General features: G+C 46.5%; 3 protein-coding genes across 3 annotated transcripts; 1 reads left to right on the top strand and 2 right to left on the bottom strand.

The window, feature by feature from the left end:
* Positions 1-3,378: 3,378 nt before the first annotated feature.
* On the top strand, positions 3,379-12,915 carry mmaa (metabolism of cobalamin associated A). Its single transcript, XM_038981738.1, has 8 exons — positions 3,379-3,464; positions 3,700-3,792; positions 4,074-4,523; positions 4,796-4,918; positions 5,419-5,589; positions 5,866-5,951; positions 8,543-8,692; positions 12,282-12,915. The coding sequence occupies exons 3-8, from the start codon at positions 4,112-4,114 to the stop codon at positions 12,585-12,587; spliced, it is 1,248 nt and encodes a 415-aa protein (XP_038837666.1). The 5' UTR covers positions 3,379-3,464; positions 3,700-3,792; positions 4,074-4,111; the 3' UTR covers positions 12,588-12,915.
* Positions 12,916-27,895: 14,980 nt separating this feature from the next.
* On the bottom strand, positions 27,896-32,324 carry LOC120035191 (zinc finger protein 587-like). The gene is made up of 2 exons (XM_038982019.1): positions 31,839-32,324; positions 27,896-31,763 (listed from the first exon to the last, which is right to left on the bottom strand). Exons 1-2 carry the CDS (start codon positions 32,301-32,303, stop codon positions 31,386-31,388), a joined length of 843 nt encoding a protein of 280 aa, XP_038837947.1. The 5' UTR covers positions 32,304-32,324; the 3' UTR covers positions 27,896-31,385.
* On the bottom strand, positions 32,229-132,334 carry znf827 (zinc finger protein 827). The gene is made up of 15 exons (XM_038982018.1): positions 132,034-132,334; positions 102,506-103,843; positions 96,339-96,514; positions 95,347-95,848; positions 84,777-85,079; positions 70,970-71,215; positions 67,124-67,178; positions 66,591-66,691; positions 59,433-59,576; positions 56,562-56,736; positions 55,803-55,969; positions 36,633-36,842; positions 35,577-35,754; positions 32,770-32,820; positions 32,229-32,343 (listed from the first exon to the last, which is right to left on the bottom strand). Exons 1-14 carry the CDS (start codon positions 132,074-132,076, stop codon positions 32,772-32,774), a joined length of 3,687 nt encoding a protein of 1,228 aa, XP_038837946.1. The 5' UTR covers positions 132,077-132,334; the 3' UTR covers positions 32,229-32,343; positions 32,770-32,771.
* Between the last annotated feature and the right edge of the window lie 5,386 nt (positions 132,335-137,720).

The raw sequence follows: 137,720 nt of genomic DNA, 5'->3' as shown, positions 1-137,720 counted from the left end.
TAATCTATTGAGGATATATCTCTTCTGTTACATTCTCTGATGGCATCAACTCAGCAAAACATACAAAAAGACAGTTAATAAAACAATGGCATCCTTCAGAACTTGTTGACTGAAAAAGAAATATTAGTTTCACTGGTGAGTGAGTTACTGATGGCCCTAATACATGATTTGATCATTTTATAAAAATGCAGACTGTTTTTTTCTTTCAATTATTTTAGGCTTAGAAAACTCCATCCGCTATTACAAGTTGTATTGATTTTTGTATTTTCTTCAATATGTTTTCTTGTCGTTTCTTGTTATCTGCACTTTCACGCATTGTTGCCTCTTCTCTTTGTTTTTTTGTTTTGTTTTTTCTGTTTTTGCTGAGTAGTACTCCCAGAAAGCAGTTTTATTCCATGAATATCAAGTCTCTACTGGAAGATTCAATAAATAAAGTTGTTTCATTACCTGTGGCCTTATATTGTTTTCATTTTTTAAGAATAACAGAACGTTAATGTCAATGTCCAAACGAAATGTCCACGGATGTCAACACGTGTAATGTTGGTATCATAAGCTACATAACAGTTTCAAGTTGACGATCAAGAAAGTTCAGTATAAATATTGCATAAGAGCCAATTTATGCTTGATCTGAAATGTGATCGGAGGCGCCGTATGGATGGTGTGGCGCAATCGCGGAGCCTCTGGAGGCACACAGAGGCCAAATTGAACTCTACCGCATCGCTGTGCGTTTCTCAAATTTTGTAACAAATGCGGAGGGCTCTGTATAGCTCCGCATTGACATGATTGGTTAATGGTAGGTGGGGGCGAGAGGTCCTGTATAAACACAAACTCACTTCCTTGAAAACTTCCTTCACAACAGCTCCGCTGCTTGGTGAAGCCCAAGAATGCCCTGACTTCTGCAGAGGCTGTATCACCATAAATGCTGCATGGCCAATGCAGACGTCCTAATGGCCATGTAGCGCTTTTAAGCAAACAGAAGAATACACCATGATGATATTTAACCTCAAATAACATAAATCCCAAAATCATTCATATTTAGTCAAGAATGCATATTTTGCAAGTATGATTCTTTGAAGGGTGAGTTCTCATATGAGGAGAATGAATGTGGATAGAGGAGTGGTGTGACTAGATATAGTGGAGGCTGATGGGAGGAGCTATAGGAGGACGGGCTCAAATTGTACTGGCTGGAATGGAACGGAATCAAACACATCAAACAGCTCCTCCCACCAGCCTCCTCTGATATAGACTGAGGCCATGGTATTGGAAGCACACCTGTTGCAAGGCCCTTAGGTATAAAAACCTTCGGATCACACTTGGGGAGTTGGGACATGAAAACAACACATTTTCAATTGACACAGCCATAAGACTCCTGAACAGGTAATCAAATGGCTACCCAGACTATTTGCATTGTGTGCCCCCCCAACTCCTCTTTTTACGCTGCTGTTACTCTCTGTTTATCATATATGCATAGTCACTTTAACTATACATTCATGTACATACTACCCCAAAAAACCTCAACGACACCATTCTGTATACTTCTGGCCCTTCTTTGGACACTGTGTTAACTAACCTCCAGACGAGCTTCAATGCCATACAACTCTCCTTCCGTGGCCTCCAACTGCTCTTAAATGCAAGTAAAACTAAATGCATGCTCTTCAACCGATCACTGCCCGCACCTGCCCGCCCGTCCAGCATCACTACTCTGGACGGCTCCGACTTAGAATATGTGGACAACTACAAATACCTAGGTGTCTGGTTAGACTGTAAACTCTCCTTCCAGACTCACATTAAGCATCTCCAATCCAAAATTAAATCTAGAATCGGCTTCCTATTTCGCAACAAAGAATCCTTCACTCATGCTGCCAAACATGCCCTCGTAAAACTGACCATCCTACCGATCCTCGACTTCGGCAATGTCATTTATAAAATAGCCTCCAACACTACTCAACAAATTGGATGCAGTCTATCACAGTGCCATCCGTTTTGTCACCAAAGCCCCATATACTACCCACCACTGCGACCTGTACGCTCTCGTTGGCTGGCCCTCGCTTCATACTCGTCGCCAAACCCACTGGCTCCAGGTCATCTACAAGTCTCTGCTAGGTAAAGCCCCGCCTTATCTCAGCTCACTGGTCACCATAGCAGCACCCACTCGTAGCACGCGCTCCAGCAGGTATATCTCACTGGTCACCCCCAAAGCCAATTCCCCCTTTGGCCGCCTTTCCTTCCAGTTCTCTGCTGCCAATGACTGGAACGAACTGTAAAAATCACTGAAGCTGGAGACTCATATCTCCCTAACTAGCTTTAAGCACCAGCTGTCAGAGCAGCTCACAGATCACTGCACCTGTACATAGCCCATCTGTAATATAGCCCATCCAACTACCTCATCCCCATACTGTTTTTATTTATTTATCTTGCTCCTTTGCACCCCAGTATCTCTACTTGCACATTCATCTTCTGCACATCTACCATTCCAGTGTTTAATTGCTATATTGTAATTACTTCGCCACCATGGCCTATTTATTGCCTTAACTCCCTTATCTTACCTCATTTGCACTCACTGTATATAGACTTTTTGTTTTCTTTTTTCTACTGTATTATTGAATGTATGTTTTGTTTATTCCATGTGTAACTCTGTGTTGTTGTATGTGTCGAACTGCTATGCTTTATCTTGGCCAGGTCGCAGTTGCAAATGAGAACTTGTTCTCAACTAGCCTACCTGGTTAAATTAAGGTGAAATATATATATTTTTAAAGAAATTAAAATTGGACCGACCAACCAGTGTTCCCGCACATTGGCTAACCGGGCTATCTGCATTGATCTTTTACGCTACTGTTACTCTCTGTTCATTCTATATGCATAGTCACTTTAACCATATCTATAAGTACATACTACCTCAATCAGCCTGACTAACCGGTGTCTGTATGTAGCCTCGCTACTTTTATATAGGCTGTCTTTTTACTGTTGTTTTATTTCTTTACTTACCTATTGTTCACTTAACACCTTTTTTGCACTATTGGTTAGAGCCTGTAAGTAAGCCTACACCTGTTGTATTCGGCGCGCGTGACAAATAAACTTGGATTTGATTTTAACACGTGTTCCTGTGTGAAAAAGGACATGAACTGTATAAGCACGCACAAAAATATTACAACTCAAGACACTAACATGAAATTGTATGGCCACAATGGCTGAAAATTGAAAAATCTTGCAAAATACATGCAAAATTGTTCAAAAGTTATCCATCCCTAGATAAATGCCTTCTAAATTGATTCCCTTGAATTTTAATTTTAATGAATTGTGAAGACAAGAGCTCGACCGCGTGGCCTTGAGTAGTACTACTTTTCTAGAAAGGGGCGGTGTTCAACGTCACAGGAAGTAGGAAGTGAACGAAGCAAAAAACAATACCCACTGGGTTTCACTAGATAGCACAGCCACGAAGTCAAAAGATTTATGAAAATAAAAATGTGCTTTTTGGTCTTACTTTAAGGTTATGTCTAGGCATAAGGTTAGCAGTGTGGTTAAGGTTATGGTCAATGTTAGGTTTAATATCACATTTTAAGAAGATCAATTGTAGAAATGTGCAGAGATTCTGACTTTGACTGTGGTAGCTAGTGACGACCAAAGCACTGGTAGGTCAACGTGTGGTTGCTTTGGAGTATCAAATGACAGAATTATCCTTATTTTCTTTATTCCTAAAAGTAATACTCAGTTATGAAAGTGTTTGGACCAATAGTAGAGGACAACAGCAAAGACGAACGAAGCAGATTTATGTACAAATAGCTAGCTATCAAGGTGAGTTCTCCATTGTATGTACACGTTTTGTAACTGTTCAGCTATATGGCTACTTGTCAGTCAGTTACCGGTGTATGTACTGTATGTATGCATATGTCCATTCGTTTCTACTGGCAGAATTTGCTCCTGAATGCCACAACCTCAAACAGTCTAAATAGCCCAAAGTGAGTGTCATAGAATAATCAGAATCAGCTTTGTTTTGGTTCTGTCTTGTTGAATGAACTGAAATGTGTCACAAACCTCTATTGAATGCCTGTTGTCTAACGTTACATCATTATCAGACTCTCTCCCCTAGAGAAGGGAGCAGTGCCAGACAATCATGGGACCGCCAGTACTCTTTCCGCTTCTCCACCGCTTGTCATACCCCTTACGAACTGTCACCCCAACATGGGGCCGATGCCTCCTCCGCCAGCTACCCCCACCATCCTGCACTCATACCCCTTGTACCCCCTCATTCCCTGGGCTTAACTCCCAACACATCCGTGGTATGTGTGTGGAATCCACCCTCAGCCACATCAAGGAGCTGAGTCCACCAGAGCAGAGGCTGTTGAATAAGCTGTATGAAGGACTGATCTCAGGTCAGCGGGCCAGTCTGGCTGAGTCCATTACCCTGGTGGAGACCCAGCACCTCAGGAAGAAAGAGCTGGCCCAGGTCCTGCTGCAGAGAGTACTGGCCTACAGGAAGGAGCAGGAGAAACAGAACGGAGGGAAACCCCTGGCCTTCAGAGTGGGTTAGTATGTGGATTGTTATGTTCAATATTGTTGTGTCTATGCCTAGTACACAGAATGCACACAGACCCAATAATATGTGAACATTTGAACTAGTGGCTTGCAGAGTTCTTAGAGTTGGACCGCTTGAATTGGTGGCTGCAATGTGGGCTTTTTATTTAAGATTTTTGTACTCCTACACTTGAGGTAGCTAAGTCTAAAATACCATATGGGGAAGAGTGTGGGCTTGGTGTACGTGCATGTTTGTTCTCTGTGAGGTGACGTCTGTCTGTAGGTCTGTCTGGCCCACCCGGAGCTGGGAAGTCCACCTTCATTGAGGTGGTGGGGAAGATGCTCACAGGACAAGGACATAAAGTCTCTGTTCTGGCTGTCGATCCCTCATCATGCACTACAGGAGGTATGTTTCCACATCATTCTACATATTCATTGCTGTGTTTGTGCGTGGTATTTCATCAGTGTTGTGGGGTATATATATTGGTTTAAATGGGTCTGTTAGAATGCCTCGTAATGCCAGACAGACTCTTGCACCGTAATATATGGGATTTTGTGAACATTGACATAACTATTCCTCCTTGTTCAATGTTGTAAACATAATTTCCTCACCACAGGAGGTTGGTGGCACCTTAATTGGGGAGGACGGGCTCGTGTTAATGACTGGAGCGGAATTAGTGGAATGGTATCAAACACATGGTTTCCAGGTGTTTGATGCCGTTCCATTTGCTCTGTTCTGGACATTTATTACAAGCTGTTCTCCCCTCAGCAGCCTCCTGTGTTCCTCACATATATCTTCTTCAAGCTAGGCAAAGGATTATTATTAAATATTGATAGCTATACTGATATACTACCACCTTTATACTTTATGTTGGTGTTATGCATTAATCCTCCCCCTCTCCCCAGGGTCTCTGATGGGTGACAAGACTCGTATGACTGAGCTGTCCAGAGACATGAGTGCTTTCATCAGACCCTCCCCCACCTCTGGAACACTGGGAGGAGTCACCCGGACCACCAATGAGGCCATAGTACTGTGTGAGGGGGGCGGATACGACATCGTTCTGGTAGAGACTGTAGGTGAGGAACTCAACGGTTGAGTTGACTGTTTTAAAAAGCCTCAGAAGGGACAAATATTCACCTGGGACAGGCCACCTGCACAGTTTTTATTGAACCAGATTTAATCTCATTGTGATTCATGCTTTGCATCTTCCACATTACTTGGTTTCTAAAGTCTAAGTGGCATGAAGGATAAAATGATGAAATTACATAACATAGCTCATAGTTTATTAATAAAATTCCTTAGGTAGCTAGCGTTTCATAAATACTTAGTTTCATTGTGTGTTGTGTCCTCAGGTGTAGGCCAGTCAGAGTTTGCTGTGGCTGACATGGTGGACATGTTTGTGTTGCTGATCCCACCAGCAGGGGGCGATGAACTACAGGTCAGACAGGCTGCACCTCCATCACCATCACACTCCCCTGTTACAATGCCATTAAAGAACCTGTGAAAATCTTGTGATATTTACAGACATTTTTGATCATTTAAATGAATAATATATCCATTGATTCTTGATAAATATAAATGTCTCATGAGCTTAGTTCAACTGGCTTTAAAGTACATCACTGATTCCTCATGCCTTTCATATTTGGGAAAGAAACAAAATGGTTTCTTTCCACCCTGTTTTCTTCACTTATTCTGTCTCAGGATGCACTTAAGTATTCAAACAGGATCACAGACTGTCACACTGTCCATCAATCAGCTTAGACGTATAGACATAAGATTTACATCCAATTTCCCCGCTGGAGATCAATAAAGTTGATTCAAAGCACGTCGTGTTGGTCACATACACGTATTTAGCAGATGTTATTTCTATCAAAGTGTGGACACCTACTCATTACATTTTTAAATGTTTTTTCTTCATTTTTATTATTTTCTACATTTTAGAATAATATTGAAGACATCAAAACAAGTGAAAAAACACATGGAATCATGTAGTAACCAACAAAGTGTTAAACAAATCTAAATATATTTTAGATTCTTCAAAGTAGCCACCCTTTGCCTTGATGACAGCTTTGCACACTTGGCATTCTCTCAACGAACTTCACCTGGAATGCTTTTCTAACAGTCTTGAAGGAGTTCCCACATATGCTGAGCACTTGTTGGCTGCTTTTCCTTCACTCTGCGGTCCAACTCATCCCAAATCATCTCAATTTGGTTGAAGTCAGGTGATTGTGGAGGCCAGGTCATCTGATGCAGCACTCCTTCACTCTACTTCTTGGTCAAATAGCCCTTACACAGATAGGTGTGTTTGGGTCATTGTCCTGTTGCACAAACCAGATGGGATGGTGTATCGCTGCAGAATGCTGTGGTAGCCATGCTGGTTAAGTGTGCCTTGAATTCTAAATAAATCACTTACAGTGTCACCAGCAAAGCATCATCACACCACCTCCTCTATGCTTCACGGTGGGAACTATACATGCGGAAATCATCCCTTCACCTGCTCTGCGTCTCACAAAGACATGGCGGTTGGAACCAAAAATCTCAAATTTGAATTCATCAGACCAAAGACAGATTTCTACCGGTCTATAGTCCATTGCTTGTGTTACTGTCTTATTGGTGTCCTTTAGTAGTGGTTTCTTTGCAGCAATTCAACCATGAAGTTGATGTTGAGATGTGTCTGTTACTTGAACTCTGTGAAGCATTTATTTGGGCTGCAATTTATGAACTTGTCCTCTGCAGCAGAGGTAATTCTGGGTTTTCCTTTCCTGTGGCGGTCCTCATGAGAGCCAGTTTCATCATAGCGCTTGATGGTTTTTGCGACGGAACTTGGAGAAACGTTCAATGTTCTTGAAATTTTCCAGATTGACTGACCATGTCTTAAAGTAATGATGGACTGTTGTTTCTCTTTGCTTATTTGAGCTGTTCTTGCCATAATATGGACTTAGCCCTATTTGGTTAAAGACCATCTTCTCTATACCACCCCTGCCTTGTCACAACACAACACAACTGATTGGCTGAAACGCATTAAGAAGGAAATAAATTCCACAAATTAACTTAATTCAACAAACTAACTTAATTCCAAGTGACTACCTCATGAAGCTGGTTGAGAGAATGCCAAGAGTGTGCAAAGCTGTCATCAATGCAAAGGGTGCCTACTTTGAAGAATCTCATATACACTACCGTTCAAAAGTTTGGGGTCACATAGAAATGTTTTTGAAAGAAAAGAAAATGTTTTTGTCTATTAAAATAACATCAAATTAATCTGAAATACAGTGTAGACATTGTTAATATTGTAAATGACTATTGCAGATTTTTAATGTAATATCTACATAGGCGTACAGAGGCCCATTATCAGGGCCTCTGATAAGAGAAATGAAGGCTATTCCATGCAAGAAATTGCCAAGAAACTGAAGATCTTGTACAAAGCTGTGTACTACTCCCTCCACAGAACAGCGCAAACTGGCACTAACCAAAATAGAAAGAGGAGTGGGAGGCCCCAGTGCACAACTGAGCAAGAGGACAAGTACATTCGTGTCTAGTTTGAGAAACAGACGCCTCACAAGTCCTCAACTGGCAGCTTAATTAAATAGTACCCGCAAAACACCAGTCTCAACGTCAGTGAAGAGGCGACTTCGGGATGCTGGCCTTCTAGGCAGAGTTACTCTGTCCAGTGTCTGTGTTCTTTTGCCCATCTTAATCTTTTCTTTTTATAGGCCAGTCTGAGATATGGCTTTTTCTTTGCAACTCTGCCTAGAAGGCCAGCATCCCGGAGTCGCCTCTTCATTGTTGATGTTGAGACTGGTGTTTTGCAGGTACTATTTAATTAAGCTGCTAGTTAAGGACTTGTGAGCCGTATGAAATGGGTAAAATGGTATGCAAACATTATTAAAGTGACCAGTGTTCCATGACTATGTACATAGGGCAAGCAGCCTCTAAGGTGCAGGGTTGAGTAACCGGGTGGTAGCCGTCTAGGGACATTTTGTAAAGTTCAGGGCACAGTACTGAATGTGTGTGTGTCTTCTCCATTGCCAGGGCATTAAGCGAGGCATCATAGAAAAGGCAGACCTTGTGGTGGTCACTAAAGCAGACGGAGACCTGTTAGTTCCAGCCAGGAGAATCCAGGCAGAGTATACCAGCGCTCTGAAACTGCTCAGGAAGAAATCAAAGTCCTGGAACCCTAAGGTGAGTTGTATTGGGTTGAATGTTTTTTGTCTGAGGGGTAGTGGGAAGGGGTTTTAAACCTATATATAAAAGTGCTTCAAATAGCTGCTCAGGAAGAAGTCCAAGACCTGGAACGTGGTTAGTGTTGGGTTATGTGGGTTTGTGCTCGTACTTTCATACGCACATAATTAAGAAATACAAACAGATAATGAGAAATGAGAAATAAATGCATACCTACAAAAATGCATGTGACAAAAAATAGCAAAACATGAAAAATGAGGCAATGCATATTGCCTCAAACTCCAGGTAACTGGGGGTTGGAACCTGATATTCTTCTTCATATCCTCTATTGGAGAGCTGTGTTACATTTCCCCTGAAAATCCTTTTTTGCCGCCCTTAACTCTCCACACGCACACATCACCAGAGCCGACAGGCCGTCCCACTGCACAGCGAGGTCAGCTGACCCGGGGGAGGGGGATAATGTGATGTCATCATCAGGGCACTCTAGTCTGTCGCAGTGTTCCCGGGGTGGGGAGGGGGTGCTCTGCATGTCTCCCCGCCCTGGGCCGAGCGCTGTGGCGTTGTCTCTTTGTCTCAGACCGACCGTGCGCGGCCCAATGCAGCATCTGCCCACCTGGCACACTGCCAAAGTCCCCTACCGCCACCCACCCACCCTTCTCCCTCCATCCCCCTCTTCCTCTTCCTCCCCACTCTGAATAGAGAGCTGCTGTGTCATGCATTTTCCTGATTAGCAGCCCACCCACTCAGATGAAAGACTCCCAGACCTGTCTCGCTCTCTGGTTCTCTGTCTCTCTCTCTTCTTTCTCAAATTTTCTGTCTCTTTCTCTCTCTCTCTCTCTCTCTCTCTCTCTCTCTCTCTCTCTCTCTCTCTCTCTCTCTCTCTCTCTCTCTCTCTCTCTCTCTCTTTCTTTCACTCTCTCTGTTTTTCTGTCTTTCTCTCCACCTCTCTCTCTTCATCTCCATCTATCTAATCTCTCTCTGTTTTGCTGTCTCCATTTTTCTGTCTCTCTCTCGCTCTCTGGCCCTGTTCCTCTTTCCACTAGTACCAGAGGCAGCAACACTGACTTCAGGACAGGATATATCCACCACAGTGATTTTAATGGGTCTCCACATGATTCCTCCTCTGCCATATCTCAATATTAGGTTCAGGGGAGGGTACTTTGGAAGGCTCCCTTCTAGCAGATTAATCATTTTGACTGTAGCTTTGTAAGACATTTCTACAGTATTTCCCGAAGTCAGAAACACATTTCTATTGGCACACTTGAATTGTGAATAGACCAATTTAGAAATGACTAGATAGAATACAGCTTGATAGTGTATTGTACCATTGAGATATGACTTCCCACAGTTCCCTTTTTGTAGTGCCGTCACTCTCATTCAAGCACTGGTCAATACTGAGTTGTTTAGTCCCTAAATCACTGGTGTTGTCTGAACAGGCCTGAGGTGAATATGGGAATACAGAGACCCCACTGCGTGTGTGATATCTGTGGTGTGTCACTGTGCCTGCATGGGCATATGGGGGGATTGATTACCAACTACATGGCGGTCCACACGTGTGTGTTCACATACAGTACCAGTCAAAAGTTTGGACACACCTACTCATTCCAGTGTTTTACTTTATTTGTACTATTTTCTACATTGTAGAATAATAGTGAAGACATCAAAACTATGAAATAACACACTTTGTATCATGTAGTAACCAAAAAAGTGTTAAACAAATCAAAATATATTTTAGATTTGAGATTCTTCAAAGTAGCCACCCTTTGCCTTGATGACAGCTTTGCAAATGCTTGGCATTCTCTCAACCAGCTTCATGAGGTAGTCACCTGGAATGCATTTCAATTTACATGTGTGCCTTGTTAAAATGTCATTTGTGGAATTTCGTTCCTTAATGCGTTTGAGCCCATCAGTTGTGTTGTGACAAGGTAGGGGGGTATACAGAAGATAGCCCTATTTGGTAAAGACCAAGTCCATATTATGGCAAGAACAGCTCAGATAAGGAAAGAGAAAAGACAGTCCATCATTACTTTAAGACATGAAGGTCAGTCAATCCGGAAAATGTCTAGAATTTTGAAAGTTTCTTCAAGTTCAGTCGCAAAAACCATCAAGTGCTATGATGAAACAGGCTCTCATGAGGACCGCCACAGGAAAGGAAGACCCAGAGTTACCTCTGCTGCAGAGGATACGTTCATTAAAGTTAACTGCACCTCAGATTGCAGCTCAAATAAATGCTTCACATAGTTCAAGTAAGACATCTCAACATCAACTGTTCAGAGGAGACTGCGTGAATCAGGCCTTCATGGTCGAATTGCTGCAAAGAAACCACTACTAAAGGACACCAATAATTAGAAGAGACTTGCTTGGGCCAAGAAACATGAGCAATGGACATTAGACTGGTGGAAATCTGTCCTTTGGTCTGATGAGTCCAAATTTGAGATGTTTGGTTCCAACCGCTGTGTCTTTGTGAGACGTAGAGTAGTTGAATGGATGATCTCCACATGTGTGGTTCCCACCGTGAAGCATGGAGGAGGAGGTGTGATGGTGTGGGGGTGCTTTGCTGGTGACACTGTGATTTATTTAGAATTCAAGGTACACTTAACCAGCATGGCTACCACAGCATTCTGCAGTGATACACTATCCCATCTGGTTTGCGCTTAGTGGGACTATCATTTGTCTTTCAACAGGACAATGACCCAACACACGTCCAGGCTATGTAAGAGCTTTTTGACCAAGAAGGAGAGTGATGGATTGCTGCATCAGATGACCTGGCCTCCACGATCACCTGACCTCATCCCAATTGAGAAGGTTTGGGATGAGTTGGACCGCAGAGTGAAGGAAAAGCAGCCAAAAAGTGCTCAGCATATGTGGGAACTACTTCAAGACGGTTGGAATAGCGTTCCAGGTGAAGCTCGTTGAGAGAATGCCAAGAGTACAAAGCTGTCATCAACACAAAGGGTGGCTACTTAGAAGAATCCAAATATATTTGGATTTGTTTAACACTTTTTTGGTTACTACATGATTCCATATGTGTTATTTCATAGTTTTGATGTCTTCACTATTATTCTACAATGTAGAAAATAGTAAAAAATAAAGAAAAACCCGTGAATGAGTAGGTGTGTCCAAACATTTGACTAGTACTGTATGTGAGAGTATATGTATGTCTGTATGCACTGTGTGTATGTGTGTGTGGGAGGGAGGGGGGCTTGTATTACTATCCTTGTGGGTACTGAAAATCCCCAAAGTCCACACAATGATAGTTAAACAAGGAAAATTCTCCCTTGTGGGGCCATTTCCCACATCCCCACTTGGACAAAGGCTATTTTAAGCTTAGGGGTTAAGGTTAGGGTAAATTAGGATTTTCCATTGAAATACATTTTAGGTCCCCACAAGGATAGTAGAACATGCTGTGTGTATGTGTGCTCACTGGTCCTTAACCATATGTATGTGTGTGTGTGTGTGTGTCATCAGGTAAATTAGGATTTTCCATTGAAATACATTTTAGGTCCCCACAAGGATAGTAGAACATGCTGTGTGTATGTGTGCTCACTGGTCCTTAACCATATGTATGTGTGTGTGTGTGTGTCATCAGGTAGTGCGTGTGTCATCCCAGACAGGCGAGGGTGTAGCAGAGCTGTGGGGTAAGATGGAGGCGTTCCACTCAGCCACCCTGTCCAGCGGGGACTTCCAGGACAGACGTAGGGCCCAGCACAAGGTGTGGATGTGGAGCCTGATCCAGGAGAATGTCCTGAGGCACTTCCAGGAACACCCTGCCGTCAGGGGGGAGCTACCCCAGCTAGAGGACAGGGTCACCAGGGGAGCTATATCACCGGGCCTGGCGGCTGATCTGTTACTGAAGGCCTTCACCTCTTCTTCATCATCCTCCTCCTCACAGTGACCTAGCTGAAGTGGAGATCTAATACCAACAGCATTATCCATATACTGTAATATTGATTACTCTTCTCGCCTTGTCTCTCAGATCACTGCTCTGTAAGGACAATTGATTGGTGATGAGAGAAGGGAAGGAATTATAGGTCTTGGACCCCCTCCCAATCCCACACACAACACACTGCCTTCAAATTGAAACACTGACCTACTTACTCATACCTACTTACTCAAGAGACTTGACATTGTAGTTTATTGGTTTATACTTGAAGAGTATCAATGGATGCAGTTATATAGATTTTATCATAATCAATGAGTTGAATAAATTATGAAATTAATTAGATAGTTGTGGGTGTTTTCTGTTGCTGAAATGTTTGTGTGGGGACGTAGCTGCTGAACCAGGGCTAGGAAGCTTTGTGTGGGGACGTAGCTGCTGAACCAGGGCTAGGAAGCTTTGTGTGGGGACGTAGCTGCTGAACCAGGGCTAGGAAGCTTTGTGTGGTGACGTAGCTGCTGAACCAGGGCTAGGAAGCTTTGTGTGGGGACGTAGCTGCTGAACCAGGGCTAGGAAGCTTTGTGTGGGGGTGTAGCTGCTGAACCAGGGCTAGGAAGCTTTGTGTGGGGACGTAGCTGCTGAACCAGGGCTAGGAAGCTTTGTGTGGTGACGTAGCTGCTGAACCAGGGCTAGGAAGCTTTGTGTGGGGATGTAGCTGCTGAACCAGAGCTAGGAAGCTTTGTGTGGGGACGTAGCTGCTGAACCAGAGCTAGGAAGCTTTGTGTGGGGACGTAGCTGCTGAACCAGAGCTAGGAAGCTTTGTGTGGGGACGTAGCTACTGAACCAAGGAAGCTTCTGAACATGACAACTTTTAATACAAGCGTCATATCATTCCCGTTGTCCTGGTAAAGTTTTACATTTAATCCAGACAAAATTACCACATTTTTGCAATGATGCCTCTTGACCACCAGATGTCCCCCTAACTTCATAACCTCATCTAAACCATTATCATAATGATTGGCCTGAGAGCCAGCATCCAGTGCTCCTCCCCTCAGGATGTGCTGGGTGACAGGTCACAGAGAGGCTGCTAGGACACCAGATCCTTCTTCCCTGGAGCTCTGAGGACACCATGGTAATCCTTCACATCCATCCTCCATGCCAGTCAGAGCCTGGCTTCTAGCAGATACTAGGCTACCTACCTACCGCTGGGCAGAGGAATGATCAAAGAGACAGTAGTATTATCATAAAGTGTCCGTTACACCAGCCCAGGGCGCAGTAGGCAACAACCTCTGTAAATAAAATAAAAAAAACAGTGGGAATTGCCCTCATTGTACAGCGCCAGTGTAAAGTATGTAAAGGACAGTCTACATAGTGGGGGAAAACTGCTTCTATGCTGCAGTCCATAGCCACAAACCTATGTTTGTTGTTAGGAAAGAATCCCTAGATTCTTAGTCAAATCCGTCCCAGTCCCCCCAGATTATTCCATCCACTTCAATCTTTCCCTAATCGTTTACATCTGTCTGTTCCGGAGGAGTGAGCCCCAGCCTCCAGAGTCTCTCTGCTCGCAGGTTGGCGGTCGTTTGCTCCTGTCTGCGCCTGGAGGAAGACTGCCCCCTGAATGCAGATGGATTCATTAGGCTTGAGTAACACCCTTCCCCTTCATCACACTGTCTCTCTCTCACACACACACACTGTACCGCTCTAGGGAACAGTCAGTTCTAGCTCAATCTCTGGACACACACACAGCGTACACTAGGCTTCAGTGTAAACACCCTGATGCGGTTTCTCAGTGGAAAGATTAACTCAAATGCTGTCGTATCATGTTCAACGTTCAGCCATTTTAGCCCAAACACAGACCAGTCCACATGTGTTTACCATTTAGAGACATTTCTTTAATGTAAGCACAGGACATGGACACGGCCTTTGATGGGGTTCGAGGGGGATTTTCCATTTCTCAAGACTTCGATTGATGTTTTTTCTGTCCGTCAGAGCGGCAGTCCATCCCCACATTTTCATCCAACACACAAGCGTCTCTTTATTTGAAATTGTGTTTAATTGCAGTCTAAACTCAGCTCCACTTGACAACATCTGCAAATGATGACTAATTACATAACAATGTACTCATTATGAATGGTTAGTAGTATAGAGCGTTGTCGTAGCGACATGACAGTCACATTCCTATGTGTATTGTTTCTATAAATAAAAACAACCAAGTCTTATTGTTAGAAATGGTAGTGTAGGAATCGTTGTGGAGACAGACCTATGCAGTCTGTTGCTGGTGTACAGAACCATGTCTTAGAATGATGAATGGTTAGTATAAAGCGTTGTCGTGGTAACTTGTCGTGTGTAGCACCGGACAGAGACCTAGGGCTCTATTCAATCCGTATCGTGGAAATTCAGCACTAAAGCCCAATTTGAAATTGAAAGGTAATGTTCCCAAGTTGGCGGAGACGGTAAACGCTACATATGTCGGCTCAATCGCAAATTACCTTCACATTTCTATCTGTAAATCTGTAATGCTTCAGTGGTAAGGATTGAAAGTAACCCCTTGGTGGTGTTTGTTTTGTTGTGGGTTCTGCTGGTGTTGTATTTGGGCATGTTGTCTGCTCTGATCAGAGAGAGTGGGATGTGTGACACTGAATGAAATGTCACCTGGGCCCTCCCACCACGCTAACGCTGGGCTCTTTCTCTGTGTGTGTGTGTGTGTGTAGTGTGGCCGCTGGTCATGGTCTGCCGATCCACAAAGCCTCTCCCTCCCTGCTGTGTTGGCTCTCTTCGTCTCCCCACAGTCCCCCCTGCTCACACACACACACACACACACACACACACACACACACACACACCATCCCCACCTCCCTCTTTCATACACACAAACCCTCCACACACACATACCTCCCTCACACACACTGCCCTCCTCCTTCCATGACACACACACACTCCTCCCGCCCGGGTCGCACCGACTCGGCTGGCTGCTCTGCCGTCTCTCTCACGTGACAGATGAGTGTGTGTGAAGCATTTCATTCAGGCTCACGGCTCAGTTTCAAGACTGCTGCAAAACGATCCAAGGACCCACAGTCACTAGTAGGGATGGAGTGGACTGGAGAGAGCAGAGAGGATGGATGGAGGGAGGGAGGGAGGGAGGGAGGGAGGGAGTGTGTGTGTGTGTGTGTGTGTGTGTGTGTGTGTGTGTGTGTGTGTGTGTGTGTGTGTGTGTGTGTGTGTGTGTGTGTGTGTGTGAGAGAGAGAGAGTTGTGTGTGTGTGTGAGATTTGTGCTTTTTGTTGTTTGTGTGCTCACCCTCTAAGCAACCCCCTCATTACACCATAGCATCTCTCTCTCTGCTCTAGCAGTAGAACCCTAGTGGCTGGGGGACATGTGATATTATAAGGAGTGTAGGATGGAACGTAGGGTTAATCTATCTATAGGGTGTCTTCATATGGACGATGAGGTACTGATTGGCTAGTTTTTATTGCGTCTCACTACCAGTTTCAGTGGGGTCTAGTCATTCTACAGAACCTAGTATGCAGATCATGGTGGTAGTGGGGTCTAGTCATTCTATTAAACCTAGTAGGCAGATCATGGTGGTAGAGTGGGGTCTAGTCATTCTACAGAACCTAGTTTTCAGATCATGGTGGTAGAATGGGGTCTAGTCATTCTACTGAACCTAGTAGGCAGATCATGGTGGTAGTGGGGTCTAGTCATTCTACTGAACCTAGTAGGCAGATCATGATGGTAGTGGGGTCTAGTCATTCTATTAAACCTAGTAGGACGATCATGGTGGTAGAGTGGGGTCTAGTCATTCTATTAAACCTAGTAGGCAGATCATGGTGGTAGAGTGGGGTCTAGTCATTCTACAGAACCTAGTAGGCAGATCATGGTGGTAGAATGGGGTCTAGTCATTCTACTGAACCTAGTAGGCAGATCATGGTGGTAGAGTGGGGTCTAGTCATTCTACAGAACCTAGTTTTCAGATCATGGTGGTAGAATGGGGTCTAGTCATTCTACTGAACCTAGTAGGCAGATCATGGTGGTAGTGGGGTCTAGTCATTCTACTGAACCTAGTAGGCAGATCATGATGGTAGTGGGGTCTAGTCATTCTATTAAACCTAGTAGGCCGATCATGGTGGTAGAGTGGGGTCTAGTCATTCTATTAAACCTAGTAGGCAGATCATGGTGGTAGAGTGGGGTCTAGTCATTCTACAGAACCTAGTAGGCAGATCATGGTGGTAGAGTGGGGTCTAGTCATTCTACAGAACCTAGTAGGCAGATCATGGTGGTAAATAGTAAGACGGGGCCTCTCAGGTGGTCAGCTAGTGTGAGTCTCTCCCTTTATTAAAGCACCTGAGGAAAACTCATTCTCATCCATACACTAATGTTCTCTTTCTCTCTTTCACACACAGACCTGTGTTTGCTGTGTGTAATTTGCTCGCCCGCCCGCCTGCCTGCTGCCTATGGGCCTGTGGACGATGATCTACATATGGAGAGGGAGAGAGAGAAGGAGCCTTCCTTGGCGCCCAGTAATTGGACTTTAGAAGCCGATTGGGGGAACTTGGTTGACCTCTGGTAATGGATTTGAGTGAATAATTATTTGTAGTTATGGTTGGAAGATGATATCGGAGGGAGCGGGAGAGAAGGATGAATCCCACTGTGTGAGTCACCACTGCTGTAAAAGAGAGAGATGGAGAGAGGGACGTTGCTGCCAGCACTCAATTAATGAAATCCAGCTGCTTAGGCTCCCCGCGCGCACTGCCTGATAAAAAAAAACGCCCTGGCTAGTCTGGTCAGGAAAAAGGGTTCTCTCACGCTGCCCCTTTCCAGCCAAAACTACAAACTACCGACCCATCACCCACCTGGATTGCATTAATAAAATCTTAAAATCCGCCCCCACTCCAGACTCCATGTAAAATACATTATAGGGAGGGTCCATTATTTTTTTAAAAGCCGGTGGTGGTGGTGCTTAGCGTTTGCGCGTGCGTGTTAGCTTATCTTAGCATAGCCAGCAGCCGCCATGATAATAGAACCTAATGAAAGCGATTCTCAAGATGGCAGCCAGCGCCAGTCCGCGCCACCTCAGGACACAGAAGGCAATCACTCTTAATCCACAGTCTAATTGGCCTGGCTGTGCCTCCTCTGGGCCTAAGTGAATTCAGCTGTTCGATTACTGCGGGCCAATAATCGGTCTCTACTACCCTGAGAATGTCTGGAATAACATCTGACCAACTGAGATGTCTTGTTTAAACAAAAGGAGGTCCGACGAGACCCGGCGGACACGGTGCATCTTTCAAAAGGTGGATGGATGTCTTGGACCCGGTCTCCTCCCTCTGGTGTGTGTATCTATCAGTACTCAGTGTTCTCTGGCAGAGACAGAGACATCAACCCAGGCAGAGAGGTCCTGGCTTGGCAACTCTCCCCCTCCCCTCTGCCTCTCCCCTCTCTTCTCTCTCCCCCTCCCCTCTCTGCCTCTCCCCTCCCATCTCTCTCTGCCTCCCCTCTCTCCGCCTCCCCTCTCTTCTCTCCCCCCCTCCTCTGCCTCTCCCCTCTCTTCTCTCCCCCCCTCCCCTCTCTGCCTCTCCCCCCTCCCCTCTCTGCCTCTCCCCTCTCTTCTCTCTCTGCCTCCCCTCTCTCCCCCTCCCCTCTGCCTCTCCCCTCTCTTCTCTCCCCCTCCCCTCTCTTCCTCCCCCATCTCTTCTCTCTCTGCCTCAGCTCTCTGCCTTGAGAGGCTGTGTCCTAGATCAGTGATATGTAGGGTGAAAATTAAGCTACTAGCTCCCCCTTATTATCTCTGGCTGTACTCTCACTAGCCCTCATCCCCCTCTCCTCTCTATACCCTTCTCTCTCTCTCCCCTCTCTCTATCTCTACCCATCCCTCACTCCCCATCTCTTCCTATCTCTCACTCCTGGCCCTTCTCTCTCCTCTCAATTCAATTCAAGGGGCTTTATTGGCATGGGAAACATATGTTAACATTGCCAAAGCAAGTGAAGTAGATAATATACAAAAGTGAATATCCCCTGTTCTCTCTCTCTCTCCGCCCGTCCATCTCTCCTGGTCCTGCTGCCCTCTTGCCAGTCTCTATTATCAGTCTTTCCAGTGGTCTCTCCAGGCTGGGAAACCAGTGGTCTCTCCAGGCTGGGCAACCAGTGGTCTCTCCAGGCTGGGCAACCAGTGGTCTCTCCAGGCTGTGCTCCAGTGGTCTCTCCAGGCTGTGCTCCAGTGGTCTCTCCAGGCTGTGCTCCAGTGGTCTCTCCAGGCTGTGCTCCAGTGGTCTCTCCAGGCTGTGCTCCAGTGGTCTCTCCAGGCTGTGCTCCAGTGGTCTCTCCAGGCTGTGCTCCAGACAGACCATGTTTTGAGGCAGTGCTGGACTACACTCCTTCACTTCTCCCTGGCTGCATACGGAGGTCAGCCTGTCACACCTGTCCACAGCTACACACACACTGTCTCTCTCTGCTGTGTAGGGAAAACTACCAGACAGCTCCCTGCACGCCACAATCCCAGACTTCGCTAAATTGATTCATGTAGAGAAGCAGAAGAAGAACGGTACAATCTTGTATTTTATTCCACTGTGCTTTGAGCCCAGTGTCTTTTATGATGGAGGAATTAATGCTACAGCACTTAATGCCTTGGCAACCAGTAAAAAGTGTTCTAGTTCGCGTCCCAAATGGCACCCTATTCCCTACATAGTGTACTACTTTTGACCAGGGGCTCTGGATCAAAAGTAGTGCACTATATAGAGAATATGGTGCCATTTGGGACGCAATCTAGTTTTTACTTTCTGGAACGGAGGAGGTTTATATTGGATAGTTGCTATTAACTACCGATAGACTGCACTCTGCCTTGCCCTCTCCTTGGCCATATGTTAATGACCACTCAGTGCTGCTGCCCTGGGGTACCCCTGCCCGCTGCTGGACTGGGTCAGCCAAGCACCAGACCCTCCAAACGACTAGGCTACCACTCAAACCTGGTTAAAATAACTGCACATGCTTGTTTGCCTGGATTTTTGATTAACATAATCTGAAAATTGGGCTATATGAAATGATAAAAAAAGATTTGTATTCCTAAAAATGCACCTTTTAATATGCGATATAAAGGGGTGTGTTTTGATTTGGTTCACTAATGGCCGGTAATGGATACAGCCCATTCTCCACCCTGCCCTAAGCCTACCAGGGTCGTATTCATCAGGGTATACCGTATCAAAACGTTTTACAACAGAAAATAGAAACTAGTGCTTCCTATTGGACATGGTTCAACTGGTCCATCCCTGTTTCAGTCCATTTTTGTTCCGTTTGATGCCTAATGAACACGACCCTGTTCTACCCACTGAGGTAACAAGATGGCAGCTGAGCTCTGCTCCCTGGTAGTTGATCACTGGCCGTTTTACTGCCCTGGCATGTTCCTGGCTCCTCTCTCTGCTCCGGGGGCAAAGCGGACACGGCCCACAGTAAAAGGCCTGTGAGGCGGGCAGGAAGCTGTGGCCGTGGCTGGCGAAGCTGGCTTCATCACGTCACGTTGACATGTCAGGGAGCCGTGCCAGGGCAGTGGGCACCGCCGTGACTCATTGTTCCCGCCACTTCCCGCTCTCCCCGGACAAGTTGCGTGGGAGCAGTTAGAGCGGGCGACGGGGCGAGTTAGCGCCTGGTGGCAGATGGGCAGGGTAACCGGTGCCAGCCACACTGGACCACTGGTCTGGCAACTGGACACAGACTGACTGGACAGCCGGACGTGGCGTTTTTCTGGCACGAGGATATGGACCAGGTGTCCCCCTCCAGCAGCAAGCTGTGTGTGTGTCAGAGAGAAGGAGAGGAATGTGCTAGTATGCATCATTTAACATGACCACCTAAATGAATCCATGCTAGCAGTGTGTGTGTTTGAGAGAGGGAGAGAGATTGCCCCATTTTATACTGCAAACCAAAGCCAACTTTACTGTACAGGCAGGACATTAATCTTAGGGAAACAAAATAAATCAAGATTGGTTTAGAAAAGAGCTGTCAGTCTAATTGTTGTGATAACCATTCCTGTGGTACTCTCAGGGCGTCTGTTAAAAGTCGGTGCCATGGAATGCATGCTCATCGACATCCAAACATGCTATGGCCCTGAGAACTGACTGAGAGAGCACTCTTGTGTGGTGGAGGAAGGTCTCCCTATAGGATGGCCTTTTCAGATCCTACTTGTATTATTCTGCCTCGATTTCATGGTGGACTGCAGTGAGAAACCAATGAGATGAGAGTTTTGAAGTCCGGCCATTCCTGCTATTGACCTTAATGGTGTAACTTGCTCTTTTATGTTTCCAATAGAAGTGATTATCGTTGTTTCTCGCAAATAGCCTAAATCACACCCAAAAGCAGAATGCAGGCTTCTTACTGAAATGAAAGAGCATGGCTGGCATTTGCAGATGACAGAAATCCCTCTAAAAATCTGTATTTATCTGTTATACGACAGGGGAGATATTGAGAATGGAAAGAGTGCAGTTTGAAAAAACGAATTTGCCCTTCAGCTTGTGTGTCTCTCCACCAATGAGGGTTAAATGACTATCTGGGCACCTTGGCAACCATCGCTGTGCTGCTCCTGAGTCGCTACCTACATCTGGACTGGCTGAACTCAAGACTGTAGAGTAAGCTTTTGTTTATTTGTTAGTTGTACTGTGCCAGTGCCTATCTGTCTGTTTTGGTAAAGAAACTGATGTGTTATCTGACATTGGTACATGATCTTTTCAGAACAAATGCTGGTATAATCATGTTCTGTTACTGTAGTCATGGTGATATGTGACGTGTGTGTGAGAGTGTAATTGAGAATCTTATTAACCAAGATATGTAAACCTTTGAGGCAAAGACAGTACAGTATGAAGATAGGCAGAAACTGCTTCTCCAATAGAAATCCCAGATATTAAGTTGTTTTTGATGAAAATGAACACGTCAGTTTGTCACTTTCACAAGGTTGGAGTAATAACATGCTTGACTAGAGCAGGGGTAATATCTGACCAATGCAGGGTTGACGCTTCAGGCTTTCCCAAACTCGGTCCTGGCCCCCCCCCTGAGTGCATGTTTTGGTTTTTGCCCTGGCACTACACAGCTGATTCAAATGATCAAAGCTTGATGATGAGTTGGTTATTTGAATCAGCTGTGTAGTTCTAGGGCAACAACCAAAACGTGCACCCACAGGGGGCACCAGGACCGAGTTTGGGAAACTCTGGACTAGGGGAGGGTTGAGGAGGAGGGATGACACTTGACTAGGGGAGGGTTAACGCTTGACTTGTGCAGGGTTGATACTTGACTAGAGTAGGTCTGAGGAGGAATGAGGAAGTTCCTAATATGTATTCCGTACAGTAAGCTTGTATTCCGGTTGACGTTTCCAACTGGGCACAGACGTCAATTCAACGTCTATTTCACGTTGGTTCAACATCATTTCATTGAAATGATGTGGAAACGACGTTGATTCACCCAGTGTTATTGTCCTGAATCTTGCCTGGAGGCCAAAATTGGGTTTATTGTAAAAATACATAAGTGCTTTTTTGTCTTAATTTAAGGTTAGGGTTTGGCATTAGGGTTAGCAGTGTGGTTAGGGTTTGGCATTAGGGTTAGCAGTGTGGTTAAGGTTAGGTTTATATTGTGGCTGTGCCAGCTAGTGACCACTTTGCATAACTGCCTCCACAACAACGCTATCTTGCCTTGTAAGCTGCTGTATAATGATCCGGATGGTGGACGTGAAATACTAATTGATGATATCTCCACACTCCACAGCAGTCTTATATGATATATAAGTCGTTTATTCCAAGATGGGAATACAAGATGTCCGACTTGCCCAAAAATGTGTTTTATCGTGTAGTAGTAGCCACGTACAACGACTAGACCAGACATCTGGATGGATGCGATCCAAGTTAATTTGTTTGACCCGCTCTCCTCTTAAATGAGAATTGATGGTAGGATTCCCAATGTCTTGATTGGAAGACAAACGAGTATGGGGCGGTTCCGTAATTGATTGAAGACCGCAATTGGATTAGGCTAATTGAAATGCATTGTAGAAATCGTTAGATGCTCAAGTACATGGAATCATTTAAAACACTACTAACCAGGCAGTGATCAGGTCTCAACACAAATAGGAAGGATTCTATTAAAGATGGTGGTTTCTGTGTCTAAACATGTCTGTTCAACGCAGTGATGGTACGTGGGTAAAATCACTGGGGAAGCCAATCCAGAGAAAAAAGCCACATTACAACCTGTGTGTTGTGATAATTGTGTTGTTTGCTTCAACTTCAACATTTCAACATCTAATCACCTCTGCTTAGTCTAATACAATGACAACTAAAAGATATCAAAAACAATTTAGTCCAATCAATGTAAGCTAAATAAAATGTGGCTGTTCGTGGTTCTGATTTGTGTCTGTGTGTGCGTGTTGGTGCAAGTAGAAAAACATTCTGTCAAAGACATATGCTCTCAATGCGATTTGACAGGAGAGACGACAAATCCAAATGGGCTTCCCATGACACTTTTTTTTTGGTGTGCCAAGACCATTCACAGTTGAGCTCACTCAGTTTAGCTCAATGCTGATTGGCTATTATTTGATGCTTTTTTTAATCAAGGGAGGCCAAATGCTCGCTGGCTTCCCATGCATTCAATGCTACGGGCGGCACGATGTCATACTCTTTTGGACCAGACAGCATCAGATAGATGGCTGCTGTTTAGCTTGCTCGAATGCTTTCTCCGGTTAGATACATTCAGCCTCTTGCGAATTGAAGGACAATTATGAAACATTATTTTGTGTTTGTTTCTTAGAAATGTTTTGGGAAAGACTGGCTTCCCTTTGAACCAGTGGTGTGTATTCATGGATTCCATGTCACATTGGATATTGTGGTGGATTTGAAAACATGGAGAATGATACCCTTATGTTTCTCTGTGTGGTTTCCTCAGTAAACAACAGTACCTGGTTTTACTGTATTTCCAAACCAAGAATAAAGTACAACTGTCTCCAGATCAGTTTTTCACCTGGCCAGCCGGAGCAGATCGTTGGGGGTGAGACTGGGGTCAGTGTTACACTTCATTACTTCACCAGGGGAATGAGGAGCAGGATTAGCTCGTCTCTGACCTTGGATCTGCTCTTAAAAAGAAGCCAGACGCACAAAAACCTGCCAGCCTCAGATCTCTACGGACCTGAATCATTGAAATCAGTGCTGGTCTTGTAATAGACAGAAATGGTGAGGAATATAAATATAAAGCAGCAATAGATCTAAAGATAGAATAGAGTAGAATAGAATAGAGTAGAATGGCTAATTAGATGAGATACATTTTAGATTGCATTTGATGGCAACTGATTGATGCTGGAAATGACCACATTTTAAAAGACTGTGCACATACTATCATGTTCTAAATGTCAACAAAAACAAACCAGAAGATGATGCCAGTATCACTGAGCGTGATGTCCAATAGGAAAATGAAAAGACCTATTCATGCCATTGTGTTATGACCGAAGAGCTCATATCCATAGAACCCAAGTAACCTATGGCTGGTCAGTGTCCCGTAGTGCCATGGTAACAGTCTAGCCCTGACAACAGTCATGAGATTTACTGGGTCTCCATTTCAGATGACTCTTCCTAGCTAAGTGGTATGACCCCCCATCTGTTTCACCAAGTTACAGTAAATCCCTCCCCCTTATATACAGTACAGTAAACATGCCTTCCTTGTCCAATCAAAATCACCCAGCTTATGTTTGGGGTTGTGTAGTGAGGCAGTGTGTGTGTGGCTATACGATCCATCCCCCTATAATGTTCCGGGGCGGCCCCAAGTCTGGATACGCCAGAGCCCGGTGGCTTCTTGGTAATCCCTCTTCCTCGGTGGCGATGGTACCCCCTGTGGATCTTCCTGAATCAGATTGTCGCGGACCCCCTCCGCCTCTACCGAGCGATGTCTCACCCCTGCGATTAGGTGCTCACACCGCATGGGGTGGTTGGCTAGTGATGGTGACGTCTGGCCCTGGTTGGTGGGATTGGCTGCAGAAGGACAAGCAAGTAAATGCATGTCCTCTCTGTTGCCTATTCTGGACGGGCAAATGAGTGATACACCACAGGAGACTGCAGGGCTCCCACATAGAACCCTATTCGCTATAAAGTGCACTACTTTAGACCAGGATCCATAGAGCTCTGGTCAAAAGTAGTGCACTTGGGACCTAGCCCAGACTACAGATCGTCCTCCTATCCCTTTTTTACTTGGCTAGATCCCAGCTCTTGATTGGATAAGAGGTGTTTTTCTCACCTGCGGTGGAAGCTGTCCAGTCGTAATAGAACGTGATTATCAACGAATGGATAAGGTTGTAGCACATTGGATTTCATTGAACTTGATCTGAAATTACATTAACTTTATAAAATAAGTTTGGTTTGGAAACTAGTCATTTCTGAAAAGTTGCATTAGTGCTGGTATACCCCATGCTAAATCAAATCCAGAGTTAGTTTCCCCCTTATTTCTCTGCACCAACAATCCTCTCTTCTCCTAGTACCACAGCCTCTCTGTTGCAGGCCTTCTCTTTGTCTCTCTGGTTACGTACAAAATGGCAACCTTATCTTTATAGTGCACACTACTTTTGACCAAAGCCCTATGGACTCTGGTCAAAAGTAGTGCACTATATAGGGAATAGGGTGCCATTTTGGACACAACCTCTGTTTGCCCCCTCAGTTTGTTTTCTCTATGGAGGGGAGAGAGGATCTGTCTTTACTTAGCTTCAGCTCCTTCTCCTTCACATGCTAAGACCTCAAACCCACCATGGACAGACAGGGGTGAAGAGAGGGAGCCTGGGAAGTACTGATGCTTCAGGGCAGACATGAGAGTAGAGGGAGGAGAGAAAGGGGGAATAAGAGGGAGGTGGAGAGAGTGAGATGGAGGAGGGAGAGAAAAGGAGGGTAGGGGAGGAGTGAGAGAACAGGGTAGGGGAGGAAGTGAGCGGGAGAAATAAAGTGGGAGAGAGAAAGGTAGATAGAGGGGTACAGTGAGAAAGAAAAAGGGTAGATAGAGAGAATCACCATACTACAGAGAAAGAGGAAAAGAGGGAGAAGTGGAAAGACAGAGGGAGGCAGGCCGCTGGGTGGCAGCTCCCTCCTGCCGACACACACTTCTGTCTAAGCAGCTTTCCTCTCAGGGCGGGGTCAGCCCAGGTCACAGTGGGATTACACTTTTGGCAAACAAGAGGGAGCTCCTCTCGCTCTCCCTCTGTCTCTTTCCCTCTCTTTCTCTCTCCCTCTGCCTGCAAAGCCGCGCCGCTGCGACTCCCCCGTGACTCGAACCAGCTGTAATAAAGCCAAGGCAGCCTGAACCTACAAACAAAAAGCTAACACGCTATCGATCGGTGCCGGCCAACTTTCGCGAGGTGGTGTCGAAAGGTCTTCGCTGTGCAGACAGCTTGAGCCCAGGGGTGGAGGGATATTATTATAAATATATATACACCTTTTTGTGAGGAAGGAGAACTTCTACATTTTGGACAATAGCATTGTATAGTAATATAAGGTGCTATAGGCATGAGCTAAATATGAATGGAAGTCAATCTTTAGACGTCTATATACCCTCAAATCAATACTGTCCTGCCGTGTGTGTGCGAGTGAGTGTGTCTCCACTAGTGTGTATGCAAGTTGTGCCCGCGCGAGTGTCTCCATCTCCACTTCCTAATCAACACTTCCACTCATAGGGAGGTCAGCTGAGCAGGCCCCTAGTGACCCTGGCACTGCTTTGAACTTAATTAAGCAGCTTTAAACACACTGGAGAGAAGACTCATTAATACCACGGTATGGCAAGCGGCCAGATCTAGACGCCAACATTTGAACTACATAGAGAAGAGAGAGGAGTTTCAGACTTGAACACGGGTGAACTCTGTAAAGGTTAAGATCCAGGGCAGTGAGATGACCAGTTGGTCTAGCATCGCCGAAGCTCCATACTTTACTCTGAGCAACACTGAAATCCTGTGGATGAGGTACTGTAGATACAGATCATTGGCTAATATGAACAGATAACATTACTGCATAATACACACTGACTTTCAACTGAAATAGTGCATATCATATAAACAGCCATATGTAACTGTCAATACTTAAGGGGGGAGAGAGGGGGGGGGGGTCTCTCACCCCATCAAAGTATTGGCTGTTTATATGATATGCACTATTTCAGTTTGAATTAGACATGTCTTTAATTGTTTATTTCCCTTTTGTTTATTATCTACTTCATGTAAACATGTTTCCCATGCCAATAAAGCTATTGAATTGAGAGAGGGGGGGGGGGGGGGGAGAGAATGGGGATAGACAGAGGGAGAGGGTGTGTGTGTTTGGGATACTGACTGTAGGCCTGTTAAAGGAGAACTTTAGACCAAGGTGTTCTATAGCTCGGGGCCTAACGGTGATAAATGAGTCCCTTAATTTCTGCAAACACTTTATCTCTGCTTCATCTGTTTTCATTAGGCTGGCCCCAACCTCTGGCTGGGTGAGAACGTGCTGCTGCTGTCTGCTGCCTCCGTTACAGCACTGTGAACACGCCCCAAATTGCACCCTATTCCCTATGTAGCGCACTACTTTTGACCAGGGCAGCAAGGCAGGTTGGTTGTTTAGCAACAAAACCGAGGCGTGCGCAACTATGGGGCAAAACAAACGGTGTTGGCATAGATTGTTGACAACGTGTAAACTATACTTAGTCTCTAATGTTTATTGAAATCATAAATAATAAATACATTTTCACAATCAGCACTTGTTTCTCAAATACATTGTTACGGTTGTTGGTTAGCTAGCTAGCTAATTGTAGCCATATTAGCATAGACGTGACATGAGTCAAAACACCTCAAAACAAGACATGGTATCAAGAACAAACTAACTGAAATGAGCCACTTGCGATTCACTACATGGCAGCTTCTTGTTACTGTTGCTAACTAGCTGGCCATCCAGAATCATAACAACTCACGGCCTTCTGCCCCATTGAAGCGCGTGCACCGTGTTTGTCGTTGTCAGTTCACCCTGTCGGGCCCTGGTCAAAAGTAGTTCACTTTATAGGGAACAGGGGTCAAAAGTAGTGCACTATATAGGGAATAGGGTGCCATTTCAGATGTCACAGCCTATGAAACGTATAGAGAGCTGCGTCGCATCAGAAAGAGTCCTCCGCCGTCTCTCATAAGGCCTGAGTGTTGGCCGGTTAGATTGCTTTGAGGTATTCCATAATTAGATTTTTGGGATGATCCATTGCTGCTCTTTTCTTTCCCGGTGTAAACGTCTCCACCGGTATAGCAGCTATACCTGGAGAGAGGCAGTTTCAACTATATACAATCAAGACAACATGACATTGAAAATCACATTATAGAATCGAAAGAAAAACCAGACCTGAGGTGGAATATCTGTAAGCTTTACTTTCAAATCCTGTTACATTTAGATCTGGCAACTTTTGAACATAAAATAATGCCAAAACAAAAAACAAACGAATACAAAAAACAAAAAAGTACAAATGATCTATTTACCAGTTATTGTCACAAACAACCCTGTACAGCCTTAACAATGAACTAATCAAAAAGCTTTATACAGCACATACCAATTTTTACTGAGTGCCAAAAAGATGAACGAAAACACAAAAAAGAAGATAGTTGAGTCTTGTCGAGTCATAAAATAGAGAGAGAGATGTCATGCGTACTCCGAAGTGCTCAGAAAGGTAGTCACCCGACATAACATTTAACAAAAAAAATCACCTTCTGCAGCTTCTTTACAATTAGGCAAAAAATGATAAGCAAACGATAAGTGCTTAAAAATACTGGGTTTGGAAAGGACAGAGAAGCGATCCCTGTCGGCCTTTTCTTCTCCTTAGACACACCAACCAGACCAAGGGGCCGTTTTATAAGAAGAAAGAACTGCAGCCATTGTTGATTACATAATGATTATGCGGTAGCTATATATATATAAAAAAAGGCATACAGTCAGTCGTAAAAAGACGGGCACATTCTTTTTTGTTCCTCTTAGTTTTTGTTTTTAGATTTGGACCCTGAAAATCAGTTTGACTCATTCTCAGTGGTCTCAGGCGGTTCCCTTCCACCAAGTGGCACTAGAGTATTACATATTAGAGGATAGATAAGGAGCTGGAGCTGACCTAGGAGTGTGTGTGTGGCAGGGGTGGGGGCTCCTTGTACTATAATGTAGCAGCGACCAGCGGACAGCATGCTGAACATTGCTATGTTGTCAAAGGGAACTAAAAGAAAACCAACCACGGGGGAGAGATTTAACTGTTACACCCCTCTGTTACCAGGAAGTGACGGATTTAATCCTAGCATCACAACCTCGTTTTTAAGTTTCATTTGGTCTTAACAATGCATTGTTCTCTCAATTTTTTTGTTGTCATTACAAAGAAATAAAAAAAATATATATAAAAAAAAAAATCACAAGAAAATGAAAAGTACAAGAAACAAGCAAAACAATTAAGGTAAAAAAAAAAATCCCTTTACAAATAAGAAACCATTTTGGCTTAAAGACCACTTGGGAATGCGAGCAAGGTCAATTAAATGGGTAATGCTTTTGAATAAAAAAAAACAAAATGCCTTTATTATGCTGCCTGGTCTCATGTACACTCTTCATGTTGAGCATCTCCATCTGTACAGATAAATACATTTTTCATGTTCAAAAAGTGCAGCACTGTGCAAAATTGGCTTTGACAATTTAGCCTGGGCCCTTTGGGTCTCCCAGCGTAGTTTAGTTCAACCTCGACTGTCTAATTCATGCAATTTGTGTTCATCTGCGCTCTGCAATTTTACAGAGGTAAAAACCCTCCGCACTAAACCAGAAAATGTCTACACAACAAAAATCAGGAAATCACGGTTTTGATTCAGATCGTTCACAGCAAACATCTTAAAAAGGTAATACGTCTGTTTCCGGGGATATCCTATCGGACCGACAGCTCAAACGTTTGCACTATAACAATATGAACTAGGTAAGTGCTTTTGGTTTTGAAATGGGACTAAGCTAAGTGCAATTACAACTGAGAGATGGAGCGAAGGGGGAGTAGAAAGCAGTACCATGTCTTCTCACTGAGATAGAAGCGACACCACCAAAACCTAACCAATGGCTGCTTCCTCGTCAACAACATTGGACCTATCGGAGCCTTCATCAAAATGGCTTCATAATAGCGATGCACGTTAGTAGAAAATGCTCATCGTCCTACGTTTAAAAGGCTCAGTAAAAAAGAGAAAGACGAATGAAAAAAACAAATGAACAACCTAAAAAGACACAGAAGGCCACCGACCTACAAAACCAACCCCTTGCTTTCTGTCATATAGGCAACGGTACCCAACAGTCCCTGCCTGCAACTACACCGCACATCTGTATCACGTTCGCATCACGTACATCAACAAAGACAAATACATTCATTCAAGTCATTTTGGAACAGTTTCTTTCTGTTTTTTCTTTTACACAAAATTACAAAAGAGCTCCAAAAAGCACCATTGAATCGGCCTGTGGTGACCGGAGCTGTTGAGGGTTTTAACACCCCGTCAGCTGGTCACCTCCACAAAACAGGTATCTCTTACAGCTTATCTAACGTAATGGTGCGCCAGTCCATACATAGTTCTACACATGATGCTGGACCGAACAACACCTGGGTCATATTCATTAGGGCGCAACGTAGCATAACGACAAGTTCTGGTGATTCAGTCCTTTTTCTTCCGTTTGGTGCCTAATGAATAGGACCCTGGTCTCAGGGGTTACAGGTGTCCTCATGGAACCTTTGATGTGGGCTGGTGGGGTAAAACTAATCTGGTCCCAGATCTGTTTGTGGTGTCTTGCCAATTCCTACGGTCATTGTCACGACAGCACAAACACATCTGGGACTAGGCTACGGTTACACACGGGCTAAGTTGGGGAAAGCAAAGACTATAGCATGAGGCTATAATGTGTGTTACATTGATTTGAAAACCGTTTGAATTGGCAAAGGGCCTTGAGTAGAGAATGTCACTTGTTCTGTCCACCCCACCGCACAACGTCAAACAACGTACAAGATGTCACCTGTGTGTATGGGTTGCCAAGACGACCGCCACCTGAGACAAAGGTGAGTTCAGTCGACGTTTGATGCATATGGTTTCACCATTACACAAAACCAAACAGATAAAGTCAAAGCTTAGTTGTGGGGGAGATTGAAGGCTACAAAACTATGTACAGTACACATTTGTTAAATAATTCATTAAGTGCGTGGTTTGAGGCGTTGCTTTGGAAACGAGACTTTTGAGAAAAAGCGTTCCGTTTCATTGGTTCTTGTTCGCGGCGCATCACAATTTAACATCCTGGGGATTGGTTCATCATACCCTATTAAATGACGTGCATCAAAGCTAGCGGAAACAAAGAGGCAGGCATGCTATTCTGATGCGTAGTAGCCAAAAAGACAAAAATGCACTAAAAATGTCAGAGCACTTGTTTTGTTTCTTCTTCTTTTTCGACTTTTCTAACAAAAACAAAAACAAAACACGGATCCGTTTTACAGATAATGCAGTTGGGTCCTGGTCATTCAAAAGTCCAAAAAACAAACATTAGAAAATAAAAAGTAGAGAGAGAGAGTAATAATTCAATCGATATAACAGATAAGAAAAGCAGCTTTTGATATAAATGCATTTTTTAGCACATACAGCCTTTTCTCTGATAAATTCATTTTTTTCTTCTCCATTGTCTACAATAACTACTTGTCTGTCTCTGTCCAGCTTATTCAGCTGGCTTGATTGGAAAGTTTTCCCCATCGCAGTGGATAACGATCATTCACACCACTGTCCAGGGAGAGAGGGATGGAGAGAAAGGGGAACGAGAGGGAGGGGGAAGAGATAGGGATGAGAAGGAGGAGAGGAGAACAGTCACACAGTCTTGGCTCTCTCCGTCAGTCCCAGTCCTAGGTAAGCCAGGAAGGAGTGTTTGAGTGAGGTGGGCGAGGGAGGAGAGGGGGTGGAGGAGAGGAAAAGGGGGGAGGAGGAGGGCGGCCTCTGGAGTCTGGAGAGGGGCGAGTGGAATGTGGAGCGGTGGCGGTGGGTGAACAGGGTTGTGAGGGGGATCAGGTGCGCCCGCTCGCAGTTTCCCAACTGCTCGTAGACGTGGCGTGGGGAGGGGAAGAAGAGGGAGGGGCCTCCGCCATTGGTTGTGGTCGCTGTCAGGTAACGCTGGGCTGGGGGCGGGAGTTCCTGTTGACGGTGGTGTTGTTTCCCTGTGATGAGTGACAGGGCGACAGACTGCAGGGCCTGGGAGGCAGAGAGAATCATGAGGGGGCTGTTGCTACCGCTCCCCCCGCTACTCCCATCCCCACCTCCACCTACCCCCAGGAGGAAGGGCTCCTCGCCCCGCAGAGACCCCACCAGAGAGCCCCCTAGCTGGGCCTGGAACTCCTCCTCGCCGGCCTCCTCCCCTTCCCCTCCACCCTGGTGCTTCTTGAGGTGGCGGCTGAAGATGAAGGGGTGGGTGGTGGTGAAGGGGCACTCCGTGCAGCCGAAGGTCTGGCGCGGGGCATGCTTCAGCTTCTTGTGCAGGTTCAGGTTGTCCTTGCGCTTGCAGCTGTAGCCGCAGCGGTCGCAGTGGAAGGGCCGCTCGCCCGTGTGCACGCGCACGTGCTCGATCAGCTTGTTGGCCGTCTTGGACAGGTAGCCGCACTGCTCACACTTGTAGTGGTTGCCGAGGCGATGCTCGCGCACGTGCCTCTCCAGCGCGGGCTGGTCGCACCACACCGACTGGCAGATGCGACACTTGTACTCCATCTTGTAATGGGTCTTCAGGTGGCACTCCATGGCCGCCGGTCGATTGGTGGAATAAATGCAGACGGGGCACCTGGGAAACAGGAAGGAGGAAGTGGAAGGGGGCAGGACATGGGAAATACACACACAATAGCGAGGGGAGGTTTAACGAAGAGAGGACTTAAATACACGATGACTAAAATACACACCTTAAGACTTCAACACAAGGGAGGATGAAGAGGGGGAAAGGTGAAGGAGGAAAGGTGTGTGTGATGTGTCCTGAATATTTTACCCTAAGGGAATGATTGGTGGGTGTGTGTGTGTGGTGAAAAGTGTGTGTGTGTTGTTGAAATTTTAAAGTGTGTAGGGTGGGTTGGGGTTGAAAGTGTGTTTGGAGTGGGTTGGTGGTAGGTGGGTGGGGCATGTAGAACTGGGTAGAGACAGGTTGTGGAAAGAGAACAGGATTGGACGGAATTAGGAATGGAAGGATAACTGAAATAAATGGAAATGTGGCACTTACATTTAAATAGCACCATTCATCTGCTCTGGGCCCCAAAGCGCTTCACAAACCCTGCAGAACAGAATCACCTCAGAATACAACCAGCCACGTGGTGAAGACCCTACACACGCCTTCTCTCTCCCATACACTCCTGGACATACACTCCTGAATGAACACTTCTGAGTACACTAAGGATGCACTGGTAAAGGGAGGCCCTTCTCTGTCCTAGACACGCCTCAGTACACACTCCCCGAGTGCACAGTCTTTAGTACACTCTCCTCTTTGGTACACACTACAGCCTCGTCTCTTTTCTCCATTGTCTGCAACTTCTCGTCTGTCTTTTGTCCAGCTTATTCAGCTGGCTTGATTTTAAAGTGTTCTCCATTGCAGTGGATAACCATCACTCAGTCACCCCACCGTCCACTGCTGAGCACACACTACTTAGTACACAATCCTGTCTGGACACACTACTCTAGAGTCTAGACTAGAGATACCCTCTTGAACTGGACTGAGGGGGCAGCTGTGTTTGGGCTACCTGCTTTTAATTCTGACCTATCAAACCTTAACCGCACAGCTAATGTGGACTGTCTGTCTGGTTTTAAAGTCAGGATAGAGGATGGATTTTTAACAAACATTAAAACACTCTACTATAATGACTGAACTAATTGCACCCTTGAACATTTGAAATGTGAAATAAGATACATTCCCATGTACCTAAAATTGACTAATACTGTTAGCAGTGTTGATGGTGTGTGTGTGTGTGTTCCTGTATTGACCAATGAACGTGGAGAGAATCGGTGGTTGCATATTGAGACCTTAACCGTGCCTCTACTCCTTGTAACAAGACAATAACAGATACCTCAGTAAACTACGACCCTGACTCTCTCACTCCAAACACAAACCAACATCTGATCTAATGCTACCGATGGCTAGACAATGGACAGCATCTGGTGAATAGTGGTGACAGCTTGACAGTAAACATGGTCAGGTGACCGTGTAGGCCGATCAGTTAATGGCGAGATGAGTTCAATGGCGTCTGATTGATATCGATGGCTCTACACGTGCATTGACTGACTGCGTATCATGGCAAACAACTTCGACAAATAGATACAAACAAAAAAAAGAAACACATAAAAATGACAGTGACTGTTGTGTGTTAACTAACAATCTGTTTCTACTGCGCTTAAATATTTTCCTAGATGTCTGCTCAGATTTCCTGTTAAGTGATTGCATGTGAATGCATGTACTACTTTCAATCCAGATGGTTTCAAATGCAATCTGGGAAAATATAACATCTATGTGGTATTAAATATGCATCAGTGTGTGCAGGCTTTAAAAGCACAGTGCTAGGCTAATGTCATTAGCATGTTGTTGCGTGTGTGTTGGAGGAGTGTCATGGCTAGGCTAATGTCATTAGCATGTTGCTGTGTGTGTGTTGGAGGAGCTTCATGGCTAGGCTAATGTCATTAGCGTGTTGTTGCGTGTGTGTTGGAGGAGCTTCATGGCTAGGCTAATGTCATTAGCATGTTGTTGCGTGTGTGTTGGAGGAGCGTCATGGCTAGGCTAATGTCATTAGCATGTTGCTGTGTGTGTGTTGGAGGAGCTTCATGGCTAGGCTAATGTCATTAGCATGTTGCTGTGTGTGTGTTGGAGGAGCTTCATGGCTAGGCTAATGTCATTAGCATGTTGTTGCGTGTGTGTTGGAGGAGCTTCATGGCTAGGCTAATGTCATTAGCATGTTGCTGTGTGTGTGTTGGAGGAGCTTCATGGCTAGGCTAATGTCATTAGCATGTTGCTGTGTGTGTGTTGGAGGAGCTTCATGGCTAGGCTAATGTCATTAGCATGTTGCTGTGTGTGTGTTGGAGGAGCTTCATGGCTAGGCTAATGTCATTAGCATGTTGCTGTGTGTGTGTTGGAGGAGCTTCATGGCTAGGCTAATGTCATTAGCATGTTGCTGTGTGTGTGTTGGAGGAGCTTCATGGCTAGGCTAATGTCATTAGCATGTTGCTGTGTGTGTGTGTTGGAGGAGCTTCATGGCTAGGCTAATGTCATTAGCATGTTGCTGTGTGTGTGTGTTGGAGGAGCTTCATGGCTAGGCTAATGTCATTAGCATGTTGCTGTGTGTGTGTTGGAGGAGCTTCATGGCTAGGCTAATGTCATTAGCATGTTGCTGTGTGTGTGTTGGAGGAGCTTCATGGCTAGGCTAATGTCATTAGCATGTTGCTGTGTGTGTGTTGGAGGAGCTTCATGGCTAGGCTAATGTCATTAGCATGTTGCTGTGTGTGTGTTGGAGGAGCTTCATGTACTGGCAGCGTTGGTTTAACATGAACAGACTGGCTAAATGGCTATGTATGGTTTACTGTGTGTGTGTGTGTGTGTGTGTGTGTACATCACACAGTACAACAGAGGCTCCTATAGGGGTATAGGAGCACTGGGTCAGAGGGGGACAGTGTTTGGTATCTAGGGCTGTGAGTGTAATAGGGGTTTATATTTACTCTGTGGATGTCTTAATAGCTTCAGTGAGCTAGATGTCCTATGCATGTAAATGTGTTGGACAGTGTCTGTGTGTTGACGTCATCTAGTTTGAAAGTGTGGCTGAATGCATGCACACATTTACAGTTCAGACTGTGTGTGTATTATGTTTATGCATGTGGTCTTACACGCATGTTTTCGACTTAATGTACATACTTAATGTGCATGCTATAGTCAGTCGGTCAGTGGGTTACCGTCTGGCTGCGCGTCTGTACGTGTGTGAGGGAGGAGTCGGGGTAGGGTAGGGTGGGGGGGGGGGTGGAGTAGGAACCTCTGTCTGTACTTGCTTTCCTTACTTGAGCCCTCCGGTGGGGACGGTGTGGCACTTCTTGTGCTCCAGCAGCTGCTCGGGCGTCTTCAGGAACTTGTGGCACACGTCGCACTCGAACATGCGCGTGATCAGGTGGATCTGGAGGTGGCGCTCGTACATGGTCCGCGTCTTGCACACAAAGTTGCAGAAGACGCACTCGAAGCCTGGTGGGGGGGAGAGGGACTTAGCATGGCTGCAGTGCTCCTCGTCCTCTAAATTAAACATCACCCCCGTGATATCCTTGTGTGTGGCTCAAATTATTGCTCGTATTTTACCTCACATATTCTGGACACATCACACACACCTTTACGTCACTGCATAATTTACGTGAACAAAGTCTGTGCTTTTGCATGCTAGCTGTTCGAGGAGACTTCCAGTCATTGCGCTAACGCTAGTTAGCAATAGCATGCGAAACTACATCTAACTTCCTGCATACTGGACGCAGAGACGTAAACATGGTATCCATGAGTTCATCTGACTCTGGGGAAGTAGATAAAGGGGTGGGCTTACACTATCTCTTTAAAGGCCCAGTGCAGTCAAAATTCTGTTTTCTGTGTTTAATATCATATTGTACAACAGCTGATGAAACTAATACTGTAAAAGTATGAAAAGATGTGATCAGTGTTATTTCCTGATAGCTGCTGGTTGAAAATACAACCTACACAGAACCTTCTAACCAGCAGGTTTGCGTGAGCGGGAGTTTCAGATTTTCATGGTGACATCACCAGGTGGTCAATTAGTTAATAGACCAATAACAAAGAGAGTTCCAAACCTCTCTGCCAATAACAGCTAGTTTTCAGTTTTCCCCTCTCCACTCAGACCCCTCCCAGACAGTCCTAGCAAAAATCTTGCTTGAGAAGTAGTTTTTTTGCACATTTGTAATGGAATCTATTACAGTAAGGTACTTATTGTTACCCAGAAATGATTTGATATTGAGATAAAAACGGCTACATTGGGCCTTTAAGGATACAGAACTGTAAGTAGATTAAATTAACTGTAGTTCTACATAATGTTCCAGCCTATACATCCCAGAACTCCTTGCCTTTCTCAGACTTCTCTTCAGTTCCTGATCCCGAGTGGCTGCTGGAGCTGGATTGGCTGCCTGCAGAGGAGGGAGGGGCCAGCAGGTTCTTGAGCTCCTCATTGGCATGGGTAAGTTCTCCACCCTCTGAGCTGTTCAGCGAATCGCTGAGGGCCGACAGGGAGGAGGAGGTGCTCTTAGTCTCACTGAGGGGGCTCCGCGAGTTCAGACCTAGGAAGAAGAGACGCCAAGAGTCAATCATCATCAACATCTACAGCATTGTCATCATCGTGACAATCATCATCATCCAATTCAGAAAATGTACCAATGTAATTACATTTCACTTCCTGAATGATTAAGTAATATACCCCAATTCTGTCACTACCAGCACTGCCACCGTCATCATAACTGGTTTCTCAACATTAGACAGGGTACCTCAACCCAATAAAAGGAGGAAAAGCACTAAACTACGGTCAAAACTACCCAAACACACACACACACACACACACACACACACACACACACACACACACACACACACACACACACACACACACACACACACACACACACACACACACACAGTTGAATACAAAATGAAAATCACACACACTGCAGGCAGGCAGGCTCAGCTTCAGGGCCATGTCCTCTGACTGGAGCCCTGCTGCCAGTCCAATCAACAGCCAGTATGCTTTTATTGATCTCTTTTTTTTCTCTCTCTCTCTATGTTTGACCGCACTTCTCTGGGATAGAGAGAGAGAGGGTATGAGAGAGAGAGAGAGAGAAGAGGGGAGGAGGGTCACGGCTAAGGGAGCTAAGATGGCGGGAGCAACTCAGGGCACAGCTCAACAAAGGGCATTCAGTCAGGGAGAAGGAGAGGGAGGGAGGGAGGTGAAGGAGTATAGGGCTGCTGGCTGCCATGGATTGTGAAATGGCCGACGCCAGCTACCTCACACACATTTGTATGTGTGCGCACACACACGACACAGGCACATACACACAGAGGCATTTACACAGACACATTCAAAAACACATATTGTGCATAGCCTACACACGTTATCCTTGAGAATGAGAGAATGCAGGTATAGAAACGCAGAAAGCAGAGAGTGAAATACCATTGTATCCATCTCTCTCAACGCCGAAGACCTCTAGAGGTAGATTAAAGACAAAACGAGACTCACCACTCCACTATCTAGGGGAGCTATAGAGTACATTATGCTCTGAACATTCAAAGAGTACTTGTCCCTTGTGGGAAACCACATCATTTATCATTCCTGTTGGCATATTCCTTGTTAGCTCTTTTTCCAAGGTCCAAGATGCTATTGAAGCATGTATTTAGTCAAACGCACTTCACTTTTTATGAGGGTGGAGAACGTTGTAAACTTGTTACACTCCCCTACGGATTGGACAGTGAAGCGAAAACTTTAAAGGTGGCTCTATACTCCACCATTTTGAATTTGAGATCAAGCGTTTTATATGATGCGACAGTACAGAATGTCACCTTTTATTTGAGGGTATTTTCATACATACCGTTCAGAAATGAAAGCACCTAATGTATCTAGTCCCCCCATTTGAAGCAGTCATATGTATTTGGACAAATTCACTTATGTGTATTGAAGTAGTTAAAAGTTTAGTATTTGGTCCCATATTCCTAGCATGCAATGACTACATCAAGCATGTGACTCTAGTAACTTGTTGGATGTATTTGCAGTTTGTTTTGGTTGTGTATCAGATTGTTGTGCCCAATAGAAATGAATGGTAAATAATATACTGTGTCATTAGAGTCAGTTTTATTGTAAGAAAGAAAAAAAACATGTTTCTGAACGCTTCTACATTAATGTGGATTCTACAATTACGGATAATCATGAATGAATCATGAATAATGATGAGTGACAAAAGTTACAGATGCATAAATATCTGCTAATGGACCAGAACCTGGGAGATTGAATGTATCTCTGACCTGTTCCTACTGTACCACCACACAGTATCTCTGTCCTGTTCCTACTGTACCACCACCACACAGTATCTCTGTCCTGTTCCTACTGTACCACCACACAGTATCTCTGACCTGTTCCTACTGTACCACCACACAGTATCTCTGTCCTGTTCCTACTGTACCACCACACAGTATATCTGTCCTGTTCCTACTGTACCACCACACAGTATCTCTGTCCTGTTCCTACTGTACCACCACCACACAGTATCTCTGTCCTGTTCCTACTGTACCACCACACAGTATCTCTGACCTGTTCCTACTGTACCACCACCACACAGTATCTCTGTCCTGTTCCTACTGTACCACCACACAGTATCTCTGTCCTGTTCCTACTGTACCACCACCACACAGTATCTCTGTCCTGTTCCTACTGTACCACCACACAGTATCTCTGACCTGTTCCTACTGTACCACCACCACACAGTATCTCTGTCCTGTTCCTACTGTACCACCACCCAGTATCTCTGTCCTGTTCCTACTGTACCACCACCACACAGTATCTCTGTCCTGTTCCTACTGTACCACCACACAGTATCTCTGTCCTGTTCCTACTGTACCACCACACAGTATCTCTGTCCTGTTCCTACTGTACCACCACACAGTATCTCTGTCCTGTTCCTACTGTACCACCACACAGTATCTCTGTCCTGTTCCTACTGTACCACCACACAGTATCTCTGTCCTGTTCCTACTGTACCACCACACAGTATCTCTGTCCTGTTCCTACTGTACCACCACCACACAGTATCTCTGTCCTGTTCCTACTGTACCACCACCACAGTATCTCTGTCCTGTTCTTACTATACCACCACACAGTATCTCTGTCCTGTTCCTACTGTACCACCACACAGTATCTCTGTCCTGTTCCTACTGTACCACCACACAGTATCTCTGTCCTGTTCCTACTGTACCACCACACAGTATCTCTGTCCTGTTCTTACTATACCACCACCACACAGTATCTCTGTCCTGTTCCTACTGTACCACCACACAGTATCTCTGTCCTGTTCCTACTGTACCACCACACACACAGTATCTCTGTCCTGTTCCTACTGTACCACCACACACACAGTATCTCTGTCCTGTTCCTACTGTACCACCACACAGTATCTCTGTCCTGTTCTTACTATACCACCACCACACAGTATCTCTGTCCTGTTCCTACTGTACCACCACACAGTATCTCTGTCCTGTTCCTACTATACCACCACACAGTATCTCTGTCCTGTTCTTACTATACCACCACCACACAGTATCTCTGTCCTGTTCCTACTGTACCACCACACACACAGTATCTCTGTCCTGTTCCTACTGTACCACCACACACACAGTATCTCTGTCCTGTTCCTACTGTACCACCACACACACAGTATCTCTGTCCTGTTCCTACTGTACCACCACACACACAGTATCTCTGTCCTGTTCCTACTGTACCACCACACACACAGTATCTCTGTCCTGTTCCTACTGTACCACCACCACACAGTATCTCTGTCCTGTTCCTACTGTACCACCACACAGTATCTCTGTCCTGTTCCTACTGTACCACCACACACAGTATCTCTGTCCTGTTCCTACTGTACCACCACACAGTATCTCTGTCCTGTTCCTACTGTACCACCACACAGTATCTCTGTCCTGTTCTTACTATACCACCACCACACAGTATCTCTGTCCTGTTCCTACTGTACCACCACACAGTATCTCTGTCCTGTTCCTACTGTACCACCACACACACAGTATCTCTGTCCTGTTCCTACTGTACCACCACACACACAGTATCTCTGTCCTGTTCCTACTGTACCACCACACAGTATCTCTGTCCTGTTCTTACTATACCACCACCACACAGTATCTCTGTCCTGTTCCTACTGTACCACCACACAGTATCTCTGTCCTGTTCTTACTATACCACCACCACACAGTATCTCTGTCCTGTTCTTACTATACCACCACCACACAGTATCTCTGTCCTGTTCCTACTGTACCACCACACACACAGTATCTCTGTCCTGTTCCTACTGTACCACCACACACACAGTATCTCTGTCCTGTTCCTACTGTACCACCACCACACAGTATCTCTGTCCTGTTCCTACTGTACCACCACACACACAGTATCTCTGTCCTGTTCCTACTGTACCACCACACACACAGTATCTCTGACCTGTTCCTACTGTACCACCACACACACAGTATCTCTGTCCTGTTCCTACTGTACCACCACACAGTATCTCTGACCTGTTCCTACTGTACCACCACACAGTATCTCTGACCTGTTCCTACTGTACCACCACACAGTATCTCTGTCCTGTTCCTACTGTACCACCACACACACAGTATCTCTGTCCTGTTCCTACTGTACCACCACACAGTATCTCTGTCCTGTTCCTACTGTACCACCACACACACAGTATCTCTGTCCTGTTCTTACTGTACCACCACACACACAGTATCTCTGTCCTGTTCCTACTGTACCACCACACAGTATCTCTGTCCTGTTCCTACTGTACCACCACACAGTATCTCTGTCCTGTTCCTACTGTACCACCACACACACAGTATCTCTGTCCTGTTCTTACTGTACCACCACACACACAGTATCTCTGTCCTGTTCCTACTGTACCACCACACAGTATCTCTGTCCTGTTCCTACTGTACCACCACACAGTATCTCTGTCCTGTTCCTACTGTACCACCACACAGTATCTCTGTCCTGTTCCTACTGTACCACCACCACACAGTATCTCTGTCCTGTTCCTACTGTACCACCACACAGTATCTCTGACCTGTTCCTACTGTACCACCACCACACAGTATCTCTGTCCTGTTCCTACTGTACCACCACCCAGTATCTCTGTCCTGTTCCTACTGTACCACCACCACACAGTATCTCTGTCCTGTTCCTACTGTACCACCACACAGTATCTCTGTCCTGTTCCTACTGTACCACCACACAGTATCTCTGTCCTGTTCCTACTGTACCACCACACAGTATCTCTGTCCTGTTCCTACTGTACCACCACACAGTATCTCTGTCCTGTTCCTACTGTACCACCACCACACAGTATCTCTGTCCTGTTCCTACTGTACCACCACCACACAGTATCTCTGTCCTGTTCCTACTGTACCACCACCACACAGTATCTCTGTCCTGTTCCTACTGTACCACCACACAGTATCTCTGTCCTGTTCTTACTATACCACCACACAGTATCTCTGTCCTGTTCCTACTGTACCACCACACAGTATCTCTGTCCTGTTCCTACTGTACCACCACACAGTATCTCTGTCCTGTTCCTACTGTACCACCACACAGTATCTCTGTCCTGTTCTTACTATACCACCACCACACAGTATCTCTGTCCTGTTCCTACTGTACCACCACACAGTATCTCTGTCCTGTTCCTACTGTACCACCACACACACAGTATCTCTGTCCTGTTCCTACTGTACCACCACACACACAGTATCTCTGTCCTGTTCCTACTGTACCACCACACAGTATCTCTGTCCTGTTCTTACTATACCACCACCACACAGTATCTCTGTCCTGTTCCTACTGTACCACCACACAGTATCTCTGTCCTGTTCCTACTATACCACCACACAGTATCTCTGTCCTGTTCTTACTATACCACCACCACACAGTATCTCTGTCCTGTTCCTACTGTACCACCACACACACAGTATCTCTGTCCTGTTCCTACTGTACCACCACACACACAGTATCTCTGTCCTGTTCCTACTGTACCACCACACACACAGTATCTCTGTCCTGTTCCTACTGTACCACCACACACACAGTATCTCTGTCCTGTTCCTACTGTACCACCACCACACAGTATCTCTGTCCTGTTCCTACTGTACCACCACACAGTATCTCTGTCCTGTTCCTACTGTACCACCACACACAGTATCTCTGTCCTGTTCCTACTGTACCACCACACAGTATCTCTGTCCTGTTCCTACTGTACCACCACACAGTATCTCTGTCCTGTTCTTACTATACCACCACCACACAGTATCTCTGTCCTGTTCCTACTGTACCACCACACAGTATCTCTGTCCTGTTCCTACTGTACCACCACACACACAGTATCTCTGTCCTGTTCCTACTGTACCACCACACAGTATCTCTGTCCTGTTCTTACTATACCACCACCACACAGTATCTCTGTCCTGTTCCTACTGTACCACCACACAGTATCTCTGTCCTGTTCCTACTGTACCACCACACACACAGTATCTCTGTCCTGTTCCTACTGTACCACCACACAGTATCTCTGTCCTGTTCCTACTGTACCACCACACACACAGTATCTCTGTCCTGTTCCTACTGTACCACCACACAGTATCTCTGTCCTGTTCTTACTATACCACCACCACACAGTATCTCTGTCCTGTTCCTACTGTACCACCACACAGTATCTCTGTCCTGTTCCTACTGTACCACCACACACACAGTATCTCTGTCCTGTTCCTACTGTACCACCACACAGTATCTCTGACCTGTTCCTACTGTACCACCACACAGTATCTCTGTCCTGTTCCTACTGTACCACCACACACACAGTATCTCTGTCCTGTTCCTACTGTACCACCACACAGTATCTCTGTCCTGTTCCTACTGTACCACCACACACACAGTATCTCTGTCCTGTTCTTACTGTACCACCACACACACAGTATCTCTGTCCTGTTCCTACTGTACCACCACACAGTATCTCTGTCCTGTTCCTACTGTACCACCACACAGTATCTCTGTCCTGTTCCTACTGTACCACCACACAGTATCTCTGTCCTGTTCCTACTGTACCACCACACAGTATCTCTGTCCTGTTCCTACTGTACCACCACACAGTATCTCTGTCCTGTTCCTTCTGTACCACCACACAGTATCTCTGACCTGTTCCTACTGTACCACCACACAGTATCTCTGTCCTGTTCCTACTGTACCACCACACACAGTATCTCTGTCCTGTTCCTACTGTACCACACACACAGTATCTCTGTCCTGTTCTTACTGTACCACCACACAGTATCTCTGTCCTGTTCCTACTGTACCACCACACAGTATCTCTGTCCTGTTCTTACTGTACCACCACACACACAGTATCTCTGTCCTGTTCCTACTGTACCACCACACAGTATCTCTGTCCTGTTCCTACTGTACCACCACACACAGTATATCTGTCCTGTTCTTACTGTACCACCACACACACAGTATCTCTGTCCTGTTCCTACTGTACCACCACACAGTATCTCTGTCCTGTTCCTACTGTACCACCACACAGTATCTCTGTCCTGTTCCTACTGTACCACCACACAGTATCTCTGTCCTGTTCCTACTGTACCACCACACACAGTATCTCTGTCCTGTTCCTACTGTACCACCACACACAGTATCTCTGTCCTGTTCCTACTGTACCACCACACACAGTATCTCTGTCCTGTTCCTACTGTACCACCACACAGTATCTCTGTCCTGTTCCTACTGTACCACCACACAGTATCTCTGTCCTGTTCCTACTGTACCACCACACAGTATCTCTGTCCTGTTCCTACTGTACCACCACACAGTATCTCTGTCCTGTTCCTACTGTACCACCACACAGTATCTCTGTCCTGTTCCTACTGTACCACCACACAGTATCTCTGTCCTGTTCCTACTGTACCACCACACAGTATCTCTGACCTGTTCCTACTGTACCACCACACAGTATCTCTGTCCTGTTCCTACTGTACCACCACACAGTATCTCTGTCCTGTTCTTACTATACCACCACACAGTATCTCTGTCCTGTTCCTACTGTACCACCACCACACAGTATCTCTGACCTGTTCCTACTGTACCACCACCACACAGTATCTCTGTCCTGTTCCTACTGTACCACCACCACACAGTATCTCTGTCCTGTTCTTACTGTACCACCACACAGTATCTCTGTCCTGTTCCTACTGTACCACCACACACACAGTATCTCTGTCCTGTTCCTACTGTACCACCACACAGTATCTCTGTCCTGTTCCTACTGTACCACCACACAGTATCTCTGTCCTGTTCCTACTGTACCACCACACAGTATCTCTGTCCTGTTCTTACTGTACCACCACACAGTATCTCTGTCCTGTTCCTACTGTACCACGACACAGTATCTCTGTCCTGTTCCTACTGTACCACCACACAGTATCTCTGTCCTGTTCTTACTGTACCACCACACACACAGTATCTCTGTCCTTTTCCTACTGTACCACCACACACACAGTATCTCTGTCCTGTTCTTACTGTACCACCACACACACAGTATCTCTGTCCTGTTCCTACTGTACCACCACACACACAGTATCTCTGTCCTGTTCCTACTGTACCACCACACACACAGTATCTCTGTCCTGTTCCTACTGTACCACCACACACACAGTATCTCTGTCCTGTTCCTACTGTACCACCACACAGTATCTCTGTCCTGTTCCTACTGTACCACCACACACAGTATCTCTGACCTGTTCTTACTGTACCACCACACACACAGTATCTCTGTCCTGTTCCTACTGTACCACCACACAGTATCTCTGTCCTGTTCTTACTGTACCACCACACAGTATCTCTGTCCTGTTCCTACTGTACCACCACACAGTATCTCTGTCCTGTTCCTACTGTACCACCACACAGTATCTCTGTCCTGTTCCTACTGTACCACCACACACACAGTATCTCTGTCCTGTTCCTACTGTACCACCACACAGTATCTCTGTCCTGTTCCTACTGTACCACCACACAGTATCTCTGTCCTGTTCCTACTGTACCACCACACAGTATCTCTGTCCTGTTCCTACTGTACCACCACACAGTATCTCTGTCCTGTTCCTTACTGTACCACCACACAGTATCTCTGTCCTGTTCCTACTGTACCACCACACACAGTATCTCTGTCCTGTTCCTACTGTACCACCACACACACAGTATCTCTGTCCTGTTCCTACTGTACCACCACACAGTATCTCTGTCCTGTTCCTACTGTACCACCACACAGTATCTCTGATCCTGTTCCTTACTGTACCACCACACAGTATCTCTGTCCTGTTCCTACTGTACCACCACACAGTATCTCTGTCCTGTTCTTACTGTACCACCACACAGTATCTCTGTCCTGTTCCTACTGTACCACCACACAGTATCTCTGTCCTGTTCCTACTGTACCACCACACACACAGTATCTCTGTCCTGTTCCTACTGTACCACCACACACACAGTATCTCTGTCCTGTTCCTACTGTACCACCACCACACAGTATCTCTGTCCTGTTCCTACTGTACCACCACCACACAGTATCTCTGTCCTGTTCCTACTGTACCACCACACACACAGTATCTCTGTCCTGTTCCTTCTGTACAACCACACAGTATCTCTGTCCTGTTCCTACTGTACCACCACACACACAGTATCTCTGTCCTGTTCCTACTGTACCACCACACAGTATCTCTGTCCTGTTCCTACTGTACCACCACCACACAGTATCTCTGTCCTGTTCCTACTGTACCACCACCACACAGTATCTCTGTCCTGTTCTTACTGTACCACCACACAGTATCTCTGTCCTGTTCCTACTGTACCACCACACAGTATCTCTGTCCTGTTCCTACTGTACCACCACACACACAGTATCTCTGTCCTGTTCCTACTGTACCACCACACACACAGTATCTCTGTCCTGTTCCTACTGTACCACCACACACACAGTATCTCTGTCCTGTTCCTACTGTACCACCACCACACAGTATCTCTGTCCTGTTCTTACTGTACCACCACACAGTATCTCTGTCCTGTTCCTACTGTACCACCACACAGTATCTCTGTCCTGTTCCTACTGTACCACCACACAGTATCTCTGTCCTGTTCCTACTGTACCACCACACACACAGTATCTCTGTCCTGTTCCTACTGTACCACCACACAGTATCTCTGTCCTGTTCCTACTGTACCACCACCACACAGTATCTCTGTCCTGTTCCTACTGTACCACCACCACACAGTATCTCTGTCCTGTTCTTACTATACCACCACACAGTATCTCTGTCCTGTTCCTACTGTACCACCACACAGTATCTCTGTCCTGTTCCTACTGTACCACCACACAGTATCTCTGTCCTGTTCCTACTGTACCACCACACAGTATCTCTGTCCTGTTCTTACTATACCACCACCACACAGTATCTCTGTCCTGTTCCTACTGTACCACCACACAGTATCTCTGTCCTGTTCCTACTGTACCACCACACACACAGTATCTCTGTCCTGTTCCTACTGTACCACCACACACACAGTATCTCTGTCCTGTTCCTACTGTACCACCACACACACAGTATCTCTGTCCTGTTCCTACTGTACCACCACACACACAGTATCTCTGTCCTGTTCCTACTGTACCACCACACAGTATCTCTGTCCTGTTCTTACTATACCACCACCACACAGTATCTCTGTCCTGTTCCTACTGTACCACCACACAGTATCTCTGTCCTGTTCCTACTATACCACCACACAGTATCTCTGTCCTGTTCTTACTATACCACCACCACACAGTATCTCTGTCCTGTTCCTACTGTACCACCACACACACAGTATCTCTGTCCTGTTCCTACTGTACCACCACACACACAGTATCTCTGTCCTGTTCCTACTGTACCACCACACACACAGTATCTCTGTCCTGTTCCTACTGTACCACCACACACACAGTATCTCTGTCCTGTTCCTACTGTACCACCACACACACAGTATCTCTGTCCTGTTCCTACTGTACCACCACCACACAGTATCTCTGTCCTGTTCCTACTGTACCACCACACAGTATCTCTGTCCTGTTCTTACTATACCACCACCACACAGTATCTCTGTCCTGTTCCTACTGTACCACCACACAGTATCTCTGTCCTGTTCCTACTGTACCACCACACACACAGTATCTCTGTCCTGTTCCTACTGTACCACCACACACACAGTATCTCTGTCCTGTTCCTACTGTACCACCACACACACAGTATCTCTGTCCTGTTCCTACTGTACCACCACACAGTATCTCTGTCCTGTTCTTACTATACCACCACCACACAGTATCTCTGTCCTGTTCCTACTGTACCACCACACAGTATCTCTGTCCTGTTCTTACTATACCACCACCACACAGTATCTCTGTCCTGTTGTTACTATACCACCACCACACAGTATCTCTGTCCTGTTCCTACTGTACCACCACACACACAGTATCTCTGTCCTGTTCCTACTGTACCACCACACACACAGTATCTCTGTCCTGTTCCTACTGTACCACCACCACACAGTATCTCTGTCCTGTTCCTACTGTACCACCACACACACAGTATCTCTGTCCTGTTCCTACTGTACCACCACACAGTATCTCTGACCTGTTCCTACTGTACCACCACACACACAGTATCTCTGTCCTGTTCCTACTGTACCACCACACAGTATCTCTGACCTGTTCCTACTGTACCACCACACAGTATCTCTGACCTGTTCCTACTGTACCACCACACAGTATCTCTGTCCTGTTCCTACTGTACCACCACACACACAGTATCTCTGTCCTGTTCCTACTGTACCACCACACACACAGTATCTCTGTCCTGTTCCTACTGTACCACCACACAGTATCTCTGTCCTGTTCCTACTGTACCACCACACACACAGTATCTCTGTCCTGTTCTTACTGTACCACCACACACACAGTATCTCTGTCCTGTTCCTACTGTACCACCACACAGTATCTCTGTCCTGTTCCTACTGTACCACCACACACACAGTATCTCTGTCCTGTTCCTACTGTACCACCACACACACAGTATCTCTGTCCTGTTCTTACTGTACCACCACACACACAGTATCTCTGTCCTGTTCCTACTGTACCACCACACAGTATCTCTGTCCTGTTCCTACTGTACCACCACACAGTATCTCTGTCCTGTTCCTACTGTACCACCACACAGTATCTCTGTCCTGTTCCTACTGTACCACCACCACACAGTATCTCTGTCCTGTTCCTACTGTACCACCACACAGTATCTCTGACCTGTTCCTACTGTACCACCACCACACAGTATCTCTGTCCTGTTCCTACTGTACCACCACCACACAGTATCTCTGTCCTGTTCCTACTGTACCACCACCACACAGTATCTCTGTCCTGTTCCTACTGTACCACCACACAGTATCTCTGTCCTGTTCCTACTGTACCACCACACAGTATCTCTGTCCTGTTCCTACTGTACCACCACCACACAGTATCTCTGTCCTGTTCCTACTGTACCACCACCACACAGTATCTCTGTCCTGTTCCTACTGTACCACCACCACACAGTATCTCTGTCCTGTTCCTACTGTACCACCACACAGTATCTCTGTCCTGTTCTTACTATACCACCACACAGTATCTCTGTCCTGTTCCTACTGTACCACCACACAGTATCTCTGTCCTGTTCCTACTGTACCACCACACAGTATCTCTGTCCTGTTCCTACTGTACCACCACACAGTATCTCTGTCCTGTTCTTACTATACCACCACCACACAGTATCTCTGTCCTGTTCCTACTGTACCACCACACAGTATCTCTGTCCTGTTCCTACTGTACCACCACACACACAGTATCTCTGTCCTGTTCCTACTGTACCACCACACACACAGTATCTCTGTCCTGTTCCTACTGTACCACCACACAGTATCTCTGTCCTGTTCTTACTATACCACCACCACACAGTATCTCTGTCCTGTTCCTACTGTACCACCACACAGTATCTCTGTCCTGTTCCTACTATACCACCACACAGTATCTCTGTCCTGTTCCTTACTATACCACCACCACACAGTATCTCTGTCCTGTTCCTACTGTACCACCACACACACAGTATCTCTGTCCTGTTCCTACTGTACCACCACACACACAGTATCTCTGTCCTGTTCCTACTGTACCACCACACACACAGTATCTCTGTCCTGTTCCTACTGTACCACCACACACACAGTATCTCTGTCCTGTTCCTACTGTACCACCACACACACAGTATCTCTGTCCTGTTCCTACTGTACCACCACACACACAGTATCTCTGTCCTGTTCCTACTGTACCACCACCACACAGTATCTCTGTCCTGTTCCTACTGTACCACCACACAGTATCTCTGTCCTGTTCCTACTGTACCACCACACACAGTATCTCTGTCCTGTTCCTACTGTACCACCACACAGTATCTCTGTCCTGTTCTTACTATACCACCACCACACAGTATATCTGTCCTGTTCCTACTGTACCACCACACAGTATCTCTGTCCTGTTCCTACTGTACCACCACACACACAGTATCTCTGTCCTGTTCCTACTGTACCACCACACACACAGTATCTCTGTCCTGTTCCTACTGTACCACCACACAGTATCTCTGTCCTGTTCTTACTATACCACCACCACACAGTATCTCTGTCCTGTTCCTACTGTACCACCACACAGTATCTCTGTCCTGTTCCTACTATACCACCACACAGTATCTCTGTCCTGTTCTTACTATACCACCACCACACAGTATCTCTGTCCTGTTCCTACTGTACCACCACACACACAGTATCTCTGTCCTGTTCCTACTGTACCACCACACACACAGTATCTCTGTCCTGTTCCTACTGTACCACCACCACACAGTATCTCTGTCCTGTTCCTACTGTACCACCACACACACAGTATCTCTGTCCTGTTCCTACTGTACCACCACACAGTATCTCTGACCTGTTCCTACTGTACCACCACACACACAGTATCTCTGTCCTGTTCCTACTGTACCACCACACACACAGTATCTCTGTCCTGTTCCTACTGTACCACCACACAGTATCTCTGACCTGTTCCTACTGTACCACCACACAGTATCTCTGTCCTGTTCCTACTGTACCACCACACACACAGTATCTCTGTCCTGTTCCTACTGTACCACCACACAGTATCTCTGTCCTGTTCCTACTGTACCACCACACACACAGTATCTCTGTCCTGTTCTTACTGTACCACCACACACACAGTATCTCTGTCCTGTTCCTACTGTACCACCACACAGTATCTCTGTCCTGTTCCTACTGTACCACCACACAGTATCTCTGTCCTGTTCCTACTGTACCACCACACAGTATCTCTGTCCTGTTCCTACTGTACCACCACACAGTATCTCTGTCCTGTTCCTACTGTACCACCACACAGTATCTCTGTCCTGTTCCTTCTGTACCACCACACAGTATCTCTGACCTGTTCCTACTGTACCACCACACAGTATCTCTGTCCTGTTCCTACTGTACCACCACACACAGTATCTCTGTCCTGTTCCTACTGTACCACACACACAGTATCTCTGTCCTGTTCTTACTGTACCACCACACAGTATCTCTGTCCTGTTCCTACTGTACCACCACACAGTATCTCTGTCCTGTTCTTACTGTACCACCACACACACAGTATCTCTGTCCTGTTCCTACTGTACCACCACACACACAGTATCTCTGTCCTGTTCCTACTGTACCACCACACACAGTATATCTGTCCTGTTCTTACTGTACCACCACACACACAGTATCTCTGTCCTGTTCCTACTGTACCACCACACAGTATCTCTGTCCTGTTCCTACTGTACCACCACACAGTATCTCTGTCCTGTTCCTTCTGTACCACCACACAGTATCTCTGTCCTGTTCCTTCTGTACCACCACACAGTATCTCTGTCCTGTTCCTACTGTACCACCACACACACAGTATCTCTGTCCTGTTCCTACTGTACCACCACACACACAGTATCTCTGTCCTGTTCCTACTGTACCACCACACAGTATCTCTGTCCTGTTCCTACTGTACCACCACACAGTATCTCTGTCCTGTTCCTACTGTACCACCACACAGTATCTCTGTCCTGTTCCTACTGTACCACCACACAGTATCTCTGTCCTGTTCCTACTGTACCACCACACAGTATCTCTGTCCTGTTCCTACTGTACCACCACACAGTATCTCTGTCCTGTTCCTACTGTACCACCACACACACAGTATCTCTGTCCTGTTCTTACTGTACCACCACACACACAGTATCTCTGTCCTGTTCCTTCTGTACCACCACACAGTATCTCTGTCCTGTTCCTACTGTACCACCACACACACAGTATCTCTGTCCTGTTCCTACTGTACCACCACACACACAGTATCTCTGTCCTGTTCCTACTGTACCACCACACAGTATCTCTGTCCTGTTCCTACTGTACCACCACACAGTATCTCTGTCCTGTTCCTACTGTACCACCACACAGTATCTCTGTCCTGTTCCTACTGTACCACCACACAGTATCTCTGTCCTGTTCCTACTGTACCACCACACAGTATCTCTGTCCTGTTCCTACTGTACCACCACACAGTATCTCTGTCCTGTTCCTACTGTACCACCACACAGTATCTCTGTCCTGTTCCTACTGTACCACCACACAGTATCTCTGACCTGTTCCTACTGTACCACCACACAGTATCTCTGTCCTGTTCCTACTGTACCACCACACAGTATCTCTGTCCTGTTCTTACTATACCACCACACAGTATCTCTGTCCTGTTCCTACTGTACCACCACCACACAGTATCTCTGACCTGTTCCTACTGTACCACCACCACACAGTATCTCTGTCCTGTTCCTACTGTACCACCACCACACAGTATCTCTGTCCTGTTCTTACTGTACCACCACACAGTATCTCTGTCCTGTTCCTACTGTACCACCACACACACAGTATCTCTGTCCTGTTCCTACTGTACCACCACACAGTATCTCTGTCCTGTTCCTACTGTACCACCACACAGTATCTCTGTCCTGTTCCTACTGTACCACCACACAGTATCTCTGTCCTGTTCTTACTGTACCACCACACAGTATCTCTGTCCTGTTCCTACTGTACCACGACACAGTATCTCTGTCCTGTTCCTACTGTACCACCACACAGTATCTCTGTCCTGTTCTTACTGTACCACCACACACACAGTATCTCTGTCCTGTTCCTACTGTACCACCACACACACAGTATCTCTGTCCTGTTCTTACTGTACCACCACACACACAGTATCTCTGTCCTGTTCCTACTGTACCACCACACACACAGTATCTCTGTCCTGTTCCTACTGTACCACCACACACACAGTATCTCTGTCCTGTTCCTACTGTACCACCACACAGTATCTCTGTCCTGTTCCTACTGTACCACCACACACAGTATCTCTGACCTGTTCTTACTGTACCACCACACACACAGTATCTCTGTCCTGTTCCTACTGTACCACCACACAGTATCTCTGTCCTGTTCTTACTGTACCACCACACAGTATCTCTGTCCTGTTCCTACTGTACCACCACACAGTATCTCTGTCCTGTTCCTACTGTACCACCACACACACAGTATCTCTGTCCTGTTCCTACTGTACCACCACACAGTATCTCTGTCCTGTTCCTACTGTACCACCACACAGTATCTCTGTCCTGTTCCTACTGTACCACCACACAGTATCTCTGACCTGTTCTTACTGTACCACCACACAGTATCTCTGTCCTGTTCCTACTGTACCACCACACAGTATCTCTGACCTGTTCTTACTGTACCACCACACAGTATCTCTGTCCTGTTCCTACTGTACCACCACACAGTATCTCTGTCCTGTTCCTACTGTACCACCACACACACAGTATCTCTGTCCTGTTCCTACTGTACCACCACACACACAGTATCTCTGTCCTGTTCCTACTGTACCACCACCACACAGTATCTCTGTCCTGTTCCTACTGTACCACCACCACACAGTATCTCTGTCCTGTTCCTACTGTACCACCACACACACAGTATCTCTGTCCTGTTCCTTCTGTACAACCACACAGTATCTCTGTCCTGTTCCTACTGTACCACCACACACACAGTATCTCTGTCCTGTTCCTACTGTACCACCACACAGTATCTCTGTCCTGTTCCTACTGTACCACCACCACACAGTATCTCTGTCCTGTTCCTACTGTACCACCACCACACAGTATCTCTGTCCTGTTCTTACTGTACCACCACACAGTATCTCTGTCCTGTTCCTACTGTACCACCACACAGTATCTCTGTCCTGTTCCTACTGTACCACCACACACACAGTATCTCTGTCCTGTTCCTACTGTACCACCACACACACAGTATCTCTGTCCTGTTCCTACTGTACCACCACACACACAGTATCTCTGTCCTGTTCCTACTGTACCACCACACACACAGTATCTCTGTCCTGTTCCTACTGTACCACCACACACACAGTATCTCTGTCCTGTTCCTACTGTACCACCACACACACAGTATCTCTGTCCTGTTCCTACTGTACCACCACCACACAGTATCTCTGTCCTGTTCTTACTGTACCACCACACAGTATCTCTGTCCTGTTCCTACTGTACCACCACACAGTATCTGTCCTGTTCCTACTGTACCACCACACACACAGTATCTCTGTCCTGTTCCTACTGTACCACCACACAGTATCTATGTCCTGTTCCTACTGTACCACCACACACACAGTATCTCTGTCCTGTTCCTACTGTACCACCACACAGTATCTCTGACCTGTTCTTACTGTACCACCACACAGTATCTCTGTCCTGTTCCTACTGTACCACCACCACACAGTATCTCTGTCCTGTTCCTACTGTACCACCACACAGTATCTCTGTCCTGTTCCTACTGTACCACCACACAGTATCTCTGTCCTGTTCTTACTGTACCACCACACAGTATCTCTGTCCTGTTCCTATCCCTAGCAGCAGCCAGGCTCCCTGCTGTGGGGCCACCAGTCTGACCCCTTGCCCATGTGGCTGACACACATCTTAGCGAGGGCCAGCTTCAGACGTAACACCTGCTGAGTTCAGCCGTTTCCATGTCTGTCTGGAGCCTGGCTGGGGGAGATGTGGTGTCCAAACACTATCAGCTGACAAATAACACCCAGCAGTCTTTTCTACAGCCCCAATGTGGTGTGTTTTCAGCAGCCATGTTTGCTAGTGGGTGGAGGCTAGCCTAAATGCCAAGCTTCGATATAGACTCACCACTCTGTGTCTGTGTGAGTGAGGGTAAGAATGTGTGTGTGTGTGTGTGTGTGTGTGTGAACCCTGGCCTGCCTCTGAAGGACCAGAGGGCCTATTGATTTTTTCCCCTCAGGCACGATAAGGGGCAGCCATCGTAGATAAACAAGGTCGCTCCCCGGCCTCCGTGAGGACCCCTCAGCTGTCTGCAACACTACCGGACAATCCCACACACACACACTGCCATGGAAGGGCAAGACGGGCAACCGCGTCGGGCGATAAACCGGACAAAGCCGCTACGGACCGAAAAAATATATTAACAGGCTGGGTTTTGGACCAGTGGCTTTAAAAAGTCCAGGGAAGGTCCAGGGAGGGAAAAGAATCTACATGTTTTATTATTCAAAGCAGAAGTTGTTTCTGTTTGGGGAGTTTACAGAGTTACAGTGTCCTCTCTCTCCCGGGGAGGGACTCGTTTTATGAAGCTTTACTTTATTGTCACTTCAGTTCAGTGTGTTGAGACTGAACATGTTGGTTCCCTCTACTATAAATGGCTGTAAACTAAACTATCTGTTTCTACTCTGAGCAGTCAGCAGTAGCACCTCAATCTGCAACACTCCCCCAACAGCTCCCTACCAATAACATGTTACAGCTGATCTGACAGTCATTCTGGAAGGTTGGTACCGTCTCTTCAGAAAGCTTTAATACATTGTTTGGATTGTTTGGCTACGAGCCGAGGTGCAGACTTTTCCAGTCCTCCTCATGGATTTAAAAGGTATAGACTGGGTGTAAGAAATTGTATAAACCCCGTCTTTCTAGCCTATCCTTACACCGAAACAGTGCTTTAAAACCCATGAGTCCGAGCCAGCAGATAGATAGACGCTTCAGGAAGGGAATCAATACAATTTGGAACAGTTCGACGACAGCAAAACCAAGTTCAGCTGGAAAAGAAATGGCATCAAGTTGGTTGTACAAGCTGACGTGGTCCTATTGCTGCCCCCAGGGACAAGAGGTGGACCAAAGTCCCCTCTCCATACAATACATGCCTGAGCAGACGACAGATGATCTACCTGTGTGTCCGTGACTGACGTGGGACTTCATGTCACTCTCCTCCACACAGACGTAGTCACAGGCGCTGCAGCACAGAGAGAACATCCACTGCTCCTTGTCCACGTGGAGAGACATGTGGCTGACGAACTGGGCGTTCAGCCCCGTCTGGAAACCACACGCATGGCAGCTGGATGGACAGGAAGAGGGAGGGATGGGTTAAACACGGATCTCAGAACAGGTCACAGCTAGAGGGGGAAAGGAGAGAGGTATTGAACATAGACCAAAGGCTGACCTCAGACCAGGTTATAGAGGGAAGAGGACATCATTAATTCCCAAAGCCTGACCTCAGACCAGGTTATAGAGGGGAGAGGACATCATTAATTCCCAATCAAACCCCAAAGCCTGACCTCAGACTGGTAAATAAATAGGTCAGTCATGTACCGTCCATGGTTTACATTACTGATACTGACCCCAATTTATGGAATCAGTAAATTGCATGTGTCAGTCTTTATACGGCTAGATCTTCTGTACACACACACACACATTAACCACAGAAACTAGGCTGTTTGACGTGAGAAGTTAGAACTTTGACGCCTGCTATGGATGAACATGTACAAAAACTATAGAGGCAGACCTTTATTATGGGTCTGTGTACATTAGTACAGGGATAGTTCTTGTGACTACTGCTCTGAGAACAGGTGCGTCGACCAGACTCTAGTAGAAATCCAAAATGGTGTATCTGGCCCATTCAATGTTTCTTTCATTCAGCGTAGCAGCACCTGTAGTAATAGGGGAAGGTCTTCCCGTCTCGTCCCTCAGCGGTGGTGACGGCGCTGACCATCTGCTCTGCGTCGGTGCTGACCAGCTTGACAGAGTGGATGGTCAGGTGCTGGTTGAGGTTGGCTCTGCACTTGGCTGCATAAGGACACAGGTGACACGTATACTTTCGCTCCTCTGGAAGGACAGACGGACGGACAGACAATGTCAGAGAGAGCGAGAGAGCGAGAGATGGGTCTACAGAGACACATGGGGACACACATTCGTACACACACTTACGCGTAATACGCACGCCATATACAAAACGCATGCAGGCACAAGTATGTACGCAAACAACATGCGTACACATCACGTATACACAAATACAATGAGTACGTCCCCCTGCATGAGAATGTCTGCTTAGTGGACTACACAAACAACATGCGTACACATCACGTATACACAAATACAATGAGTACGTCCCCCTGCATGAGAATGTCTGCTTAGTGGACTACACAAACAACATGCGTACACATCACGTATACACAAATACAATGAGTACGTCCCCCTGCATGAGAATGTCTGCTTAGTGGACTACACAAACAACATGCGTACACATCACGTATACACAAATACAATGAGTACGTCCCCCTGCATGAGAATGTCTGCTTAGTGGACTACACAAACATGCGTACACATCACGTATACACAAATACAATGAGTACGTCCCCCTGCATGAGAATGTCTGCTTAGTGGACTACACAAACAACATGCGTACACATCACGTATACACAAATACAATGAGTACGTCCCCCTGCATGAGAATGTCTGCTTAGTGGACTACACAAACAACATGCGTACACATCACGTATACACAAATACAATGAGTACGTCCCCCTGCATGAGAATGTCTGCTTAGTGGACTACACAAACAACATGCGTACACATCACGTATACACAAATACAATGAGTACGTCCCCCTGCATGAGAATGTCTGCTTAGTGGACTACACAAACAACATGCGTACACATCACGTATACACAAATACAATGAGTACGTCTCCCTGCATGAGAATGTCTGCTTAGTGGACTACACAAACAACATGCGTACACATCACGTATACACAAATACAATGAGTACGTCCCCCTGCATGAGAATGTCTGCTTAGTGGACTACACAAACAACATGCGTACACATCACGTATACACAAATACAATGAGTACGTCCCCCTGCATGAGAATGTCTGCTTAGTGGACTACACAAACAAAAAACACACACGCAAATCCTATGACGTCAGCTACTAACTAACGCACACACACACACACACACACACACACACACACACACACATTTTGCCCGAGGACATGAAGCAAGGGAACCTTTGTGGCCCGGGTAAACCAAAAACAACCATCATGATGACATATGCCCCCGTTTCTGCTCTCTGTGGTGTGCCCAAGCTGTTCTCAGCCAAACAACCCACTCACAGGGGGAGTGTGTGTGTTAGAGTGTGTGTGCGCGTGCGTGTTTTGTATTAGTGTGTGTGGACCATGCGCTTTCATGCATAAGAATATGTAAGTTTTTACATAAATGTGGGTGCATTAAAAAGACCAATTTAAATAAAATTAAAATTGAGAATGCATGATCTTTTACAGCAATGACCCTTCTTAGACTTGTGGTAATGCCAGGGGAGTGGAGATCTCTGATCTGAACCACTGAGAGTCAGTACCTCTGTTTGGATCTCTCATCCAATGGATCGCTTAGACGGTAGTGTGTGCTGTGTTCACATGTATTTACATGTATTTATACACTGAGTGTACAAAACATTATGAACACCTGCTCTTTCCATGACAGACTGACCAGGTGAATCCAGGTGAAAGCTATGATTCCGTATTGATGTCACTTGTTAAATCCAACCAGTGTAGATGAAGGGGAGGAGGAAACAGGTTAAAGAAGGATTTTTAAGCCTTGAGACAATTGAGACATAGATTGTGTATGTGTGCCATTCAGAGGGTGTAGGATCAAGAAAAAAGATTGAAGTGCCTTTGAACAGGGTATGGTAGTAGGTGCCAGGCGCACCGGTTTTCGTTAAGAACTGCAACGCTGCTGGGTTTTTCACGCTGAACAGTTTCCCGTCTGTATCAAGAATGGTCCATCACCCAAAGGACATCTAGCCAACTTGACACAACTGTGAGAAGCATTGGGGTCAACATGGGTCAGCATCCATGTGGAACTCTTTCGACACCTTGTAGAGCCCATGCCCTAACGAATTGAGTCTGTTCTGAGGGTAACAGGGGGGGTGGAACTCAATATTAAGAAGGTGTCCTTAATGTTCTGTCCACTCAGTGTATGTATTTATGTGTATTAATATGTATTCATGTATATATATGTATGTAAATGTATTAATATGCATAAAAGCATGTACAGACACAGTAGTATGTGGTTTTGCATTGCGGTTACACTCTGTATGTACACCTACTGTAACTGTGTGTGTATGAATCCATCCACTCAGTGTGTGTGTGTGTGTGTGTGTGTGTGTGTGTGTGTGTATATATTTATTTAAATAAATATATAAATAAACAAATAAATAAATGTGTGTGTGCGCATCCGGTATTTCGTCTGCCCATGTTTGTGTGTCCATTGTGTCCAGTGTGTGTACTGGGATGCAGAGCAGCCTTCTGGCTTGGTAATTAGGCGGGCAGTTTTCCCACAGACTAATCATGGTGGTAATCTCTTTAAAGGAGAGGGTAATCCAGTCTAGTAAACCTTATTTACTTTTTACAGGGTATTACACACACAGCCACACACACGCCAAGGGAACGTTGACAAGATATGTCACAACACACACAGGGACGTGTACGTAGAGATTGAAAGGGAGTGTGTGTTAGTGGACTCACCTGTGTGTAGAGACAGGTGTCTGGACAGGGTCTGCTGTCTGCCAAACACCTTGCCACATACAGGACAGGGGTAGAGGTGCTGACTGCTCAGTATCCCCTGGGACATCCCGTTCCCCCCCGGCTCTCCAGTGTCCTTCTCTGGGTCTGGAAACACACAGACAGAGAGTACCGTCACCATCACAGTTTACCATATTTTACTTACAACTTTCTCGTAACCTGCACCGGGAGGCGACCTGAAAGTCCATATTGTAGGAAAGCAATTCAGCAACTGAAATGGAGTCCAACATTGTTCCATATTACTCCAACTCCACTCCAACCCTCAGCCTTGTTTCATATTACTCCAACTCCACTCCAACCCCCAGCCTTGTTTCATATTACTCCAACTCCACTCCAACCCTCAGCCTTGTTTCATATTACTCCAACTCCACTCCAACCCCCAGCCTTGTTTCATATTACTCCAACTCCACTCCAACCCCCAGACTTGTTTCATATTACTCCAACTCCACTCCAACCCCCAGCCTTGTTTCATATTACTCCAACTCCACTCCAACCCCCAGCCTTGTTTCATATTACTCCAACTCCACTCCAACCCCCAGCCTTGTTTCATATTACTCCAACTCCACTCCAACCCCCAGCCTTGTTTCATATTACTCCAACTCCACTCCAACCCCCAGCCTTGTTTCATATTACTCCAACTCCACTCCAACCCTCAGCCTTGTTTCATATTACTCCAACTCCACTCCAACCCTCAGCCTTGTTTCATATTACTCCAACTCCACTCCAACCCCCAGCCTTGTTTCATATTACTCCAACTCCACTCCAACCCTCAGCCTTGTTTCAAATTACTCCAACCCTCAACCGTGTTCCATATTACTCCAACCCTCAACCTTGTTCCATATTACTCCAACCCTCAGCCTTGTTTCATATTACTCCAACTCCACTCCAACCCCCAGCCTTGTTTCATATTACTCCAACTCCACTCCAACCCCCAGCCTTGTTTCATATTACTCCAACTCCACTCCAACCCTCAGCCTTGTTTCATATTACTCCAACTCCACCCCTCAGCCTTGTTTCATATTACTCCAACTCCACTCCAACCCCCAGCCTTGTTTCATATTACTCCAACTCCACTCCAACCCTCAGCCTTGTTTCATATTACTCCAACTCCACTCCAACCCTCAGCCTTGTTTCAAATTACTCCAACCCTCAACCGTGTTCCATATTACTCCAACCCTCAACCGTGTTCCATATTACTCCAACCCTCAGCCTTGTTTCAAATTACTCCAACCCTCAACCGTGTTCCATATTACTCCAACCCTCAACCTTGTTCCATATTACTCCAACCCTCAACCTTGTTCCATATTACTCCAACCTTCAACCTTGTTCCATATTACTCCAACCCTCAACCTTGTTCCATATTACTCCAACCCTCAACCGTGTTCCATATTACTCCAACCCTCAACCGTGTTCCATATTACTCCAACCCTCAACCGTGTTCCATATTACTCCAACCCTCAACCGTGTTCCATATTACTCCAACCCTCAACCGTGTTCCATATTACTCCAACCCTCAACCGTGTTCCATATTACTCCAACCCTCAACCGTGTTCCATATTACTCCAACCCTCAACCTTGTTCCATATTACTCCAACCCTCAACCGTGTTCCAAATTACTCCAACCCTCAACCTTGTTCCATATTACTCCAACCCTCAACCTTGTTCCATATTACTCCAACCCTCAACCTTGTTCCATATTACTCCAACCCTCAACCGTGTTCCATATTACTCCAACCCTCAACCTTGTTCCATATTACTCCAACCCTCAACCGTGTTCCAAATTACTCCAACCCTCAACCTTGTTCCATATTACTCCAACCCTCAACCTTGTTCCATATTACTCCAACCCTCAACCTTGCTCCATATTACTCCAACCCTCAACCTTGTTCCATATTACTCCAACCCTCAACCTTGCTCCATATTACTCCAACCCTCAACCTTGCTCCATATTACTCCAACCCTCAACCTTGCTCCATATTACTCCAACCCTCAACCGTGTTCCATATTACTCCAACCCTCAACCTTGCTCCATATTACTCCAACCCTCAACCTTGCTCCATATTACTCCAACCCTCAACCTTGCTCCATATTACTCCAACCCTCAACCGTGTTCCATATTACTCCAACCCTCAACCTTGTTCCATATTACTCCAACCCTCAACCTTGCTCCATATTACTCCAACCCTCAACCTTGCTCCATATTACTCCAACCCTCAACCGTGTTCCATATTACTCCAACCCTCAACCTTGTTCCATATTACTCCAACCCTCAACCTTGTTCCATATTACTCCAACCCTCAACCTTGTTCCATATTACTCCAACCCTCAACCTTGCTCCATATTACTCCAACCCTCAACCGTGTTCCATATTACTCCAACCCTCAACCTTGCTCCATATTACTCCAACCCTCAACCGTGTTCCAAATTACTCCAACCCTCAACCTTGTTCCATATTACACCAACCCTCAACCTTGCTCCATATTACACCAACCCTCAACCTTGCTCCATATTACTCCAACCCTCAACCTTGTTCCATATTACTCCAACCCTCAACCTTGCTCCATATTACACCAACCCTCAACCTTGCTCCATATTACTCCAACCCTCCATCTTTCTCATACCAACACTATAGCCTTCTCAAGTTCTCATCATCTCCATGATAATCAGACTATACCACACTGTGCCCCTTGATATTCTCTCTCTCTGTGTGTCCTCCATCACCCATCAGTCCTAAGCCCTCTAGTGTGTGGTTGTCCATGCTAATCAGACTATATAGTAATACACTACCACCCAGGGATACAGCAGGGATGGAGAGAGTGAGAGAGCGAGAAAGCATAATAGAGAGAGAGAAGAGGAGAGAGAGAAGACAAGAGAAGAGAGAAGAGGAGAGAGAAAGAGAGAGAGAGAGAGAGAGAAAGAGAGAGAAGAGGAGAGAGAGAAGAGAGAGGCACGGAGGTGTGGGGAAAGCGTGAGAGAGGAAGAGAAAGTGAGAGAAAAGGGAGAACATGACAAGAAGAGATATAGAATTAACCTTCTGATGAAGGCACAGCTCTCAATTAGGATTCCATGCCACTCCTCCTCTCTCTTTATCCCACTCTCCTCCATCGGGTAAATAAATAAAGAAGTGGACAGGGAGAACTTCCGTCATTGACACAATGCAGCTAGTCTCAAATGGACGCCTGGCACCACACTACCTAGGATCATATTGTTCTCAGTGACAGGGTAAGGGGAGAGTGGACTGACTATACCGTACTCCACACAGGATGGTCTTTCACATAGGGACATTTAATAGGGATACACAGGAAATCAGCCCTTTAAGTCCACTATTTACCTGGCGTTAGCTTATAAATAATAGTAAATGGTAAGTACAGAATTGACTGTACCCACAGTAACCAAGGGGGGCGGGGCTTAGCAAAGGGTCAAAGGTGTTGCATTCTTCTGAAGTAGAGAATCAAAAGAAGAACCATTGTTATTGTCATCTAACATTAATCTACTGTTAAACCACAGCAAAAATATATTCTTGACTGTTTTCAGTCTGACTGCAGGTACAGGCATCTTGACATTAACTGTGCGGAAGACAAAAAAAACGAAGGCTAGTGATTGGAGTCACCCTCCGCCACTAAATTAAGTTGTTTTAACGAAGAGATGCAAGCTGGTTGATTGTTTGGGGGGGTTGGAGGAGCAGCTAGGAGGCTCCATTCTCTGGTATTTTAGGGGAGATTTAATGGTGGGGGCATTAAAGAATAGATGTACTGGCAGTGGAGAAAGACAGAGGGGGAGATGGAGAAGTCTGAAGGACGTCTAGCTAGAGTTGTATGCTGCTGACAGGTCTGGACTTCTCTCTCTCTGAAAAAAGAGAAGGAGAGAGACCAGAGGGAGGGATGCTAAAAGACAATTCCATCTTTATCTGTCTGGACATGTGCTGGTTGGAAGAGAGCAGAGAGCCTACTGTGTCTGTAGCTACCTGAAGTGAAGTGTGGGAATCTCTCAGTGAATGAGCACTACACACCATTATAAAACCCCTCACGTCAATGCACACCCTCATCCACACAAAACTAAACTAAACACAAGCCTGTGCCCTGATGGTATTCTACAATATTTCAGTCAAGTGGCTATACAGTAATAACACAACTAGTAATAGATTCCTTAGTTGTAATCCTTCTGCAGGGACTGAGTCACTCCTCATAAGGGCCCCTGGACCTGCCGTTCTCTGTGATTCACAACCTGACATACCAGTGGGAGTGTGTGGGTGGGTGGGTGTGTATATATATGTGTCCCTGCATGTGAGTTGGCAGAGTAGAGGGGAGGGTGTGAGGGTGTGTGAGTATTTTTTTAATATATATTTTTTTATTTAACCAGGTAGGCTAGTTGAGAACAAGTTCTCATTTGCAACTGCGACCTGGCCAAGATAAAGCATAGCAATTCGACACATACAACACAGAGTTACACATGGGATAAACAAAACATAGTCAATAATACAGTAGAAAAATAAGTCTATATACAATGTGAGCAAATGAGGTGAGATAAGGGAGGTAAAGGCAAAAAAAGGCCATGGTGGCGAAGTAAATACAATATAGCAAGTAAAACACTGGAATGGTAGATTTGCAGTGGAAGAATGTGCAAAGTAGAAATAGAAATAATGGGGTGCAAAGGAGCAAAAGAAAGAAAGAAATACAGTAGGGGAAGAGGTGGTTTGCTTGGGCTAAATTATAGATAGGCTATGTACAGGTGCAGTAATCTGTGAGCTGCTCTGACAGCTGCTGCTTAAAGCTAGTGAGGGAGATAAGTGTTTCCAGCTTCAGAGATTTTTGCAGTTTGTTCCAGTCATTGGCAGCAGAGAACTGGAAGGAAAGATGACCAAAGGAGGAATTGGCTTTGGAGGTGACCAGTGAGATATACCTGCTGGAGCGCGTGCTACGAGTGGGTGCTGCTATGGTGACCAGTGAGCTGAGATAAGGCGGGGCTTTACCTAGCAGAGACTTGTAGATAACCTGTAGCCAGTGGGTTTGGCGAAGATTATGAAGCGAGGGCCAACCAATGAGAGCGTACAGGTCGCAATGGTGGGTAGTGTATGGGGCTTTGGTGACAAAACGGATGGCACTGTGATAGACTGCATCCAATTTGTTGAGTAGAGTGTTGGAGGCTATTTTATAGATGACATCACCGAAGTCAAGGATCGGTAGGATGGTCAGTTTTACGAGGGTATGTTTGGCAGCATGAGTGAAGGATGTTTTGTTGCGATATAGGAAGCCGATTCTAGATTTAATTTTGGATTGGAGATGCTTAATGTGAGTCTGGAAGGAGAGTTTACAGTCTAACCAGACACCTAGGTATTTGTAGTTGTCCACGTATTCTAAGTCAGAGCCGTATGACTTATTAGTACACTTATCAGTATGATCCACATGAGGACTTGACCCCTTGAATCAGTGGCTGCAGAGTGGTGATGCTCTGAGCTCTATCAAAGATTCACCAAACCCCTTGTCTGTTAAGTCGCACTGACAGGCTTCACCATGGTGATTCCCCCCCGCACGCCGGTCTTGGATTGGCTTCTCCCTTACTCTTCCCACCTCCGTTTGTGTGGCTTAGTACTGAATGGGCACAGAGATCCTTAAGGGGCTTGTATCTCATCTCCTCAGACCACATAATCACATTAGCTGTCCTGAGGGGGTGAGAGGCTGGGCGAGGCAGGGTTGGGTGGGGGTCATCCAGGGTGACTGGAGCCCATGGACAGGGTCTAGGGGCCATCCTGGGGCCACGGTGGCCCAGCAACCCCAGCCAGAGCTCTGGTAATCGGGCAATTAGAGGACCGGCGTGGGCCTTGAAGTGGTTAATGGTTTAATTAGTGTTATTAGAGCTGGAGAACGAGGGAGAGAGGAGGAGGGAGGGAGAGACGGACGCATGGCCTCCGAAAGGCTGGCTGGAGCTTGACCCGGGGCAGGGGGAGAGGAAGGACAGCCGCCACCATCACGACACACACACACACACTTGCTGTAAACAGCCACAATTACCGCCACACAGAGATGGTCACATTTTCAATGTGGAAATGTATGGGCAAAGTGGTACAATGCACCAGTCATTATGAAATCCAACCATGCAACTGTTTGAATTGTTATAAAGTGGTGTTTCAGTAATACAGGGGATTCTCAGAGTAACTGTCTGGATAATGAGTGGTGCTGGGATGATACTGGGAAACTGGGTTAATGGGAGCACTGGGGAGGGTCACTACCCTTAGCACAGAACACAGCTGTGTGACTGACTGCACCCCTAGGAGAGAGACAGAGGGATAGAGAGGGACAAAGATGGAGGGATGAGAGGGAGATATGGAGAGAGGGAGGGAGGGGATAGAGGGAGCAGGAAAAGATGGTTGAAGGAGACAAGAGAAAGAACTGGGCATCGGGAAGAGACAGAGAGAGAGGGAGAGAGAGCGAGAAAAGGTGAGAGCGATAAAAGAGAGAGAAAGAGTGAAGACAAGGGCCTGCACGTTGCACCCAGGGAAGGGAGACAGTCGGTTGGGCGAATTAACTATCAGGACACCCTTGACACGTAGAAGCCAATCAGATTTTAATTAACTGGTGGATGGTGATGGAGGGAGAGACGGGTGAGGCTGGCACAGGCTAATTACCCTCTGTATCTCTGCCTGCCTGCCGCAGGCACCACAGGGACAGCCACAGAGCATGGGCCAGGGGAGGGGAGGGAAGGGCTGTCCAGGGCAGGGAGCCCCAAGGCTGGGTAGATGTGTGAGTGAGACGGGAGGTGGAGGCTCTGGAGGTGGAGGAATGGAGGAAGAGGGGTGGAGGAAGAGAGGGTTGGCCAGAGTTGAGGCCTCGTGGCTGGGTAGATGTGTGAGAGAGCGAGGAAAGCCCTGGGGAGGTGGGGATGTGGATGAGGAGGGTGGGAGGTTACTGTAATCAGCTGTGAGGGCCAACATTCTGGCTGCATGTCTACATTATGAGTGTCTGTCTGGAGTGTGTGTGTGTGTGTGTGTCTTTCTGAGTGTGTGGCTCACTATAGTAGTCTGCCCACTGAACTGCATCTGTCTGTCTATCTGTCTGACAGTAAGTGTGTATGTGTCAGTCTATCCATGATGTGTGTGTGTCTCACCGTGGAGGTCTGTCCTAGCAGAGGAGCTGGCCTCTGCGGGGGAGGAGGACTTGGAGCGCTGGCTGAAGGGGGATTGTCTGAAACGCTCATCCAGGAAGGGGCTAGAAGTGGACACACAACCACACACAGACACAGTCAGAGCAGTATCATGCTTTAACAGCTCAATAACTAAAACAAATGCTTACGCTAAAATATGATAGCAATATGCAATCAATATGATATCAATATGCAATTTTCTTTAAATAAAGTTGCAGAGCTCCAGGCCTCTCAATCTCAATGCTAAACCATAAGCCATATACCAAAAAAGACAAACTGTAGAAATAGCAGCTAAGCGGAAAAGAAGCCACTATGTTCATCATGTCGAATGGTCGCTGGTTTGAATACCCGAGCCAACAAGGTGAAAAATCTGTCGAGGCACTTAACCGTAATTTGCTCCAAGGGCGCCATACTTCTATGGCTGACACTGTAAAACAACACCTTTCACTGCACCTATCCAGTGTATGTGACAAAGCAACATGTTGTTGTTGTCTTACCTGCTTATGCCCACCATGTTGCTGTCTTTGTGGTCGTTGGCTTTGCTGACTTTTTCTGCAACACAAAAAAACATCCCAACATCAAAGAGGGTCACAACAATGAGAAATTATTAACAAGCCTGTTGTGGTCATGATGGAACCACGAAGCGGTTATTCAGGACATATTGATTATTCAACGTGACCGAGTGGTCAGTATTGGTCTGATACTGCTTTAAAAAGGTGCAATCTGGGATCTGGGAATCTGTTCAAAGGTCAGTCCTTGCATCTAGAGCGCCGTCTGTGAATTTGAGAGGGGTAACATTTCCCTAACCATTTTGCTGAAAGACCAATCCCAGATTGTAGCGTATAGTAACATTGTGGTCATAGTAGCATGCTGTATAAAAACCCAGGGAAGTTGCATGGTTGTCCTGTTGCCTTGGCAGATACTGTTTTAAGTGGTCAAAGTCAAAGAGATCATATTAAATGACTAGAGGGGCTATGTCATAAACCCTCACAGTTCCAGAATGGTATAAAAATGGCAGCCATTGTGGCCAGGGAGAAATCCAAACCAGTCTAATTGGAATGAATGGTAGTAGAGGCATAGGTGATGCATTTCCTGATTCCACTTATGCAGAAAAATAAAAGTAAGGCATGCGATTTTTTTTTATACCTAAAATATTGTCATATAATTCTAAAGTTTGTACAGGTTTTAGACTGTATAAATAGCCTATGAAATATATGTAAACGGACCATAAATGTCTCAATGTTTGTTTTCTTGGAAAGCTGTGAGTGTTTATAATATGATACAATATCAGTACTTGTTGCATTTACAACTTGTCTAAATCCTATCTACTGATATCAGCCAGTGGCTGTGGATTGACTGCACTGTTAGTATGGAATGTTGGCATACTGGTTAGAAAAATTTGAAAGTTAGAAAAATTATTGGAATCATTCCACTTAAACTGGCGAACAAACATACTGTGCAAACAATCTTCAAAATGATTGTTTTACACAATATCTCATCACAGCACACTGGTTGACCAACTCCCTGACCAAAATGGCTGACCTTTTATGCTGTCATAAGAACTTTCATGTCCATTCTAGTATTCAAATTTCAAATTCTATGGTCAGAGTAATAAAACCCAGGGAAGGTGTTTGGTTGTCCCTTGGCTTCAGCAGCCTACTAGTGATGACCTCATTATAGCAGCCTCTTGCTCCCTGGGTGACACTGCTCTAGTCGCTGCCCCCCAACCCCTCCTCGCACCCCATTCCCTAACCCCTCCTCACCCCCCACTCCCTAACACCCCGCTCCGTCAAACGGTTCGCCAAGGACAGAGGTCTCTCCGCGTTGCCATGGTGATGCCACACGGGAGAAATGTAGGGGGGGGGGGCTAGTTGAGAGAGGGGGGGGCCTGGTGTGTGCAGCCAAGTGTGCTTGAGCCGGCATGTTTGAAAAGGAGTCGAGGAAGAGAGAGAGGAGGGATAGAGAAGGAGAAGAGGAGGGAGGGACGTGGGGGAAGACAGGCACTTTGTAGACACTGCTCCCCATGGGGGCTTGTGTGTGTCTGTGTGTGTGTGTGTGTACTTGCGTGCTCATCGGTGTGTGCATCTCTCTCGCTGGAGAGATTTTTTTGCCACAATTTCCGAGGTGCTACTGTATAAGGCATTTAGGTGTAGCAATCAGAGCTGGGGGGATAGAGCTGGGGGGCATGGCCTGGGTCTCCTGTACCCCCCCCCCCCCCCCACACAACCCCATCTTGGGGGATGCAGGCTCCACTTCAGTGCTCTGCCATCAGGCAATACAAACAGCTGTCTGCCGCCTCAATGTCATGGTCACAGCCAAGCAGGGAGGAAGTGTGTATAAAACCTACAGAGCACATTACAGGTAATATATAGTGTCCCCTAACCGCAGAGCCTCCAGAGGATGGAAGAGAAACATATAGCTTTTATGGCTAAGTATCACACCACATTTCAAGGTTGACACTGAGCACTGAGGTGCCAGAGAGAGGTGTGCGTGAATGTAGTCAGGGAGGTGTGTGAGGGTACATGTGTGTGTACAAGTGTGTGTACATTAGAGGTCGACCGATTAATCGGAATGGCCGATTAATTAGGGCCGATTTCAAGTTTTCATAACAATCGGAAATTGGTATTTTTTTTTTTACACATTTATTTAACTAGGCAAGTCAGTTAAGAACACATTCTTATTTTCAATGACGGCCTAGGAACAGTGGGTTAACTGCCTTGTTCAGGGGCAGAACGACAGATTTTTACCTTGTCAGCTCAGGGATTCAATCTTGCAACCTTACGGTTAACTAGTCCAACGCTCTAACCACCTGCCTCACGAGGAGCCCGCCTGTTACGCGAATGCAGTAAGAAGCCAAGGTAAGTTGCTTGCTAGCATTAAACTTATCTTATAAAAAACAATCAATCAATCATAATCCCTAGTTAACTACACATGGTTGATGATATTACTAGTTTATCTAGCGTGTCCTGCGTTGCATATAATTGATGCGGTGCGCATTCGCGAAAAAGGACTGTCGTTGCTCCAACGTGTACCTAACCATAAACATCAATGCCTTTCTTAAAATCAATACACAGAAGTATATATTTTTAAACCTGCATATTTAGCTAAAAGAAATTCAGGTTAGCAGGCAATATTAACCAGGTGAAATTGTGTCACTTCTCTTGCGTTCATTGCACGCAGAGTCAGGGTATATGCAACAGTTTGGGCCGCCTGGCTCATTGCGAACTAATTTGCCAGAATTTTACGTAATTATGACATAACATTGAAGGTTGTGCAATGTAACAGGAATATTTAGACTGATGGATGCCACCTGTTAGATAAAATATGGAACGGTTCCGTATTTCACTGAAAGAATAAATGTTTTGTTTTCGAGATGATAGTTTCCGGATTCGACCATATTAATGACCTAAGGCTCGTATTTCTGTGTGTTATTATGTTATAATCAAGTCTATGATTTTATAGAGCAGTCTGAGCGATGGTGGGCACCAGCAGGCTCGTAAGCATTCATTCAAACAGCACTTTCGTGCGTTTTGCCAGCAGCTCTGCTGTTTATGAATTCAAGCCTATCAACTCCCGAGATTAGGTTGGTGTAACCGATGTGAAATGGCTAGCTAGTTAGCGGGGTACGCGCTAATAGCGTTTCAAACGTCACTCGCTCTGAGACTTGGAGTAGTTGATCCCCTTGCTCTGCATGGGTAACGCTGCTTCGAGGGTGGCTGTTGTCGATGTGTTCCTGGTTCGAGCCCAGGTAGGAGCGAGGAGAGGGACGGAAGCTATACTTGTTACACTGGCAATACTAAAGTGCCTATAAGAACATCCAATAGTCAAAGGTATATGAAATACAAACGGTATAGAGAGAAATAGTCCCATAATAACTACAACCTAAAACTTCTTACCTGGGAATATTGAAGAATCATGTTAAAAGGAACCACCAGCTTTCATATGTTCTGAGCAAGGAACTTAAACGTTAGCTTTCTTACATGGCACATATTGCACTTTTACTTTCTTCTCCAACACTTTGTTTTTGCATTATTTAAACCAAATTGAACATGTTTCATTATTTATTTGAGGCTAAATTGATTTTATTGATGTATTATATTTAGTTAAAATAAGTGTTATATTCAGTATTGTTGTAATTGTCATTATTACAAATAAATTGTACATTTTTATTTTTAAATTGGCCGATTAAATCGGTATCGGCTTTTTTTGTCCTCCAATAATCGGTATCGGTGTTGAAAAATCATAAAATCGGTCGACCTCTAGTGTACATGTGTGTGTATGTTTGAGAGATTGTGTGTGTCCTATGTGTGTGTGTGTTGTGTATCATAGAGAACATTGCGCACCTGAGAGTTGGAAGAGGAGCTCGGAGGCCATTTTCACCGATATGTCCTGGGAGAAGAGGTCTTGCTTCTGGGGGCGGGACAACGCCTCAGGGAGGCTGGCCATTGGCTCGCTCTTCTCACAAGGCCCTAAAGTGCTGAAGGCCAGCAGGTGAGAAGAGGGCAGGGCCGGGCCGCTGGCCGGGTCCACCTCCATAGGTTCTGCCTTCACCGTCATCTTCTGGTAGTGGGCGGCGTCCTTGTTGCTTTCTGGGGTAGGGGATTGGATGAGAGGGACAGTGAGTGACAGGGTTGAATCTATGCGTTCCTGTGACAACTCCTATCTACACTGAGTACACCAAACATTAGGAACACCTCCCTAATATTGAGTTGGGACCCCCTTTGCCCTCAGAACAGCCTCAATTCGTCAGGGCATGGACTCTACAAGGTGTCGAAAGTGTTCCACAGGGATGCTGACTCCAATGCTTCCCACAGTCGTGTTAAGTTGGCTGGATGTCCTTTGGGTGGGGGACCAATCTTGATAAACACGGGAATAAGGGATCATGGCTTTAACCTGGATTCACCTAGTCAGTCTATGTCATGGAAAGAGCAGGTGTCAATGTGTGTGTGTGTGTATATATATATATTAGTGAGGGAAGTCATTTGCCTTATAGTTTGAGAAAAGCCAGTTGTTTAATCCAAAAGGTTATAATATATTTATACTGCATACAACTCTACTGGCTTTCCTCAAAGCTGACTAGTAAGTGGATTTGATTCCCGGTAATGTCCTAATCTCTGCATTTTACAGATGATGCATGGATGTGTCTCATTCTCAAAATATAGATAGCTAAGTTCATTTATCATACAAACCCTACATAGACTTCATACTACCTCATGGATGTTCAAAGAGAAATAACCTTAAAAAACTTTGTTAATGCCTTTAACATATACCCCGAGGACATTCTGTACATTTAATCAGACACAGACAAGATCTCTCATTCCATTCATACTTCAATCTCCATCCATCAGGAGCACTCTAAACTCTGGACTGTCCTCGCTCAACCTCTTCGAAATAATACGGGTCTGAATCCAAATGGAAATGGTTGGAATTCCAAACATGTTTAATAAAGCCTGGACCATAACATCCGTGGATATTGTTATGTAGGGCTAGAGGGCATCACCATGTCACACACTGGCTCAGGGAGCTAGTACAGGGTCACTGGGGGGGGGGGGGGGGGGGGGGTGATATAAATACAGTTGAAGTCGTAAGTTTACATACACCTTAGCCAAATGCATTTAAAACTCAGTTTTTCACAATTCCTGACATTTAATTCTAGTAAAAATTCCCTGTCTTAGGTCAGTTAGGATCACCACTTTATTTTAAGAATGTGAAATGTCAGAATAATAGTAGAGAGAATGATTTATTTCAGCTTTTATTTCTTTCATCACATTCCCAGTGGGTCAGAAGTTTACATACACTCAATTAGTATTTGGTAGCATTGCCTTTAAATTGTTTAACTTGGGTCAAACGTTTCAGGTAGACTTCCACAAGCTTCCCACAATAAGTTGGGTGAATTTTGGCCCATTCCTCCTGACAGAACTGGTGTAACTGAGTCAGGTTTGTAGGCCTCCTTGCTCGCACCCGCTTTTTCAGTTCTGCCTACAAATTTTCTATAGGATTGAGGTCAGGGCTTTGTGATGGCCACTCCAATACCTTAACTTTGTTGTCCTTAAGCCATATTGCCACAAATTTGGAAGTATGTTTGGGGTCATTGTCCATTTGGAAGACCCATTTGCGACCAAGCTTTAACTTCCTGATTGATGTCTTGAGATGTTGCTTCAATATATCCACATCATTTTCGTTCCTCATGATGCCATCTATTTTGTGAAGTGCACCAGTCCCTCCTGCAGCAAAGCACCCCCACAACATGATGCTGCCACCCCCGTGCTTCACGGTTGGGATGGTGTTCTTCGGCTTGCAAGCCTCCCCCTTTTTCCTCCAAACATAACGATGGTCATTATGGCCAAACAGTTCTATTTTTGTTTCATCAGACCAGAGGACATTTCTCCAAAAAGTACGATCTTTGTCCCCATGTGCAGTTGCAAACCGTAGTCTTGCTTTTTTATGGCGGTTTTGGAGCAGTGGCTTCTTCCTTGCTGAGCGGCCTTTCAGGTTATGTCGATATAGAACTAGTTATACTGTGGATATAGATACTTTTGAACCTGTTTCCTCCAGCATCTTCACAAGGTTCTTTGCTGTTGTTATGGGACTGATTTGCACTTTTCGCACCAAAGTGCGTTCATCTCTAGGAGACAGAACGCGCCTCCTTCCTGAGCGGTATGACGGCTGCGTGTTCCCATGGTGTTTATACTTGCGTACTATTGTTTGTACAGATGAACGTGGTGCATTTGGAAATTGCTCCCAAGGATGAACCAGACTTGTGGAGGTCTACAATTTTTTTTTCTGAGGTCTTGGCTGATTTCTTTTGATTTTACCATGATGTCAAGCAAAGAGGCACTGAGTTTGAAGGTAGGCCTTGAAATACATCCACAGGTACACACACCTCGAATTTACTCAAATTATGCCTATCAGAAGCTTCTAAATCAATGACATAATTTTCTGGAATTTTCCAAGCTGTTTAAAGGCACAGTCAACTTAGTGTATGTAAACTTTGTGATTTGTGATACAGTGAATTATAAGTGAAATAATCTGTCTGTAAACAATTGATGGAAAAATTACTTGTGTCATGCATAAAGTACATGTCCTAACCGACTTGCCAAAACTATAGTTTGTTAACAAGACATTTGTGGAGTGGTTGAAAAACCGAGTTTTAAATGACTCCAACTTAAGTGTATGTAAACTTCCAAATTCCAACTGTATATATATATGGTTCACAGAAGCACACAAAATACAGGAAAGGGGATAGTGTATGGTGTGTGTGTGTGGCTCAGTGAAGCACACAAAACAGAAAATATGCTACCACCATTAAATATGAAACAGTACAACAGTAACCTCATTCCAGCGCTATGGGCATTTTGAAGAGGGGGGGTGTTATGATGTTGTGAACTCAAACGCTTCCTTGAAAACCTTTTGCTTCAGCTGCCGTCAAACAAAATAACACTTCTGATCCAACAGCGGTCGTTGTCTTTTCATATCTAGTTTCTCGTAAATCAGGGCATCTCTTAGGAGATTAGAAAAATCGGGGTTGAAATAAAACAACAACGTTGGTTAGAGAATCCCTAACGGAGGAAAAACCTTCCCGTAACCTCGCCCCAACCTCCCCATCGCTCTGGTTATCAGACAGTGTTCAAGAGGTTAGCCAAATAGCAGACGCTAAAAATAGTCCCGGTGGCCGGCAGTACACGGCATCAGGATCTCTGAGGTAACAGATTTTGACTGTCTCGTCCAGGTTGTGTGTGTGTGTAAGCGAGTGTTTAAGTGTGTGTGTGTGTGATGAGGAGCAGCAGGGAGCTCCAGCCATGCTGACACGGCTGCTCATGGTGATTATGGATATATGAAATTGGGCCAGTAGCGAGGGGGGAAGAGGTGGGAGGGGGAGGTCAGTAGTACAGGAGAGAGATGGGAGAGAGATAGATGGAAGGGGGAGAGAGAAAGAGTGAGAGAGGGGGGAAGGAGGGAGGGGTGAGAGGGTAGGCTGAGGTCAGCAGTGTAGGAGAAAGAGAGTGATAGATGGAGCGAGGCAGGGTAGGGTGAGGAGGCAGCGAGGCAGTAGTAACCCAGTGATGACCCTGCCCTTTCTGTGACCTCTCCTCTCCTGGATGGCTGAGCCTGGGAGGGGCGAGGCTAGTCACCGTTGTCTGAACCCGGCCTACATTGTGTGTATGTGGCGAGGTGCACGCCTGAGTGGTGCGTTTACATTCGGAGTTGAAAGTGTGTGTGAGTGCGCCAGTATGTGTGTGTGCATCAAATCAAATTGTATTTGCCACATGCTTCATAAACAACAGGTGTGGACCAACAGTGAAATGCTTACCCAGGTGCATGCTAGAGCACCAGTGTGTGTGTACAGTGTGTGTGTGTGTGTGTGTGTGCGGTCGGCCCAGTGTGCCTGTGTGTTTACATGATGTATGTGTGCGCGTCCATCTGAGTGCGTTCTCTTTCCGGACCCAGGTTTCGGGGGCGGTGGTAGCCTAGCCGACCCCACGTCACCCCCCCGTCTGGAGACACAACTGACAACCATCGGCCGACTAATCCCTTAATCAGGCGCCCAGAGCATGGCAAGAGCAGAGCGGTCGTGGAGGAGGGGGGGGGGTAGAGAGCACTGCGAGGCCGGGGTCAACCAAGGGACAGGCAGTCTCACGCACGCTCCCGCCTGGGGTTCACCACCCCTGCCATCAGGGGCTGAGCAGACTGCTGAGCGCCACACACACACACACACACACACACACACACACACACACACACACACACACACACACACACACACACACACACACACACACACACACACACACACACACACACACACACACACACGAAGCGAGAGAGAGCTGGGATAAGCACACTTGCGTCACAGCTGAGATTCATTGAGCGGTCAGACGGTCACACACACAAACATTTTGCCCACACACACACGCTCAGAAAGTAGATACACACACTCTCAGTGAAAACACATCAAAGTAGGGGGTCTAAGTGGTCTTTTTTTGTGTCAAATTGCGTGGCCTTCACTTGCCTATCTAGCACAAGAAAACACACACTACACACGGCACTGTATGTCCAGGGTTATGACATTATGTTCTGGTGCCATAAAAAGATGAATCCTGTTCCTAAGTGTGTGTGTGTGTGTGTGTGTGTGTGTGTGTGTGTGTGTGTGTGTGTGTGTGTGTGTGTATCGTCCCCTCTAGTGTAGGAGCAGTGGAACACTACACCAGTTCACCTCTAACAGCAAGTAGAGGGGTTGTGACCTGATAACTCCCACTACCTCTGTACTGTAGTGTAGAATCTCTCACTTGCACAGCTCTGACTGATCATATACGGTGTTGTATGGTACCATACACTGTAATGCTCTCAATGTACACAGGCAGGCTATGTACGGTCTAACGCAGGGCTCTCCAACCCTGTTCCTGGAGAGATACCCTCCTGTAGGTTTTTCCCTCCAACACCAGTTGTAACTAACCTGATTCAGTTTATCAACCAGATATTTATTAGAAGCAGGTGCACTAGATTAGGGTTGGAGTGAAAACCTACAGGAAGGTATCTCTCCAGGAACAGGTTTGGAAAACCCTGGTCTAATGTATAGATATCACGTTAACTTGACTTTGTCATATACCTTATCCGCTCAATGTATGACACAGGTAGGTTATACATAGTCCAATGTATATTATGTTGACATTGTGTGGATTGTGTTCAGGCTACATGCTAATATATTCTGTATCTTTAGAGACAGCCATATGCTATCTAGTATACTGTAATCTCTCTATATCAGGTTAATATTAACACACTGTACATATCACATTTTATCGGACAAATACATGTCTGCTTTAACTTGACAATGCATTATTCATTTTTGAGACGGAGTGAAAATGACTGCACTGCTCTGTTTCGCTGTTCACCTTTGACCTTTGGTGTCTGCTCCAATCAAAACGTACAGCCAGTCTGACTGTGTACGTGTACGTAGATGAGGAGAGGACTAGCAGTAAAGCCCTACAGCTAACAGCCAGAGAGCCACGCCATTACCGATTCAACACATGTAAAGCTATCTTATCATTCTGCGAGGTATACCTTTGATGCATCGACAGAGGGGGAATAGAGAGATGAGCTGGGAGAGACACATGGATGCCGTGAGGGAGGAAGAGAGGATGAGAGGAAAGGATAAAAAAAAAAGGAGGAGAGTGCCAGGGAGAGGAACACCCTGAGGGTGAGAGAGAAGGAAGAAAGATGAGTGAGCTAGAGAAGGAGACGGATACGAGGAGGAGTCATAAGATGACATCCTCTCTCCTCATCCCCTCGCTCTCCCTCTCTGGTCGACCTGCTCAGAAAGGGGTGAAGAGTTCAGCTGCTTCAAAAGGATGCAGTGGTGGAAGACAACATGTCAGCTGGGGAGCGAAACAGCAGCAGCCTAGCCTGCAGCAGACAGAGACTGATCTTAGACCAGTTACCTCTTATTCAGCCGGGAGCGGGAGGGGTGATACTGCTGCTACATCTGTTCCCAGATCTGCTGGTAGTGTAGCGTTCAATAATTCAGTACAATGATGATGCAACACTTGCACTGAGACTAATGGAGAGTGGTGTGTTTGTTACAGAGAGAGAGGGGGGTGGGTGGGGGGGGTTCAAAGACCCAATAGCCCCCTAAGGGGATGAGTGCCTAAAGATATCAGTGCCACTATAAGACTAGATCTACCAGGGAGGGAGGAAATGAAGGAGAAAGGGAGGGAGGAGGGCACAGAGAGGGCACGGACAGGGCACTGAGGCAGAGTGGAACAGGCTTAGCATCAGGATACAGCAGTGCAGTGGTGATGAAATGAAACGGCAGGGTCATGTCCTCCCACCCACCACTTGGGCTACATTAACATGAATTCCTACATAATTCCTTCATAAATCCAATCAATTATTGTTATGCAGTACGTGTGGACAATTGATTGTCAGTGTACGGTTTAAACTACACTGAAACAAAATAAACGGAACATGCAACAATTTCAACGATTTTTACTGAGTTACAGTTCATTTAAGGAAATCAGTCCACTGAAATAAATTCATTAGGTCCTAATCGATGGATTTCACATGACTGGGCAGGGGCACAGCCATGGGTCGGGCCTGGAAGGGCATGGGCCCACCCACTTGGGAGCCAGGCTCACTGACTGGGGAGCCAGGCAAAGTCAATCAGAATGAGTTTTTCCCCACAAAAGGGTTTTATTACAGACAGAAACACTGATCAGTTGCACCAGCTGTCCGGGTGGCTGGTCGCACCTGCGTAATGATCATAATGTTTAATCAGCTTCTTGATAATCCATCCACCTGACAGGTGGCATATCTTGGCAAAGGAGAAATACTCACTAACAGGGATGTAAACCAATTTGTGCACAAACTTTGAGAGAAATAAGCTTTTTGTGCATATGGAACATTTCTGGGATCTTTTATTTCAGCTCATGAAACCAACATTTTTCATGTTGGGTTTATATTTTTGTTCAGTATGTATGGATGTATATATACTTACATATACACACACACATACATACATACAGTTGAAGTCGGAAGTTTACATACACTTTAGTTTGGAGTCATTAAAACTTGTTTTTCAACCTCTCCACAAATGTCTTGTTAACAAACTATAGTTTTGGCAAGTCGGTTAGGACATCTACAGTCGTGGCCAAAAGTTTTGAGAATGACACAAATATTAATTTTCACAAAGTCTGCTGCCTCAGTGTCTTTAGATATTTTTGTCAGATGTAATTATACTTCAGTATTCCATAGTAACAAGTATTTCATAAGTGTCAAAGGCTTTTATTGGCAATTACATGAAGTTGATGGAAAGAGTCAATATTTGCAGTGTTGACCCTTCTTTTTCAAGACCTCTGCAATCCGCCCTGGCATGCTGTCAATTAACTTCTGGGCCACATCCTGACTGATGCCAGCCCATTCTTGCATAATCAATGCTTGGAGTTTGTCAGAATTTGTGGGTTTTTGTCCACCCGCTTCTTGAGGATTGACAACAAGTTCTCAATGGGATTAAGGTCTGGGGAGTTTCCTGGCCATGGCCCCAAAATATAGATGTTTTGTTCCCCGAGCCACTTCGTTAACACTTTTGCCTTATGGCAAGGTGCTCCATCATGCTGGAAAAGGCATTGTTCGTCACCAAACTGTTCCTGGATGGTTGGGAGAAGTTGCTCTCGGAGGATGTGTTGGTACCATTCTTTATTCATGGCTGTGTTCTTAGGCAAAATGGCGAGTGAGCCCACTCCCTTGGCTGAGAAGCAACCTCACATATGAATGTTCTCAGGATGCTTTACTGTTGGTATGACACAGAACTGATGGTCGTGCTCACCTTGTCTTCTCCGGACAAGCTTTTTTCCAGATGCCCCAAACAATCGGAAAGGGGATTCATCAGAGAAAATGACTTTACCCCAGTCCTCAGCAGTCCAATCCCTGTACCTTTTGCAGAATATCAGTCTGTCCCTGATGTTTTTCCTGGAGAGAAGTGGCTTCTTTGCTACCCTTCTTGACACCAGGCCATCCTCCAAAAGTCTTTGCCTCACTGTGCGTGCAGATGCACTCACACCTGCCTGCTGCCATTCCTGATCAAGCTCTGTACTGGTGGTGCCCCGATCCCGCAGCTGAATCAACTTTAGGAGACGGTCCTGCTGCTTCCTGAACTTTCTTGGGCGCCCTGAAGCCTTCTTCACAACAATTGAACCACTCTCCTTGAAGTTCTTGATGATCCGATAAATGGCTGATTTAGGTGCAATCTTACTGGCAGCAATATCCTTGCCTGTGAGGCCCTTTTTGTGCAAAGCAATGATGACGACACGTGTTTCCTTGCAGGTAACCATGGTTGACAGAGGAAGAACAATGATTCCAATCACCACCCTCCTTTTGAAGCTTCCAGTCTGTTATTCGAACTCAATCAGCATGACAGAGTGATCTCCACCCTTGTCCTCGTCAACACTCACACCTGTGTTAACGAGAGAATCACTGACATGATGTCAGCTGGTCCTTTTGTGGCAGGGCTGAAATGCAGTGGAAGGGTTTTTTGGGGATTCAGTTCATTTGCATGGCAAAGAGGGACTTTGTAATTAATTGCTATTCATCTGATCACTCTTCATAACATTCTGGAGTATATGCAAATTGCCATCATACAAACTGAGGCAGCAGACTGTGAAAATTAATATTTGTGTCATTCTCAAAACTTTTGGCCACGACTGTACTTTGTGCATGACACAAGTAATTTTCCCAACAATTGTTTAGACAGATTATTTCACTTATAATTCACTGTATCACAATTCCAGTGTGTCAGAAGTTTACATACACTAAGTTGACTGTGCCTTTAAAACCTCTTTGGGCTAGGGGGCAGTATTTTCACGTCCGGATGAAAAGTGTGCCCAAAGTAAACTGCCTGCTACTCAGGCCTAGAAGCTAGGATATGCATGTTATTAGTAGATTTGGATAGTTTCTAAAATGTTTGAATAATGTCTGTGAGTATAACAGAACTGATTTGGCAGGCGAAATCCCGAGCACAATCCATCCAGGAAAACATTTTTTTGAGCTCAATCTGTTTTCCATTCGTTTTCTATGGCAATCCCTTTTTAATAGAAATATGCTTGAAATTCCTATGGCTTCCACTAGTCAACAGCCTTTAGAAATTGGTTGATGTTTTTCCTTTGAGAAATGAAGAAGTAGCCCTGTTATTTCCATGTGTCACTCCAGGTGCACTCTAATGTTTTGGTGCCCACGACCTGGAACGTGTTTCACTTTGTTTTCGTCCGATATTGAGCACAGTATTTCCAGTCTTAAATTTTATTGATTATTTACATTTTAGGATACATAAATTTGGATTAGGAACATTGTTTGAAATGTTTGGACCAAGTTTACAGGTAACTTATTAGATACTTTGTAGGCATGTTGGGCGAGTTGGACCCGGTGTTTTTCTGAATCAAACGCGCCAAATAAATTGACATTTTTTGGGATATAAAGAAGCAATTTATCGAACAAAAAAAAAAGTGTGATGTTTATGGTACATTTTGGAGTGCCAACAGAAGAAAATCTTCAAAAGGTAAGGCATGAATTATATCGTTATTTCTGACTTTTGTGTAGCACCTGCCTGGTTGAAATCTGATTTTCATATGTTGGTATGCTGGGCGCTGTCCTCAGATAATCGCATGGTCTGCTTTCGACGTAAAGCCTTTTTGAAATCTGACACTGTGGTTAGATTAACACGAAGTTAATCTTTAAACCGATAACACTTGTATGCTTTATGAATTCTTATGAGTATTTCTGTTTTTGAATTTGTCGCGTTGCAATTTCACTCGGTGTTGTCAAATCGATCCCGCTAAAGGGATTGGCGCGCGAAGGTTTTAAACAGCTTGGAAAATTCCCCAAAATTATGTCATGGCTTTAGAAGCTTCTGATAGGCTAATTTACATAATTTGAATCAATTGGAGGTGTACCTGTAGATGTATTTCAAGGCCTACCTTCAAACTCAGTGCCTCTTTGCTTGACATCATGGGAAAAGAAAAACAGCCCATAAAATGCAAATTAATTACTTAAAAATCATACAATGTGATTTTCTGGATTTTTGTTTAGATTGCGTCTCTCACAGTTGAAGTGTACCTATGATAAAAATTACAGACCTCTACATGCTTTGTAAGTAGGAAAACCTGCAAAATCGGCAGTGTATCAAATACTTGTTCTCCCTACTGTGTATGTATATACACACACACACACACACACACACACACACACACACACACACACACACACACACACACACACACACACACACACCAAAGCTATGGAATCATGTAGTAACCAAAAAAGTGTTAAACAAATCAAAATATATTTTATATTTGAGATTCTTCAAAGTAGCCACCCTTTGCCTTGATGACAGCTTTGCACACTCTTGGCATTCTCTCAACCAACTTAACCTGGAATGCCTTTCCCAGTGAAAGTTACGCCCCTGCTTTTTCCTATTCTGGTCTGTATATGCGTGTGAGAGTGTATCCTCTAGTCCAATCACTTTGACAACACGTCATCAGGTTCTACTACAGCCCACATCACTTTAACCACACGACCCCAACTGGGACGCCATGTCAGGTACACTCGTCTTAATTAGCAAGGTAATGACCTTGGGCGCTGAGGGTGATGAAAGACGAAACGGAGGGGGATATATTGGGACGGAAATAGGTTCACTGCTAGGAGAAGGGTGTGATTTCACACCCATGGTGGGGGGTAGGGGGGAGATGGAACCAGGGACAGTGGGTGGCAGGGACATCATCACCCACACTTTGCCAGCCTGCCTGCCTGGGACAAAGGGTATCACTCAAGGCACTGTACCCCCCCATACCCCCCATCCTCCCAGTCCCCTGATGTCCTTCTGTACCCTCTATACCAGTACCCATCTGCTAACAGGCACTAGCAGGCGTTAGCCAGCAGCGCCGGGGACTGTTTAGCCCTACTGTAATTAGCCCCTAGACGCTAACCGTGCTAACAGCATGTTTTAAAACAGATGTGGGGGGTGGAGACAGGGCGCTACCGCCACCACCGTCATTTGATAAGGAGAGAGAGAGAAAGAGCGAAAAAGGGAGAGAAACAGAAGTGACCTAGTTAAAGCAGTGATGCGACACATTACAGTTCACAATGGCCAGTTTTGATGCCAGTCCTCCTTGCTCTCCTGATGGTTGTCTTGGTCAACTGAAAATGAGCTAGTCCGGTCATTTAATTACATCTAGCCTATTCCATATTAGTGGGTTTAAGGCGGAGCCTCTCCGGTAACAATCCATTTAACCGATCTATTGTAAGATCTCCAGTTTTTTTTTCTAATCTGTGCTCAATCGCACCCATGTGACTTTCTTTCAGCCAACAGCGTGCCTCCCTGCGCCGGAGTTGACCTCGGCAAGGGGTCAGAGGTGACGGAGTAGACGCCCTTGGAACCTCGTGGCCGTGTGACGCAGATGACTCATATGGAGTTGACCTTCCCCTTGGCCTCTCCCCCCCCCCTCCTCCCCCGTTCCTCTCTCTAACCTCAAGGCCGTCTGACTGAGGGGCCAGACTCACTATCACAGCCATCACACAAGACAACCTTCTCTCCTACTCCCTCAGACGACCCCGCTGCTGTTGTCATGACAATGGACGACGGCACTACTCTCTCTACTAAGCTCCGGGGGGGGGGGTGAGCACAATGAAAGATATTTGAAGTATTAAAGCTAGAATCCTTAATTTTTCTCGGCGCATGCTGCTAAATTACAAAGGCTAACAGGCTAACTGGCCAATGTTAAACTACACTGACAGGCTAACGGCTTGGGCTCTGAATGCTAGCGGAGGCTAAAGGAGGATGTGGTGGTGTGGTGAGCATGTCAGCCCAGAGGTGGGGAATGATGAGGTGAGGAAACAGAACAAAGGACAAGCAGCAGTAGTGGAGGAATCACTCAGACTTCCCACCTCCTCTCTCTCTCACACTCACCATCTCTGTCGCGCACACACACAGACACACACGAAATGTATAGTGTGTGTGTGTGGTGTAATGTAGTGTATAGTGTAGCAGCGCTCCCAGGCAGTGACTATGACTCACTGTAGACACAGGGTGACCCAGAGAGAACAAGAGAACAGAACACTGGCAGCTGGTGTGTGAGGGTACAGGATGAGATGAGGGGCATTGGAGCTGAGAGATCACTGTACTGTTATCAACTGCTGTGTTACACTACACACCCCACGGCAAACACACACACACACACACAGTACTGTTCCCTCGGAGCATGGAATTACATGAAATCAAGAGATCACCCACCCACCACCAACACCTACAGCACACACAACCTACAAGCTACACACAGACACACACTTGAACCAATTAGACACTTGATTAGCGGAGAGACACACTCAGCTCTCACACTGTGGACAAACACACACACTTGATCTGTGCCACACACTTGACCATACTTTCAGCTGAAAATAAAATAAGCAGATAGGCTACACTTTCGTGATAACACACTGTAATTGCCTACTGTAATTACGTAGCAGCGAATAACATGAAACATGCTAAATCTAGCACACGGTCCAGAACAGGGTGTTCTTTTCAGTCCTTCCATCCTTTCACTATCTCTGTCTCATATAGTCGAGGGTGAGAGGGGCCTCTCGTATGGCATAACCTGTACTGCAGCAGAAATAACAGAGAACATGCTAAAACTAGAAGACGGTTTAGGACAGGGTGTTCTTTCTTCCCTCCGTCATCTCTGTTTTCATAGAGAGGGGCGAGGGTGAGAGGTGGCCAGGTTTGAGGTTCACTGTAGCGCACCGTTGGAGATGGACCCAGCAGCCATCGATTGGTTTGTTTCGGACGGGGGACCGCAGGACGGGAAAAGGATATTGACTGAACAACATGAAAAATAATTGACCCTTCTGCCCATCTTCCACCCAAAAAACTTGGGGAGGAGGAGGAGGGAAAGAGAGAGAACAGAAACCGGGGGAGAGAGAAAAAGAAAAACAGAAGGAAGTGGAGAGGAAGACGCAGGAGGGAGAGAAAGAGAACAGAGGTGTTGAGAGAGGACTTTGACCTGGATATTACCATGGGAGGACACAAAGGCTTTGGTGCCAAAATAGAGAGCTTTGAGTCTCAGTGTAAGAGATATAAACATTTGACAGTACAATGGTTTTCACCTGTACTGGGCCTCACCTTTGACAACGGTTCCATTTTACTTCTCTATATACAATGCTTTTACCCATGTCATTACATGGCAGGGACCTGGGTCACCTTTAACCTCTCTATGGATTCATTCCTATTGGCTGATTTAAGGCACTAATTGTACCATGTTGACCCAGTCAAGAGCAGAATAGATTGAGGACTACCCTTTCACTGCAATCTCCAGATCAACATGGGTGAATTATATACTCAGATGTGCGAGATCACTAAGTAGAGTTTTAAAAGACTTGCACGTCTTGTCAGTACATAGGTCAAGTTAAGGTTTGTGGAGCTCATTTGAATTCAATCCAATCTCTACTTTCACTATCCTATATAGAGAAACATCAACTATGTTCTAATTATTTTTTATGATAAAATTGGCTGTGAATGTGTGTATTGTGCTGTCAAAAAACATAACTTCTAACCCGGAACACACACACACAAAATACCTCCGCCCAACCCACACACACAGCCCATTACCTTACCTGATAGCTTCATCAGCAGCTCCGACGCCACCTTGAAGTTGATGTCCTGGCTGAGGAGACTGTTCTTGTTCCCCATGGGGCTTCCCTCCCGTCTCTTCAGGGTCCCCCTGTGGCTCCCACTGTCTGTTGTGACCTCTGCTGGCCCTGTGGCCCCCAGCGCCGCGCCCTGCTCCTGGTAGAAGGAGGAGTAGCTGGGCTGGCTCCGGGGGCTCCTCCGCACCTCTTCCTCCTCTTCCTCTGCCCGGGGTTCCTGCTTCAGATGGAAGGACTGTGGAGCCTTCAGGGCTTCCTTCTGGTTGGCCGCTATACAGAGAGAGAGAGGGGGGAGAGGGTTAGAGAAAGAGGCGGAGGGGGGAGGGTTAGAGAGAGCGAGAGCGGGGGAGAGAGAGAGAGTTAGAGGATAGCGAGAAGGTTGGAGAGGAGGAAAAGGTGAGAAGGAGAGAGGGGAAGAGGACAAATGAAAGAGGAGAGAGGGGAAGAGGTAGAGAGAAAAGGGAGAGAGAGTAGAGCCAGATTGGTGAGAGAGGTGAGGGTCAAGAGGAATGAGAGGGACGACGAGGACAGAGAGAGGGTAGACAGAGAGAGGGTTGAGGAGGGTTGTGTGTGAGAGATCCTCAACTATTTGTGGAATGATACAGTGTGGACTGTGGCAGAAGAGCAGGGTTCAACTGGGGTTTTCTCCATGTGACAGTTGATCACATAAACCCAACAATAACATAACGCTGGTTACAACACGTGGCCATGTGTCTGCATTCTACTGTCTTCTGTGTTCTTAGTTTGTACCTCAAACCACACACACACACACACACACACAAAGTCACACAGGAACATAATCACACTGACCGTTAACATGTGTGAGAGAGAGAGAGAGAGAGCGATCAGATTGAGGATGAGAGTAGGTTTTGTAAGCGTTCTGTTATTTAGAGAGAGAACTAAAATTCCTTGGTCTGGACCACCAGTGAACAGTGAATCCTAGGATCCTGGAGCACAGTGGGCCAGCACAGATGGTAGGACCTAATGACTGACTCTCTCACTCTGTCCAGGTCCGCAGGGCATCTCTAACCACATCCACTCCTCTTCTCTCTCTCCATCTTTATTTCTCACACACACACACCAAAAAGCCATTGAGTTAAGTTAGGCTTGCTAATACACAGATAATAATGAAACTAAATATTATCTGCAGAGTGTAGATACACTTTGGTGTGTAGGTGTGTGTGTGTGTGTGTGTGTGTGTGTGTGTGTGTGTGTGTGTGTGTGTGTGTGTGTGTGTGTGTGTGTGTGTGTTTGTAGGGAAACTGGGTCACATCTAATCCCGCCTTAGATGAATAATTAATAAATAGACATGGAGCAACTTCTGATCTCCGCCAAGAAAACACAGAGACCACGGTGCCTCAACGCTTTGTGGTGATGGTTCTCTTACTCTGTCTCTCACTGCCTCTCTCACACACACACACACTTGGGTCTGTTATCACTCTTGGGCCGACGGCTGTCCCGTTTCCTCCGGCCCCACTATAGATCCGCTCCCCTGCTCACCCCCCCTCACCTGCTCCTCACTCACCCCATCTCACCCTCTCCTCACCCCCTACCGTCACACCTAACATCTCCGGCCTCCACAGGCCTGCCGCGGGGCCACCCCCCCCGCCCGTGTCATAAATCTGCGGCCGCTCCGGCCATCTGATTAATGATGATGCACGCCGGAGGGACAGAGGGCTCAGGTAAGGGAGGACAGGAGCCACACTGGCAGAACCTCCCTGTGGGTGGACCTGCTAGACCTAAACCGCCCATGCTGTGCCACTGGGCTGTGCTGGTGGAGGGGGGGGGGGGGGGGTGCGTGAGGCCTAGTGGGAGGCCTGCGAAAGGGGGACAGTGACTTTCACGTCAAGGGGTTAGGGGTCACGGCAGCACCACCAGCTGGAAATGTCACACTGTCAGATGTCAGCGGGCAGGCTCGATGGTGGGGTGTGTGTGTGTGTGTGTGGGATGTCAGCGGGCAGGCTAAGTATAACCTGGTCAGCACCTGGAAGGACGTCCTCTAATTAGGAGTGTGTTCAGGCCGTGTTGGATCAGACAGGGACAGCACGCTTCACTGTGGCCCTGGCGAGGCCTACACACACACCAACTTTATTACAGACGACTTGCGCACACACACACACACACACACACACACACACACACACACACACACACACACACACACACACACACACACACACACACACACACACACACACACACACACACACACACACACACACACACACACACACACACACACACACACACACACACCCCTCCGACGGTACTCCACCGGAATAAAAACAACCCTCAAGACGCAGTGGACGCGGTGCTTAAACACACAAAGTCACTCCACTACAATGACCTTTCTGTTGGGCCCTATAAATAGCGTCGTATTTCAACTCTCCCAATCTGAGTTACGGAGATCACTCAATTATTTAGTACCCAAATGTGACGTTTTATATTTCTCCAGTCGGGAGGAAAAAAACACACAAGTGTACCATATCTTACCAGCTGCGTTTTCCCTGCAGGAATCTAACCCATGACGCTGACATTGCTAGAGCCACGCTCTTACCAACTGAGCCACACAGGACTGCTGCTGCTACTACTGATGCTGCTGCTACTATGACTACGACCGATGCTGCTACTACTGCTGCTACTATGACTACGACGACTACTACTGCTACGACGACTAATGCTGCTACTACTACGACTGCTACTACGACTGCTGCTTCTACTGCTACGACTGCTGCTACTACAACTGCTGCTACTACTGCTGCTACTATGACTACCACTGATGCTGCTACTACTACTGCTGCTACTATGACTACCACTGATGCTGCTACTACTACTGCTGCTACTATGACTACCACTGATGCTGCTACTACTGCTGCTGCTACTATGACTACCACTGATGCTGCTACTACTACTGCTGCTACTATGACTACCACTGATGCTGCTACTACTACTGCTGCTACTATGACTACCACTGATGCTGCTACTACTACTGCTGCTACTATGACTACCACTGATGCTGCTACTACTACTGCTGCTACTATGACTACGACTGATGCTGCTACTACTACTGCTGCTACTATGACTATGACTGATGCTGCTACTACTGCTACTACTGATGCTGCTACTATGGCTACAACTGATGCTGCTACTACTGCTGCTACTACTACGACTACTACTACTACTACTGCTACTACTGCTGCTGCTACTACAACTACGACTGCTGCTACTATGACTAGGACCGATGCTGCTACTACTGCTGCTGCTACTATGACTACTACTGCTGCTGCTACTACTGCTGCTGCTACTATGACTACTACTGCTGCTGCTACTATGACTACTACTACTGCTGCTACTACTGCTGCTGCTACTACTACTACTACGACTGCTGCTGCTACTATGACTACGACTGATGCTGCTACTACTGCTGCTGCTACTACTGATGCTACTAGTTACTGCTGCTACTACTACGACTGCTGCTGCTACTATGACTACGACTGATGCTGCTACTACTGCTGCTGCTACTACTGATGCTACTAGTTACTGCTGCTACTACTACGACTGCTGCTGCTACTATGACTACGACTGATGCTGCTGCTACTACTGATGCTACTAGTTACTGCTACTACGACTGCTGCTGCTACTATGACTATGACTGATGCTGCTACTACTGATGCTGCTACTATGACTACTACTGCTGCTGCTACTACTATGACTATGACTGATGCTGCTACTATGACTACGACTGATGCTGCTACTACTGCTGCTGCTGCTACTATGACTACGACTGATGCTGCTACTACCGATGCTGCTACTACTACTGATGCTGGTACTATGACTACAACTGCTGCTGTTGCTACTACTGCTGCTGCTACGACTACGACTGATGCTGCTACTACTGCTGCTGCTGTTACTGCTGCTGCTATGACTACGACTGATGCTGCTACTACTGCTGCTGCTGCTACTATGACTACGACTGATGCTGCTACTACCGATGCTGCTACTACTACTGATGCTGGTACTATGACTACAACTGCTGCTGCTGCTACTACTGCTGCTGCTACTATGACTACGACTGATGTTGCTACTACTGATGCTACTACTACTGCTGCTGCTGCTACTATGACTACGACGACTACTACTACTACGACTGCTACTGCTACTACGACTGCTGCTACGACTGCTGCTACTACAACGACTGCTACTACTACTGCTACTACTACTACTATTGCTACTACTACGACTGCTGCTACTGCTACTACTATGACTGCTGCTGCTACTGTGACTGCTGCTACTGCCGCTACTGCTACTACGACTGCTGCTGCGACTGCTGCTGCTACTGGTGATATGCTGTGCCTAGGTTTATTTCACCTAAAGAAAATGACAGAAGTCGAATTACAGTACTTCCCCTCTGCACACGCTTTAGCACTCTGTAGCACGTCAACTTCCCCCCGAATGCTGTCGGTGTTTAGGTCAGAGTTGAGGAAATAACCAACAGCCATCTCTGGGTGACTGGGTGATGTGATGAGTAGCTTTCTGCCTGGCCTGGTCTGAGTGAATGAAGATGTAACCCATCTCTGCCGCCAGTGTAGCAGGCGAGGGCACCTCGTCAGTGGCAGCCTCCTGTGTGTAGTAGAGGTTCCTTCCTGGCCCGAGTGAATGAATATGTATCCCATCTCTGCCGCCAGTGTAGCAGGTCTGCGGCAGCCCCGTGTCGTGAGTAGCAGTTTTACTGTCTCTGGCTGAGAGGTGACTATCCATCTCTGCCTGCCTTCAATGTAGCGGTTCAGTGGCAGCTTCCCCATGGTGTGTAGTAGTAGTACACTAGGGTTCATCCCATCTCTGTCTGTCTGTGGCCCAGGGGTGATGGTGCTATCAGCCTGTCTCTGTTATCACGCCCTGTTGACATGCCACCAGCCGGACACTGCTCTCCCTCTCCCCCTTGCCTCTTCCCTCTCCCCCTTGCCTCTTCCCTCTCCCCCTTGCCTCTTCCCTCTCCCCCTTGCCTCTTCCCTCTCCCCCTTGCCTCTTCCCTCTCCCCCTTGCCTCTCCCCCCTCCCCCTTGCCTCTCCCCCCTCCCCCTTGCCTCTCCCCCCTCTACCTTTCCCTCTACCTTTCCTCTCCTCCTACCTTTCCCTCTCCCCCCTCTACCTTCCCTCTACCTTTCCCTCCTACCGTTCCCTCTACCTTTCCCTCCTACCGTTCCCTCTACCTTTCCCTCCTACCGTTCCCTCTACCTTTCCCTCCTACTGTTCCCTCTACCTTTCCCTCCTACCTTCCCTCTACCTCTCTTTACCATTGTCTCTCTCCTCTCCAGCCACACTTCCTTCCTCTCGCCTCATCAGTCTCTCTGCCAGACGCTTGTCCAATGCGCCTCACCTCTCGCTCTGCGGCCGGGCCTGCCGTCAAATAACTTCATTAGCTTTCCACCTCTGTCACGCTGGCCTGCTCCCCCTCTAACAACTGGCTCCTGTTTTCTCCAGGAGAAGAGGAGAAAGAGGTGGCTGCTGGGCTAGTGTCTGCACACACACACACACACAAACAATGGGCAGGCAGGTGGAGTGGAGGGCAGCAACAATAGCTGACAGTGTGTATACTGAACTGGACAGAGTAGTGTAGATACTGAGGGCTGACAGCAGAGAGGATGGACCAGAGGTCACATATGAGAAGTGTTGACTGACTGGCTGGCTCACTCTGTTCATGTGTAGTGGTTGAGAGGAAAATACATTATTGAGAAGAGGTTGTAACATGTTGTGTCTACCCACCCCGACAGGTGTTGTCAGATGAATCTTAAACAATATTTGAATGAGAGAATAGGTGACTGGATATCTTACAGTATATTATGTAGACATATTGGTTGGGTATAAAACGTGTGAACGCACAAGCACACTCGCACACAGACAAACACACACTACATCACTAAGATACTCCAACTGCATCAAACACTGCATCCAACACTTTCACTCTTTTTCTCTCTCTTTCACTCTCTCTCTCTCCTCTGAGATAAATAAGACACCCTCAGCACCAACGACACTTCCTCCCACAAGCCCCTGCTTCAGCGGCGTGCCAATTATTCACACCCGGCCCGGGGTCACACTCGCTGGGGACCGCCATTATTACCCGTCTGAGGGGTCCTGCGAGTAGCGTCCTAACCGGGCACCATCCACGCATTTCAAAGTACCTCCGTGGACTTTCAACTTTCCCCTCTCAAATCAGAATGTGTCAGAGTTGCCGTGCGGGGGAGAAATCAAAGGGGATTGGTCGTAACACCCAGAGGATAATCAGGGCAGCCTAAAAAATGATGAGGTCAGAGGTCAGAGAGAGTTCACTGGCTTCTTTATGCCTGGGGAACTCAGTCAGCTCCTACTCGCCCACTTTTTCTCTCTCCTTTGCCGTCTGTCACTTTATTTATCAGTTCAGGTCAATTCAAGGGGCTTTATTGGCATGAGAAACATATGTTAACATTGCCAACGCATGTGAAGTAGATAATATACAAAAGTGAAATAAACAAAAATGAACAGCAAACATTACACTCAGACGTTCCAAAATAATAAAATACATTTCAAATGTCATATTATGTCTATATACAGTGTTGTAACGATGTGGAAATAGTAGAAGTACTAAAGGGAATGTAAATAAACATAAATATGGGTTGTATTTACAATGGTGTTAGTTCTTCACTGGTTGCCCTTTTCTTGTGGCAACAGGTCACAAATCTTGTTGCTGTGATGGCACACTGTGGTATTTCACCTAGTAGATTTGAGAGTTTATCAAAATTTGATTTGTTTTCAAATTCTTTGTGGATCTGTGTAATCGGAGGGAAATATGTGTCTTTAATATGGTCATTTGGCAGGAGGCTGGCAGGAGGTTAGGAAGTGCAGCTCAGTTTCCACCTCAGTTTGTGGGCAGTGTGCACACAGCCTGTCTTCTCTTGAGAGCCAGGTCTGCCTACGGCGGCCTTTCTCAATAGCAAGGCTATGATCTCTCCCTCTGTCTTTTTATCCACCCCCCTTCCTTCTCTCCATCCTCCACCCCTCTCCCTCTCTGTTTTACAGTCCTTCTCTCCATCCTCCACCTCTCCCTCTCTGTTTTACAGCCCTTCTCTCCATACTCCACCTCTCCCTCTCTGTTTTACAGCCCTTCTCTCCATCCTCCACCTCTCCCTCTCTGTTTTACAGCCCTTCTCTCCATCCTCCACCTCTCCCTCTCTGTTTTACAGCCCTTCTCTCCATCCTCCACCTCTCCCTCTGTTTTACAGCCCTTCTCTCCATCCTCCACCTCTCCCTCTCTGTTTTACAGCCCTTCTCTCCATCCTCCACCCCTCTCCCTCACAGCCCTTCTCTCCATCCTCCACCGCTCTCCCTATCTTACAGCCCTTCTGTCCATCCTCCACCTCTCCCTCTCTGTTTTACAGCCCTTCTCTCCATCCTCCACCTCTCCCTCTCTGTTTTACAGCCCTTCTCTCCATCCTACACCTCTCCCTCTCTGTTTTACAGCCCTTCTCTCCATCCTCCACCTCTCTCCCTATCTTATAGCCCTTCTCTCCATCCTCCACCTCTCCCTCTCTGTTTTACAGCCCTTCTCTCCATCCTACACCTCTCCCTCTCTGTTTTACAGCCCTTCTCTCCATCCTCCACCTCTCTCCCTATCTTACAGCCCTTCTCTCCATCCTCCACCTCTCCCTCTCTGTTTTACAGCCCTTCTCTCCATCCTACACCTCTCCCTCTCTGTTTTACAGCCCTTCTCTCCATCCTCCACCTCTCTCCCTATCTTACAGCCCTTCTGTCCATCCTAAACCTCTCTCTCTCTTACAGCCCTTCTGTCCATCCTAAACCTCTCTCTCTCTTACAGCCCTTCTGTCCATCCTAAACCTCTCTCTCTTACAGCCCTTCTGTCCATCCTAAACCTCTCTCTCTTACAGCCCTTCTGTCCATCCTAAACCTCTCTCTCTTACAGCCCTTCTGTCCATCCTACACCTCTCTCTCTCTTACAGCCCTTCTCTCCATCCTACACCTCTCTCTCTCTTACAGCCCTTCTGTTCATCCTACACCTCTCTCTCTCTTACAGCCCTTCTCTCCATCCTACACCTCTCTCTCTCTTACAGCCCTTCTCTCCATCCTACAGCTCTCTCTCTCTTACAGCCCTTCTCTCCATCCTACAGCTCTCTTTCTCTTACAGCCCTTCTCTCCATCCTACACCTCTCTCTCTCTTACAGCCCTTCTGTCCATCCTACACCTCTCTCTCTCTTACAGCCCTTCTCTCCATCCTACACCTCTCTCTCTTACAGCCCTTCTGTCCATCCTACACCTCTCTCTCTCTTACAGCCCTTCTCTCCATCCTACACCTCTCTCTCTCTTACAGCCCTTCTGTTCATCCTACACCTCTCTCTCTCTTACAGCCCTTCTGTTCATCCTACACCTCTCTCTCTCTTACAGCCCTTCTCTCCATCCTATACCTCTCTCTCTCACAGCCCTTCTCTCCATCCTACACCTCTCTCTGTCTTACAGCCCTTCTCTCCATCCTACAGCTCTCTCTCTCTTACAGCCCTTCTCTCCATCCTACACCTCTCTCTCTCTTACAGCCCTTCTCTCCATCCTACACCTCTCTCTGTCTTACAGCCCTTCTCTCCATCCTACACCTCTCTCTCTCTTACAGCCCTTCTGTCCATCCTACACCTCTCTCTCTCTTACAGCCCTTCTCTCCATCATACACCTCTCTCTCTCTTACAGCCCTTCTGTTCATCCTACACCTCTCTCTCTCTTACAGCCCTTCTGTCCATCCTACACCTCTCTCTCTCTTACAGCCCTTCTCTCCATCCTCCACCTCTCTCTCTCTTACAGCCCTTCTGTCCATCCTACACCTCTCTCTCTCTTACAGCCCTTCTGTCCATCCTACACCTCTCTCTTACAGCCCTTCTGTCCATCCTACACCTCTCTCTCTCTTACAGCCCTTCTCTCCATCCTACACCTCTCTCTCTCTTACAGCCCTTCTCTCCATCCTACACCTCTCTCTCTCTTACAGCCCTTCTCTCCATCCTACACCTCTCTCTCTCTTACAGCCCTTCTCTCCATCCTACACCTCTCTCTCTCTTACAGCCCTTCTCTCCATCCTACACCTCTCTCTCTCTTACAGCCCTTCTCTCCATCCTACACCTCTCTCGCTCTTACAGCCCTTCTGTTCATCCTCCACCTCTTCCCTCTCACAGCCTCTCCCTCCATCATCCACCCCCCCTCTCTCTCTTTTACAGCCCTTGTGGGATTGAGACAGGCACTGTGACAGCAGTGGTAAATCAGGAGATGAGCTGCCGCATGTACACACTCAATCGCTCTTGGCAGGGAGGTCAAAAGAAAGAGTCCCGAGGTTCCCCTGAGAAGAAGCTTTACCTCTCCACCATCCCTTTCTCCTCCTCTCTCCCCTCCCTGTCTGCTATATGGCCCAGCAAAGAGTGCAAAAGATCTGAGTAAAGCTTTGGGCCAAACCCCCCCCTTCTCTTTTTTACCAACCGTGCTCAGAGATGATCATGAAAGCCCTCGGTAATCAAAAGGACCAGTATTCTATTAAAACATCATCGTTATCTCTAACATCACTCAAGTCCACTACTATCCGCTCCTTAAAAACAAAAGTGTGTCCTCCCATCTTTCAAATTCCCTCCGGTACTGCATGAATGACGCCGCCCTTGAACTAAGATGTCCACCGCCCGTCCGCCACTCTACACTGGGCTGACATTGTGAGAGAAGACGCCATCTTGGCTCCATCTCCTCTGGGACTTTCCTGGCTTGATTGCGAAGTCTGGGAGTGAAGTGCGACTGGCACCCGGGGGGCACCGGCGCGGAGCCGAACTGGAGGGGGAGGGGTTAACTAAGCCTGCCCAGACTCTCCGCGACGCACATCGCACGGCGCATCCTAGCCAGGGTCACGGAGCAGAAGTTAAGGGCGCTAATCATTTCAAATTATGAATTCTTCTTAATTTATGAATTATGCATACATTTTTAATTAATCTAATGTTGCGAGGGTTTTTCCCCCCTCCTCCCCCATCCCTTGTCCCTCTCCTCCTCCCGCATCCCTCGTTCAGGAGATCTCAATCTAATTAGCTGGCATTAGGAGTTAGAGTGGCAGCCTCAACCCCGACCTTGGCACCCAACCTCGGGCACACCTTTTCCCATCAATCTTCAGCCATTGTCTCAAAGTAACTGATCCTTTGCCATCGTCACAACACGGTGGAATGCATCTCAACAAACCTGATATAATACCTAGCGTTATTCTGGCTAACGATAGCGTGTTTGTTGTTGATGAGGTTATTGGAGAGGCAAAGCGGGGTGTTGGGGTTATTGGATTGATGAGTTGACGTTCATTGACATTCATGACGAAACCCTAAGAAATATGCTAAGACGGTCAAAAATCCTGAAATGGCCATCAAAAGTTGCCCACCAGTCTAACACCTACATAAACCTTTTGTGAAATCTCTTCAGTGATGAATAGGTGTTGGACTGGGTGGACGTTAGTGAGTTTTGTTATTGATGTGTGTTGCTGTCATGGTTACCTGAGAGCTTCATGAGCAGGTCGGTGGCTGTCTTGGTGGTGATGTCCGGGCTGAAGAGGGACGCCGCCGTTGGACCTCCACCAGGACTTGACCGCACCCCCAAGCCGACTCCCTCCATAGAGAGGTCCAGGGAGTTGCCACTGCTACCAGGCCGCTCCCGTTCCCTGTCCCTGCAAAGGGTGAAGGGCGACAGCACCGACAGCTCCCTCTCCTGGGGCTCTTCTTTTATATAGACGTGGTGGTTAGAGACTCCAGGGGAGCTCTGGTTCCCTGCGTCTGACTGGAGAGGGGACTCCCCGGGGTTGTAATCACCCATGAGTGACCCCTCGCCCTCTGTGTCCGTGGTGGCCTCTTCCTTGACCTTGACCCCGTCGGAGGCGGACCCGGAGCGGGGGAAGTGCTGGTGGCAGCGCATGTGGAGCTTGAGGCTGAAGTGGCGCGAGGAGGTGAAAGGGCAAAGTTCGCACTGGAACGTCTCGCCCCGGTCCTGATGCTGGTGGACCTGGGATACAGGGATAGGATGAGTGGTGGGGGTACCGCCGCATTGTCACGGCAACAACAGTCAAAGCAATGATGCTCATTTGAGGACAAGACACTGAAAATTTGCCTAAGGTACAATAGAGCAATGCATCGGCGTGTTGTCCATTCAACGTGTGTCAATGTTTCGGGCTAATTGTATCTGTCCCTATGCAAATAAATTGAATAAAATGAGTAAAAGAGATTAAATAAGAGCGTAAAACAGTAAGGATTCCCTCAACACCTGGAGCTTCTCGCTCTTGTTAAAACCCCCTGTAGCTTTGGTCTACTAACTACAGTATAATTTGAGGCACGTTACCCCGCTACACTAGAGGTGACTTTGACTAGAGCGTGCACCTCCCTTCCTTTGAGCCATTAGTAGCATTAGCACCACTTCCACAATTACGACCTCAGGGGATGGATAGCACGATGAGGTTACAGGTCAAAGGAGGCATCACAGGCTCCCATCATCTCACCTTCATGTGGGACTTGAGATTGTCTTTGCGGGCACAGCGAAAGGGGCACAGGGGACACTGGTGACTCTTCAGGCCGGTGTGGATCACCATGTGTCTCTTCCAGTAGCTCTTCCTCTTGATGACCAGGCCACACACCGGACACTGGAACGGCTTCCCGCCGTCCTCCCCTGGGGAACCTGGGAGAGTAGAGGAAAAAGAGGGGATGAGACATTTATTTCACCTTTATTTAACCAGGGAGTTCCAGTGAGGTCAGGATAATTATTTACCAAGGTATACCTGGCTGAGAAGGGCAGCTCAGTAAAAATACAAGTAATTTAGTGCATACAGTCCCCTGAACAAATACTTAAGCAATGCATCATTCCTTCCTCGTTTGCTTGATGTCAGTACACCTATCCGAACTATAAGTGACTGGTAAGGTGTAAGTAAGGTTTCCACTTTATAGCTTTCCCCAATCCAGCCCATGTCAGATCTGTGATTACTTCAAGGAAGAAAAGAAGGAAGCTAGGAAGGTGAAGGATACATTTCTGAAGTATTGGAACAGGTCCATTTCTCGAGCTGGGAATTGCTTGGGACTTCACCACACGTTATTATCACGATACTAAGGTGCCGATACGATATGCATTACGATTCTCACCATTCTATATGTATTGCGATTCCATACACTGCAGTTTTATTGCGATTTGATGTTCCAAACATATTGCTCACCATATGTCTGCTGCAGAGAGACAAGAGAGAGAGCCATGAGAACACGAGTCTTGATCAGTCAGGGAAATAAAAGTGCTGAAAACATCTTGGCTCCCTATTTAAAAAGAAGATGGAGAACAAGCTATAGGATCAAAAATACGTTAGTTATGGCGCAGGTACAGCCGACTAGCGCTAGCTAACACTACCTGGATTTTATTAAAACAAATCTATACAATATCGTCCAAAAATAATATTGCGATATGCAACTATCGATCCCCCCCCCATCACTAGTCCATTTCTTCCTTTCCAGAGAGGCGTTATGGACTATGGAGCCTCTCTAAGGTTACTGACTTTGTCACTCTTCCCACACCTCTACTAGGTGAGACACGACCTCTAGACACCTCAAGCTGAGAACGTTCAACAAAGCCTGCTGTGCGTCTGCGAACAAAATAAGTCAAACTCAAGGATGTTTTATTATCTCGATTATTGTTGTTGGCTTCATTTCCGGCCTCTATTACGCCGTTTAATTGGGCTTATTAGGACGCGGCATGATTGCATTACAAATTCACCACGGGCCTGTCATCGATGGCTTCATAAGTATTCTCCTCCTGTTCCTTGGAAAACATCTGGTAATCAGTGTTTGGTGAAATTACCGCGCTCAGCCATTCATTGACCCCGGGTGTAAAACCTCGAGACTGCCTATTTGCAACAATAAACCGCCATCTGCGGCCCAACCGACTGGAGCGAGGGAGAGAAGAGAGGGGGAGGAGAGAGAGGGGGAGGAGAGAGAGGAGAGAAGATAACCGTGGACTCCTTGCTCATTGGAGGATGTAGGGGAAAAGGTGGAGGAGAAAGAAGAAAGATGGAACGGCGTTTAACTGGTCAGTACGTCAGATAACAGATTATCTCTCTCTATCCAGGGCAATCAAGATCAATTATCAAGAAATGTCTAAACTATGTAGAATTATACGGATTTATGTAAGACTAAATATAGGCTAAATGTGTAACAATTTCATACCAGACCAGCCAACTGCAATAAAACAAAACTAAACAATCAATAACCAAGGGCATGTTTTTTCTGTCTGGCCACCAGACAAGTAACTGCATTTGTACAGCATTCCACCGCAACCTTGACAGCTGCAGGTTACCGCCGACAACCCTTTTTAACATGCAGATCACAGAATATTACATTGACTGCCTCTCTCCCTCTCAAGTCAATTTGATCCAGCCATTTTAGATTTGGCTTAAGGGTTACGACACAATCCTTCAAAAGTGCCCATCCATCTACCCTGGAACACACTCCACAGTTCTCCCTAAAGGCTGCTCATTTTGAGAGAGGAGAGACAGGAGAGAGTGTGTGTGTGTGTGTGTGTGTGTGTGTGTGTGTGTGTGTGTGTGTGTGTGTGTGTGTGTGTGTGTGTGTGTGTGTGTGTGTGTGTGTGTGTGTGTGTGTGTGTGTGTGTATTGTATTTATTAAGGATCCCCGTTAGTTACCCTTCTTGGGGTCCAGCAACATTAAGGCAGTTATATACAATTATAAATATTACATGACATTACATTTCACAACCCATTAAGTGTGTCCTCAAGCCACTACTCTACTACCACATATCTACAACACAAAATCCATGTATACATGTGTGCAGAGTGCGTGAGTTAGCATGTGTATGTGTATGCATGTGTCTGTGCCTGTGTGTGTGTCTTCACAGTCCCTGCTGTTCTATAAGGTTTCATTGTATCTGATTCTACAGCTTGTGTCAGTTACCTGATGTGGAATAGAGTTCCATGTAGTCATGGCTCTGTGTAGTACTGTGCGCCTCCCATAGTCTGTTCTGGACCTGCCCAGTGTAAACTGATGGGATTGTGTTTGGCTGGGAGTCTGCTGAATGCTGATCTGAGGACAGAGGAGAAGGCCCTGACTGCAGACTCCTCTGGCTCCAACCTCCACCAGTCTGTACAGAGGTGACTGGTAAAGGGAGGTTGTTGGAGCCAGATCTGAGGACAGAGGAGAAGGCCCTGACTGCAGACTCCTCTGGCTCCAACCTCCACCAGTCTGTACAGAGGTGGCTGGTAAAGGGAGGTTGTTGGAGCCAGAGGAGTCTGCAGAACAGACACGGATATGGACACTCGGTTCCTACTGTGCTGAGAGCACACACCGCAGAGCCGAGCGCAATTGGTTTGGGTTGGACATCCTGCCAGGCCCACAGACCTTTTCCCAGACTCAGGCCAGACGGGGAGGGGGATTCTCTCTCTCTCTATCAAAAGTGGGGCGAGCGAGCAAAAAAATTCAAATACATGAATAAAATAAATACAAACCTAGAAACCTCACCAAGAGATTTTAGCCGTTTTATAACTAGAGTCACAGGGACCAGGGTTTGAGTCCCAGTCAGGGTACCCTACAAATTATACAACGGGTGGGTCTAACCCTGAATTCTGATTGGTTAAAAGCGCATTCCAGCCGGTGTCTATTCCACAAGTTACCACCGGCTAAATATAGGACGTTAAAATGCCTATTTACTCTGTTCCATCTGACTGAGCAACCCACTGTCTCATCAGCCCAGGCAGGGAAGTTATAAACTTGATCTCCACTATAAAAAGCATCTAGACATCATCTCACATTTCTTCTAGACTAACATTTAGTTTTCAACAGCAGAGATTTTTATAAACCTTACTGTCTCTCCGACATTTGCAGCATTGTTTCAATATTCAAATTCGATCTCCATCTGTCCCATAGTAATGAACGTGTAGGGGTCGGGAGTCGGGACGAGAGAGAGAGAGAGGCAGCGTTTCTCAGCCAGTCTAAATCATTAATCAGCTGGCATCATTTTTATGGATGTATACAAAGAAAAGTAAATTCCAGCTTCTGGATGAAGTTTTGTGTTATCTGTGTTGTTGGCTAGCTCCTCTGAACAACAGTGTCCTGACGAGAGAGCACATTTTCTATGCCAGGTGAAATCGTGCCTCATTAGCTCATTGTTATGGATGCATCCAAATAAATGTCACTAGAAAACAGCTTAAACAAATGCAGCCACTGTTGTTATTCTGTCTGCACCGTTTGACGTGACTGTAAAGTTAGCCGTAGTTGGCTAGCTAGCAAGCAAGGGATAGGAATGTTGCCAGCCAGTATGGCAATGGAACATTTAGAACGATCGACTGGGTCGCGTGCATAGATACAGAACAAAAAGACTGAACGACTGGGTCGCGTGCATAGATACAGAACAAAAAGACTGAACGACTGGGTCGCGTGCATAGATACAGAACAAAAAGACTGAACGACTGGGTCGCGTCCATAGATACAGAACAAAAAGACTGAACGACTGGGTCGCGTACATAGATACAGAACAAAAAGACTGAACGACTGGGTCGCGTGCATAGATACAGAACAAAAAGACTGAACGACTGGGTCGCGTCCATAGATACAGAACAAAAAGACTGAACGACTGGGTCGCGTCCATAGATACAGAACAAAAAGACTGAACGACTGGGTCGCGTGCATAGATACAGAACAAAAAGACTGAACGACTGGGTCGCGTGCATAGATACAGAACAAAAAGACTGAACGACTGGGTCGCGTGCATAGATACAGAACAAAAAGACTGAACGACTGGGTCGCGTGCATAGATACAGAACAAAAAGACTGAACGACTGGGTCGCGTGCATAGATACAGAACAAAAAGACTGAACGACTGGGTCGCGTGCATAGACACAGAACATAAAGACTGAACGACTGGGTCGCGTGCATAGATACAGAACAAAAAGACTGAACGACTGGGTCGCGTGCATAGACACAGAACATAAAGACTGAACGACTGGGTCGCGTCCATAGACACAGAACAAAAAGACTGAACGACTGGGTCGCGTGCATAGACACAGAACAAAAAGACTGAACGACTGGGTCGCGTGCATAGACACAGAACAAAAAGACTGAACGACTGGGTCGCGTGCATAGACACAGAACAAAAAGACTGAACGACTGGGTCGCGTCTCTGACAACCGAACCAACAGAACTCTAGACCAGCTGGCTTGTGTAGCAACTCTAGACTTGTTTCGGGACTATATATTGTGGAAGGATGAAATAGTATGAATAAATAAATCAAAATAACGTGTTTAATGAAAATATGTCAATCATTATTTGAGTATGTTGGTAACCGGTAACCCGTTGTATAAAAGTGATAATGGCCTCGAAGCCGGTGTTTGGAGGATATATTGGCACGGTTTTCCGGCCCGAGTCAAACCCGTGCCAATATATCCTCCAAACACCGGCTTTTCAGGCATCATCACTTAATTAACTACATTGGTTCCCGTGTTAAATAGCCCCATTGAAAGCAGTGAAGGCATAGTTCTGCCATTGTTCATGATTGATGTGCTAGTTGAAATATATATCATTCTACTAAAGTAATCAGACCTATTCTTACTATATTGAACTGCTTCAGCTTCTATTCAGCTTGAAATCTTCATGTAACACCTTCCACTACTATAAAAAATAAACTTTTGGACAGCTGAAGCAAGCACACACATTTTCTTCAGGAAATGTACCTATTTTAGTTTAGTCATTTATCTTTGCTTAGAAGAGTTCACTGCAAGCTGACTACTGGCTAGCTTCCGAAATCAGCTTATTAAAGTATCTACAAAACAAGTTTTATAGCGGCATAATCCAAAGGCTACTACGTTTAGCATTTTACTGTTCACGGTTCACAAATTATTATTTTGATTCGCATGATTCGATTCACCGCGATTGAACCGAATCCCTACCACTACAATTGTGAAGCAAATCATGCAATTTGTCAAAAATAATAGTTAAAAATAATTTATATATATATATATATATTTTTTTTTTAATGTATGTGAAGTGGGGCATCCGTAATACAGTAAATCAAATGTGTATGTCCTTAAAGTGTAATATAAAGGGATTCAAAATATTAGAACATTTGCTTAGAGACCAGCTATAATTCCATATAATAAGCAAAAGCTTGGAGAATATCTGTAAACGATAGTTTCCAAACAATTTGAAAAGCTGAAGAGGATTTAATATCCGAGGACAGTTCAGGATGTGCAAGGTGAAATGAACTAGTACTGACAAACAACCTTGAAAAATGCAAGGTGAAATAACTGATTGAAATGCATAAAAAAAATCTGCTGTTGTTGTGTTCAACCTGGGAAGGTCTTCCACAACAGTTCATTGTTGTAGAAAACCTTGCTAGAGAAACAACACCTTCTGGGATCGATGGATGGCGGCACATTGTTTGTCACAAGGTTTATACAAAAGGTCCAGTGTTCTTAACAACGTTCCAATGTTCCGAAACTTGTCACGACGACAAAACGTAGCTGACATAATATCTTGATAAACTCACTATTACATTTACCAAACTGAAAAAAATAACTGAATGTAGCTCGCTACTGTATATCCAAAAACTCACCATAAGGCTTATAGACAACAAATGCCATCTCAGGAAGAAATTGTGTAGGGTCAGGGTGGATTAGCCTACCTGCTTGGCTGCTGGGTTTGGCCCTTCCCTTAGGGGTGGAGGGCAGCAGCAGGTCCATGGTGCTCTGGGGCCCTGTGGGGGTCCCTGCCTTCTGGTTCCTGTCCAGCAGGGGCTTGATGTCCTCCTGGATGGCCCCTCCTCCTGCTGGGGCCTCCATCTTATCAGCAAGGAGGTTCCCTGCCGCCCGGGCTGCCACCTCCTTGAGGAGCGCAGCCGAGGAAGTCATAGAGACCAGGGAGAGGAAGGAGGAGCCGGGGGAGGGTTGGTGTTGGTGGTCTGATGATGAGGAGGTGGTCTGGGAGCGCTCGCTCACCTTCTTGGACAGGGCGGCTAGCGTGGAGCTGGCCGACTGAGGGCTGAAGGGGGAGGTGAAGGCATCGAAGCGTACCGAGTCGTCCGTTCCTCCCCGGCTCCCTCCTCCTCCTCCCAGGGTGGGTACGGTAGAGCAGGAGGATGATGAAGAGGAAGTAGACGAGGCCACTACGGTGGCGTTCTTGTCCTGTAAAACCGCGTTGGCTGCCGCTTTCAGTTTCTGGATGGCCGAGTCCGGTGATAGGCTGGACCCACCGCTGGAGGAGGAACAACCTGCCGGGGGCCACTTCCCGTCACCGGCCACTCCCACCCACACAAAGCCAGCGCCATTGCTCGGGGCGACCACCGAGGCGAATGGGTCGCAGGGCTCCTGCTTGATGGTGGTGGTCGACATGGCAACAGAGGCGGGCGAGGCCGAAGCGGAGCCTCCACTGTTGTTGTTGTTGTTATTGGCTGCCAGTTTTCGGGCAAGGGCACTTAGCTGCTGAGCATGATGGGAGGAGGGGGAGAGGGTCAGGGCTGGAGCTAAGCCTATAGGGGGCGACTCTCCTCCCCCTCCTCTCACTCTCCCCAGAAGATCCCCATCCAGCTTCAACGACCCAGCCTCTAGGAGGCGCCGCAGGTTACTACTCAGGGGTTTCCCCAGGGCCTCGGAGGCAGCCTCTCCATAGAGCGAGGATACCACGGAGGAAAGGGTATCCTGGGCAGAGAACACCCCTCCGTCCACCCCCAGGCTCAGGAGCTCAAGGGAGGCCCGGTGGTGGTGGCTGTGGACAGGCGTAGGGCAGCCCCCCAGGGAGCTCTCGGTCGAGGTGTCGGGGTGTTCCGGAGGTCGGTCTGGGGAGGGGGTGGGGGAGGAGCCCCCGTGGAGGAACAGCTCATGGTCGTCATGGATGTCGCCGCTGTACGACGACTCGGAGCGCGTGTCGGAAGCGTTCCCGTACCAGCCACCGCCGCCAACGCCGCCGTCGTCCTCCACGGGAAAGCAGACCCCGTCGGGCCCACCCTCCTCGACGCTGTCCACATCTACAGGAGAGAAGAAGAGACGTATGGTGAGAGGAAAAGAGAGGAGGAAGGGATGATCATGATCAGACCTGAGGACAAACCAGGGTCATGTTCATTGGATCATAAACGGAGGGAAACGGGGAGGTGCTACATGAACTTATCCAATATGAAAACACTTGTTTTAGCTTTTTCTGTTGCGCAATGTTTTACTACAGTGTTCCCTAATGAACATTACCCAGGAAAGGACTGGATTTTGTCATTAAAGAAACTCCAGGATCTTAAGCACAAGAAATTTGTAACATATAGTAGGATTACATATTTTTTTACAAAATTGCGGGATGTAGCATATACCAAATTATGACGTAGTACACAATTTGATGACGGAGTACACAAAAAAAACGGGGAACACTTTAGGCTCGAGAACTAATTCCAAAACTACTGGCAAAAATGATACAAAAGTTTGAGAGCGCATCCTTAAATGACAATCTAGGAGGCATTGACTTGAACAGCCTTGATTTGAGGGTTGACATTGTAAATCAACAAGTCGGCAGTCACCTGTCCCGTGGATTACAAAGTGAGCCAGACTACTACACTATACACTCATTCTGACGCCTCCTTATCACAAGTGCGCACTCTCAATTCTATTTACCAGCTAAGTACAAAGGGAACAGCCTATTCAAAATACCAAATAGACTTCGGTCCTCTCAGCAAGGGGTAACTCACTGCCTTGGCAATGACTGAAGAAAATCCTAATAACACCGAAAATCCAAGGAGCTTTAATGCAACAAAATCCACCAGCTTTCCCCAAGCCTTTCTCTCAGCACTGAGAATCACCAGCAACGGTGGATAAAATAACTTGAATGATTTTTCAATCCTTTATTTTCAACATATATTTTTTTCCCAGGGTCAATTCTTTTTTCCTCCCAAGGAGTTTAGTAACGGGGTTACCATGACAACAGGACCTTCCGGGAGGCTAGACAGCAAAGATTAGGGTAATGGAGGTTACAGAGCCTGTTTAATATTCATGAGGATGCAGATACCACCAGGGAGCCAATAAGGATAGGGTTAAGGTCACCCAGGGTCATTAATATACACTTGGTGTATCAATATTCATAAGCAAAACATTACAGCTTGCCAGACAAGGGCGAACAAAAGAAAGTGAGTATTCCTGAAACATATAAACCCCTTTCCATAAGAATATGTCAGAAAGCAACAAGCCTGGGCTAAGAAAATGTCAAAACTTTACTGTACTGGGAGGAGGGGGGGACAGTAGAGGCTTCAACAACAAATAAACCCATTGAGCATCAACTGAAGAAAACAGAGAGCGAGAATAACAAAAAAAAGGTCAAGGGAAGCCATGACACTGAGACACAATCGCTCCTCTCCACACACACACACGCACGCACGTCATTTGAGCTCTCTTCTCTCTCCCTCTTGCTCACACACATCAAGGCTAGTCTTCACCTTGGCGACCCCGTCTAAGAACACTGGTGGGTTGCTCCTCTGTTTACAGGCAGAGGGGAAAGCGGTTGCCTCGGCAACCCCACCCGCAGGGGTCATTAGAGTCAGCTCACATCTGGTCTGGTCGTCACCGACTATGGGCCAGAGGTGACCGCAACCGTGGCCCGACCGCTCTGACCAAGCGTACATGCACAGCTACAAACCTACCCACCACACAGGGATGCTAGTACACACTCCATCTCACACACACAGGAGTCAGGACACACACACACCGTGGCAGAGGCCAGGGCAGGGAAAAGAAGACACTGAACACTTACAGGAGTCAGGACACTACACCTTACAACCAGAGACCTGACCTCTCTTTTTCTACACAGTTTATGATGTGTGTGTGTACCCTTTGCGTGTGTTTCTATGCACCGTGTGTGTGTGTGTCTTCCTTCACATTTCCTAAGACGACATTAAGTGAGAGAGAGACAGAGAGAGAGAGACAGAGAGAGAGTGACAGAGAGAGAGTGTGACAGAGAGAGAGTGACAGAGAAAGAGAGTGTGACAGAGAGAGCGAGAGAGACAGAGACAGAGAGAGAGACAGAGAGAGAGACAGAGAGAGAGACAGAGAGAGAGAGACAGAGAGAGAGACAGAGAGAGAGAGAGAGAGAGAGTGTCAGCAGGTCTAAGACCTACTGTTTTCCATGGCCGCCGTTCACTCCCACTGAAAGCTTTTAGTCACCTGAGCCGGGCCAGAGGGGAGAAGTATGCGAGGCATGACCTGCGTCCATGTGACATGCTACAGAAAGAAAGCAGCCAGGTCCTAATGGCTGTAATGTCGTTAGTGGGAAATGGCTAGATTGCTGACCTGAGGTCTCAGGAGTACACAGTGGAGGGTTGAGGAGGGGGGGTGAATTTGAACTATCCTCCCTTTGCCTCTATCGACCTCTCCTTCTCCCTCTCTCCCTTCATCTCTCTTGCCCTTTGCTGCCCTCCCCCTCTCTTTCCCTAACTCTCCCCCTGCCTTTCTCTCTCTCCTTCCTGGGTTTAGTGTTGAGGTCTCGAGACTCCTCCACGCAACACTACACCTCAAGCCGCTAGGCTAGCCGTAACGCTACAATGCTGCCTCTGTCGCACCCCGCCGCCACGGTTGTGTGTGACACAGACAGGACCACCGTGGTTGTGTGTGTGTGTGTGTGTGTGTGTGTGTGTGTGTGTGTGTGTGTGTGTGTGTGTGTGACACAGGCAGGGCCACCCCGTGGGCGGGCTGACATTTCACAAGGTCATATCTCTGGCCCAGGCTCCGAGGGGAGGGGGGGCTTTGTCTGGGGCTCAGCGTGCACACACACAATACTGTACACACACACTGTACTAGTCCACTACTACACATTACTGTACAGCCGAGGATATGATTAAAAACAACCTAAACCCCTCTTTCCCCTCCCACAGCCCAGTCTCTACAGTACAGTGGTGGTGGTGATACAGTCTCTACAGTGTGATGGTGGTGATACAGTCTCTACAGTACAGTGGTGGTGGTGATACAGTCTCTACAGTACAGTGGTGGTGATACAGTCTCTACAGTACAGTGGTGGTGATACAGTCTCTACAGTACAGTGGTGGTGATACAGTCTCTACAGTACAGTGGTGGTGATACAGTCTCTACAGTACAGTGGTGGTGATACAGTCTCTACAGTACAGTGGTGGTGATACAGTCTCTACAGTACAGTGGTGGTGATACAGTCTCTACAGTACAGTGTGGTGGTGGTGATACAGTCTCTACAGTACAGTACAGTGGTGGTGGTGATACAGTCTCTACAGTACAGTGGTGGTGGTGATACAGTCTCTACAGTACAGTGGTGGTGGTGATACAGTCTCTACAGTACAGTGGTGGTGGTGATACAGTCTCTACAGTACAGTGGTGGTGGTGATACAGTCTCTACAGTACAGTGGTGGTGGTGATACAGTCTCTACAGTACAGTGGTGGTGGTGGTGATACAGTCTCTACAGTACAGTGGTGGTGATACAGTCTCTACAGTACAGTGGTGGTGGTGATACAGTCTCTACAGTACAGTGGTGGTGGTGATACAGTCTCTACAGTACAGTGGTAGTGGTGATACAGTCTCTACAGTACAGTGGTAGTGGTGATACAGTCTCTACAGTACAGGTGGTGGTGATACAGTCTCTACAGTACAGTGGTGGTGGTGATACAGTCTCTACAGTACAGTGGTGGTGGTGATACAGTCTCTACAGTACAGTGGTGGTGGTGATACAGTCTCTACAGTACAGTGGTGGTGGTGATACAGTCTCTACAGTACAGTGGTGGTGGTGATACAGTCTCTACAGTACAGTGGTGGTGGTGATACAGTCTCTACAGTACAGTGGTGGTGGTGGTGATACAGTCTCTACAGTACAGTGGTGGTGGTGGTGATACAGTCTCTACAGTACAGTGGTGGTGGTGGTGATACAGTCTCTACAGTACAGTGGTGGTGGTGGTGATACAGTCTCTACAGTACAGTGGTGGTGGTGGTGATACAGTCTCTACAGTACAGTGGTGGTGGTGGTGATACAGTCTCTACAGTACAGTGGTGGTGGTGGTGATACAGTCTCTACAGTACAGTGGTGGTGGTGGTGATACAGTCTCTACAGTACAGTGGCGGTGGTGGTGATACAGTCTCTACAGTACAGTGGCGGTGGTGGTGATACAGTCTCTACAGTACAGTGGTGGTGGGTATACAGTCTCTACAGTACAGTGGTGGTGGTGATACAGTCTCTACAGTACAGAGGTGATACAGTCTCTACAGTACAGTGGTGGTGGTGATACAGTCTCTACAGTACAGTGGTGGTGGTGGAGGGGTGATACAGTCTCTACAGTACAGTGGTGGTGGTGATACAGTCTCTACAGTACAGTGGTGGTGGTGGTGGTGATACAGTCTCTACAGTACAGTGGTGGTGGTGGTGGAGGGGTGATACAGTCTCTACAGTACAGTGGTGGTGATACAGTCTCTACAGTACAGTGGTGGTGGTGATACAGTCTCTACAGTACAGTGGTGATACAGTCTCTACAGTACAGTGGTGATACAGTCTCTACAGTACAGTGGTGGTGGTGATACAGTCTCTACAGTACAGTGGTGGTGGTGATACAGTCTCTACAGTACAGTGGTGGTGGTGGTGGTGGAGGAGGGGTGATACAGTCTCTACAGTACAGTGGTGGTGATACAGTCTCTACAGTACAGTGGTGGTGGTGGTGGTGAAACAGTCTCTACAGTACAGTGGTGGTGGTGATACAGTCTCTACAGTACAGTGGTGGTGGTGGTGGTGATACAGTCTCTACAGTACAGTGGTGGTGATACAGTCTCTACAGTACAGTGGTGGTGGTGATACAGTCTCTACAGTACAGTGGTGGTGGTGATACAGTCTCTACAGTACAGTGGTGGTGGTGATACAGTCTCTACAGTACAGTGGTGGTGGTGATACAGTCTCTACAGTACAGTGGTGGTGGTGGTGGTGATACAGTCTCTACAGTACAGTGGTGGTGGTGGTACAGTCTCTACAGTACAGTGGTGGTGGTGATACAGTCTCTACAGTACAGTGGTGGTGGTGATACAGTCTCTACAGTACAGTGGTGGTGGTGATACAGTCTCTACAGTACAGTGGTGGTGGTGATACAGTCTCTACAGTACAGTGGTGGTGGTGATACAGTCTCTACAGTACAGTGGTGGTGGTGGTGGTGATACAGTCTCTACAGTACAGTGGTGGTGATACAGTCTCTACAGTACAGTGGTGGTGGAGGGGTGATACAGTCTCTACAGTACAGTGGTGGTGATACAGTCTCTACAGTACAGTGGTGGTGATACAGTCTCTACAGTACAGTGGTGGTGATGATACAGTCTCTACAGTACAGTGGTGGTGATACAGTCTCTACAGTACAGTGGTGGTGGTGATACAGTCTCTACAGTACAGTGGTGGTGGTGGTGGTGATACAGTCTCTACAGTACAGTGGTGGTGGTGATACAGTCTCTACAGTACAGTGGTGGTGGTGGTGGTGGTGATACAGTCTCTACAGTACAGTGGTGGTGGTGATACAGTCTCTACAGTACAGTGGTGGTGGTGGTGGTGATACAGTCTCTACAGTACAGTGGTGGTGGTGATACAGTCTCTCCAGTACAGTGGTGGTGGTGATACAGTCTCTACAGTACAGCGGTGGTGGTGATACAGTCTCTACAGTACAGTGGTGGTGATACAGTCTCTACAGTACAGTGGTGGTGGTGGCGATACAGTCTCTACAGTACAGTGGTGGTGGTGGTTGGGGGGACACAGTCTACAGTACAGCAGTAGTGAGGGGGACAGTCTCTACAGTCTTTACAGGTGGTAGGGGGGGCAGTTTCCAGTACAGTGGTAATGGGGGGGCGTACCCAATTTTCATACCTGAGTAAAAGTTAACTTAACAGAAAATGACTCTAGTAAAAGTCACCCAGTAAAATTCTAAAAGTATTTGCTTTAAAATATAAAGTATCAAAAGTAAACATTACTAAAATATATTTAAATATCCAAAGTAAAAATATAAATCACTTAAAATTCCTTATCTTAAGCAAACCAGGCGGCACCATTTTCTTGTTTTTTAATTTTATTTACGGAGAGCCAGAGGCACACCAACATTTGACATAATTTACAAAACGAAGCATGTGTGTTTAGTGAGTCTGCCAGATCAGAGGCAGTAGGGATGACCAGGAATGTTCTGTTGATAAGTGTGCGAATTGGAGCAATTTCCTGTTGTGCTAAGCATTCAAAATGTAACGAGTACTTTTGGGTGTCAAGGAAAATGTATGGAGAGTGAAAACAACATTTTCTTTAGGAATGTAGTGAAGCAAAATTCATCAAAAATATAAATAGTAAAGTACAGATACCTAAAAAACTACTTAAAAAGTACTTTAAACCACTGTACAGTACAGGTGGGGGAGGAGGGGCAGTCTACAGTACAGTGGTGGTGGGGGAGGGGGGGCAGTCTCTACAGTACAGTGGTGGTGGGGGGGGGGGACACAGTCCACAGTATAGTGGTGGTGGGGGAGGGGGGGGGGGCAGTCTCTACAGTGAGCCAGGGAGAGAGAAACAGGAAACGCCCCCATCCACAGGGCTTTAGTGGAGCAGGTAGACAGCTTCATGTTCCTTTGGAGTTATCATGGTCCACATGCAAAAACACAGTCGTGAAGAGAGCAGGACAACGCCTGGTTCCCCTCAAGAGGCTGAAAAGATTTGACATGGGCCCTCAGATCCTCAAAATGTTCTACAGCTGCACCAAAGAGAGCATCTTGACTGGTTGCATCACTGCTTGCTATGGCAACTGCTTGGCATCCGACCGCAAGGCGCTGCAGAGGGTAGTGCGTACAGCCCAGTACATCACTGGGGCTAAGCTTCCTGCCAATCCAGGACCTCTATAGCAGGCAGTGTCAAAGGAAGGCTCTAAAAAGTTGTATAAAGCCAAGTTATCGTTACTCATTGTGTGTTTATTCCTCGTGTTATTATCGCTTTTTTTTCTCTCTGCATTGTTGGGAAGGGCCCGTAAGTACACATTTCATTGTTAGTCTACACCTGTTATTTACAAAGCATGTGAAATCAAATTTGATTTGACACACACATACAGCCCAACAACTTGGGGAAGCTAAAGTGTAAAATGCCCCTGACTGAATGAGACTGATGGGGCTGCTATGAGGCAGCGAGGAGAAGCAGAGAGAGACAGAGAAAGAGGCAGAGAGGCAGAGAAAAAGAAGCAGAGAGAGAGAGCGAGAGAGCGAGCGAGAGGGCGGCAGAGAGAGAGAGCGAGCGAGAGGCAGAGAGAGAGCGAGCGGCAGAGAGAGAGCGAGAGAGAGAGCGAGCGAGGCAGAGAGAGAGAGAGAGAGCGCAAGCGAGGCAGAGAGAGAGAGAGAGAGCGCAAGCGAGAGGCAGAGAGAGAGAGAGCGAGCGAGAGGCAGAGAGAGAGAGAGAGCGAGCGAATGAGAGGCAGAGAGCGAGCGAGCGAGAGGCAGAGAGCGAGCGAGCGAGAGGCAGAGAGAGAGCGAGCGAGAGGCAGAGAGAGAGCGAGCGAGAGGCAGAGAGAGAGCGAGCGAGAGGCAGAGAGAGAGCGAGCGAGAGGCAGAGAGAGAGCGAGCGAGAGGCAGAGAGAGAGAGAGAGAGCGAGAGGCAGAGAGAGAGAGCGAGCGAGAGGCAGAGAGAGAGAGCGAGCGAGAGGCAGAGAGAGAGCGAGCGAGAGGCAGAGAGCGAGCGAGCGAGAGGCAGAGAGAGAGAGCGAGCGAGCGAGAGGCAGAGAGAGAGAGCGAGCGAGAGGCAGAGAGAGAGAGCGAGCGAGAGGCAGAGAGAGAGCGAGCGAGAGGCAGAGAGCGAGCGAGCGAGAGGCAGAGAGCGAGCGAGCGAGAGGCAGAGAGAGAGAGCGAGCGAGCGAGAGGCAGAGAGAGAGAGCGAGCGAGCGAGAGGCAGAGAGAGAGAGCGAGCGAGCGAGAGGCAGAGAGAGAGAGCGAGCGAGCGAGAGGCAGAGAGAGAGCGAGAGGCAGAGAGAGAGCGAGCGGCAGAGAGAGAGCGAGCGAGAGGCAGAGAGAGAGCGAGCGAGAGGCAGAGACAGAGAGAGAGAGAGAGAGAGAGAGAGAGAGAGAGAGAGAGAGAGAGAGAGAGAGAGAGAGAGAGAGAGAGAGAGAGCGAGCGAGAGGCAGAGAGAGAGAGAGAGCGAGCGAGAGGCAGAGAGAGAGAGAGCAAGAGGCAGAGAGAGAGAGAGAGAGAGAGAGCGAGAGGCAGAGAGAGCGCAAGCGAGAGGCAGAGAGAGAGAGAGAGCGCAAGCGAGAGGCAGAGAGAGAGAGAGCGCAAGCGAGAGGCAGAGAGAGAGAGAGAGCGAGCGAGGCAGAGAGAGAGCGAGCGAGAGGCAGAGAGAGAGAGAGCGAGCGAGAGGCAGAGAGAGAGAGAGCGAGCGAGAGGCAGAGAGAGAGAGAGCGAGCGAGAGGCAGAGAGAGAGAGAGAGCGAGCGAGAGGCAGAGAGAGAGAGCGAGCGAGCGAGAGGCAGAGAGAGAGAGCGAGCGAGCGAGAGGCAGAGAGAGAGAGCGAGCGAGCGAGAGGCAGAGAGAGAGAGCGAGCGAGCGAGAGGCAGAGAGAGAGAGCGAGCGAGGCAGAGAGAGAGAGAGCGAGCGAGAGGCAGAGAGAGAGAGAGAGCGAGCGGCAGAGAGAGAGAGAGAGAGAGAGAGCGAGCGAGCGGCAGAGAGAGAGAGAGAGAGAGAGCGAGCGAGAGGCAGAGAGAGAGAGAGAGAGAGAGCGAGAGGCAGAGAGAGAGAGCGAGCGAGAGGCAGAGAGAGAGAGCGAGCGAGAGGCAGAGAGAGAGAGCGAGCGAGAGGCAGAGAGAGAGAGCGAGCGAGAGGCAGAGAGAGAGAGCGAGCGAGCGGCAGAGAGAGAGAGCGAGCGAGCGGCAGAGAGAGAGCGAGAGGCAGAGAGAGAGAGCGAGCGAGCGGCAGAGAGAGAGAGCGAGCGAGCGGCAGAGAGAGAGAGCGAGCGAGCGGCAGAGAGAGCGAGCGAGCGGCAGAGAGAGCGAGCGAGCGGCAGAGAGAGCGAGCGAGCGGCAGAGAGAGAGAGAAAGCAAGCAAGAAGCAGAGCGAGAGAGAGCGAGAGGCAGAGAAAGAGAGACAGAGAAAGAGAGAGAGCGAGAGCGAGGCAGCGAGAGAGAGCGAGGCAGCGAGAGGGAGCGAGGCAGCGAGAGGGAGAGAGGTAGCGAGAGGGAGAGAGGTAGCGAGAGGGAGAGAGGTAGCGAGAGGGAGAGAGGTAGCGAGAGGGAGAGAGGTAGCGAGAGGGAGAGAGGCAGCGAGAGGGAGAGAGGCAGCGAGAGGGAGAGAGGCAGCGAGAGAGAGAAAGAGGCAGCGAGAGAGAGAAAGAGGCAGCGAGAGAGAGAAAGAGGCAGCGAGAGAGAGAAAGAGGCAGCGAGAGAGAGAAAGAGGCAGCGAGAGACAGAAAGAGGCAGCGAGAGACAGAAAGAGGCAGCGAGAGAGAGAAAGAGGCAGCGAGAGAGCGAGGCAGCGAGCGAGAGAGCGAGGCAGCGAGCGAGAGAGCGAGGCAGCGAGCGAGAGAGCGAGGCAGCGAGCGAGAGAGCGAGGCAGCGAGCGAGAGAAAGAGTCAGCGAGAGAAAGAGTCAGCGAGAGAAAGAGGCAGCGAGAGAAAGAGGCAGCGAGAGAAAGAGGCACCGAGAGAAAGAGGCAGTGAGAGAAAGAGGCAGTGAGAGAAAGAGGCAGTGAGGGAGAGGCAGCGAGAGAAAGAGGAAGGCAGAGAGAGAAAGAGGAAGGCAGAGAGAGAAAGAGGAAGGCAGAGAGAGAGAAAGGCAGAGTTAGTCAGAAGCAGAGAGCATCTGTCTGTTTGCCGTGCTCAGTGTGAAAGAGAACCATTTAGCGGTGTAATGGCGGGGATGACTTGCATGTTGAGACAAACAGCTGCAGGGTACTCAGCAGTCCGGGTCTGTTAGCACTCACTACACACACACAACCGGGTAATTCAGTGCTGTGTGTGTGTTTGTGCATACAGTGTGTGTGCTCGTACAGTGTGTGTGTGCATTCTTCCCAGGACAGAGGTGTATAGCGACATATCAGGGAGAGAGAGTGAACAGACTGCTGCGACGGTCTGCGCTACTGGGTTAGCTAACAAAACACCGCTTCCTGGTTCAAGTTGAAAGCTGATGATGTAACTGCCAACTAAGAGGAGCATTGCTTCATGTGATTGTGTAGCGGGTATATTTACCAGGAAGTGGTCAAGCTATCTATTTTAGGAGGTTTCGAGGAAGAAGAATACACAAGTCAAAGAGAGGGACAAGAGAGACACTCATGACAGCTGAAGTACATCACAGCTTATTCCTCATCTTATTGTATACAAGACGAGACAACCCCATGTCAACTGTCTCCGTGTTTGAACACGATGGCGGGTTATATTTTGGCTGACGTGGTTGTTCCGGACTGTCTGGGGAGCGGTGTTACTGTGCTGGGCCCATGCAGTCACTGCAGCCAGACAGACAGTGGAGTCAACCAGATTTCAGCCAGCCTCATCAGACACAATGATCCATGTGCCGGAGGGGGACGCTGGGGGAGGAGGGGTAAGGGGGGGGTTTGTTCCGTAGGTCACCAGACCACATGACTTGCATGAGGTTTCGCCTAGCTACCAACAGACACACTGCAACTATTCTGTGACTTAGCCAGGCATACAAGATGGCCCCACTGACCTCCAGGCCCGGGCTAGGGTGGAAGGAAGGCCATTAGCCGATTAAGTCTGGAGTAGAAGCATCAATACTGACACTATGATGCCAAGAATCTTTGAGAGGCCTGGAGAGAGAGACTCAGAGAGAGAGAGAGAGAGAGAGAGAGAGAGAGAGAGAGAGAGAGAGAGAGAGAGAGAGAGAGAGAGAGAGACAGAGAGACAGAGAGACAGAGAGACAGAGAGACAGAGAGACAGAGAGACAGAGAGACAGAGAGAGGCAGAGAGATAGAGAGAGAGAGAGGCAGAGAGATAGAGAGAGAGAGGCAGAGAGAGAGAGGCAGAGAGGCAGAGAGAGACAGACACTCAGAGAGGCAGAAAGGCAGAGAGAGACAGACACTCAGAGAGAGAGAGGCAGAGAGAGAGAGGCAGAGAGAGACAGAGAGAGAGAGAGAGAGAGAGAGTGGCAGAGAGAGACATAAGTAAAAGATGAAGAGGGTGGGTTCAAGACCACGGTCAAGTCTACCACTCAGACTGGCTATTTAAATCCAGCACAGCTACAGCACAGCTACGGAACACACCACACAGCCAGCACAGCTTGAGCCACATCTGGGTTATCCCAGCATGCTCTCCTGTGACTAGGAGTGTCTGGCTGCTGTTGGCCTGGGTTAGGGGTTGTATACTGTACGAGGGGGGAAGAGTGGAGAGGTGTAATACGAGGGAAGAGGGGTGCGTGTAGTGAGGAGGCGGAGTGTAGAAAGGAGAAGGAGCCGTGGCGGTAATTAAGTGTCCATGCTGAGCCCTGGCGGGGGTTGCCATGTCCGCGGGCTATGCTAATGAGCCTGCCCTGCAGTCAGGGCTTCTGCCTTATTAGCGTGCGGCGCCGGACAATATGGTGGGAGACCCTAGCAGCTAGCCCTGTCCACCAGCAGGCTCACGTCACTGTAAACGACTAGCAGTCAGCCCCCCCTCCCGGAGATGAAGGTAATTCCATTCACTGGGACTTTCTCTCCATCTTCCTCTTCTCTTCAGTCTCGCCCTCACACTCAGTTTGTCCTGTTGGAAAAAGACTGAGCGCGCGCGTGTGTGTGTGTGTGTGTGTGTGTGTGAAAAAAACACAGACTCTCTAAATATAACCAGCTGGTTGTGCCTGAACCGGCGGTCGTAAATTCAAACCCCCTTCGCAGGACTTTATACGGGACACCAATAAGTTAAGTGCACATTTAACCCCCTTTTCTTTTTGGGGAAAAGAGTGAAATAATTGTCAGAGTGCATCTATCACGATACATCCCACGTTACAAAAGGCACCATGTCACTGACTGACTAGTCAGCTGTTTGTCATAAATCCTCAGAGTCCCAAATGGCACCCTATTCCCTGTATAGTGCACTGCCTTTATAGTGCACTACATTTGACCAGAGCCCAAGGGGACTGTGAGTGAGAGACTGGTCTGAGATCAGTGATTGAAAGCGATAAAGACAGAGATATTCAGCTCTCAGTGCGGCTCACTGATCCAGGCTCAGAAGGACGGCGATGCGTGGGCAACCTCAAGAGGGTTCATGCCCTTTGGAGTTCTGGGAGCACCACCGGGCATTTACCAGTTTAAAAATACAGCACTTAACTACAACTGTGCTTTTAACAGCCTGAGTTAGAAAGAAGCCCATACTCTAAATCATCTGCACCTATAGCAGGCTTATGTCCACACACAACTCTGTATATAACCCATTCTTAAACAACAAACACACCCATCACCTTTTATCCCATGTCAGAGCCAAAATGGCTACTCCATGGAAAACCCATCAGTCATGGTGGCTCAGGAGTTAGCCTAGACCAGGGTTTCCACAAACTGGGTCCAGGGGCCGCCCCTAGGTGCACGTTTTGGTTGAGAGGTTGGGAAACCCTGATCTAGATCACACTCTCAGCATGGACCGGGATACGGGGTAGCTGTTAGGCTAAGCTATATACAGCAACTAGATTCAGCCACGGGACTATTGCTGTCGAAAAATAATTACAATAATTTGTACACTGCTAATTGACCACAACTAATCCCAAAAAGAGATTGTATTTGAAAATAACAATACTTTCATACCTTTATTACAGACACAATCATATATTTATTTTTCTATATTTGTGGGAATACTTGGGAACAGATTTACTAAATTAAACACATCTTTGCTGAATTCCTGATGATTTTAGTCTTTATTTATTTTTGTAATTATTTTTTTTACTTTGAGGGGACCACCAAAAATCTTTTACGGGCTGGTTTTGTCCCGTGGGCCGCATGTTGCCAACCCCTGCTATACAGTAATGTCGGTGGTTCGGTTCTGTCCGTCGTATTGAAATGTAGAGCAGCATATAACCATCTGTGTACTGTTGGCCTTGGCCCCGGCAGTTTGTGGGTACTTCGGGCCTCGTGCCAGAGGTGAAAGAGGAAGGAGAAGTGTTCTTGGAAGAGAATGAGTCGACTCGAGGCCCCCAGACCTCTGAAATTCCTCAGCGCAGATGAAGCGCCCTTTGTACCCGCGTTTATTTTTCCCGTCCATTTTTTGAATTTCAATTTTTTTTTATGTTACAGAAACAACACATCTTAGACGTGCCATCAAAGCTCCTCACAGAGCACCAAAAACAACCGCCAGGGAGAAACACACTTCCACTACAGAAATAGGCTCAGATCTCACCGAGTGGCTGTAATCGCAATTAACGGGGTATTTCTTAATTTACCATTCAGCCCAGGGCCTAAAATTAACACCCACCACCTACCAAATGCGGGTAGATTTTGCCGCTGGTGGGTAAGATGTCTATTTCACCAGCCACGTCGGCGGGTGGTCAGGGCTCCACAGTGCGGGCATTTCACTCACATTTGTGAATAAAAATAGTAATGTATAATCACATTTATAGTAAAATGAATGCTGCAGTAGCTGTTTCAAAGTATTTCTGCAGTTTTGTTTCATAGCTGGTAAATGAATATGGCACAAAGTCAAAGAACTACACTATGTAGCTTATTCCCACCCTTAAAAGGACAGGTGAAATGTGATATTTTGGTTAATATAACAACTTCTCACTAGTAATACATTTACTGTTTTAAAAACATTACAAAGCATGCTCATCGATTCTTTTGTGTTTTGTTGGTGTCATTGTAGCGCGCGGGGGGGGGGGGGGGGGGTATTATGGCTGGTAAAAATGTGAGTGGCTGGTGGACCAAAAAGTACATTTTATACCCTGATTCAGCCTCAACATTACCATGGTGAACCATAACAAGTATATTTTATACCCTGATTCAGCCTAAACATTACCATGGTGAACCATAAAAAGTACATTTTATACCCTGATTCAGCCTAAACATTACCATGGTGAACCATAAAAAGTACATTTTATACCCTGATTCAGCCTTAACATTACCATGGTGAACCATAAAAAGTACATTTTATACCCTGATTCAGCCTTAACATTACCATGGTGAACCATAAAAAGTACATTTTATACCCTGATTCAGCCTCAACATTACCATGGTGAACCATAAAAAGTACATTTTATACCCTGATTCAGCCTAAACATTACCATGGTGAACCATAAAAAGTACATTTTATACCCTGATTCAGCCTTAACATTACCATGGTGAACCATAAAAAGTACATTTTATACCCTGATTCAGCCTTAACATTACCATGGTGAACCATAAAAAGTACATTTTATACCCTGATTCAGCCTCAACATTACCATGGTGAACCATAAAAAGTAGCAGTAGTACAACAGTGAAAGCTATAAGACAAGGATACATTATGACGCTTAATACCACATTTGCATTATTTTCATAACATTGAAAGAGGTCACAAGGACAGTTGACAGGATAAAGTTGTCATAGAAACTACAACCAGTGGATAGCATTGAAAAGAGGTCAGGGCTAGGTTTCCCAAAAGCATCGTAGCACTAAGAAACTAAATGGACAAAATATGATCTTAGTGCTACGATGCTTTTGGGAAACCCAGCCCAGGTAGGCTACATTGACTGGGCTATACTTTTACTGCCACTTGCATACTTGGTAGATAGCCCATTTTGATATAGGCCAGTCCTAGGTTACTTCTCTCAGGTGAAAACAACAGTTTCAGTGTACTTCAGTCCAAAGTTGCCTCAGATTTGGCAACCGCCACAAAGCAAGGCCTATTTCTCAGAGGTTGACGGACAACTAGCTTTCAGATGTAAATCAATGGGAATAATTGCGTCTCATTACAGTTGTCACAGTGCTAAGAATAATGTCCATAATACACTGACATTCCCTTAGCATCCTCACTATGTCCCCAATCATAGATAGGTACTAGTATGTATGTAAGCTATGTAGATTATTGGAGTACAGTTAGAGCTGTAGCGGTCACGACATTTTGTCAGACGGTTATTGTCACGCAAATGACTGTCGGTCTCACGGTAACTGACCGTTAATTACCATAAACACATTTAGTATCTCCAGGTCTCCAGCACACAAGCCGCTGATGAGTGCCTTGGGAACATCAACATTTAAAAAGGTCTAATAAATCAATTTAATATACACCACCACAATCAATCTATTATCTATTTAAGGCAGGTTTAAAGCAACATTCTGATGTGAAGAAAATGTATTTCAGTAGAGCAGAATATGAGTTGGCCTACTGTATGTTATCTGGCTACGCACCATGCCATAGACTGTAGGCTAGTTCAGTTAGCAGGCAATATACACTTACTATAAAAACATATCATCTAAAATAATAATAAGAATATCATTTAATTTAGCTGAATAAAATAGAAAGGATATTTTTCCCATTCTGGAGCGAGTGCACATATGAAGTGGTTATGTTGAGCATAAAGTGACCATTTGAAACAGATTAAATTGATTTAGAGTTATTTGGGAACTTTAGTTGTGACTGATACAAACACTAGAATGTGTTAGAAATCAGAACATATATGGGCTGCATGATGTGACTATAGACTATTGATGATTTGAAAAAGTATCCAAACAAGCTTATTCTGTTCCTTGCCTCAGGCTGCACAGCTGTTCTCTCATCAACTGATCATATTTTCACCCATCAGACTATTCTCAATTTAGTCTGGTCTTTACTAATATGTAAAATTAGTTTTGATTTAGAATGGCCCATTATCAAATGGGCAGGAACAGGGGCAGTCGATATGCACTCGAATAGCGAATGGGAACCGCTTCCCGCAGTTCGTTTTTCCAATCATGCCGGGTAGGCTTCTCCGGTTACATAGCACAGCTGAGAAATACATATAGGAGCAGCTGGGATCCTCCTCTTTTTAGTGGCAGCTATCAAAACTCTGCTTTCACACGGGACGACATATAGAAACATCTGGGCTTAGAAGAACACTTATTTATTTGTATTTCTTCATTTAGATTTTTTATGGATTATGAGTATGTTTTAAATTATTATTATTATAGCTAGGTATTACTGCACTATTGGAGCTAGAAACAAGCATTTCGCTGCACCTGCGAAAACATCTGCAAATCGGTGTATGTGTCCAATAAACTTTGGATTTGATTATTTCACACCTCGCATCAACTGTTTGAGAAGCAAGCAGCCTCTCTCTGCGCGACAGGTCATATATAGGCATATGCATAAACTAGCAGGCCATTAGGACCTGATGGAGGGACAATAGAGTCCTGAGTACCAGGCCATTAGGACCTGATGGAGGGACAATAGAGTCCTGAGTACCAGACCATGATGACCTGATGGAGGGACAATAGAGTCCTGAGTACCAGACCATTAGGACCTGATGGAGGGACAGTAGAGCTCTGAGTAGCAGGCCATTAGGACCTGATGGAGGGACAGTAGAGCTCTGAGTACCAGACCATTAGGACCTGATGGAGGGACAATAGAGTCCTGAGTACCAGACCATTAGGACCTGATGTTGGGACAGTAGAGCTCTGAGTAGCAGGCCATTAGGACCTGATGGATGGACAATAGAGTACTGAGTACCAGAAGATTATTGAATATTGTGCTTTTGCCGTAAAGCTTTTTGAAATCTCACACAGCGGTTGCATTAAGAACAAGTGTATCTTTAATTCTATGTAAAACATGTATCTTTCATCAAAGTTTATGATGAGTATTTATGTTATTTGACGTGGCTCTCTGCAATTTCTCCGGATATTTTGGAGGCATTTCTGAACATGGCGCCAATGTAAACTGAGATTTTTGGATATAAATATGAACTTTATCGAACAAAACATATGTATTGTGTAACATGAAGTCCTATGAGTGTCATCTGATGAAGATCATCAAAGGTTAGTGATTCATTTTATCTCTATTTCTGCTTTTTGTGACTCCTGTCTTTGGCTGGGAAAATGGCTGTGTTTTTCTGTGATTTTGCAGTGACCTAACATAATCGTTTGTGGTGCTGTCGCTGTAAAGCCTATTTGAAATCGGACACTTTGGTGCGATTAACAACAAGATTACATTTAAAATGGTATAAAACACATGTATGTTTGAGGAATTTTAATTATGAGATTTCTGTTGTTTGAATTTGGCGCCCTGCACTTTCACTGGCTGTTGTCATATCATCCCGTTAACGGGATTGCAGCCATAAGAAGTTTAAAACTGCATTGCTTGTAAGTAAGCATTTCACTATCGTAAATGGCGCATGTGACAAATACAATTTGATTTGATTAGCAACCTGATCGTTAGTGAGTTGGGTACTACCAACGCACGACCAGAGTGCATAAGAGCAGATTCTCGTGACTCGACGGTTATGTGGAATTTGACTGCGATTATGACTCATGACTGCCGGTGTGGCGTTAATACGGTCACCGTAACAGCCCTAAGTACAGCTCACTCACTGTGCCAAATAAATATAGTAAACCCTACATTTAGGCTACAGTACGATATTGCTGTAGAGTTCCTATGTACAGTATGTGAACGCTTCATTACACTCAAATGTAGGACTATAAATAATTACTAAAGGGGAACCTTGCCAGCATCCATCCCATAAATTTGGTATCATGACTTTGAAGGTAATTTGTCAAGACTTTCCTGTAGTAGATATGTGCGCCACGACACAACACTGTTCCAGAACAGAACAGATACAGCCCTGTTAATGGTAAAACAACAGGAGGACTGATGTCAAGAACTAAGAGGTGGCTGTCACTAGTTACCACAGCCACAAAGTCAAAATTGGCTGTATAATTTCATGAAAACAAACATGAGCTTTTTGGTCTTCATTTAAGGTCAGGGCTAGGCGTAAGGTTAGCAGTGTGGTTAAGGTTAGGTTTAAAATCATATTGTAGAAATAGGCAGGGTTTAGCCATAATTATGACTTTGTGGCTGTAGTAGCTAGTGACGACCCTAAGAGGTGGGCTTACGCTAAGTAGCAATGACGCTAACATAGCTAGCACCACTAGTACGTCACATTCTGGCACACACACTGAGGGGCAGGCTGCCCACTTAGACACATAGAGGAGTGAGAGAGCAGAGCGCAGTGTGTGTATGGGCCATACGGTATGAGACGGGGGGGGGGGGGGGGTCCTCCAGCCAGCCAGCGTAAATCACACTGAGCCCACTGGCACAAGAACACGGTCGACCAGTCCCACTACAGCAGCCAATCACCCCCAGAGAGAGAGAAAGAGGGAAAGAGAGAGATGGTGGGTGGTTGTGAGAAAGTGTGTGAGAAAGAGAAACTGTGTGTGTTACTGACTGTGGGTGTAAGAGACCGTGTGAGAGAGAGGCACTATGTGTGTCTGTGTGTTTGAGAGAGCGAGTGAGCATGGAGTGAAGAGCTGAGCGATAGAGAGCTGGGGGGGAGGGGGGGGCGAATGAATCGAAAAAAATATGGCTTTTTCTATGGTGGTATTGGGTTGACAACAGTTTGGCAGAGGCGCCTGAGGCAGTGCCTGCTTGGATTCTAGCCTGTCACTCAGGACAGGGACACTAATCAGGATTGGTCCCGGTCCCTTCTTCCTCTTCCCTAGGAATAGCGGAGGAGGGGGGAGCCAGAGCCAGTTTGCGTCCATTAGAAAAAGGGAGAGAAAAAAAAGAGGGAAGAATCGCAGTGGCACAGCAGGAGAGGCTAACCTTCATTTGCATGCAGGTCCAGGGGAGGAAGAGGTGGGGGGGAGCTGTTTCTGTTTCCAATCTCCATGTTAAAACGCCTGGCCAGGGCAGCCAGTGGGAATGAAGAGGCATTGTTCGCCCGCCGCTGCTCCCCGTCACACCTAGGCTACATCTCAAATGACACCCTATTCCCTACATAGTGCACTTCTTTTGGCCAGGGCCCGTAGGCTATGAAGGGTATTGGATGCCATTTGGAACACAGACCAATACCCATCTCGCCTTTTCTCGCTTTCAAGGTATAAAAGACATGTCCTGCGTGGCAGATAATGTCGATCTCAAATCCTGACCTGAAATCTATACAGACCAGACATTGATGTACGTCTGTTGTTTGTCTTGTGTGCACTGCATCCATATCCATCCAGCCTTTTCTGGTTCCGTCCACATCCGTCATAACCAGGTTGTGACCTGAAAGCTGCAGCATTCAAAGCCTTGTCGTTGTCTTTCACCCGTGAGAGAGGCCGTTCTCTGCGGCATAACGATCGCTATGACAACCATCACTTAAGCCCTCCGGGTACAGTGGGTTGGAGCGGTCTTGTTTCTGAAGACCTCATCACTGACTGGGAGGGTCATCAAGGTCAATCCACTGGCTCTCACAAGAGATGCTACATGAGAACAACTAAAATGTACTTCCGCCAAAAAAGGATGAGGCGGTTCCTGGCCAAAGGACCAGAAGGAGAGGAAAAAGAAGAGGGAGGGATTACTGGGATGCTTCCTTTGGCCCAGAGTTGACGAACACAAAGTCTGGCTGTGCGTGCCAAATTAGGTTTTTAAGCATTTTTTTTTTTTTCGGGGAGGATTTGTCGCTAATCTAGAAAACCTTCTGGTAGGAAGTGTCAATACATCTGGTGCTGACCACTCCCCGTAGAGTGCAGGGATTAATGACCTAGGCTGTGTCCCAAATGCCACCCTATTCCCTATATAGTGCACTACCTTGGACTAGGACCCATGTAGGGAATAGGGTGGCATTTGCAGATGCAACCCTAGCAATCTGAACCAACAACTGACTGACTTGTCCATTGAGAACACACTGATAATTCAGGAATTAGGCATTTGTCTTCATTTTTTGATGACGAGATATCTGGCTAATTAGAATGTCTGAGCCATCATGATGAGTGATACTCGTCTAGTACTAGACGTTCAATAATGCACTCATCTCGTTACCGCGATGAGGACGAATCAGACGGCAAAATGCCCTTGTTTAGACAACAATGGGATAACGCTAGAGAACCTGAGCCTCTCTACCTCAAGGTCACAGCGGTTCACTCAGAAGACGTGGTGAAGTCATCATCTGCATTGTGCCAAATGGAAGGGCATTCTCCGCACGTGGCAGCCACAGAATCATCAGCGCCAGGTACTCACCTGCGTTTCAGCGTCGTAAATAACCTCCACTCGCCCCGCCCGCCACTGACAATGGCTTTCACAGAGATGACTTCACGTCAATGAATTTAACTTATCTGGTCTGGAGTGGTGCTTTGTTGTAACACGGCCAAACGCTTCCACTCTCTCTGGATGTGATATATTGTTTCCCTTGAGAGCCTTACATACCGTGTGGTTCCACTACTCTGCATCTGCCTGGCCTGACTGCCTCGGTCCCTCTGTCCTGCCTCGTTCGTTCCTGGCACTTTGAATCTCCCCGCGGCAATGAAACGGCCCCAATCAAGGCCCCAAAACCCCCCACAAAGCAGCCAGACACAGCTGTTAGCCTGGCTAGTTAAATGCATTAGTGTGGCAGACTCGCTCTTCACTGCTCAACGTAACTGTACAGTACAGTGTTGTGGAAGGAGGTACTGACTAGGCTTGGGCATTATACCATACATACTATATCCCGGGTATTTGGAAAAAGCCACGGGATGGTTTTTCAATACCGTCAAAATGGCTTCTTTGAAGTTTAAAAATAAATGTGAATATTTGTAGCTACTTTTTAAGTTAATACCTGCGGTCAAATACGTTAGGAGTGCAATTACGTTAGGAGAAAAAGTAGATTGAGTCCTTCATTTCACCTGTCACATTATTTTACATTATGAAGCTTACCATAGTTCCCCAGAACAGTTCAGCCTGTCATGTGTTTGTAAATAGCACAACGGGAGAAAGTGGGAGCTGGTGAGTCCATAGCGTTTGATATCCATCGGCGAGTCTCTGGTCGTGTCACACTTGACACTTACATGCGACTTCTGCTATCAGAATACGAAGATCGCATTGAATAGATGGGTCTAGATGCTCAAAAGTGGCTTTGTGGTGTGATTGTGTTCAGATCTGTCTGACCACTTCAGGAGCTGGTCAGGGCTGCATTGTGTACAGATTTCTCCTCAGTCCGGACGCAGTCAGGCTACCGAAAGCGCATACAGTGGGCGACGTCATCAGCACTCTTTCCACAAGTCTCCAGAAAACTTTGTTTTGGGACCGAGGGGGACCTTTTCATTATAAACGTAGGAGGAAACGCGTGGAACGTGTTTGCTGGACTCAAGTGCTAGCCAGCTAATCTTCAAAAAAACGTTTTTGTTTGGCTAGAGTTATGCTAACCCGTTTGCAATCTCTTTAGCGTTGCTTGCTGGCTAGCTACAGAGGTTAGCTGGCTAGTTAGCTACAGTAGTAAGCTACTGCCATCAGTTGTTGCGTTATCATTTTTGGCCTATTCCACCATTTGTAGAATGCATACTGGCATTTGAATATAGCGTGGGAAAAGGGAATCTGGACACACTTAAATGTAGGTGTAGACACATGACGTGTTCGGAATTCCATGATCAGAACTTTACGATCAGAATACTAAAGCTGCACGAACTGTCAAGTCTATACACTGCCTCTGTTGTGTGGCGCACATGAATGAGGTGAGGAAGTTACGCTTGTATGCAATTCACTACCAAATGTTTGCCATCAGATACCTTATAACGGTACAGAGTTATCTGTTCAGCTGCTGTTTTTTCTCTGTGCTTCCTAGTACCGTTTTTTCTCCTCCCCTCTGCTTTGTGTGCACATGCTGCTCTTCCTTCAAATAAGCATGCATCACAACTTTTTCTTGTTCAGTTTCACTTGTACCCACTCAATGAAAATGACATTTGGTAGCGTGCTTGGATAACTTTATGAGCTGGATTTGCCTGTCTTTGCAATTAGTTTGTCCATTTTCGCTTGTTAGCATTCAGCTAAAAGCGTCTATGTGACTTTGATATTACTTGTGCTAATTCTGTGAGCATTCTGGTAATAGATGCGCAACGGGCATTTTTGCGTTTTTAGCGCCCCCCTTGTGTGCTATGCCGTGATACCGTAAATCCCAGGATGCCAGAAGAGCAGTACGATGGTATGAAAATCTGGATACTGCCTAAGCCTAGTACTGACTTCCAGACCAGAGGGGACAGAGTTTGCCTGGCTGCTGCTGCCAAAGGCTAACAAGAGCCTGGCAAGTGTGGGGGCCTCCTGGCCTCTCTTCCACCCACACAGGAAGTGAGGTCATGACATTAGCACTCCGCCGTGCTAGAGTGCTCTCCGCCAGGACGCCAAGATCAGCGTGTTGGACGAGAGCCATTTTAAGCCCCCCTAACAACAACATACATCAAGACAGTAGAGCTACATAAAATGACCATGTATTTCAAACCTGGAAACACAGAGAGTGGAGTGCAGTTATTTGGTTATACAGGGCAACCAAGACTGGCCCCTTGGCAAGGGCCATCAAACGCAGTGACCGAATCAGTATCCACTATCTAAACTAAAAAGGCCTCACCACCAAAGGAAAGAAAAATCTATGCCAACCTAAGCAAAAACCCTCCTCTGATTTCACGCACCAGTTAGACGCGTACCACATGCTCCGAAATATCCCCACGCCTACAGCTATGGCTTTCTTCTCAGAGACAGTTGAGGAGACCTCTCTAATTCTCTGCGATGTCATTTCCATCTCTCTTTTAAGAGTGAAATGAGCCTCGATAATAAATCACATCCCTGTTTAGAAGCAGAGGCAGCAGTCTGGCACGACTGGCCGACTAGAGCTTCCTGCTCCCCAGACCTCCCTCCTCTCTCTCCTTCTCTATATCTCTACATCCCTCACGCCTGTTAAAGGCCTGTCCTACAGGGCCCTAGATGCACTTTGTGTGGTACAACAGAGAAAACCGCCCAGAGCTCTTAGCAGCTTCCCCACCACCTCCTCCACCACCACCAGTACTCTCCCTCTCTCTTCCCCTCTGTCTTTCCCAGCTGCACCAGCGAGCTGTTCGCAGTTCCTTATGAACTGCGGCCAACTGAGAGCCTGTGCTACTCCTGTGAGATTGGTATTACTCAGTGCCGGGGCTACGTCCTAGCCAAAGGGCTGCTCTCCGAAGCTGTACATCTCCCTGTTGTGGCTTGTCAACATGGAGAAAATCGTTACCAAGGCTAAGGCACTTCCATTCCACACGGAGGAGTAGGAGGGGGGGGGGGGGGGTTGATTGAGACCAGGTAGGTACTGTGTGGAACAGATTGCTGGTAACTTTGTGATATATTTTTAGGCCTCCTAGTGGACCTTTCATTTGTTCTGTTAAATTAGGTCAATGTAAAGTACAGAGGGCACGCTGAAGATGTTGTTCGAGAGGGACCAGATCAAGTGTCATGGCCGACAATCAGGTGGGGAAGTCATCCCTGGATCTTTGTCAAGAAACCGCTCTAATTAAGCCTAACTGAATAAGTATTATGGGGGAAGGCAATGGACATCCCTAAATAATTACTTTAGGAGATTTGCATATTATGCTTCCCTGAGTCCCTTTTGTTGGGCATAAAGAAATCCTATCTTAAATTACCTGCTTAGTACCTCTAGTGAGTTTGACACTTGATGAAAAGTGTGTCCAAAACAGAGTTAATTACTCACAAGTAGCCCCCTGAAGTTATTGTGAAGCGAGTTGCTTATCAGACATGTTTTTGTAATTACTCAGGGCATTGGAAATTAAATGAAGTATCACCTCATTGACAACCTTGATTCAAAAGAGCATTCTGAATGAATTGGAGGGATTCTCAGTGGATGCTAGGCTTGGGCGATATACCATTTATACCGTACACTGGGGTATTTTGAAATACCGCCGAATGATTTTCAATACCTAAAAAAAAATTAAGAATATATATTTGTTTTAATGTTTGAGGGTTGGGGGATGCATGCTACGCCACTGTTTATAACGGAAAGTTAAATATGCACTGAACAAAAATATTAATGCGTAATGTGTTGGTCCGATGTTCATGAGCTGAAATAAAAATTAAAGAAAAGTTCCATGTGCACAAAAAGCTTATTTCTCTCAAATGTTGTGCACAAATTTGTTTACACCCCTGTTAGTGAGAATTTCTCCTTTCCCAAGATAATCCATCCACCTGACATATCAAGAAGCTGGTTAAACAACATGATCATTACACAGGTGCACCTTGTGCTGGGGACAATAAAATACAACTTTAAAATGTGCAGTTTTGTCATACAACACAATGCCACAGATGTCTCACATTTTGTGGGAGCGTGCAATTGGAATGCTGACTGCAGGAATGTCCACTAGAGCTGTTGCCAGAGAATTGAATGTTAATTTGCTCTACCATAAGCTGCCTATATATTTTGACTCGGTAACGGTTGCTACAGAAACGGTATGACAGTATGAAAATCTGCATACCACCCAACCTTAGTGGATGCCCATTGGAATCCTGACAATACCTGCAGGCCTTGGTATTGCCAGCCAGCCTACCTGTTTGATGCAGAAAGCAACAACACATTTTAAATGTGTATTGATCAAACCCCAGAAGCTTCTCTGGAACCACGCCCATTATAAAGTTAACTTACCCCACCAACTTTCATTTAAGATCAACCGCTGTAGCGGCCTCCCAATTACTATCCATTCAATTCTCCATCAAGTCACTGAGAGACTGAATGGGGACAGTTTTAGGCCTACCCACTGAATCTGAATGGTGTTGACCGTGGCGGGTCTCAAACTCCGCTCTATGTAAGCGTATGCTGAAGGAGGCATCCCACCACCTTCCTCCTGCCCTTTAATTCATTTCTAAGTGAAAGCCTGTGTATCATTATTCGCTTCAGCTCCAGTCGGCAGACACCGCGGTCCATGAGAGCCCGCGCCCCGTCAAGTTGAGGGGTGGTGGGGGGTGGAAAGTGGCGGAGGGGGATTCTTGGCAGAAATTCCCCACAAATTTGATGCCAAGAGCAAAATGGAAACCTCCCCTCATTTTCCTTTCCCCTTAATCCAATGTTTTCAAGCCCCGGCCCCGCCAAGGTCATTATAATCATAGAAAGTGGAAGGGCGCCAGTGACCCGCCATTACAGTAAGGTACAGAACCACCCAGCCATTGGCTGGTGGTGAGGAGGAAAGCAGAAGAGCACTCGGTCGGTCGGGTAAAGGCAGGGGCTAAAATCCCTCCATTTCAAATGCAGATAACCTGAGGAACCAGCAGAGGAGGAGACAGGGAGAGGAGAAAATGTCTCCCTCTCTCGCTCTCCCAGTGCCCCTGACCTTTTGCCATTCATGATCGGGTATCTCTCTCTCTCATTTATTTTTAGCTTACAATTCGTATCCATATCTTGAGTTTAAGCCTACTTCAACATTTATTCAGGAGATAGGCCCTATAGCCTAGCTAATTCAGAATGGTTGCGAAATTATCAAGAGTAGAGAGGTTTAAGAATTAATATTTGGTGACATAACATAAGTATGACCAATGACCTAGAAACCTCTGGGCCTGAAAGAATGCTGCTTGCGTTGACAATATTTCAAAACCGACCTCCAGCATAATCTACACGTAAATAAAAGGGTACTACTTTTACATGTAAAAATCTCTTTGCTTTATCCAAGTGATAATTTTACCGTCAATATTTACAGTAAGTAATCGGCCAACAGAATTCAACATAGATAATCATGCGCGTACCAAAATCATAACGAGTGGCCGTTTTCATTGTGCGCCAAAGGTCATGTTTACTTGTCTGAGTGAGGGCGCTGCACTGTACTGTGACCTCCATGGCCAGCTTGAGAGTATGTGTGTGTACGTGTGTGTGCCCTCTCTCACATGCCATGTATGCTAATATACACAGCATGACGCTTGGCCTGCACAGATCACAAAGCAGAGTACACAACCCCAAATATCTAGACCTGCATGTGTCTGGGCTAAGATAAAGCACCTTTAGTAGTTTAAAGGCAATGTGTAATCGTGCTCTTTTCACCACAGGGCCTCAGTACAGATGCAGACATCTGAACTTCAATATTGTGCTTGTTTCTGGCACGTGACCAATCGGTGTAGGTGTTGTTAGCTGAACAATGAAAACAAACAGACAGTCGGCCAATGAGGTGAAGTGGCACTGACTTCCAGTCAGTGTGGGAGGAAAACCTATACAGAATAAATAAATAAAAGGTTGTCCTGTATCATTTTTGTGATTGAATAGGGGGAGAAGTAAAAGATTGGCCACAACTTCTTAAAGAGAAAAGGCTTTCTCTTTTTTGAGATATGAAATCCTGTAATTGATGCATACAATAGGCTATTACATGATGTAACATGTTTATAACATTAATTAATCCAGGGGTGTCAAACTCATTCCATGGAGGGCCTAGTGTCTGCTGGTTTTTGGTTTTTCCTTTCGGTGAAGACCTAGACAACCAGGTGAGGGGAGTCCCTTACTAATCAGTGACCTTCATTCCTTAATCAACTACAAAGGATGAGCGAAAACCCACAGACACTCGTAAAACTAATTTCATGGAGGGCCATGTGACCTAACCCATATAATAGAACTAAATAGTTGGAGCCCCAGGGTACTGTATGGTGCGTCAGTCAGTGGAGGCTGGCGGGAGGTGCTATAGGAGGACAGGTTCATTGTAATGGCTGGAATCAAACATCTGGAAACCACGTTTGACCATTCTATTTATTCCATTGCAGCCATTACAATGAGCCCGTCCTCCTATAGCTCCTCCCACCAGCCTCCACTGATGTCATTATACGCTACAGAGCATGACCTGCTCCGTCCACTCCAGCGGCGTTTGTAGGTACGTACATTCGCCGTCAGTAACATGTGAGTGAGAGCTTACTGTCCAAATATCACTCTCTCACTACTGCTCTCACCCAGCCAACCGACGCAATTTCCCAAGTTCAACTCTGGGTCAAACACCTGAGCGCTGTATCAGTGGATGAGGAGAGAACGGTCTTATTTTGGGGATGTTTTATGACTCCGAGACTGGATATGTGGACGTTTGTAGTAGCCTAAATACTCACACGTGGAAAGAGGACACGAATAGCTCACACTATGGCACTACAAATGCTAATTTGATATTTACTGCACTGTTTTCACATTTTGTATACTTTATACAACAAAGTATACAAATCCCCTTTTGATCACAGCTAGTAATAGCACTGAACAGTTGCATTGTTTGACATTTACGAAAGACTACACTGTGTCATTATGGTACATTCATTAAGTCATCATTGATTTATGAGATTAATTACATTTGCATACCAATATAACTCATTAAGCTATGTTCTTACGCAGGTCTTCAGGACATTGCACTACAGCAGGGGAAATTGCCACACTAAGCCAATTCCTCTGTGATCATTTTATCCACACATTCTACCTAGAAGTCATCCTCTAGCGGCCGAAGTGTGTCATTGCAGCTTTTCATTATTGGACTGATAAAAGCACAATCTAAACATCCAAGCTACACAGGGTCAAATGAACAATATATATACCAAAATCGCACATTCTGATGTACATTCGGAGTAACGACATAACGAGAAATGGGGAAAGTGCCATTTCGCGTCTCTAGCCCGCGTTATTGATCGTAGTCTGTCTGCAATGAATGGCTGCAAAGGGAAGGAAAAAAAACTGAACTTCAGGTGACCGACCATGGCTTTGACATAGCCTGCATGCAGACATGAACCTCGCTGAACTGGGCGGAAGAAAATACCTCTGCTTCAAAAAAAAAATGATCTCCAGACTTTCAAGAACTCGACGTAAAAACAGAGCGAGCGCCTACCGAGGGAACCAATACACCCGTTTTGAGTGGTGAGAGAGAAAGTTAGACGTTTATATTAACAGAAATTTGAAGTTAGCTACCGAGCGTTGCTAGAAAGCGCGATTACTAGGAACACTGAGGCATGGTTAGCCCCGAGTCTGGCTTGTCTGATCCGACTGACCCTTCATTTTATTGCGGCCAGATTCTCAGATCCTCCCCTTTCTCCCCCGAAAGAGACTCGCTCGCACCGACAGATAAACGAAAACGCTCAGACATTATACCATATACAACCGATACACAAGCTATCTGACCGCAACCTTTAGGGGAAAGGGGACCTTTATCGATTATACTCGATTAAAGCCACGTACAGCTCATGCACTCGCTGGCTAGCTAACGTTACTCATCGCCAACAACATGGCTGCCTTGCTCAGACCTAAAAAAGGAGAAATAACCTACGCCGTGTCTTTGTCTGTTTCACCTCTTTAACCCTAAACTACTGCGCAAAACACACGAAGACCCATTAAAATTGCACAAAACCAGCAAACGACTTACGTGAAGGCAGGCGTTTGGGTTGCTCCTGCTTCCTCCTTGGCATTTTCCCCCTTTTTGTCACATTCTCCTCCTTGTTTTAGGGATAAGAAGAAAAAAGGTTTTTTCCCATTGAGATTGTAGGCGAGAGTGATGGCAGGAACTGTATACCTGGCTTGTCCTCGCGGTTTAAAGTGTATTGTTGGGTATAGGACCACGGGAGGAGGAGGGTTCTGTGCTGTTGTTGTTGCCGTGTCTTGACTATGGCTGCTCTCTGTGTAAGTGTGTCTCCGAGCCCCTAACTAACACTAATGCAGGGATCAAAGGGCAGCAACAGCAGAGCAGACACACACACGCTCACACACACTAGCTCGCACACACGCTCTAGAGGAGCTCGCCCGCGATAGCAGCGTAGAAACGGACAAGGTGCCCCCAAGCTTACAGGGTGTATTGCTGACTGCAAAACCCCTACATATTTTTTAACATTTATTTGATAACTTCTATAAATAATAAATAAGGCAAAGATACTGAAATACAGTATCAGTACAGTATTTTTCATATTGATTGCATTTCATTTTTTATTTATATTACACATACATTATAAATATATTTTCAAAATGGGAAATGTACATTTCCTGAATTGATGAAATTATGGATTGAATAGTAATTCAGAAGCCCAATGGAAATCCCCAGTTTCCCCAAATAAATAATTATGATTAATTTGCATGGAACATACATTTGAAATGAACCCTTTCATTTTCACACTTGCATAACCTCCATATTCATTAGGCTACAGATGCACACATTTCATTTCTTGCTATTGTTTTTATTTTTTTCAATGCCGTATGTCACATGAACTGTAAATAACTGCTGCTCTAACTTCCCCTGGTCTCAACAATAGTGTAACTCTCCTCTGTGGAAAAAAATAAGAATTAGCTAAAGTAGAAAACAACACTTTATTGCATTTCCACGTTGTGTTTTGTGTCTCATTGTACATGTAACAGCAATGGCGTTTACCTAAGAGTTGAGTTCACCCCCAACGTATCCCTCTGTAAATCATGTCATCTAAATTACTACATGTTTTACCCTTCATTTGTTGCATTTCCACGTTGGGTCATATCATATACATTTAATAACAACGTTGAAAATCGAAATCTCCATTGCTCTCCCTCGCGGTGGTGGCGTTGGGTTGAGTTTTTCACAGCGCAGCCTGTCCCGTCTCTCTTCCTGCTGCTGGACTCCTGCAGGCTGTGTTCACTTGGCCCGGCACATTCTTTCACACCTCTCGGTGTGTGAGGAGAGCTGTGTCTTCATCCCTCCATCCTGCCATCCCTCCATCCCTTGCCACCTCCTCCCTCTGAGAGAATAGTCCTAAATGGCACCCTATTCCCTATAGAGTGCACTACTTTTGACCAGAGCCAATAGGGCTCATATGGCTCTGGTCAAAAAGTAGTGCACTCTATAGGAAACAGGGTGCCATTTGAGATGCAGATTATGAGAGGCGCAGGAGGCTCGTTACCGTGGCAATTAGCAGAAGCCCAAATTAGCCCTCCTGGCTGGACTGCCTGTATCATGTCCACAGGTGACACGGCCACTTTGCATTTTTCTAATTAGGAAAGAGCATAACATGATTAAAATGTCTATTATCTATCATAAAGGTCCAGAGAGAAGCGGGACAAGTCCTAGTCAAGTAACAGTAATCAGTAGACATATGTGGAGAACTCATGCGAGTCACATGACCACATTAGAACTACAAGAAAGAGGCCTAAGGAATGAGTATATTCTATTGTGAAAATGTATTTTGTAAAAATCTTTTTTATTGTCAAATACACCGAATAAGTGCAGTGAAATGTGTTGTTTTACAGGTTCAGCCTTGGTAGTACGGTCAGACCTGAAGAAAATTAGGGTTAAGTGCCTTGCTCAAGGGCACATCGGCAGATTTGTCACCTTGTCACCTCGGGTATTCAAACCAGCGACCTTTCCGTTACTAGCTCAAACGCTCTAACTGCTAGGCTACCTGCTGCCCTATCTGCCATGCAGTGTGTGTATAGGCCGAACGTCACATATGGAAACGTGTGTTATTGTATAAAAGATTCTGTTGAGGAAATCCAAGGTTAGTGATAATTCACAGTACATAGTGCATGTGCATGGCAGTAGGTTGAACTCTAGTGTACCTCCAGCCTCTCCACTCCTGTGTTGTGTTGAAAGGGACTAAACCATAGGGTGTCTGACACCAGTACAGGCGCAGGCATGTACTGAATATCTGTGTGTGTGTGTGTGGACAGCTGGGGTGTGTGCCTCACCTGCACCAGGAACTGAGCACTCATAACAGGGGACCAGGTGTTGACTGCCCACCTCTCCCTCCACCCACAACCAGCATGGTCACAGCATAGTTGGAAACGAGGGGTTAAATGTTCACTGTTGCTTCCATCCTATTCATTCTCTATATTTACATACTGTACAGTCAGTCTGAAGCCAGATTGTTTCTTTTCCTGCTGTTGAGACTATACTGCATGTAATTACATATTAAAACATCAAAACATACTTTATATCTACACCATAAAACATGAAATATACTTTAGTAGCCTTTAGCCTATATCTTATCAGGCAATCTGTTAGACATCTGTGAAAGTTGTGATTACAAAGTTTACAGATGATACTCCTGATGAACAAGTGAAACTAAGCCTTCTTTGACAATGACATATTCATCCAGATCATTTGACACAATAAACTATGTCAACTCAAAGAGAGATACAGAGAGGAAGAGAGAGAGATACAGAGAGGAAGAGAGAGAGTGTGGCGGGCCGCAGTCATGTTTTTGTTCTCTGGGTAGAGGTTTGTCACCATGGCGAGGTCACAGTCTGTTCTCTGACCCCAACAATGCCAGGCCGCTGAGGTAATGCTGGCAACAAGACAATCCGCTGATAGTAGCCATGGCAACGCCAGCATGACCTCACTCAGGGTTGCACCTAAAGGTCAAAGCTCTGACATCGTGCTCTATCAACGGTTCCGCAATCTATGTCAAATGTCTACGTTAGAATAACAACAGAGTAGGGAAAGTGAATCAATCAAAAGTGGCTTTTAAACTTCATTAGTGTAAGTGTTATTCATAATCACTTTTCTAATTACTTGGGAATCTATCGATGGGCACAAAACACATTTGCCACGCCTAGGCCGCAGTCAGTACTGCCCATGAATTTACATACATACATAAATATTAAATAGTGCCTAAACTCAATACAAATCGAACAGGGAGGCCTCATCACACCTGTCACAGCTAATATCCTTCCTCCTATACAATAATATATCATAATATATAATATAAGTAGCACAGTTTGTAGGAAATAAAATCCCCTTAGCTAATTATATTTCCTTTAGCTTTACTGATAACTGCCGTTGTTCCGCTGCTTTTAAAAAAATCTAATTTTGTCAGTTGGCATTAATACGACTTATTAAAATGCTTCCCTGCAGCGGCGTGGCAGTTAGCGAAATGGAAATTTCAGGTGCTTCAGCGGAGGATAGGGGAGGTGGATAAAGAGGAGTTTCTGTCTCAGGGTGCATGAGCCTGGCTTCTCCACTTTCTGCTCTCTCTCTATTCGTACTGTCCCATGTGACCTGGTCTAGGCTAGCTATAGCGCTAGGCTAACACTAGCTGGATGTAGCCTAGCCTTGGGGTAAACCGCAACATCTGTCCCCTGTCCAGCCGCGACTGTCGCAGGCTGATAAATCCTCAAAAGGTGGCTGGTGCCAGGGTTTTCCGGGTATATATACAGACACACACCCCTTACACCAGGCAGGTCACCCGTGATTACAAGTCAGTATTCGACGTCCATGGAAACCGGCCACTAGGGGCAACAGTGAGCACTGTTACCTTCACATAGGTTTTGGTTTTGCTAGGGATGGAGGATGGGCGTAAGCATCCAAAGGAAGGCAAGTTCAAATCCAGCAATAGAAAGTTGTTTTTGATATTTTTGTTTTAAGCCTATCCCAAACCTTAATCCTTACCTTAACCATTTGGAGTTAATGCCTAAACTTACATTTGTTTGAACACTTCCAAATTTTTGTCTAATTCTGACGTGAGACTGTGAGAGCTGGTAGCTCACACACCCCTCCCCTTCTGCTCACCCCAACTACTACTCCATACACCGCAACTACTCCATACACCTCAACTACTCCATACACCCCAACTACTCATACACCCCAATTACTCCATACACCCAACTACTCCATACAACATACACCCCAACTACTCCATACACCCCAACTACTACTCCATACACCCCAACTACTACTCCATACACCTCAACTACTCCATACACCTCAACTACTCATACACCCCAATTACTACTCCATACACCTCAACTACTCCATACACCTCAACTACTCCATACACCCCAACTACTCATACACCCCAATTACTCCATACACCCAACTACTCCATACAACATACACCCCAACTACTTCATACACCCCAACTACTCATACACCCCAACTGCTCCATACACCCCAACTGCTCCATATACCCCAACTACACCATACACTCCAACTACTCCATATACCCAACCTACTCCACACACCCCAACTACTCCATACACCTCAACTACTCCATACACCTTACACCCCAACTACTCCATACACCTCAACTACTCCATACACCTTACACCCCAACTACTCCATACACCTCAAATACTCCATACACCTCATCTAACCCTAACCCCCCCCCACACACACACACGTTTGTTTTACTATATTTGTAGGCACCAAACAATTGATTCCCATTCAAAATCCTATTTTCCCTAACCTTAACCCCCAAACCCTAAACCTAACCCCTAACCCTAATTGTAACCCTAACCGTAATTGTAACCCTAAACCTAACACCTCAACCTAAAAAAAATCCCACTTTTTCCTTGTTTTACTATCCTTGTGAGGACTTCTGGTCCCCACAAGGATAGTCAAACCAAACCACACACACACACACACACATTGTCCTTCATACAAACACAGACACACACACTTGCTGCCCTCCCCTCTTGCTCCCTCCTGGCCACCCCCCCCCCCCTTCCCTTCACCTGGCCTGACGCTGGACACACACACACACAGACACACACACCTTTCCCTAGCTGGCCTGACAGTTTGACAGAAGCAGGTGGCCTCGCTCCCTCTCTTGCCCTCTGGCCTTCCGAGCTCTCACCCCCGGTGGGGACGTTTGGGCGTAGAGAGGGGCCGTTGTCGCCTCGCCTTGTCCTCCCCTGACCAAATATCACAGGACAGGAGAGAGGACATGACTTAGGACACATCCCAAATGGCAACTCATTTCTTTACACAATGCACTACATTTGACCAGAACACTATGGGCCCTGGTCAAAAGTAGTGCTCTATATAGGGAATAGGGTGCCATTTGGGACAGAGCCTTACATAACACCCCACCCACCGTGCTTTGGTTCAGTCTAATACTGTAGCTTCGCTCACTCCAAAACACACACACAGGCACACTTTCTCTCTCTCTGCGACTGTGTGACAGAGGCAGGTGGCCTATTTCCTGCCCTATGACCTTCAACACTTCCCCTGTAGTAGGGAGACAGTCACCATACTGCAGACACACACACACAGAGAGGAGGAGTCTAGGTTGCCCCTGATGAACTGGGGGAGAGGTCTTGCTAAGGCCCCAGGGGGGAAGGGGGGGGGGGGCAAGTGTGGGTCCTTCAACTCAG

This window comes from Salvelinus namaycush, chromosome 42 (genome assembly GCF_016432855.1).
Source record: "Salvelinus namaycush isolate Seneca chromosome 42, SaNama_1.0, whole genome shotgun sequence".
NCBI classification, from domain to species: Eukaryota; Metazoa; Chordata; class Actinopteri; order Salmoniformes; family Salmonidae; genus Salvelinus; species Salvelinus namaycush.
The sequence above is the reverse complement of the archived record's forward strand: the minus strand, read 5'-3'. Positions and strand labels throughout refer to the sequence as shown.

Coding starts and splice junctions, on each gene's coding strand:
- LOC120035191 (XM_038982019.1), bottom strand. CDS start 32,303: ATGGAGTGCCACCTGAAGACCCATTACAAGATGGAGTACAAGTGTCGC. Junction 31,764..31,838: donor AGGAGCCCTTCCTCCTGGGG/GTAGGTGGAGGT, acceptor TCTGCCTCCCAG/GCCCTGCAGTCTGTCGCCCT.
- znf827 (XM_038982018.1), bottom strand. CDS start 132,076: ATGCCAAGGAGGAAGCAGGAGCAACCCAAACGCCTGCCTTCAC. Junction 95,849..96,338: donor ATCTCAAGTCCCACATGAAG/GTGAGATGATGG, acceptor CCTGTATCCCAG/GTCCACCAGCATCAGGACCG. Junction 35,755..36,632: donor TGAAGAGAAGTCTGAGAAAG/GCAAGGAGTTCT, acceptor CCCCCCCACCAG/GCTTCGAGTGCGTCTTCTGC.
- mmaa (XM_038981738.1), top strand. CDS start 4,112: ATGGGACCGCCAGTACTCTTTCCGCTTCTCCACCGCTTGTCATACCCC. Junction 4,919..5,418: donor CTCATCATGCACTACAGGAG/GTATGTTTCCAC, acceptor CCCTCTCCCCAG/GGTCTCTGATGGGTGACAAG. Junction 5,590..5,865: donor CGTTCTGGTAGAGACTGTAG/GTGAGGAACTCA, acceptor TTGTGTCCTCAG/GTGTAGGCCAGTCAGAGTTT.